Raw genomic sequence first — 144,179 nt, 5'->3', positions numbered from 1 at the left:
ATAATGATAATGATAATGATAATGATAATGATAATGATGATAATGATAATGATAATGATAATGATAATGATAATGATAATGATAATGATAATGATAATGATAATGATAATGATAATGATAATGATAATGATAATGATAATGATAATGATAATGATAATGATAATGATAATGATAATGATAATGATAATGATAATGATAATGATAATGATAATGATAATGATAATGATAATAATAATATCGAAGTCTTACATAGCACACGTATCTACCAAACAAGGTACTCAAGGCGCTGAGTATTTACAAACTTTCAGAAAGATACGTTATTGAAGTGATGAATTTTGAGACCCAATTATTTAGCACATATGATTAGACAGATATTTAAAAAGTAGAATATAAATTAGATCCACACAAGTATCACTCGAAATTACGTGGTTTTCCTTTTACCTCGTAGTTCGCAAAAGGAAACCACGCAATTTCGAGGCAAATGTGTGTGGATCGTTGTATTCTACTTTTAAAACATGTTTCTAACATTATGTATTTTATAACAAACGGTTACAAACGCTTTTCAAAGACCAACTCGACCGACCCAAGGCAACGCGTTCCTTTAATATTTAAGCGTGAGTACTTACAATTCTAACCCAAAACGAGGCCAAAACTGGTGTGTAGTCGAGTCGTTGAATAGTACTTTTCGTCTAAAATGTGTTTTAGTGTGTGAAAACATGGAAATAACAAATCGAAGATTCGATCTCAATATGCAAATTGTACTCTTTAAAAGCATGTCCCTACTCATGGGTGTACGAGTTTTTAAAAACCGCAATTTGCATTTTGAGATCGAATCTTCGATTTGTACTTTCCATGTTTCCACACAGTAAAACACATTTCAGATGAAAGGTACTATTCAACGACTCGACTACACACCAATTTTGGCCTCGTTTTGGGTGGGTCCAGTTTCATAAAGCTTGTAAGCACGAAAATGTGCTTAGCATAAAATGTCTTCCTTGATAAAAACAAGATAACCAACCAAATTCCCTTTGTTGCATAATATTGCTTGTTACTGGTATTCAGCTGTTGTTGGCTCATTCTAAAAAAACACGTGGAAATTTGTCAAAGGCACGAACCATTATCTGCTGTGGCTGACTAACGACAAAAAATCGACTGGGAATCTAGGGCAAGGTCGGTAGTGTATTGAGGAATTTTTAAAGATCAGACGTTGCTAAGAATTACTGCTCTCTGATTTTTAAAGACACTGGACACTATTGGTAATATTGTCAAGGACCCGTCTTTTCACTTGGTGTATCTCAACATATGCACAAAATAACAAATCTGTGTAAATTTTGACTCGATTGGTCGTCGGAGTTGCGAGATAACTATGAAAGTAACAAAAACACCCTTGTCACTAGAAGTTGTGTGCTTTCAGATCCTTGATTTCGAGACCTCAAAATAATTTCAAATCTGAGGTCTCGAAATCAAATTCATCAAAATTAGTTCTTTCTCGAGAACTACGTTACTTCAGAGGGAGCCGTTTCTCACAATGTATCTGTTTACTGTCACCCTCTACCCATTACTCGTTACCAAGTAAAGTTTTATGCAAATAATTATTTTGAGTAAATACAAATTGTGTCCACTGCCTATAAGATGTATTTATTGTTTTATTACCAAACGTAATCATTCCCCTTTAAATGACATTTCTGAGATTTTCTGTTTTTTTTTTGTTGTTTTTTTTTTTTTTAAATTGTCTCTTGAAATATTATTTGAGACAGTGTCCTATGCGTGACAAATGAACCCTCAATTACGAGGTTCATGTTTTGATTTGGCAATCGAATGGAGAATATTTCGAACGTGACCGAAATCCTTGACACTAACACATTTTGCTTGTTGTTAGCTCGTGACCAACATGACATACAATGATCTACACAAATAGGCCTCTTAATTGCGTGGTTTTCCTTTTACTTTGCGAACTAACACGGTCGACCATTTGACGCCCATAAATGGCCGACCGTGTTAGTCGACGAGGTAAAGGAAAACCGTGCAATTTCGAGGCATGTTTGTGTGGATCATTGTATTATACTTTTACAACATCTTTCTACCCATATGCACTTTATGACAAACGGTTACAAACGACAAAAAAAAAATACGATAACAATTACATACCATAACCTTACAAAATAAAAAACATTCCTTTGTCTACCTTTATCAAATTACATCCAAGCTATGTTAAGTAAACAACAACTAAGTACCAGCCATAACCAATGTATATGGCATGAGATATTGGCCAGTTACATGTGTAAAATAAGCGAGCTATTTTTTGTGCTTAAGCAGCTCTTAGAAATTGGCCCATGCTTTGGAACGAGGTACCATGGTGTTGGGAGACGGGGGTGGTGTGTGTGTGGGGGGGGGGGGGGGAGGTGGCACGGAAGGGGGGGGGCTACGTGACTCTGTCGTGCCACATTAAGTTACGCCACATAGGTTGATCAAGTGAAAGTAAAGTCATAATCTAGTGCAGGCATCTTACCTGACATCTCACCATGGAGGTAGAGACTAGTTCGGTCGGGCTAAGATGATCCCCTCCCACAGGCTTGTTTGATTATCAATCGTAAGACACAATTCGATTGACCAGGGTACGTTCACCAGCCCCTGCTGGTAAATTCAGGTCCTATTCCAAGTCCATAATCAAATGAGTCGTCTCTATGTGTGTTATCACCCAAGACACGTTACTGAGGGCTTTCAAGCTTAAAGGAACACGTTGCCGTGGATCGGTCGAGTTTGTCTTTGGAAAGCGTTTACAACCGTTTGTTATAAAATGCATATGATGAGAAAGATATTTTAAAAATATAATATAATGATCCACATAAGTATCACTCGAAATTGCGTGGTTTTCCTTTTACCTCGTTGACAAACACGATCGGCAGGCCATTTATGGGGGTCAATTTTTGACTCCCATAAATGGCCGACCGTGTTAGTTCGCTGAGTAAAAGGAAAACCACGAAATTTCGAGGTAAACTTGTGTGGACCATTGTATTATACTTTTAAAACATCTTTCTAACAATATCCGTTTTATAACAAGACCAACTCGACCGCTCCAAGGCAACGTGTTCCTTTAAAGGATTCGGGAGCTTTTTCAAAATGTCAATAGATTTACATTAAACTTACGGGGTTTGAAGATAATGATAATGGAAAGGTTCCCTTCAAATATTATTTACTGAGGTGCTGTAGTTTTGAAAAATGAGTAAAACAATGTCATGAAAATGCGTTTGTAAATGATTAAAATAATTTTCGTCTAATGACGAAAATTATTTTCATGACATTGTTTTACTCATTTCCCGAAAACTACAGCACCTCAGCACGTAATTTTTTCAAGGAAGCTTTCTACTATCATTATCTTCAAACTGTGTGAGTTTAGTGTAAATCTGTGGACATTGTGTTTTTTGTCCTTCAAAAGTTACATACACCCTTTAAATCCATTATACACTTTCGGCACAGAAAAAAAAAACAAGTTCACAAATTTACAAATAACTAACAGGGTTTACAGAAGGTAATGGTAAAAGACTTCCCTTGAAATATTATTCCATGAAATGCTTTACTCTTTGAGAAAACACTAAAACAATTATCAATTCTCGACAGCGAGAATTACGGATTTATAGTAAACACATGTCATGACACGGCGAAACGTGCGGAAACAAGGGTGGGTTTTCCCGTTATTTTTTCCCGACTCCGATGACCGATTGAGCCTAAATTTTCACAGGTTTGTTATTTGATATAGAAGTTGTGATACACGAAGTGTGGGCCTTAGACAATACTGTTTACCGAAAGTGTCCAATGGCTTTAAAGGCACTAGAAACCTTGTTTTTTTTTCACTTGTTGTATCCCTTACAATGCATACAACAACAAACTTTGGGATCGATTGATCATAATAAATAACAACTGCATTTCTTTAGTGCTAACACCTCCAAAACAAACCATTACGGTTTCTTACAACGTTTTATAGACGATACGACCTCTGACGTCACTCGAAAACAATAACATTATTCGCGCACATACCGCCGGGCAAAACCTTTGTGTTTGGCAGCCAGCTAGAAAGTACACGCCATACTTTGCCATGCTACGCGTCTTTTTGCCCGGCGAAATGTGACGTGTACAGTGTTTTGTATTTTAAGTTACTTCTGTTACAGTCTCGTGTCCACCATATCTGAAAATGGCTTATTACTTGTTACCAATGTAGTCTTTGTGCTAACATATTTTTTTTAGTAATTGACAGTACAGTGCCTTTAAGGCAATACGGCCATTCGTGGTGTCGGGGGATGGTCACAATAAACGCGCTTCTAGGCGTTAGCAAATTCAATTTAGCTAAATCAAGACCGGTTGTTTGTTGTACTATCAAACAACTCTCTTGTGGTTGGAGTTGTTAACGGCTGGAGTGACGTGTACGTGCAGAGATTAAATTCCCCTTAATTAGACTTCCTCAACCAAGATGAATTTCAACACCATATTTTAACCGGGTTGAGGTTTCAAACATTGACTGGCAGGGGAAAGTGGGTTAGATCACTGGGGAATTGAAGATGGGATTTTACTGGGTTAAGTAACCGAGAGGGTTTTAATGTGGAGTAAAGAAAGCGAGTTGAACATTATAACAGCGAGTTTGCTTATGGGTTGTTTACACAATGTTGGAGTATGCTGAGCGGCTGTCTACTACACGAATGCATGAGTCAATGTAACGGTGTATGAAACTTGGCATGGAGGTGGGGAAGGGGCAGACTCCCCCCCCCCCCCCCCCCCCCCCCACCACAGACATCCAATATTATCCTGCTCTAATAACCCCTTTTCTGGGAACTAAGTTAAAAACAAAATAAACTAAACACATTTTAAGGCCTTTGTTCCATTGTAAAAGTACCCAAGAATAGGGGTGCAATTACACACTAAGTATGCTCCCATATAGCAGTCTTTGCAAAAATGCGGAAGGGCAGTGGACACTATTGGTAATTGTCAAAGACCAGCCTTCACAGTTGGTGTATCTCAACATATGCATAAAATAACAAACCTGCGAAAATTTGAGCTCAGTCGGTCATCGAACTTGCGAGATAATTATGAAACACCCTTGCCACGTTTAGATGGTTGATTTCGAGGCCTCAAGTTCTAAACCTGAGGTCTCGAAATCAAATTTGTGGAAAATTACTTCTTTCTCGAAAACTATGGCAAATCAGGGGGAGCCATTTCTCACAATGTTTTATACCATCAACCTCTCCCCATTACTCGTTACCAAGAAAGATTTTATGCTAATAATTATTATTTCGAGTAATAACCAATAGTGTCCACTGCCTTTAACAAACAATTACTTCGAAGTCTCAAAGCTTGTTGTACTAAAGAGAACATTATAAATTGAATCTTGAACTTTAACCCTCTGCCAGAGGCCCTCGAGCCTCCAAGCAAAAACACCCAACACATGATTTGTTCAAAAGTCCCAGCATAAATCTTGAAACATATCCCTGAACCTCTCAACAAATAGGAACATTTATTTAAGGATTTGGATACTTTTTCTAGCACAAAACACAATGTCCACATACTTACATTAAACTTACACAGTTTGAAGATGATAGTGTTGTAAATTGTTGAGGTTCCATAATTTTGAGAAATTAGTAAAACAATGTTATGAAAATACGTTTTTACAAGCTAAAATAATGTTCGTCTCATGATCAGTCAGACGAAAATTATTTTCATGTTATTGTTTCACTCATTTCTCAAAAACTACAGCACCTCAGCATGTAATATTTCTGGGGATGCTTTCTAATATCATTATCTTCAAACTGCGTAAGTTTAGTGTAAATTTGTAGACATTGTGTTTGTTGTCCTACGATAAGTACATAGACCCTTTAAGGGCTGAATGTCATAAAAAAACACATAAAGTTTGAAGTCTATTAGGGTTTTACCCATACACCGATGTGTGTTAGCATTGTATACTCAGTACTTTCCCGAGTCTTGTGAAAACAAAATATCATAAGCATGTTACTTGGGTGGGATTCGAACCCACGACCCTTGCAATTCTAGAGCAGTGTCTTACCAACTAGACTACCGAGGTTGCCCGGTAGCTAGAGGCAGTTCGAATGCTTCGTTTTTGGCAGCGGGTACCGCTGGAGGTCAACAACCCCATGTCATAATTTGGGCACATTTTTAATAATATGATAATATCGAAGTCTTATATAGCACACGTATCTACCAAACAAGGTACTCAAGGCGCTGAGTATATACAAACTTTCAGAGAGGACACAAGTGTCACGGCTGGGGATTCGAACCAACACTCAACTGATCAGAATACGGTGCTTTTTAATAACCGCTCGGCCACGACACTTCCTTAGTATACACTTCCATTTATGTTGCTCTGAAAGCCTTTTGGGGCTCTAAAATCTGTCTAATATAGAACATGTTGAGGGTATACAAACAAATTATAATGAACTCGACGCTCTGATTCTCATTATTTAGCGGGCTGCATCTTATAGTGCCAGATCTGCGAGGCCAGACAATTAATCTTATTATTTCGAAGGTCTGTCTGGTGTCTTTTATTAATAGGAATTAACACATGGCCGATGCTTTATGTGTCTACCAACGCTTAACTAATACAATTAACCGCCAGTCGGGTTCCCATACTCATTACTATTCTAGACACAATAATCAAACGTCTTGATTGGTTAGTATGGTTCCCTTTATTAACACTGATCACTTTTAGAATCGCCTCAGCCGCTAATTTGAATTAAGTATGGACTTAAGGTCAACCAAATGAAAGTATTGTTTACCGTTGCCGTCTGCTGCCTTTTTAGAGGCCGCCTGTTTTTTTTTTATTTTTTTTTTTTTTTATTATCTGTGGTAAACGATCCATCACAAAAAAACCTAACAATGATCGTATGTTTAGGATTAACGTCACAAAAAAAAAAAAAAAAAAAAAAAAAGCAGATAGCCATCTCGAAAAATAACTCAGCCTTTTGTCCTGAAAAAATAAAATAGGAAAATAGCCGGGCGGTCATTTCGAAACATATTGTTAACGATTACTTGCGATTTTTTTATTTTTATTTTATTTATTTTTTTAAAAATAGGATCACATTTTTCGAGTTTAGCACACCGGAAAAAGGGACTCAGAAAAAACGCTTGCAACCATCCTAAAAAAATAGCCCGGCCAGTTGTCTTCAAAAGGTATAACCGGTGGCTCGTAAGTCAAAAGAGACTCCCTTTTTTCTTCAAAATGGTAGCCCGCTAAACTTGTTTTAATTTTACTGGCCTTACCTTTCCCATGACGGATCGAGGTTGATTTTCTAATGAAATAAAACGGCTGACTTACCGTCACAAAGACCGATGGGTTGCGAGCGGTTTGCTCTGTCGGCTTTCTTTCAACTTCACACAACTGCATGAACAGTGAACAAAAGCAGAGCAAAATCCGATTAGGACTAATTTAGGAAGGTCATCCTTTTTTTTAATTTTTTTTTTATTATAATTTTCAGCTTATCTCACAGGGAACAAATAAATATTATAAATAATATCGAAGTCTTATATAGCGCACGTATCTACCAAACAAGGTACTCAATGCGCTGAGTATATACAAACTTTCAGAAAGATAGGTTTAATATTGCAGTGATTAATGTTGAGAACAAATTAGTTGGCACCTTATAAGGGTTTACAAGGTGCTACAGCGCATTTAGCAGCCACAACCAGGAACACCGGGGCGAACCCCTTCTCTTTTCGATAAGTGCATTTGGGTTCTTTTCATGCGTTACGCAACACATGGGACCAACGGCTGTACGTCCCATCCGAAGGACGTAGCAATGGTTAAGTGTCTTGCTTAAGGACACAAGTGTCACGGCTTGGGATTCGAACCCACACTCAGCTGATCAGAAACACAAATGAAGATAGTGAGAGCTTAAACAGTAAAATGTCAAATTTTAATGACACCGGATCCTGATGTCCCGACTAACTTTAAAGGCACTGGACACCTTCGTCAAAGACCAGTATTCTCATTTGGTGTATCCCAACATTTGCATAACATTACAAACCTGTGAAAATTTGATCTCATTGGTCCTCAAAAATGCGGTAGATAGCAATCTAGGTGCGACATCCTTTAAAGGCAGTGGACACTATTGGTAATTGTCAAAGACTAGTCTCCGCAGAAAAATGTAGCTGCATTATTTCACGAAAATGACGGATTTGTGAAGAATATATGACGACCAAAACCCACCGCAGAAAAATGTATGCCGCCATGGAATTTGAATCTAATGTAATAAGTGGCTTGTTGCAGGGAAGATTTGAGTTATGAAGCTTTGAAAAATTTTCGCCCCAGAAACGGGCCTCAATAGTTAGGACTCTGTATCTGTGTACAGAGAAAGAGTCCTATACTTCAGAGGGAGCCTTTTCTCACAATGTTGTATACTATCAATAGCTCTCCAATGCTCGTTACCAAGTAAGCTTTAAGTTAATATTGGTTTTGAGTAATTACAAAACGTGTACACTCCCTTTAAGGGGGTGGGGGGGGGACTGGAACTTTCAATCTGATAAAAGAGGCTCGTGGCTGTACATGTTATTATGACTTGTAACCCAGTTTACAGAGCTCCCATAGATTCGGCACGCGCGTGAGGTAACTGGGTCATAGTTCATAATTCAATTGACAGCCACAGGGTCTGCCAATCATGACGTCCCAGCTCCTTTAAGTAAGTGCGAGCAATCAAGGTGCACTAGATAGGTGTTTGCGTGTTACCACGACTTTCTTCTTTCATTGGTTAGCAGATAGATAAATGGGTCACGAACGTAGAAAACAGTGTTGCAACCTTTAGCAAAAAACAAACAAATAAAAACTCATGCTTGCCCCATCCAACTGAAATCGTCAGTAGGTGTTAAAGCCATTGGACCCTTTCGGTACAGGGAAAAAAAAAAGTTCACAGATTTACAAATAACTTACAGGGTTTACAGAAGGTAGTGGTGAAATACTTCTCTTGAAATATGATTCCATGAAATGCTTTACTTTTTGAGAAAACAGTAAAACAATATCAATTCTCGTTAACGAGAATTACGGATTTATTTTAAACACATGTCATGACACGGCGAAACGCGCGGATACAAGGGTGGGTTTTCCCGTTATTTTCTCCAGACTCTGATGACCGATTAAGCCCAAATTTTCACAGGTTTGTTATTTGATATAGAAGTTGTGATACACGAAGTGTGGGCCTTGGACAATACTGTTTACCGAAAGGGTCCAATGGCTTTAAAGGGTATAATAGATGTTAAATTTGCATCGGGGAAAAAGAATATTAATTTTTGTTTTTTACCCTTGGTCGATCTCGGTGTATGGGTAAAAAAAAAAAAAAAAATAATATGTGTTAAAGGGTATATGTACTTTTTCCTTACAAAAAAAAAACAATGTCCACAGTTTAAACTTACACAGTTTAAAGATAATGATAGTAGAAAGCTTCCCTTGAAATTTTTCATACTGAGGTGCTGTAGTTTTTGAGAAATGAGTAAAAGTAACAATTTTCGTCTGAGTTTTAGCATGTAAAAACGTTATAACCAGTTATGCTATGGTTTTTGTATAATATCATAACTGGTTAAGGCGATTATACATGCTAAAATAATTTTGGTCTCATGAGACCAAAATTATTTTGTGACTTGTTTTACTCATTTCTCAAAAACTACACAACCTTAGTTAGTAATATTTGAAGGAAAGCTTTCCACTATCATTATCTTCAAACCCTGTAAGTTTAATGTAAATCTGTGGACATTTTGAAAAAAAGTACCCGAATCCTTTAACGTAGCATTTTGACTACATTGGCTAACCATACAGATCTGGGTCATGAAGATACAAGTTGTGTAACCTTTGGCAACAAAATCACAAGCTCACACCATCCCATCCCAATTATAATCAGTAGGTGTTAACGTAATCTGTTATTTGCATGGTGACACATATATAAATGGTTCCTCGAACATAGTTTGTGAACTCTAGCAAAAAGTCACATGCTTACCTCATCTTTCTTAAGGTGTTAAGGTGATATCTTAAGGTGATATCTTACTAACATTGGGTGCGTTCGTTTAGCTCCCCTGGGTCGACCCCGGTGTGTGGCGATTTTTTTTTCCAGGACGAACGTGTGCAGATAATTACCTACGTTCGTCCTGGGAAAAAAAACCACACCACACACCGAGGTCGACGCAGGGAAGCTAAACGAACACACCCACTGTTAAACAGATATATATGGGTCCTCAATACAGAAAACCTTTTTGTGGCCTTCGGCATAAAGTCACATGCTCACGTCATCCTACTTAATTTGACAAAACGTGTGAATGGGTTATTTGCTTCGAAAGATCCTTGAGGGTATGTACTGGAGTGAGGCTTTGAGTGTCAATTTCTGGGTTAATGTTAAACCCCAGCAAATGGATCATCCACCTAGCTGTCCGGATTACACCGCATGGTGGCGCGCTATATCGACCTAAGTGTTATGGCCTTTATTTGGTTTACTTAAACTCCATTTGTATGTTAATTGCTTTTCTGGGTAGATTTATTAGTTTATGTTTTATTTATTTTTATTTTCAGTGGAGCTCTTAGACTCCGTTAATTCATCTTCAGTGAAAACAAAGTCCAAACATCTTTGAAGGTAGCCGTGCTCAAGGCAGTCGCATTATTCACTCCGAAAAAAAAGACCGCCGCTGTATGAATACCCACCCGTATACACTGTGCGTAAAATGTGTGTAATTTTTAAGCTATATTAAGTATGGGGGCTCGATTAACATTCTTTACAAAATAAGTTTTATTTCTTGGAAACCTTCCTCCATTTTCAAACCGGCCTTTCTTAATCTTATACCTCATTAATGCCTTGCAAATGCAATCCCGGCCATATCTTCTATTTAAAGGCACTGCATATCTCTCTCTAGATATCAAATTAATGCAACGACTAATATTGTCCCTTTGTGTTTCGCAGCTTATGCATACACATCTGTGAAAATGGTTACTTTCCTGGCCATCGAAGTTGCAAGAGACTATTAAACGAAAACTCAACCCTTACTGCATTACTTTGTGTGCTTCCAGAAAAAAAAGGCTTCAGGTCTGAAGTCAATTTTAATAATCGAATGAGAAATACCATCTTTTTCAAAAACTACGATACTATAAAGGGAGCCGTTTTACACAGTGGTTTATACTTTGTTTTGTATTACAGCTCTCCATTGCTCGTTACCAAGTTAGTTTTATGCTAACAATTATGGTAGTAATTACGGATAGTGTTCACTGCCTTTAGGGTTGGATGAACTAATACAATAAACATCAAATTATGACAAAAAGGTACAGTTGCAAGCGTCAATTCATGTTAACAATGAACGTTCTCAATCACACGCTAGAGGAAAAAACCAATAACAATCAGCTAAAATGAGTACCCAACACTACATCAGCTTTTACACGTTTCACACACTATACCCCGAGGGGCAGAGAAGCAATTATGGTTAAGCGCCCATCAGACTACAAAACACATGCTCTATCAACGCCAGAAGTGACGAGCCCGACGCTAGACTGCTCGGCATCAAAACTGCCCGGAGCACGGGAAGAAAAATCCCCACTATGATTGCTTCTTCAAATGACTGTAAATTACACTTTATCTTAAAGTAGACTCTGATCAGTCTTGAAAAATGAGATGTAAATTGCTTTCTCGAGACTCTGGACCATGTCTTCATGATTCATGATTCCAGACAGTAATTCTATTTCATTGCCAGTCACTCATTTTCACCGGATTGCCCTAATTTTGTTTAATGGTTTGTATTCGGGAAAAAGGGATTAACCTATGAAGGGAATTAGAGTAAACCTCAATGCAACGGTTTTCAATCTACCGTTGGATGCAAGGGTTAACAGAAATTCAACTGATGATTTTCAATCTCTTGTCTCGCCCATGTGTACATTTTGTGCCATTCTTATAAACCTTTCTTCTAAAAACATCACATACCATTTCGTTTTATCTAAAGAACATGAATTTTTCATAATATGTATAAAAATAACTGCTGTAGGCTTAAAGGGAAGGTGCACGTTTGGTAATTATTAAAAAAAAAAAAAAAAATTACTTAAAAACTGACTTGGTAACGAGCATTGGAGAGCTGTTGATAATATAAAACATTATGAGAAATGGCTCCCTCTGAAGTAGCATAGATTTTGAAAAAGAGGTAATTTCTAACTAAAATAATAAAAGACTTCTAGCTAGAAGTATGGTTTTGCTATCTGGAGCACACACAATTTTGTCCAACAAGGGTGTTTTTTCTTTCATATTTTTCTCCCAACTCCGATGACCAATTAAGCTCAAAATTTCACAGGTTTGTTATTTCAAGCATACTGTTGAGATACACCAAGTGAGAACACTGGTCTTTGACATTTACCAACAGTGTACCTTCCCTTTAACCGTTGGTTTATTTTCATTTACGTGTACTTCATTTTCCGGTCATCGGTTGGCAGTTCAGCAACCAATTTAATAGCGGCATTGTTCTTTCTCGCACAATACCCTAGCCGAACCAATAACTTAATTTCACTGAACGATACACAATTGTTCACTTGGGTTATGTGATCAAAACAGATTCAACAATTCACTCGAAAATAAATCAAATCTGCGTCTATTTTTGTCTGAAATCTCTCTGTTGTGCCTGCAGTCTTAATATGAATACCGATGTCTAACGCCTTATAAGCTTGATTTAATGTAATTCAATTAAAGTGTATTATAATTGAATTAAAAAATCTACCCGGTCAGTTTCTTTTGTGGTTATACTTTACAAATTCACTTACTTCGTCTGAAAGGCATCACAATCGGAGAAGCAATACTGCTCGGGATTTTCGGAGATATATTTTAAAAACGCAACCTTTTTAGATAGATTGCATTGGGTTAGTTCAATTGAATATAAGTTAGTTCAAATGTAATGAATAGGGTAGATGGCCTTAGCTTTCGATCCAATCCGGACCTTCTTCAGAGGCATAAAACAAGTACAAACAAATACATATCCATTTATAGAAAATTTATAGGGATTTTCAAATGTATATGTTGGGCGCGATCGGTCAATCTGCGCGATCGGTTGATCGCGCTGCGCTATCGACCGATCGCGCTGCGCTATTGAAATATCTATTGGTCGCGCAGCAATCGGTCGATCGCGCAGCAATCGGTCGATCGCGCAACAATCGGTCGATCGCGCAACAATCGGTCGATCGCGCAACATTCGGAAACGAACATGCGCGATCAACCGATCGTGCGGGAATGGCTCGGCGCGATCGGCCGATTGTGCAGGAATGGTTTGGCGCGATCGGCTGATGTTCAGGGGCCGAATTCACAAAGATGTAACATTGATTGTACCTGCAAATCAATCGTAGTGTGACGTCACTATATAAATCACTATGGTGATACCTGCACGATCGGTAGATCGCGCAAAACTTTTCCTGCACGATCGGTTGAGCGCGCAAAACTTTTCCTGCACTATCGGTTGATCGCGCAAACCCATTCCTGCACGATCGGTAGATCGCGCAAAGCCTTTCCTGCGCGATCCGCTGATAACGGGAAAAAATACTCGTAGCGCAATCGGTCAATCGCGCAAAGATGTCATTGCGCGATCGACCGATTGTTGCGCGATCGACCGATTGTTGCGCGATCGACCGATTGCTGTGCGACCAATTGATCTTAATTTGATCGTTCAATAGCGCAGCGCGATCGGTTGATCGCGCAGATTGACCGATCGCGCCCAACATATATATGTTAATTTATATAGACATGAAACTTTGCAGTTTTCCATGGGTTAATGTAATTTGTGACACATTTCGCATGAAAGTTAATTGGTCACATTTCACTAACCATTTTTTTTTCTTTTCTTTTTTTTTTGACAGTCAAAGAATCTTTCTTCAGGGTTTATACGTATCTGTTTACGGGTTATTTATTTCTTTGCAAAGCTGTCAGAGTTCTCTCTAACTCTGCAGCAATAAATAATAATAAAAAAAAAAAAAAAAAAAAACTAATTTTGCGTTACTGATCAACAGAGTGACATGTGTGTTCCAGTCCCAGTCGTGACATGTTGTGCCAATTTGTTGCGTTGTTATGATGGGACGCAATACCGTTGGTCCCGTGTGTTGAATAATGCATGTAAAATAACCCAGTGCGCTTATCCTGAAAAGAAGGGGTTCTCTCAGGCGGTTCTGTTTTTTTTTTTTTTTTTTTTTTTTTTTTTATCGTGGAATGGTATGTTGAAACAAGCTCTTAGCTATCCCTATGGGATATTATGCTTGTATTTTCAGGGGGCACTCCTTAAAAAAAAATAACATGATGCTTTAGTGGCAGTGGATAACATGATGATTTAGTAATGGGGAGAGGTTGATAATATAAAACATTGTGAGAAACAGCTCCCTCTGAAGTAATTAGTTTTAGAGAAAGAAGTAATTTTCCACGAATTTGATTTCGAGACCTCAAGTTTTGAATTTGAGGTCTGGAAATCAAGCATCAGAAAGCACACAACCTCGTGTGAAAAGAGTGTTTTTTCTATTATTATTATCTCGCAACTTCGACGACCGATTGAGCTCAACTTTTCACAGGTTTGTAATTGTATGCATATGTTGAGATACACTAAGTGAGAACACTGGTCTTTGACAATTACCAATAGTGTCCACGGTCTTTAAAGCCATTGGACCCTTTCGGTTCAGAAAAAATTCACAGATTTACAAATAACTTACAGGGTTTACAGAAGGCAATGGTGAAAGACTTCTCTTGAAATATTAGTCCATGAAATGCTTTACTTTTTGAGAAAACAGCAAAACATTATAAATTCTCGTTAACGAGAATTACGGATTACATGTCATGACACGGCGAAACGCGCGGAAACAAGGGTGGGGTTTTCCGTTGTTTTCTCCCGACTCCGATGACCGATTGAGCCTAAATTTTCACAGGTTTGTTATTTGATATAGAAGTTGTGGTACACAAAGTGTGGGCCTTGGACAACACTGTTTACCGATAGGGTCCAATGGCTTTACAGGATGTCTCAGTCTTCACATCGTAGCCACACATACAATGCATGCACACAATACTGAGCGCTTTTATACGCCCGTGGGGGCGTGACACAGCGCTATATAAAAAACCCATTATTACCATTATTATTATTTCGCGTGAAAGTTTACGATCCTTTTATTCAGCAGGCTGAAGTCAGATGTTTACTTTAGGGTCATAACAGGAGTGACGGGTGAACTCGCATGTCACTTGATATCCTTTTTTTTTAATGGTTTTTTGTTGTGAGCTGTTGTTTATTTTGCCGATTCACTCCAACTCTTTTGGCTCTGTAACAATACCACCTAAGACTTTTATACCAGTACTTCTCATCTGAATGAAGTTCCAATGTTGTTTTACCTCTTGCAAAAATATACGCTATGAGATCATTGTGATGTATCAGATGTTCTTTAGCTACAGTTTTCTCTATAATACGTAAATATTTTAGATTGATGTATATACCATCTGTTTAGATATAAATGCAAGCAACCCCAGTGTTGCTCCCCTTAAAGCAATTGGACACTTTCGGTAAACAGTTCGTCCAAAAGCCCACACTTCGTGTGTCACAATTTATATATAAAATAACAAACCTGTGTAAATTTAGGCTCAATCGGTCATAGGAGTCGGGAGAAAATAACGGGAAAACCCACCCTTGTTTCCGCACGTTTCGCCGTGTCGTGACAATGTTTAAAATAATCCGTAATTCTCGCTATCGAGAATTTATATTGTTTTAATGTTTTCTCAAAAAGTAAAGCATTTCGTGGAACAATATTTGAAGAGGAATGTTTCACCATTACCTTCTGGTTATTTATTTGTAAATCTGTGAACTTTTTTTTTTTTTTTTTTTTTTTTTCTTTTTCTGTTCCGAAAGTGTATAATGGCTTTAAAGACCCTTTACACTATTGGTAATTGTCAAAGATAAGTCTTCACACTTGGTGCATGTCAACATATTTGCATCAAATTACCAAACCTGTGAACATTTGAACTCAATTCGTCGAAGTTGCGAGAAAAAACACCCTTGTCACACAAAGTTGTGTGCTTCCAGTTGCTTGATTTCGATCACTCAAAAGGCTTATTCTGTGGTCTCGAAATCAAATTCGTGGAAAATTACTTCTTTCTCAAAAACTACGTTACTTCAGAGGGAGACGTTTCTCACTATATTAGATACAGCTCACCGTTGTTTTCTCGTTAGCAAGTAAGTTTTTATGCTAACAATTTTAGTAATCGCCAATAATTATTGACCAGTGTATTTAAAGCCATTATACACTTTCGGAACAGAAACAAAAAAGTCCACAGATTTACAAATAACTTACAGGGTTTACAGAAGGTAATATTGAAAGACTTCCCTTGAAATACTATTCCTTGAAACGCTTTACTTTTTGAGAAAACATTAAAACAATTATCAATTCTCGACATGGAGAATTACGTATTTTATTCTAAACACATGTCATGACACGGCGAAACGTGCGGAAACAAGGGTGGGTTTTCCCGTTATTTTCTCCCGACTCCGATGACCTAAATTTTCCTAAATTTTCACAGGTTTGTTATTTTGTATAGAAGTTGTGATACACGAAGTGTGGGCCTTTGGAAAATACTGTTTACCGAAAGTGTCCAATGGCTTTAACTGAAATTTTTAGTTGCATTTGTTTGTTTTGAAAAAAAATCTCGTATCCAAGTCAACTTCCTCTTTTCCCTGTATAAGGACGTCTTTTTTACAGAGTTAATGGACGTATATTTCTTTCACTTCCCATCATGTGGCCCACGTAACTCGTTTTACGTCGTTCAAGGGAATGTACACGTTTGGTAATTACTCAAAACAAGTACTAACTTAAAAACTGACTTGGTAATGAGCATTGGAGAGCTGTTGATAGTATATAACTTTGTGGGAAACGACTCCCTCTGAAGTAAAGTAGTTGATGGGAAAGGGGTAATTTCTCACTAAAATAATAAAAGACTTCCATAAAAGCTAGAAGTCTTTTATTCCTATCTGAAAGCACACAAATTCGTCCAACAAGGGTGTTTTTTCTTTTATAATATTCTCGCAACTTAGTGAGCCCAAATTTTCACAGAATTGTTATTGTATGGTTATGATTGGATACACCAAGTGAGAACACTGGTCTTTGATAATTACCAACGCGTACCTTCCCTTTAAACAGAGTCGAAGCAAGAAACAAATTATATTTTCATTACAATTGCATCCTTCAATAGCCAGTAGCTACAAATTTATTAGAACTAATGAAAAATGATTCAAAATATAACCAAGTTTGAATTGGCGATAACTCATGTCAGATTTCATTAAACACCCAATCGTTCCAGCAATCAATCCTTCATCACTTTTTAATTTTGTCTAGTCCAAACCTAATTAATAACTCGGTTAAAAAAAAAGCGGGAAAAAATGAGTAGGAAATTACTTCATCAACTATACATGACCCGATTGCATGGCTCTGCTTACTGTAAGCAACAAATCGGCGCTTACGGAAGCAGAGAATGATGTGTTTACGTCAAGCGTATTTCACTGGTTAGCGGGGTATCTTGGCTTCTGCGCGTGCGTACTCCACGTTACTAGGCATTCGACGATTACACCGATAGCGCAACCACGGGCATATTACTTGGGTGAGATTCGAACCCACGACATTTGCCAGTCTAGATTAGAATAGACGACGGAGATTGCGAGGTGGCTAGAGGCGGTCCGAATCCTATATTTCAGGAACAGGTACCACAACGATTTAAAAGATGTTGAATTTGAACTAGAACTATTTATTTTTGCTATGTTTTACGTCGGAAATTTCTAAGCAATTTGTACACTAATCTAGGTTCGTGTTAGTGTGGAAATCGAAATACATACAGTATATTATACAAAACTTAGGTATAAAACCCTGAGAGTTTTCGCACACGAAACACAATATTTTTGTTAGTCCATTGTTCACATTTTCCCCTTTAAAGGCAGTGGACACTATTGGTAATTACTCAAAATAATTATTGCCATACAACCTCTCTTGGTGACGAGTAATGGGGATAGGTTGTAGGTATAAAACATTGTGAGAAACAGCTCTCTCTGAAGTGCCATAGTTTTCAAGAAAGAAGTAATTTTCCACGAATTTGATTTCGAGACCTCAGATTTAGAACTTGAGGTCTCGAAATCAACCATCTGAACGCACACAACTTTGTGTGACAAGTGTTATTTTTCTTTAGACATTACACTGTATCTCGCAACTTTGATGACCGATTGAGCTCAAATGTTCACAGGTTTGTTATTGTATGAATATGTTGAGATACACCAACTGTGAAAGCTAGTATTTGACAATTACCAATAGTGTCCACTGCCTTTGAACTTTGCGCTTGATGAACTCAGTGTACACAAACACATTGGACCTTCCAGCCATGCAATTTGCTGCGACAAACCGGTACCCATGTGTCTTCATGACAGTGAAGTCAGTTTGATGTCGGCTTTTGGACATTCACGTTCACGTTCAAACCCAATGAGGCCTGGTTCTTGACAATTTTACCGAGACGAAGTCGAGGTGAACTTTCAAAAACCAGGCCTCGGCGGGTTTAAATCACGAGTTGAAAACCTTTTCGGTCCAAAAACATCAACACTTTTTGGTCAAAAAGTTAAATAATGCAAAAGTAATATATGTTCAATGATGTCTTTCAACACAACACCCCTCCAGATACGAAATGGTAATACAAGCCCTCGGGTAAACAACTCCTTATAAGGAGATTGCTGTGCGCGTCGCGCGTATCGCGTGATGTGGCACAACTGTTTCAGAAGTTGGTCTCGACCAATAGGAATGAAGAAACTGTCTCATAAGCCCAGGTGCAAGCTGTCATGTTTTTATTTTTTTGACATTTAAATGGTTTTACATTAGATGTAGTGCGCCTTTAAAAGTATGTGTAACTCATTATTATATTAACGAGGGCACTCTAGAGAAAATTCACTCATGCACTTTTTACCCTTCTGCAGCTCAATGAATTCGAGCCCACTACCACTAATTGAAGTGATCTTTCATATTTCAATAAATGGATTTCTACGTCGTGTCCACACTATATCAATTCATCGCACTGTATGTCTGTCTTTAGTGTAGAGAACAATCATTAATCTTGTCCAAGAAGAGATCGTATAATCATCCATTTTGCAAACACTGGCGATATAGAGTGATTGGATTGTACTTTTCTCATATTTGTCATTCCAATTGAGCAGATAGTCTACTATCTGCAGTTTTTATTACTAATTTTGGTTTTCGTGAACCCTTTTTAATATAATAGTTAGTCCTCTTTTCTATAGTTAGTCCTCTTTTCTGAAATTTTCACAGGTTTGTTATTTTATGCATATGTTGAGATACAGCGAGTGAGAAGACTAGTCTTTGACAATTACCAATAGTGTCCACTATCTTTAAAGGGATGTAACTCTTAAATGTTCGTTATATCATCTTAACTGTGTATCTGTTCGTATTTGTGTAGGTTTGCAACTTTGTGAACATCTATATTGAGTTTACCGGTAGTGTTTGCTGTCGTTTACCGTCATCGCATACCGTTTACGACAGTTAACCGTCATTGCAGACCGCTTACCAGCGTTTACCAACACGTTTACCACTGGTGATAGCTACAAAGGATTCACTGCACACATCTCGGTGAGTTTCTCATTGTTTGTTTGATGTTGAAAACTGAAGAGCAAGGATGAAGGTTTGATCGCAAACAAAATAGAACCAGCATTGGTAACTACCCTAAACATTCAAGGAAGCATGTGTCAGTTCTTGGCGCGCAATTGAGATTTAACATTGAGATTTTGTATTTATTTTATTCTTATTTAATTATTTTTTTATGGGGGGGGGCATATGCATCTTCCCTGGCTGGTCACTTTTTTTTTCGTTTATTCTTTATTATGCATGTATTTGAGGTTTTAATTAAATCTTTTTGTTTTTTGTTTAAGAGTAACATTCGTTGTAATTTTGTGATTGAAATATCATGGACATTCAGAAATGAGCTAACAAATTAACTGCACCAAGTTAACAGGCTTAATAGAAGAATTAAGTAATCTGATATTTCATCTGATTTCGCACTCGCCGTGAAAATAATTGCAATGCAATTTTTACGGAATTGTAATGAAAGGTGAGAGACTTGAACACTTGACACATGAACTTGAGAGACCTTTAAAAGCACTGGACACTATTGGTAATAAAAAAGACTGTTGTTAGTATAAAACATTGTGAGAAATAGCTCCCTTTCGAAGTAACGTAGCTTTCGAGAAAAAAAAAATAACAAATCCACGAATTTGATTTCGATACCTTTAAGTTAGAATTGATGTCTCGAAATCAAGCATCTGAAAGCACTTCGTGTGACAAGGGTGTTTTTTATTTCATTATTTTCTAGCAACTTCGACGACCGAATGAGCTCAAATGTTCACAGGTTTGTTGTTTTATGCATAATATGTGGAGGTTCAGTGAGGAGACTGGTCTTTGACAATTATCCATAGTGTCCAGTGTCATCATCATCCGTCGTCCTTAGACGGAATAGTAGAAGCAGCTTTGATGTAGTGGTGCCAGGTTGCTTTGTCCCTCATGAGTTGTTGAGTCTCGTTTGGATTGAGATTTGTGTATCGAGTGATGTGTCAGTGTAGCTCATTTTCCTCCTGCCGCGATTTGGATGTCCGCCAGGAGGATTCCAGAAGACCAGATGTGATATAGGTTGATCCGCTGTTCGCAAACAGTGGCCAGCAAACTGGAGACGTCTCTGCATTATGGTCTCGGAAAGTGGTGTTAGATTGCCATAAACCTCACTGTTTGTAGTATGGTCCCGCCAGTGGATGTTGAGAACTCTACGCAGCAGTTGAGTGTAGCAACCGTTGATGCGATCATTCATTTTTTGTGTTGTTGTCCATGTTTTGGCTCCATATAGCAAGATGCTTTCAACACAGGCCCTGAAGAACTTGATTTTGATAGCTCTGTCAAGATCAGACTTCCAGATCTTATCTAATTTGTTACACGTTGACCATGCATGCGCTTTCCTGCATTTGAAATCTTGGAATGAGTCAGGTAGTGATGAGCCGAGGTATTTGAGATCTGAAACAGTTTTAAGTTTCGTACCATCAAGAGTCTGTATACTGGATGTTGGAGGAATATTCACGAGGAGAGTCTTCGTTTTTCCTGTGTTTAGATGAAGATCGACACAATTGGAAGGCTCCTCAATACTATGAAGTAACGATTATGCAGTGTCCAGTGTCTTTAACTTAATTGTAATGTCATGTAAAACACTTGTACTCTGTTGTTCTACTTTCACATGAACTCTTGAAAAAAAAAAATGATGCATCGCAAAATAGAATTTGATTTAACAACCCATCTCAATACTGGTCTATAACTCAGGACTAGCAGTGACATTTAAGACGCAAATCAAGACTGCCTATAATCTCATTCTATGAAACACGATTCATAGAAATATGAAATCTTGACAGATGAAAATTACTTTAATTCTTTCAAATCAGTTCCGTATTGTGCAGTAATGCAGACCCAATCTACTTATAAAGTGTATTGCCTCATTCGAGCACGTTACAAACCCCTAATGCTTTATTCGATACACGTTCCATCGTACTTTTTTTATATATTTTTAAGCCCCAGTGTTACAGTACGTGTCAGATGAAGCTGTGGTTTATCGCGATAATCCACGGGATAGTTATTCAATCTTGTACGTCAATCGTGTATGGTATTAACGTGGATTGCGCGTGCTGACGCGGGTCACGTCATTCTGGACGTGGGGGTGACATCTTCAAATATGACGACGTGTAAAGTGGGCACGTACATGTCGACACAAAGCGAGGGTAATTTTTCTAATCAATCGTTGTTTGACCCTTTTTGACTTTAAAGAGAACATAATGTAGGTTTGTTTATTTTTGTTTAAAGAGTAGAGTACCGGTATATTTTGTTGCACAACAAGCACTATATCCACAGATTTACATTAAACTTTCACAGTTAGAAAGCGTCTCTAAAATATTGCTGAGGTACTGTAGTTTTTAAGAATGAGTAAAACAAGCCACGAAAATATTTCGTCTCAGGATACGAAAATTATTTGAGCATGTAGTAAAACGTACTTTCGTGACATTGTTTTACTCATTTCTAATGAAAAAGCTAACAGCACCTCAGCAAGTAATATTTTAAAGGAAGCCTTCAAATATAATTATTCTCTTTAAACTGTGTCAAATTGTAGAAATTCACAATAAATAAATTGTTGTGTTGTCTTAGCCTTTGTGAACGAATCCGCTACGGTCGAAACGTATCAAGAAATACATTTTGCATTTTTATCTCCTTTCTGGTTTAAACAGCTACTCATATTTGCTCGTACACGACCGAACAAGGTTTTAAATAAAATTACCAACGGATGAAGTCAATTTTGACAGTAATGTCTTGCTTAGGATGAATAAGTATTAATTCGGAAGTCATTTACAATTTGTAATGAATGGTTTTGTGAATCAAATTTCATGTAGCTAAGGCCTTCATTTCTGGAGTGCTTTTCGCCCGAGGTCGCTGATTATAAGCAACAAGGTCGTTCCATCGAAAGGGAACAATCGTGCTGTTATTTTTATCAGTCTGACACAAACTCCGTGTAATTATAAAAGTGCATTAAAACTGACCATGACATAAGTTATTGGAACCTAGAGCGTGATGGAGCACAAACTAAACCAATCTTGCCAGTCGAAAACGATTCGACCACTGTGTTAAAAAAACGAGACCAGCCGCAGTTCTTTCTCCTTTATGTCGGCAGCGTTGGTCAGATATCATTTATTCAATGATCATTCTATTCAACCACTCATGGTCACCATGGTTACTGCTTATGTTGCCAGTCTAAAAAGGAGCCAACCACTGTGTTTACAACTTAACTTGTCTTAGTCCTCTCCTTAATGCCATTAATGATGGTCAGCTAGACCAGTCATTAAAGGCAGTGGACACTATTGGTAATTGTCTATCTCAACATATGCATAAAATGACAAACCTGTAAAAATTTGAGCTCAATCGGTCATCAAACTTGCGAGATAACAATGAAAGAAAAGAAATTGTCAAAGGCAAGTCTTCTTACTTGGTGTATCTCAACATAAAATGCATAAAATAAACTTGTGAAATTTTGAGCGCAGATGGTCGTCGAAGTTGCGAGATATGAATGAAATAAAAACACACTTGTCACACGAAGTTGTGTGCTTTCAGATGCTTGATATCCTTACCTCAAAATCTAATTCTCCCCATAACATACCAAGTATGGTAAAGTTGCCTCAGCTCATTCTTCTTTGTGTCATTATCGATGGTCAGCCATATTTATCATTCAATGCCCAAAGTTATTAGCATGCATGCTATATTAATTTTGCTAGTCTAAAATAAACCAACTATTTTGTTAACTCAACAAACTTGCCTCAGTCCATCCTCCTTTATGTCATCAGCGATGGTCAGACACATCACTCATTAAAATACCCATTCAACCACTCAGGGTCACCGTGCTTTCATTTCGCTAGTCTATAATAAGCTTACCAATTTGCTAACAAAATAAACTTGCCTCAGTCCATCCTCCTTTTTTGTCATCATCAGTGGTCAGTCATATCAATCAATCAATTTACATTTCAGCCACTCAAGGCCACCTATTTTGCCAAACTAAGTCAACTACTGTGTTTACAATTAGACTTGCTGCAGTCTGTTCGCATTAATGTCACCATCGTTGGTCAGTTATATCAATCATTCACTCTCCTTTCATTTCAACCACTCACGGCCAGCAGAGATAATTTTGCCAGTCTATAATTAGACTTGCCTCATTCCATTCTCATTGATCTCATCAGCGTTGGTCAGGCACGTCACTTATTAACTGTCAATTTATTTCAACCACTCAAGGTCAGCTACGTAATTCATCGCCACAAAAACAATTGCATTTTGTTGGCTCGGCGTATAGTTGATATAGGTGATATAGTCCCGTGGGATAACATGCTCCCGAGCAGCAGTAATCAAATTCACCTTTGTTGTTCCTGACCCACATAAGTTGTACTTTGTTGGTCTGTTCAGTTGTTTCCCTCAGTTGATTTACTCCCCATGCCTGCATGCTCCTCTTAAATTCATTCCTTTTTTTTGCTCATCTAGTTGCCCTCCGCTCCTGTTCTGTTCATTTTTTTATATTTTTTTGTATTGATCTTTGCTTGAATAATGATTGGATTATTTATTATTTTGAATTGTTCGTTGTGTTATCGGTTCACTTTTGATATCAATATAAACCAAAAGAACAAAGATAGGGACAAAATAGGGACACCACCAATATAGGGCTAGATAGCTCAGTTGGTAGAGCGCCGGCACGTTAATCCGGGGGTCGTTGGTTCGAATCCCACTCTAGTCAATTCTTTGTTCAATCCCCAAAAATCGTTTCACTTTTGCTGTGCTTTTTTGTGTACTTGTATATGTTGAGGTCGATGAATTTATAACAATAATAACAATAAAAATACTTCCCTATACGAGTGAGAGTGAAATCAATTTTTAAATTGAAAAGGCGCCTTGAATATGCTATAAATCCGTGAAACAATCTGCTATTTGCAAGACAGATTGTGATGGCCAAGGATCAAGTTACGAGCTTATGGTATATGTGTCTTATTTTCTGTACTAAGATGGCATTAGTCATCTCGGGTAAAATATACTCTAGCAGTCCATGGCATTAGTTCTCTTTCGTTATCCATTACAAAATGATGATCTGCTCTTAAGAAAATTACCCATATTCAGCAGGATATCTTAAAGGCAGCTTACAGGCAGTGGACACTATTGGTAATTACTCAAAATAGTTATTAGCATAAAACCTTACTTGGTAAGTAGTAATGGGGAGAGGTTGATAATATAACACGTTGTGAGAAACGGCTCCCCTGTCATTATTGTCTCGCAACTTTGACGACCAACTGAATTCAAATGTGAGAAGTCAAGAAGTTGACAATAACCAATAGTGTCCAGTGTCTTTAATAATAAGAAACCCACCAACCTAAACCAAGTCCAAAAGACGACAACATATGCAAAGTTTGATACTTTAAACTACGCCATTATATTCAGCAACAAGTCCACCTGTCCAGATCCCTTTGGTGTCCCACCATACGTTGTGACACGGATGAATAATGTTCCGGACGGAACAACCCGGAACTTGACTTTAGTGAGTCAGATCATCACCTTTATGGGATCGATGGAACAGCTCATAGGTCAATGGATTCCACAAGCCGACTGACAGTCAGTTCATGTTACAGGTGACATATCCCATGTCGATGAATATTAGATTCCCATTTTTAGTGGGATGGTACTTGGAAATAGAGACTTGCAGGTAGTTGACTCAGAGAGAGAACATACAAACAGACAAACAAAGACATACAGACAGACAGACCGACAAACATACAAACAGACAAACAAAGACATACAGACAGACAGATCGACAAACATACATTAGACAAATGGACAAACATTACTAGACAAACCGACAAACAAAGAGAGCAAAGCAATCAAACAGAGACAAGACAAACGAACAATGAGAGACAAGACAGAAATCTACTCTTCGACAAATAGCTAAACAGAAACAAGACAGACAAACACACACAAGACAAATGGACGAACATATATTAGACAAACAGACAAACAAAGACAATACAAACGGACCAACATAGAGAGCCAAGCAATCAAGCAAAGACAAGACAAACGGACAGAGAGATACACGACAGAAACAGACTCTTCGAAAAAAAGGACAAACCGAGACAAGACTGACAAACAGACACAAGACAAATGAACAATCAAATACGAGACAAACGGACAAACAGAGACAATACACAAATACAAACAGAAAAATAGACACACAAAGACAAGACAAACCGACAAACAGAAACAAGACAAAGGGACATGCAGAGACAATACAAATAAACAAACGGAGAGAAAACAAATACACAAACAGAGAGAAGACAAACGGACCAATAAAGACCATATACATGTACAAGCAGAGACGAGACAAACAAGACAAACGGACAGATAGGTTGATTTAAAAAGCCGAAGCTTGTAGTAATAACATTGGACAGGACGGAAACAAGATAAACAGACAAACATAAACAAGACAAACGGACAAACAAGGACAGTGAGAAGGCTGGTTTGTCTGTTGACAACCCAAGAAAAAAACAGACAGGTCAAACATAGACAAACAGAGACAGCAGCCGATTTCACGAAACGCTAGGATTAATCCGAACTCGAGATAGCATTAGTAAACCCGTCCTAACTTAAAATGAGTTCAATGCTTCCTACGTATTTGGATACGGAACTCTCATCCTAAAGTCCTAAGATTAATCCTAAGTTTTGAAGAGTTTCGTGAAATCGACGGTCGATTTGATAAGCCAATGCTTATAGTAACTATCCTGTGGACAGACAGAGATAAGACACACAGACATACAAACAGAGGCAGTACAAACGAACAAGGAGATACAAGACAAACAGATACAAGATTTTAGGGCAAACAAAGACAGTATAGAGACTGATTTGATAAGCTGAGGCTTTTAGTCAGCCAGCGGACAAACAGAGACACAACGAACAAACAAACATAGACAGTTTGCTGGACCCATTTTGTTCCAATGAATACACTTCGTCTGTACTGCTTTATTATACCCAAACACACATACACCCTCAAGGCGCTGAGTATATACAAACTTTCAGAAAGATTGGTTATTGCAGTGATGAATTCTGAAACCAAATTATTTAGCACCTTATAAGGTTTTGTTTACAAGATGCTACGGCGCAATAGCAGCCATAGCAAGGAACACCGGGGCGAACCTCTTCTCTTTCGACAAGCGCACTGGTTTCTTTTACATGCGTTACACACCACATGGGACCAACGGCCCTACGTCCCATCCGAAGGACAAAGTACAAGACAGGCTATGAACTAAGATATTTCCTTTTTCAGTGTCTCACCTATGCAAGAAATAAACGTAATTCAACCCGTTGAATGAAATGAATCATGCCATTCCCACGCACGGGTACCCCGTCCTGCATTAGAGACTACGATCATTGAACAGGTGAAGTAACAGCAGGAAAGGCAACAGATTTGCATCAGAATCCGACTCGAGCTAGAGGCTACGAAAAGTAATACCCTATGTGTTTCGTAGAGATGATCTGATATCAGATTAGCGTCTCGTCTTCAAGATAGCATCTTTATTCACAGATCCGTCCCCTTGAGCATTTGCTACTTAATCCCACTTGAGCCCTAAGGAGTGATCCGGATCTATAGATATTGAGTTTTTTTTTTTTACTGGAATGAAAATGGAGACGGTCATCTTTAAGCTCTGTGTTGATTTCTTGTACTTTACCACTTCAATCTAATCGCATTTCGTCAATTTGGTTGCTGCTTTTTTTCTCCTCTCAAGAGCATAATCAAATTAGGAAGTAATGAAATTAGAGGAGGATGGGAGACAAGTCTTGGATTTTTTCAGTTATCGTTTTTTTGGCAAGGATAACATCTTTGGATCGCGTTGTTTACCTTAGGGGGGGTTGCTGTTATTTTTGTGTGGTTAGTCTTGAAGTGTTACTGGGGTCATGTTTATTGATTTTGAAGAAAAGTGTGAGAACAGCAAGACCTGTACTGTATATTTATTCTGGGCCATCTCAATGTAGAGACAGACAACAAACTGACAAACAGACAAACAGAGACGTGAAACATAGACAAATAGAGACAGGAAAGACAGTTCAACAGAGACAAGACAAACAGACAAACAGAGACAATACAAAGGGACAAACAGATACAAGACAAACAGACAATAAGAGATAAGACAAACAGACAAACAGAGACAACACAAATAGACAAACAGATACAAGACAAAGGGACAGACACAGACAGGACAGACACAGACAGGACAACCAGAGACAAACAGAGACAAGACGAACAAACAAACAAACAAACAGACAAACAGATACAGTTTATGAAGGCCAATTTGATTTGGCGAGGTTTGTAGATCAGCAGGTAGACTTAAAGGAACAAGAAACACAGACAGACAAGTAGAGGCCGGACACACGAACAAGGAGATCCTAGACAAAAACAGACAAGACTTTAAGACAAACAAAGACAGTATATAGGCCGATTTGATAAGCCGAGGTTTTGTAGTAATCAGCAAGTACATAGACAGACAGGGACAGATAAACAGACAGTTTTAGACAAGACAAACGGACTTACAGACGCAAGATATACAGACCAACAGAGGCACAAATCAAGAACTCGTGATGAGGTAACTAGATGGCCATATTCTAGCTTTGTGAAATCACTAGTTAGCTTGGTAGGATTGTATATTTAGTTTGCGGTAACACCATGTGTGTATCTACTTGCCAGGTAGAGTTGTTCATAGAGAACTGTCTTGCTTTATTCTACTGCCGTGGAGTAGATAATCGGAGGTTCGGGAGACTTCTCAGTTCTTAAAAGAACTGTCCTGCTTTTTAACTATTACCAGGGCGGATGGTATAGAAAATAGACTGGACTACTACTTTAGCTTATAAGATCGTAATAAACTGTACTGCCGCAGAGTCAGTTCTGAAATGGTCTCAGCGTTTCGACTAGCTTGCTCTAGTCATGGTCAGGAGACTGTAGGATTCCAACCCATATTCTTGCGAATGCAGATCCCGCAGTGTAAAAGCACTTGACCATGGTGTCATTCACACAAGCACACATTACTTACCCAGTGGCAATAATGGTTGTGTTTTTCCAACGTGATTGAAAAATGTATTGAATTTTCTTATCAAAATGGGTAATGTTTTCGTTTCAATTTAACAGGAGGGGTAATCTTTGAAAGTTGACGATCGAATATCAAATTATACTGAAAGTGCTAAGGATTTTGAAAACTGTTCAGTCTCCACTGTCTACCGGCAAGATTAATGTTAAAAGTAACATAAGTACGGATTAGTCTCAGGTTTCTTTTTTCTCAATTTGATTTCTTGTGAAGATTAGTTTATTAGAAATTTTAGTGTTCAATCTCAACCGGTAAGATTAATTTTCACAGTAAAAAAAAACCAAGTTTCATCTCAGTTTTATATTTTAAATAGATAGTGTGCAGATTATAAGAAAATGGAAATTTGGATTGTAAAAATTAATTTGTATCAATTTGCAACTTAGATGAATAAATTTTTGGGCTACTTCCGGTCAAACCCAGGAAGATTATTTGTAATGTAATGATTAGGTAGGATTTCTTGCTTAAACGCAGTGAACACTACTAGTTATTGTCAAAGACTAGCCTTCACAGTTGGTGTACCTCAACATAAGCATAACATAACAAACCTGTGTACATTTGAGCTCAATCGGTCATCGAAGTTGCGAGATAATAATGAAAGAAAAAAACACCCTTGTCACATGAAGTTGTGTGCTTTCAGATGCTTGATTTCGAGACCTCAAATTCTAAATCTGAGGTCTCGAAATCAAACTCCTAGAAAATGTCCTCTTTCTCGAAAACTACGTTACTTCAGAGGGAGCCGTTTCTCTTAGTGTTTTATATTACCAACCTCTCCCCAGAGGTTTCAAGACTATGCTAATAAATGTTTGAGTAATTACCAATCAGTGTCCACTGCCTTTAAAGACAAGTAATCTCACTTGGGGTATCCCATCATTATGCTTAAAATAACAAATCTGTGAACATTTTGACTCAATTGGTCATCGAAGTTGCAAGGAAATGTTGAACAAAATCGATGGGTTTTAGTTGCCTACAAAGGCTTCAGGCCTGAAGTCTTTCATTATTTGAGTGAGAACTTCTTTCCCAAAACCTACGTTACTTCAGAGGGGCCGTTTCTCGCAATGTGTTATACTATCAGCAGGGAGCTCCCATTGCTTGTTACCAGGAAAGTTTCATGGTAACAATTATTTGGAGTGATTACCAATATTGTTCAGGGCCTTTAAGCTGCATATTATGACAACTACCGTATCCCTTGACTGACATCGATCGAGCTTCTATCTCCTTGTTGACTTTTTAACACGTCCTTCCGTTTAACCATTTCCAGCCAATGTTTTCATTCGTTTCCCCAAGAAAAACATGAGAGTTTATGAACCTGAACTAAGGTGCAAAAACGAATGGTGTATCATCGGAGAGTCAATTAGACACGCTAGCCTGGATTTCCGACCGCTGATCGTTGTGAAAACATGTTTAAGGATAACAATAACAGTGGCTTCCTATTAAAGCTCGCATAACCGTCACTCAGTGACGTTCAAGGCGAATTTACATACAGTATTTCCTGCAAAGTATGTGGGACCACGGAGGAAGAAAATAGTGGGACTACGCCATAGAGTTATAAGAACTAGACAGCGCACTTGCCTATATACGCGCCCCGGCATGCGCCCAGGCGGCCATTTTCTAAGTTGACAAAACTGGCATCTCACAGCGTGTGTTTGTGCGGCCATTTTGTAAGTTGAACAAACAGCATCGCGTGAGCGTTCAATAAAAAAAAACTCAACGTGTATTTCATATTCAACGCGCGTGCAGAATGACGCGCTTGTCCTTGCGGTCCCGTGGCGTTTGTGCACGAAGCATAACTCGTGCGCCCTCTAGTTCTTATATTTAACTCTATGGAATACGCTTGAATTGTGACACTTGCGGAAGTCCTTTGACATAGCCCAATGTGATTGTTTACAAGGTGCTGTGGTCCAATATGCTCTCAAGTGTCAATCAAACCTCATAGTGCTGCTAAGCACAAACATTTGCTTAGCATGAATTTTTTCGTTGATAAAAATAGGACTACTCACCAAATGTCCATATGTTTCATATTGCTTGCAATTGATTTTCAAAATCATGTGGACATTTGGTCGGAAGTCCTGTTTTAATCAAGGGAAAAAATGTCATGCTTAGCAAATTTTGTGTGCTTAGCAGCTGTATGAAATTGGGCCTAGGAACACCGGGGCGAACCCCTTTTCGGAAAGTGCAATGTGTATGTATTTTACGTACGTTACTCAACACACGGGACCAACGGCTTAACGTCATTTGCGAAGGACGAAGCATCATAGTTAAGTGCTTGGAGACACATGTGTCTTGAACTCACACTCTGCTCATCAGAAACACCAAAGTTTAAATCCGGTGCTCTTAACCGATAGGCCATGACACGTCACAAAAAAAGTATTCGGATTGGTCTTTGACAAACACCGTAGTTTAAACTCGGTTAAGCAAGATTCATTGTGGAATGGTGGTTCTCAGACACCGTACTTTGAACTCGGCTAATGGAGATTAACTGTAGTTAGGTCTTTCTCAGACACTGTATAGTTTGAACTCAGCTAAAGAAGATTAGTTGCAGAATGGTCCTTCTTAGACACCGTATTTAGGTTAAAGTGGATTGATCACTCCTGAACGTAGGAGATGATAACAAAATAACTTTTGAAGCGTCACTTGCCAATTTATTGAAGGGTAAGAACAACATTCAACTGACGGAAGTTCATCCGCCAGAGAGAAGGGTTTCCGAGCAAGAGGTGGCAGCTGATGTCTAGATAAATATTCCAGCTCTCTTGGAAGAACTACTTAATCATGGTTCGGTGTATCTCATCAATTTGAGGTGAGCCTGTCAAGTCACTTGATGGCTATATCTAGTTTAATACATGAGTACTAGCTGGGGCCGATTCCTTAAAGCTGCTAAGCAGAGAGTAACTTTTTTTACTAAGCAAAACTAAGAAGGACACCAGTTATAGTTTGTTATAGTTCAGTTTTCTCATCAATTTGAGATGAGCCTGTCAAGTCACTTGATGGCTATATCTAGTTTAATACATGAGTACTAGCTGGGGCCGATTCCTTTAAGCTGCTAAGCAGAGAGTAACTTTTTTTACTAAGCAAAACTAAGAAGGACACCAGTTACAGTTTGTTACAGTTCAGTTTTCTCATCAGTTTGAGATGAGCCTGTCAAGTCACTTGATGGCTATATCTAGTTTAATACATGAATACTAGCTAGGGCCGATTCCTTAAAGCTGCTAAGCAGAGAGTAACTTTTTTTACTAAGCAAAACTAAGAAGGACACCAGTTACAGTTTGTTATAGTTCAGTTTTCTCATCAGTTTCAGATGATCCTGTCAAATCATTTGATGGCTAAATCTAGTTTAATACATGAAAAATAGCTGGACCAAAATCCTTAACGTTGCTAACAAGCTTAACAAATTTCTGCTAAGCTAAACTAAGCAGCACGACAGGTACATTTTGTATCAGTACGAGTTCATTCAATTTGAAAAGAACTTGTCAATGCACTTGATGGTAATAACTAGTTTAATAGGAGGAGTTTAAGAAGGCCGTACTTCTAAATTTTGCCCGTTTAAAGCCATTGGACACTTTCGGTAAAACAGTATTGTCCAAAGGCCCACACTTCGTGTATCACAACTTAAATATAAATTAACAAACGGGGAAAACCCACCCTTGTTTCCGCAAGTTTCGCCGTGTCATGACAAGTGTTTACTATAAATCCGTAATTCTCGGTGTCGAGAATTGATAATTGTTTTAATGTTTTCTTAAACAGTAAAGCATTGCATGGAATAATATGTGACCCGCTCTGTGTAAATGAGTCAGATGTAGGCAATTTCAGGAATTGAGTTATATGCATGGCTGGAAAGAACACATCAACAGCAGTAATTTGGTATGTGTCTAAGCTTTTGGGTGTATCGCGTTGCTGAGTTACTCCAGTTTGAAATTAGCCACTACACCGTTTTTTGTAAAAACGAATTACAAGTAAAATAATATTTTAAAATACCATTGTGTGCACAATGATACAAATACGACATAAGTATGAACACAAAATTGTTGTATTCATAGCTTTATTGCCTAAAATTAAGTGTTCTAAAGGTTAACCATGCAACTAAAGATCTTAAAAAGATTTATTTTATTTTATTATTATACATTTTCCACATTAAACTGTCCATAACTTAATATTGCATTGGGCGACATGTGGCTCATTTTCACAGAGTGGGTCACATATTTCAAGAGAAGTCTTTTGCCATTACCTTCTGTAAACCTTGTAAGTTATTTGTAAATCTGTGAACTATGATTAATACTTTTTCTGTTCCGAAAGTGCATTATACGTAGTATGCAACGTATTGGATGTATCTATATGGAAGTGTGGCTCTTCATAAAACAAAATACCAGAAAAACAAACTGAGTATGGGCCATTTCCGGTATTGATTAACAATATTTTGTGTTTAAAAAAAAATGTGGCCCTGCTTGAACTACGTTTATGAATGAAATAATTACCTTGAACGAACATTACATAATTGGTAATAAACACAAATTGTGAAGATCACAGATTTATATAAAACGTACACGGTCTATTGATGATGATAGTTGAAAACATCCCTTGAAATATTTCTGTCTGAAATGTCATACTTGATGAGAAATAAATATAATTGCGCGTATTGAGTTAATCGCTCAGTGAGCGTTTTAATTATTTTTATTTGGCATCGATGCAATGCAAAAGTAATCGTTTTCCACTATTCTCTCGTGACCCAGATGGCCGATCGATTTTTCAGTTTTTTTGTATGTTAAATTACATAAAGTACTTACACTGCCAGCAACTTTTTTTCAACAAATTCGGTCATGTTCCCTTAACTTGTTTCCCTGCGATACCTTGTAAGCTTCTACAATAATGGTAATTTGAAATCAGATGCCATTAGTATCGCCATCCGAGACTACGGATTTATTTTTATTTGTATCCATATCAATTTCATATGAAACAGAGCCGCAATTTGTCATCAAACTAAATACGAAATGTAAGTTAATCTTAATCTAAAATTCACTCAGCAAAATCGTTTCACTTATTAAAGGAACACGTTGCCTTGGATCGGTCGAGTTGGTCTTTGAAAAGCGTTTGTTATAATATGCATATGGGTCGAAAGATGCTGTTAAAGTAGAATAGAATGATCCACACAAACATGCCTCGAAATTGCACGGTTTTCCTTTTACCTCGTCGACTAACACGGTCGGCCATTTATGGGAGTCAGATTTTTGACTCCCATAAATGGCCGACCGTGTTTGTTCGCACAGTAAAAAGAAAACCACGGAATTTCAAGGCAAACTTGTGTGGATCATTGTATTCTACTTTTAAATTATCTTTCTAACCATATGCATTTTATAACAAACGGTTACAAAGGCTTTTTATAGACCAACTCGTCCGATCCAAGGCAACGTGTTCCTTTAATGAATGGCATAACAAAATATCAATAACTTCTCAAGTTGAGTTGGCACAGATAACGAGTTTTGACTTTTTCTGACGATACCTACTATTCCGTGCATTTAATGTGGAGTTGGTAATTTTTTTATTTGTAATCCTAGGTTAAAGGAAGTGGACAGACACTATTGGTATAATTACTCAAAATAATGATCAACATAAAACCTTATTTGGTAACGAGTAATGGGGAGCTGTTGATAGTATAAAACATGGTGAGAAACGGCTCCCTCTTATGTCGAGTTGGTACAGATACGAAACATAATTATAATTACAAACCATAGTCCAATGTTTTATGTCGAGTTGGTACATATACCAATCATTTCTAAGTCGAGTTGTTACAGCTACTAAATATTTCTGAAGTCAAATTGCTGCTGATACCAATTATTACAATAAAATAAGTAGCATTTGAAAACTGTGTGTGATTCGACCTAATGTTTAAATAGTTTAACACCACCAGTTCCTACCAAAAGAGATTTACTCATTTGTGCTTCCGCAAACCTCACCTAAGTATAGTTGTCAATGTAAATCGACGTTTCTATAAGTGTCCCCTAAAGGGTCTTCATGGGTGAAGTGTTCTTCAGCATATCACTCTCCGATTACTTTGACACTAATACAGATCAACAAAACGTAGTAGACATGTATAAGATTTCGAATTAGACGCTCGTCGGCTGAGCTTATTTATACCGGGTGTCAACTAACACACACTTTGCCCTTTGACCTATAGCCATCACTTCTACGTTAGATTCACCCATCTCAGGAGACGTTGTTATATTAAAGGTGTTCTTCGGGGCCCAATTTCATAGCACTGCTTAGCGGCCAATTTTTTGCTTACTGTGCGATTTCTATTTCAAAGCGCTGCTTACCGTAAGCACACGAAAAGGCATGCTAACCTTCCGGTGCTTACCGCACGGAAATAAATGACGTCACAATGCAAATCCACGGTAAACACGCAATATGGCCGCTCAATTTTTCTGCTAACCAGTGAAATACGCTTAGGCTTAAGACAACTTTTCTGCTACAGTAAGCACGCAAATTTGCTTACCGTTAAGCAGCGCTATGAAATAGGGCCCAGGTTACTGCGAATACTGTGCTACTGATCAAACAGACCGTGATATACATAAAACGAGAGAGCTAGACTTTACACGCCCGTCAGCTTACTTTCTATACCGGGTTCCAACTAACACACACTTTGCCCTTTGACCTAGCCGTCACTTATACGTTAGTCTCATCCATGTCAAGAGTTCACCCGTTCAGCATCAACCCATCACATCACTCCACACCGCTTCATTAGCCCCCAGTCAAGAACCAAATTCAATACGAGTGCCTTCAGCGGTGTTTCACACCCTGTATCACTCAAGATCTCACCAAGCACATCAAAAGTCGGTCACTCTCTCTTTCTCGCCACAACATGCTGGAACGCCCTACCAAGTCATATTCGGAACACCAACACACTCCAGACATTCAAGAGTAAATTAAAAACACATCTATTCACATAATCGTCTTTTCCGTAGCACTCTTCCAGCGCATTGAATTTTGTAAAATGCGCTTTATAAGTCTCGTTTATTATTATTATTATTATTATTATTATTGTTGTTGTTATAACATGAAACATCGGCAGTTCCTTGTCCCTGCAGTCATTGCTCTTTCTCAGAGTTGTGATCTTTTCACAGGCTGTGATTTACCTATCCATCGAAACTAATAATAACCAATCCTTATAAAGCGCATTTCACAATAACCGTATCAATGCGCTTTTAAGTTCCCCTCAGCCGATTTCAGGAAACGCTAGGATTAATCCTAACTCAGGTTAGGACGAGTAACTCGTCCTAACTTAGGATGGGTTCAATGCTTCCTACGTATTTGGATGCGGGCCTCAACTCTTCCTAAGTCCTAAGATTAATCCTAAGTTAGGAAGAGTTTGGTGAAATTGACGGCTGGTCATAGGGCCAACAACATCCCTTTTTTATGTTTCTCAGCTCCCTTGGGAGTCACTGGGCAACAGTTTATATCGCTCTAAAAGTTTTTTCATTCACAATATCAACCTCTACCCTCGCATGTACCCTCGCATAACCCTGGGTAAAGAGAAGCAATTATAGTAAAGTATCTTGCTCAAGGACACAAGTGTCACGACCGGGATTCGAACCCACACCCCGGTGAATTAGCACCAAGCCTTGAATTTGATGCTCTTAACCAATCGGCCATGACACTCTACTAAAGACATTTCGGGTGTTGTGGCCGAGCGGATAATAGTACCAAGCTCAAACCCAGGGCCTAATTTCATAGAGCTGCTAAGCACACAAATTTGCTTAGCATGACATTTCTTCCTTGATAAAAACAGGATTACCAACCAAATTTCAAGTTGTTGCATTTTCCATGTTACTGGTATCCAGCTGTTGTTTGCTTATCCTGCAAATCACGTGGATTTTGGTTGGTAACCCTGTTTTTATCAAGTAAGACATTTCATGCTAAGCAAATTGTTGTGCTTAGCAGCTCTATGAAATTGGGCCCTGGTGTTTCGGTTCAGCAGAGTGTGGATTCAAATCCCAGTCGTTACACTTGTGTCCCTGAGCAAGACACTTAACTATAATTGCTTCTCTCCACCCAGGGGTAAATGGATACCTGTGAGGGCAGAGCTGGTTCCTGTGATTGATTTAGCCGAGTAGCGCATATTAATGTTGCACGAGGCTGTATACTCCCCACCAGGGAGCTGAGATGGTTTAAGGAGTGAATTAAGGCCCAGTGACCAGGGGTAATTATGCGAAGAACTTTGAGACATCCTGCGGTAGTGAACAGCGCTCAAAATGGGTTTTTATTTTTATTATTATTTTTACACGCACTGATTTGCGTATCCATCACAAATGGATACATCAACTTCTTGCACTAGGGCCCAATAGACCCTTCCCATGAAATATGTAAATTGCACAAAGCGCGTGCGCACTAACGTTTTGGTTGGCAAAAAGAGGGAACATCGCGCTGTTTCGTACACGGCTAATGGGTGCGTGACGCAGACGCGATCGCGCGTCTGCTTAGTGCACAACTCTACGGCGTTTGCCAACCAACAGGGTCTGTACGCATGCGTGAATGTGATTAGCATATTTCATGGGAAGGGTCCATTTCATGGAACAGCTTAAGCAGGACACTTCTTTACAGAACTGAGAGGTCTCCCGAACAATCTGATAAATATATTCCGCTGTAGTAGAGCAATGAAATACAGTTCTCTAGGAACAAACTCAACCTGGCTATACATACATGGTGTTACTGCAAACTAAACATGGACAGAACATAATGCTCAACCATTTTCTGCTTAGCAAACATAATATGCAGAACACCAGTCACAATTTAATTGTACACGTGACATGGTGGTTGGGCTGGTAACCTTAAGCTTGTAAGCATAATTTTGCTGTGTTTAGCTGTTTTAAATGCAGTGGACACTATTAGTTATTGTCAAAGACTAGCCTTCACAGTTAATGTATCTCAACATATGCATAAAATAACTAACCTGTGAAAATTTGAGCTCAATCGGTCATCAAAGTTGCGAGATAATAATGAAAGAAGAAAACACCCTTTCACACGAAGTTGTGTGCGTTTAGATAGTTGATTTCGAGACCTCAAGTTCTAAGCCCGAGGTCTCGAAATCAAATTTGTGGAAAATTACCTTTTTCTCGAAATCTATGGCACCTCGGAGGGAGCTGTTTCTCGCGATGGTTTATACCACCAACCTCTCCCCATTACTTGTCACCAAGAAAGGTTTTATATTAATTACCAATAGTGTCCACTGCCTTTAAGTGCTGAAGCGGCTCTGTGAAATTGGGCCCTGGACACACGAGCATTACCCTTTTCTACATCCAGTTACTCTCTACTCTGCAATTCTCATCACACTTAAAAACTTCAGTCCTTGTTTCAAGACAGACGGCCACCTGTCTCCTCATCACCCTTATGAACTTGTCACACGGTTTGATATGCCTTTCAATCACAAGTCAATACATCAGTTTCATGCATAGGCCTATACGGACTTTTTACATCTACGTGCCCCACTCTCTGTTCTGTCTCATCTCTATTCAAAAGTTCATGTTACTGTCTGAAATGGTTTTTTTATTCGATGCGAATCAAATTAAACTAATTTCTCGTTTGGAGTTGATCGCCGCGTAAGCGTTTTTGTCTTTCCTTTTTTTTCTCTCTTCATCCAGACAGCGTATCGATTTCAAACTTTAGCAGATTTGTCGGTTCGTGTATATAGGGCATTAGATAAAGTGCGTACGTTGCCAAAAATTGTTTTGCCAGCCCAAACCATGTACATGTGGAGTTACTTTAACAAAAGAAAAAACACATTATGTTACTAGTTTTAAAAATTTGTTTTTCTTTCTACTCTTTTCAACACTTTACAAGTCATCTTAAACCAATCAACTACCAACTATCAATCAACCAATCACAGTTTAAGTTCGACCCATAACGACGCTTGGATCATGGACAATTTTCACAATATTGTGTTTTATTTTAGTTTGAAGCAACATTGTGTGTGAAGTACCCCAACAGACACATACGTCAGAAAAACAGTATTCATGTAAAATAATCGATATGCTTTATCCGGATTTTGTCAAGTGGCAAGCTTTGGACAAAACACTTGAGAGTCTGCACTTAAACACTTTTATAGAAATCATTTCAATTGAAAATATTGATTTCGAATCGGATAGTCGTGAGTTTCAAGAAAACAACACCCCGGCCTGTGAACTTTGCTATAATCAGCCAGAATTATCTTCGGGAGTTTTTTTCTTTCTTTTTTCTTTAAGGTGAGACAACAAAAATTATAAAATTTGTCACCACAGCCATTGGTTTCTTTGGCTTCAAATGCTGTGAAAAATCAATTGACGTTATCTGTAGTTGTGCGTTGACACGTTTTGAAGGTATTTTCAGATGGTAGATGCATTTTTTTTTTCGGTTGAGACAAAACAAATGATAAAATTAATCATCTCTCTGGCATCGGTTTGTTGGATCAGTCAAATGCCGTGAAAAATCAGTTGACGTTATCACAAGAGTGCGTTGGCCCGGATTAAAGGTGTTTTTTTTTTTTTTTTTTTTACAGATGGAATAATACATGTACACAATTTTGTTTTTATGTCGGGTGTGACAAAAGAACATGTTTAAATTTGACACCCACTGCCACTGGTTTCTTGGGTCAGTCAAGTACTGAAAAAAAATCAGAAAACGTTATCTGTAATCTTGTGCATTGACCTGGATTAAAGGTACTGGACACGTTTTGGTATCGAAGACAAGTATTCCCACTGTGAACAATACAAAACTGGGCTCAAGAGAATAATGCAATACATAACACCTTTGATGCATTGATGTGTGTGCGTTCTGCCGTCGATTTCACAAAACTTTCCCTAACTTAAAGGAACACGTTGCCTTGGATCGGTCGAGTTAGTCTTTGAAAAGCGTTTGTAACCGTTTTTTATAAAATGCATATGGGTAGAAAGATGTTGTAAAAGTAGAATACACTGATCCACACAAACATGCCTCGAAATTGCGTGGTTTTCCTTTTACCTCGTCGACTAACACGTCGGCCATTTATGGGGGTCAAAATTTTGACTCCCATAAATGGCCGACCATGTTAGTTCGCACAGTAGAAGGAAAACCACGCAATTTCGAGGCAAACTTGTGTGGATCATTGTATTCTACTTTTAAAACATCTTTCCAACCATGTGCATTTTATAAAAAACGGTTACAAACGCTTTTGTTTTGACCAACTCGACCGATCCAAGGCAACGTGTTCCTTTAAGACTAATCTTAGGACGAGTGCCAACCCTGCACTGTAGCATGCAGACCTTAAGATTTATCCTAAGTTAGGACGAGTTACTCGTCCTAACTCGAGATAAGACGAGTCCTAACTCTTTGTAAAATCGACGGCAGATGCATAATAAAAGGATTCAGCTGAAATGTGTTATTAATCGATTGAGAAATTACCCCTTTCTCAAAAAACTGCGTTACTTCAGAGGAAGTATAGTTTCTCACAATGTTTTTTTATTATTATCAACAGCTCTTCATTGCTCGTTATCAATATAGTTTTTATTTTTAAAATATTTTGAGTAATTCTCAAAAGTGTCAAGGCCTTTAAAGCTGATTTTACTACTCTACAGTTGACATGGTCTAAAAGGGCATACAAGTGATCAGCAGTCAATATACATACTGAATTTGAATCAAGAAAATGTAAAGCGGTCAATATAATTACTGAATTTGAATCAAGAAAATGTAAAGCGGTCAATATAATTACTGAATTTGAATCAAGAAAATGTAAAGCGGTCAATATAATTACTGAATTTGAATCAAGAAAATGTAAAGCGGTCAATATAACTACTGAATTTGAATCAAGATAAGGTAGAGCGGTCAGTATACTTACTGAATTTGAATCAAGATAAGGTAGAGCGGTCAATATACTTACTGAATTTGAATCAAGATCAGGTTGAGCGGTCAATATACTTACTGAATTTGAACCAAGATAAGGTTGAGCGGTCAACATACTTACTGAATTTGAATCAAGATAAGGCACAGCTTTGATGGTATCAGTAAACTGCTACTTTACTTACTGCCTTTATATCTTTCGAATCAGTAAAAGTTCAAGAGAGGTTGCTTTGGTAATATTTGTATTTATAATTTGAAGTTTATTTAAATTTAACAGTAAAGGAACTGGAAGTAAATTTCAATCTTTTGAATCTTACTCCACAAAAAAAACTTATACACAAACAACGTATCAAAACAAGACATTTTGATCAAAGTCATCTAAAAACCCTGGTAGTGATTTTGGGCACGTTTGTTCAGGCCTACGTGGTTAACTCGACTTCAGCAAAACACACACAAGGAGCAAATCGAAGATTGAGAGGTAATTTTGATATGGTCTTTGTCAGGCTTTAGAATGGTTTCTGTCTCTGGGTGATTGTCGATGTTATGGACTTTATAATCAGTGCGCTTTCAGATTGAAACTAAAAAAGATACTTTAATCGTCTATCCGTTAGTTTTTAGAAAACCATGAACTGTTTGGATACAAGAATATGAACAATAATATGCAGGAATGAAATCTGATGAATTTTAATTATTTTAAAATAAAGGAATTAAAGGGTACAGACGATAAACTGCCGTTTAAAACCGGCAGGATCGCGGCCGTGCAACGACCTCTGGTTTAACGTGCCTTCGCTAAACCCATTGAGCTACACCTAGCCCTTTGGTCAATATCTTTATTTGGGTTCCAGTATAAGAAGGTTGCACAACCGTGAACAGCCTTAGCATTGCCGGGGGTACCACCCAAGTTTACGATACAAACTGGAAAGCGGCAGCCAGTGGAAATAATGATCCGAAAGCTATAATACATCAAGTGGACTTACGGATTAATTGTGACGACAGTTTCCCTTTCAATCTCGGAGCCATCTTAAGGCCGACTAATCTAGTCGGAAGGTTGATGACCGTTCCGAGTAAGAAGACGTCCGTTTGAAGAAAATCCTGAAAACCAGAAACAAACAAAAACTGAGAAATTTCATGCCTGAAGTTGGTTGATATTGACAAAAGATGGTGTAGCCTCAAACCTGACTGTGCACTGTACAGTTGAAGAAAAAAAATTTAAAAAGATGAGTGCAATGTTTAAATATATATGCCAGATAATTTAACAGCAATACAATGTACAGACGTTTCAACGGTAATAATTATAATTAAATTTAAGCAGTGGACGCTATTGGTAATTACCCAAAATAATTGTTGCCATAAAACCTTACTTGGTAACGAGTAATGGGGAGAGGTTGATAGTAAAAAACATTGTGAGAAACGGCTCCCTCTGAAGTGACGTAGTTTTCGAGAAACAAGAAATTTTCAAGATTTTCGAATTTGATTTCAAGACCTCAAGTTTATAATTTGAGGTCTCGATATCAAGCATCAGAATGCACACAACTTCGTGTGACAAGGGTGTTTTTTCTTTCATAGTTATCTCTCAACTCAAGGTTCAAGGTTCATTTTATTTCCACAGTATCAAAAGAAAAAAAATATATATATATATCAAACAGCAGTCACAAGAAACTCTGGCGACCAATCGAGCTCAAATTTTGTTATTTTATACATATGTTGAGATACACCAAGTGAGAAGTGACTGGTCTTTGTCAATTACCAATAGTGTCCAGTGTCTTTAACGTGCAAGTCAACATGCAGGGAAACCTTTTGTTTAGACACCCCTGAGTTCCGACAACCGTTCCGACCTGTAACCCCACCCCGCCAAATTGTGAGGTAGACCAATGCTCTGTTTGGACTATATTTTGAGTTTTTTTTTAAAACAATCATGAAATCGGGAAACAAAACTTTAGTCAAAATACGTCTGAAAATGGTCCATGTTGACATGCCCTCCATTTCCAAAAGTCATTTTAATATCGGGGAAGGAATATTTTCTTTATGCAAGAAAAACAATAGCATTCTATATTTTTTGTTTTATAGTCTCTGCTGGGAACGTGCCCCCCTCCCTTATGAATTAAAAAAAAAAAATGAACTGTGACCCAAGCCTACAGACTAAAAACAGTAGTTCATGATAGACCATGTTAACATAAAGCCAAGTCTATGTTGTTCTTTGTTATGCCAAAAGGTACCCTTGTTCTTTTATCAAAACATAAACTAAAGCAGGGATACAAATTAAAAGTGATATACGTATTTTTATTGAAACGACAGTAACTTTCAGTGTCCTTACACCACTATACAGCCACTGCATACATATTCTGTATATTAATTCAATCCTTTTTGTTATTTTCATAGATCTCGGTATGTAAACCGTGTCTCAAAAAAAAAAACTGTTCACTTTTGAAATGGCTGCCGACCCAAAAAATACATGATTTTTGGGGGAAAAGTGGAGATGTCCGGGTAGCTTATGGGTTCAACTTTCATGACACAAAAAGTCCGAAAAATGTTTCATGGTTGGGTGAGCACTGCTCACTGAAGAATAGGTAGCCGACATCCTGGAGTGAATTTTTTTGTAAGCTACAACGGACTTATACATCTCAAATAAATGAAGGCCTATAACTTCGAAACCAAATTTTGATACCTTCACAAAAGTGAGCAATGCTCACCCAATCATAAATAATTTTCTTTTGACTTATTGGTGTCTTATGAAAGTCGAGTCCATAAAGCCATCCATACCTATCGACCATTTCTCCCAGATTCACATCATTTTCATTCGGCAGCCGTTTAAAAAGTGTATATATATTTTTTTTTTTTTTTTTTTAGCTGTATAGTTATGACAAAAGTTTTTTTTTTCTCTTTTTTTTTTTCTCGAACTTTGCACTTTCAATCACTGCTGGCTTGTCTCATTACATACAGTCCAGACGCTGTTTTTTCTATATCGTACACCATCACATTACAAAATCACTAATTATTTATCTCGTGCCTTAATCTGAAATGTTTTCATCGATTCGCTGAATACCTTGACAATGAAATATGGTAAGGGAACAAAGGAGTGAGACGAGGTCTTGAAGAGCAAGCTTTAAGCCTGGCGGGGTTGCGGCCGTGCCGTACGGAAATCGAGCCGAATGCGATTTTTTTAATCACTCGGCTACGACCCTGCAAGGTTTAGAAAAGCCTACGTAACCTTTGTAGGACATAAAAACACAATGTCCACAGATTCACACTAAACTTACACAGTTTGAAGATAATGATAGTAGAAAGCTTCCCTGAAAGTATTACGTGCTGAGGTGCTGTAGTTTTGGGGAAATGAGTAAAACAATGTCATGAAAATAGTTGTCGTCTCATGAACCGAAAATGATTTTAATCATTTACAAACATATTTTCATGACATTTTTTTTACTCATTTCTCAAAAACTACAGCACCTCAGTAAGTAAGATTTGAAGGGAAGCTTTCCACTATCATTATCTTCAAACCCTGTAAGTTTGATGCAAATCCATTGACCTTTTGAAAAAGTATATATACCCAAATCCTTTAAAGGCACTGAACATAACTCTGGAAATTTGCAAAGACCAGTCTTCTCACTCGGTGTATCGCAATATTATGCATCAAATAACAAACCTGTGAGATTTGAACTCAGTTGATCGTCGAAGTTGCAAGAGAATTATGGAAGAAAAAAAGAAACCCTGTCGCACAAAGTTGTGTGCTTTCAGATGCTTGATTTCGAGATTTCAGCTTAGGTATCGAATTTAATTCACTTCTTTTCGAAAAAACTACGTTACTTCAGAGGGAGCCGTTTCTCATAATGTTTTGTACAACCAACAGATCCCCACGACTGGTTACTGTGTAAGGTTTTATGCTAATAATTATTTTGAGTAATTACCAATAGTGCCAAATGCATTTGAAGGGGGTACACGTTTGGTAATTACTCAAAACAAATATTAACTTCAAAACTGACTTGGTAACGAGCATTGGAGAGCTGTTAATAGTATAAAACATTGTGAGAAACTGCTCCCTCTGAAGTAAGCATTAATTTTGAAATAGAGGTAATTTCTCACTAAAATAATAAAACACTTCTAGCAAGAAATCTGTTATTCCTATCTGAAAGCACACAAATGTCCAACAAGGGTCTTTTTTCTTTCATCGTTTTCTCCCAACTCCGATGACCAATTGAGCTCACATTTTCACAGGTTTGTTATTTTATGCATATGTTGAGATACACCAAGTGAGAAGCCTAGTTTTTTGACATTTACCAATGTGTATACCTTCCCTTTAAACGAAACATTCAAGATTGAGTCGCCACTCTTTGATTATCATTCATGAATAACCCATCTTTCACTACAAAAAAAGAGTTGTTCGCCATATGGCTCTTCGCAGAAGTGGTATGGCGGGCAACACGAGTGTTTTTCTTCACTCTTTTACAGTAAGAGAGTAACCCTCCCCAGGGTATGAGTTTTGTTCCGTTCTTGAAATAACATTTGTAATAATTACAATTACAATATCCAGCGCATTTAAGCGGAGCTGACCTGCAACTGTTTGCGCTTTGTATATTTCTCCTTTTGATTACTTTAATATAAAAATATTGTACTATAAAAAGAACTGGTTTATTCATGATATTTTTGTTGGCAAAAAATGGCAACAAAATTATCTATTCCTGTTCAAAAAATAACAATGTCTTTCTTATGGGACGTGCTTCTTTGTGATGCATCTTATTTTTGAAGCATGTCTTAATTGCGTACAGGCAAGGTTACTTGCCTGCGGTTGTTTTTCTTAAAAGCATCTATAAAGACCATAAAATTGCTAAAGGGCGTGCTTTTTAATGAATTTCCAAGAGAAATGAGCAATATCTGATGCATTGGATATCCGTTTAAGATTAATGGTAGGGTCTGACAATGGAGTGACTTCAGCCATGCCTCAAAGCGCTGCATTAATATTCTAAAGTCACGACCACATTAAAGGCAGTGTACACTATTGGTAATTACTCAAAATAATTATTAGCAGAAAACTTGTCTTGGTAACGAGTAAATGGGGAGAGGTTGATAGTATAAAACATTGTGAGAAACGGCTCCCTCTAAAGTATTGTAGTTTTCGAGAAAGAATCAGTTTTCCCCGAGTTTGATTTGGAGATCTCAGATTTAGAACTTGTGGTCTCGAAATCAACCATCTACACGCACACAACTTCATGTGACAAGGGTCGTTTTTTTCTTTCATTAATATCTCGCAAGTTCGATGACCGATCGAGCTCAAGTGTACACTGGTTTGCCATGTTATGCATTTTAATGTATAAAAAACAAATTGTAATTCTATTTTTTTTATTTTTTTTTTATTTTTAAACATTTCGATTTTTTATGAATCTCTGTATTTTAAACTCAATTCAGCTTGTAGCTGCAATGTTTAAATGTGTTTTAATAAACCAAGAATAGTAATAATAATATGTTGAGATACACCAACTGTGAAGGCTAGTCTGACAATTACCAATAGTGTCCACTGCCTTTAAAGGATTTGTGAAGTCATCGGCGGTTATTTGATATGGAAAATAGCCCCCTCAATTGGTCAAGCTGGAGAGTTTATCACAAACCCTATAGGACACCATTGGTAATTGTCAAATATCTTCTCACTTGGTGTATCTCAACATATGCATGCAATAACAAACCTGTGAAAGTTTGAGCCAAAATGGTTGTGGAAGTTACGAGAGAGCAGTGGAAGTAAAAAAAACACCAAGTTGTGTGTTTTCAGATGTTTAATTCGTGATCTCAGAGGTCTCGAATATTCAAATATTTTAGTGAGAAATTACTTCTTTCGCAAAAAAAACACCTTACCTCAGAGGGAGCCGTCTCTCACAATGTTTTACACCATCAACCCCTCTCCATTGATCGTTACCAAATGAGGTTTTATGCTAACAATTATTTCGAGTAATTACCAATAGTGTACAGTGCCTTTAAAACACTATCCATCGTTAAATCCTTTCAACTTGTCGTCAGTTTTATAAAGTAGTTACCCTGTCATGGCCGAACGTGTGCAAACCTTCGTATATTATCTCAAATCACGCACGTTTGGGGAATTATGACTACTTTATTCCTAACCCCGTCCAAAAATCACGATTGAAGTGGATAATGCTTACTAAGTATGGCATATCACTGTTCTAATAAAAATACAAGCTTATTGAATTTATAAATAAACCGATCACACAATAATTTGATCATTGAATAATACGTCACTAACCATGCTTTATTTGGCATTGTACTTGCCGGTGTCATAATCTTTATAACGAGTCCTATATTAAAAATTATTGGATGATTTTGGAACACTTCGCAGCAACGGTTCGCTGCAATGTTTCCAAAATGGCCGTCTCCACGCATGTTCAATTGATTGGTGGACAACACGTCACGTGTCATGTTTACAAGTTTGATTTCTTCGCTGTTTTACTTTCTTCTAAATTAAATATTATTTAACTTATATCCAGTTCACTGTTTAAAAATTCTGAGTATCGGTTTGGAATGATAGGTTCTCTAACCGCGCATCCTCGTTCAGTCATGTCAGTTTTAATAACCAGTGGTACGTACACTTAATTAACATCAAGTTCAATTATTTTGCTGAGTTTGTTTCTTCAAAATTAACCTGTTTTCCACGGCACTGTTTAGGAATCTGAGTAACGGTTGGAATGGTACGTTCTCAAACCGCGCATCTTTGTCAGTGATGTCAGTTTTAATAACCGCTGGTGCGTATATATTGGATGGACGCATAGAGTGCGGGTTACTATCAGTGATTTCAACGAACACTTCATAATAGCAACCCGACTTGTGGTGGACTAGTCGTTAAGCTGCTGTTGCGGTGATAGCGTTCCGACTCTATTCCGTATCACCCGGTATTCTCGCAAGACTGTTGTCACCTCGCGACTACAGGGTGCGTTCGTTTAGCTTCCCTGGGTCGACCCCAGTGCGTGGCGGTTTTTACTTCTAGGACGAACGTGGGTAATTATCTGCACACGTTCGTCCTGGAAAAAAAAACCGCAACACACCGGGGTCGACCCACGGTCCCATGAGTAGAAGTCGGCAACCAGGAGTTCGCGCGAGAGCAGTACACAACACGACTATCTCACCGTGCGGCAGATCACTAACGACTTGTCCAGAAGTCTATATTATAGTATGCTGATGTATACTCTTTCTCTACCCCACAGTCCGATCAGAGTATACAGACAGAGTCATGGCAGGGGGAGGGCAATACCGGTTGGTCATACATACTGTCATCACCGTGTGGTTTCTATCAGGAATGCAGTCGGCAAGTTGTGCTTCAAATGGTAAGTGAAAAAGACAATTCATTTATTTATCCATTCAACAAATGTTCATGTTGTCAAAAAAAAAAAATGTTAGTTCTTAATAATCGTATAGTTTTTGTCACATTCTGGTAATAACTGTTACTGTTCTTTATATGGAGCTGGCCAGCTAATTAAATTAAGTTAATATTTGTTCCGAGTAATTACCAAACGTGTACCTTCCCTTTAAAGCCATTTTACACTTTCGGTACAGAAAAAAAAGTCCACAGATTTACAAATAACTTACAGGGTTTACATAAGGTAATGGTGAAAGACTTCTCTTGAAATACTATTCCATGAAATGCTTTACTTTTTGAGGAAACATTACAAACAATAACAATTCTCGACAACGAGAATTACAGGATTTATTTTAAACACATGTCTTGACACGGCGAAACGTGCGGAAACAAGAGTGGGTGTTCCCGTTAGTTTCTCCCGACTCCGATGACTGATTGAGCCTCAATTTTCACAGGTTTGTTATTTTATATATAAGTTGTATACACGAAGTGTGGGACTTGGACAATACTGTTTACCGAACGTTTATAATGGCTTTAAGTTATACAATTTAACTCAGGGATTTTGATTTAATGTTTCAAAGAGTTGGTGAGTTCACATCAGGTGTTTTTATGAATGACAGTAAAGTGAGTTTGATAATGGTTGGACATTCACATTATTTGTCAAGCAAATGTCAATGTTGATTTTTCGATATTGGATTTCGGACATTCCCATGGGTTTGTACGGTGATTAGTGAATGTCTACCGTGTACATCGATATTGGATATTGTACATTGCAATAGCTTTGTATGTTGAATGTCTATGCATCAATATTGGACATTGTCCTTTTTGTACAAACAGTTAACTAAGGGGTTACAAAGTGATTGGTGACGATCTATCTTCTAAGGATCTTCGAAGGATTGAATGGAGCTGAGTGCCAGCTGAGTTGTGTACACAAAGCTGTATAAAGCACTACATTTGCACAATCTGTCATTAGTTCACAATGATTTATTGTTTAGCGAGAAAACTTTACGTATAGATACACTGGACACCTTTGGTAATTGTTAAAGAGCAGTCTTCTCAGTTGGTGTTTCTCTATGCACAAAATAACCAACCTGGGGAAATTTGAGCTGAATCGGTCTTCTAGGTTGACATACGAAGTTGTGTGATTTCAGATGCATGACTCTCAAATTCTGAGGTATCGAAATCAAAATTCGCGGAAAATTACTTCTCTCTCGGAAACAACGTTACGTCGGCGAGAGCCGTTTCTCGCAATGTTTTACTATCAACCTCTCTCCATCTCACTCCCCAGAAACTGCCTAACGGATGGCCAACCTGCACCAAGGCACTACTATTAATAATTATCCGGAATTATTGATATTAGCGAAAATAAATTATGCCGTACCTCGTAACATTACACAACGACTCTCTGAGGAAAATATTTATAAAATAAAAAATTGTATGAGCTTCATAATCAGTAAACGTTTGGATTAATTTTAATATTGATGTTTTTTACTCTGACAAACCCTGTCAATTTCTTTAAATTGTACGAATTTTGTTTCGAGCACCTTGGAATCATTACATGAAAAATTCGAGAACAGCTGAAGGCCCAAATCCATAAAGCTGCTAAGCACAAACAATTTGCTCAGCATGGAACTTCTTCCTTGATAAAAACATGATTACCAATTAAGTTTCATTTGTTGTATATTGCTTGTTACTGGTATTCAGCTGTTGTATGCTTATCCTGAAAATCACGTGGAAATTTGGTTGGTAATCCCGTTTTCATCACGGGACAAAAATGTCATGCTGAGCAAATTGTTGTGCTTAGCAGCTCTTTGAAATTGGGCCCTGCTAAGATAACACGTGCCAAAGCAGTTTACAACCGATGAATTTCTTTTCTTATGAATAACGCATGCACACAAAAAGTTGTAAAAAATGTGCGAAAGATAAGAATTGATGTCAGTGAACGCACTGGCCGGGGGATGGTATTGCAAATTATCCGCTCCGCTGAATCCGTCAAAGAGCCTCATGTACAACTCATCCGGCCTAGGGTGAAATTCACCTTGTCAATGTTAAATCAAGTGTCATTTCTTTCTGCAAATCTATCATGTCTTTTCTTTTTAAAGCATTAAATGGTTTTGGATGAGCAATTTTGTTCCAGTCAATTAGTTACGTGCGCTATAAAAGACTTCGATACTATCAGTAATAAAATCTAAAATCCTCTACATTTCAATGAACACCTTATACAAGGATGGTACATTATTGTAGAAGAGTGGGCATACATTCATACAAATCATTTTGTTGTCAAGAAACATATCTTAAAGGGGTTGTACATCATTGGTTATGGAAGAGGTCATTCATTAAAATCCTCCATTTTTCAAGAAAAATATCAAAAAAAGATGGTACATCATTGGTTAATCGAAGAGTACATTCATTCCAATCCTCTAGTTTTCAAGAAACATAACATAAAGGGGTGGTGCATCACTGGTTATTGGAAGAGTACATTCATTCCAATCCTCTAGTTATCAAGAAACATATCATAAAGGGATGGTGCATCATTGTTTGTTAGAAGAGTACATTCATTTCAACTCTCTAGTTTTCAATAAACATCAAAAATTAAATAATTGAATAAAGGGATAGTACATGATTGGTTATTGGAAGAGTACATTCATTCCAATCCGTCAGTTATCAAGAAACCTAACATAAAGGGATGGTACATCATTGGATTTTAGAAGAGTACATTCATTCCAATCCTCTAGTGTTCAAGAAACATATCATAAAGGGATGGTACATCATTGGTTATTAGAAGAGTACATTCATTCCAATCCTCTAGTGTTCAAGAAACATATCATAAAGGGAAGGCATGGTTATTAGAAAATAATATCATGTCCGGTCCTCTAGTTTTCGGGGGGGGGGGGGGGAGGGGGGTAAGAATGGTACATCTTGTTTTATTTATGGAATACAACTATACTTATAATAATAACCGCAAAGCGCTAGGGATAAAGCAACCAAAAACCCAAAAGAAAATAGAGCCAATATATTCTCCAGTTTTCAAGAAATAAATCCTCAACGGATACATCGTTTTCTATTGGACGAGTTATTCCAATTCTCTGGTTATTAAATGGATAGTACGTCATTAACCTAATTTATAATAATTATTTGCAGGTTATTTATTAGCCAAAGACGCATTTTCAAGTATGTGTTTTACATGTTCTTAGTTGTTCCCAAGTATGTTCTGCACTTGGTTTTTCGATTACAATATTTGAGATGACTAATGTTGATCTGCTTTCTTTCATTTTGGCCAAATATGTTTTGCACTTGGTTTTTCGATTGCATAGTTTAAGATGACAAAATGTTCGTTTGCTTTCTTATGTTTTTATTTTCTTCAAATCTATTCTCCTGGAATCGAGTACATTTCAGACAGAAATATTTCATCAAGGATTAGTACTGACAAAATGCTTGAGCTTGACATACATCAGTTTATACTTCATCAAAATAATGATTGATACTATTGAGTAAAAACTTATTTTACGTGTATATTTATGGGAATTAAAAACAAATTTACGGATAACCTGCCACTTGGGTTTTGTATGCATCCTAACATACGGCCAATTTTGATTGTTATAAACAGAATAAATCATTCAATGCTAAGATACTATGTTTGACTGCATTTTTCGAGAACAAGAGGAATGGAATGAATGTTCACGTTAATGGGTATTCCAGTACTAATTTATGGTTTGACTGCGTTTCTTACACAAAATTGCCGCTGTTGATTTAAGCCTGCAAAGTGAATTAAATTTCTGGCATTTTATAAAATTAGACAGATGGATGGAGCTGTAATGTACGTCGCTTGGGAAATTAAAATGGTCTGAACAAAGCACCGTATATGCATATTATACAGTACACCCGATCAGTTACAAAATTATACATTAAAAGTGCATAAAATGCACACACAATTAGTAAAATCCATGCATAAAACAGCAACAAGACAAATTGGTAATTAGTGTTCCATCAGCTCTCAATGTACAACATTATGGACGTAGTTAATACAAAAACGCGTGGTCGTACCGTTCACAAATTACCGTACGGTTTAAAGACACTGGGCACTATTGGTAATCATCACGGACCAGTCTTCTCACTTGGTGTGTACATAACATAACAATTATGTGATAATTTGAGCTCAATCGGTCGTTGAAATTGCGAGATATTAATGACAGAAAAAACACCTTTGTCGCACCATGGTCACATGAAGTTGTGTGTTTTCAGATGTTTGATTTTGAGACCTCAGATTCTAAATCTGAGGTCTCGAAATCAAATTCCTGGAAATGATTTCTTTCTCGAAAACTACGTCATATCAGAGGGAGCTGTTTCTGACAATGTTACTCAGTCAATACACAAAGAAAATACCAAAATCACCCCTGGGACGAATTGCAATAAAAACTTGATTAGAAGTATAACACATTTCGATAGTTTAAGCATTTCGAAATTTACCCAGTAAATTCCCCTTGTGGTTTATTAGGAAAAATAGTCCATCAACTAATTATGTATCTGTATTTAAGTATCTATTTAAGGTTCATTTTTTTGCTGAGTTTGTTGGACAAAAACATTGGCTTTGTTTTGATATAACCGTTATAATAAAAAAAGAAAATGCTATTGAGGCAGGGTTTTAAAGCAACATATTTTAACCGTTTTGATTTTCAAAATAAAAAAAAACATGCTCCTTTTTTTAGGAATCAATCTACAATTTCATAGTTCAAGGATCTTGTTACTTTTTTTAACAAAACATAATGTCCATAGATTTACATTATAATTACTCAGTTTGAATATTGATGATACAAAGCTTTCTTTAAAGTATCACTTGCTGTGGTGCACTGGCTTTTGGGAAATTAGTAAAACAAGGCCATGAAAATAATTTTTACATGCTAAAATAACGTTCGTATCATAATCACTTAGACAAAAATATTGTTCATAACATTGTTTTACTCATTTCTTAAAAACTAAAGCACCTCAGCAAGTAATATTTATACCCCCAGCAAGTAATATTTTAAGGGAATATTTCTACTATGATTATTTTCAAACTGTTTAAATGCAGTGGACACTATTGGTAATTACTCAAAATAGTATAATCATAAAACCTTTCTTGATTACGAGTAATGGGGAGAGGTTGATAGTATACAACATTGTGAGAAACGGCTCCCTCTGAAGTGATGTAGTTTTCGAGAAAGAGGTAATTTTCCACGGTTTTGATTTCGAGACCTCAAGTTTAGAATTTGAGGTCTCGAAATCAAGCATCTGAAAGCACACAACTTCGTGTGACAAGGGTGTTTTTTCTTTCATTATTATCTCGCAACTTCGACAACCGATTGAGCTCAAATTTGCACAGGTTTGTTATTTGATGCATATGTTGAGATACAGTAAGTAAGAAGACTGGTCTTTGACAATTACCAATAGTGTTCACTGTTTTTAATGTAACTCTGTGGACATTGTGTGTTTTGTCCTACAAAAAGTAACCACCTTTTAAATATGTCTAGTTCTACATTTGTATACACGGGTCTTTACAGATACAGAAAACCTGCAATATCAAGTAGTCAAGCTTAGAACTTATAACTATCCATCATTAAGTTAGTGGATGTTTCGTATCCATTACAAGACGACAGAACCATTTACTCTAATTGGTAATTATAGTCAAATTCTGACATGCTTACCGCTACGGTATGTCAGAAATGATCGGTCTGACATTATGGGGGGGGGGGGAGTGGGGAGGGTGATCGTCCCCTCCCTCATCCCTTTTTGAGGCCACATCTCCTTCTTGTTAATTTTTTTATTTATTTTTTTCAAAAATAATTTTGTTGTGTATGTGTTTATCATTAAACTTGTAACTGTATACAATAAGTCGTGACTTTAAACTGAAGAATTTGTGTCCAGTTTGAATTAGACTGCTTGGTGGCCACCTTTGGTATAAAAAAGGTCCTCATCCTCCTTTTTCTTCACGAAGAATAAATACCGGGCAGTCAACTGGTATTTTATTTTACTTGGCCTTTGGGCAAAACAAGCTTTTGGATTAGTGGAGTCATTTATCGGATTTGTGTTCAGCTGCTTGTCAGTAACATCAATTCAATTTTTAGTCATACAGCTGCCGTAAACTATCGCATGGCCTTCTAGTTTAGAAATGACATTGTGTTCGTGACGTCATCGACCTTTTCAGACTTTTGTTGACAACCATCGGGGCTTGGTTTTTTTAAGACTGCGACTGATCTTAAATGCGAATCCATCTTAAATGCCAAGGAAACTCTAAGATCACAATACAAATCACTTTGGTGATATCGACAACGCATCTTAGTGTTTTGTGAAATCAGCCGCAGTGTTTCTGAAAGCCATTATACACTTTCGGAACAGAAAAAAAAAAGTCAACCGATTTACAAATAACTTACAGGGTTTACAGAAGGTAATGGTGAAAGACTTCTCTTGAAATATTATTGCATGAAATGCTTTTATTTTTGAGAAAACATTAAAATAATTAGCAATTCTCGATAACGAGAATTACGAATTTATTTTAAACACATGTCATGACACGGCAAACGTGCGGAAACAAGGGTGTGTTTTCCCGTTATTTTGTCCCGACTCCGATGACCGATTGAGCCTAAATTTTCACAGGTTTGTTCTTTGATATAGAAGTTGTGATACACCAAGTGTGGGCCTTGTGACAATACTGTTTACGGAAAGTGTCCAATGGCTTTAAAGGGTCTGGGTACTCTTAACACAATGTCAACAGATTACACTTAAACCTCTGAAGTGAAATAGTTTTCGAGAAAGAAATTTTTTCCACGAATTTGATTTCGAGACCTCAGATTTAGAATTTGAGGTCTCGAAGTCGAGCACCTGAAAGCACACAACTTCGTGTGACAAGTGTGTTTTTTCTTTAATTATTATCTCGCAACTTCGACGACCAACTGAGCTCAAATGTGCACAAGTTTGTATTTTATGCACATGTTGAGATACACCAAGTGAGAAGACTGGTCTTTGACAATTACCAATAGTGTCTAGTGTAGTTAAGCATTCTGTCATTTTGCTAAGCAACTATACTTTCTAGGGTACAAAATATCGAATGTACCAACATGTACCAACATGTACCGACATGTACCAAATACGGAATCTTAAAATATGTATACAATTTTATTAACTTTAACTTCATGTGTTCATTCTGCTATTAATAAAAACTATTTCCCATGGCGACAGATTCCAGCCTTGCACGAGCTAACATTGGTAACAAACCATGGGATTTTAAAAAATATCTTCACTAAACTCCAGGTTTTCATTTTTCTAACAAAGCTATTTCCTATTTCCTGTGGCTACAGGATATAAAAACCATTCATGAGCTAAGATTTTGCACAGTGATTGTCAAAGTAGCTCTTCACAAATTAGCTTAAAGACGCCAGAAACTATTGGTTATTGTCAAAGACCAGTCTTCTCACTTGGTGTATCTCAACATATATATGCATATACTAACAATCCTGTGAAAGTTTGAGCTCAATTGGTAGCCGAAATTTGCGAGATAATAATGAAAGAAGAAGAACAAAAACACCCCTGTCACATGAAGTTGTGTGCTTTCTGATGCTTGATTTCGAGACCTCAAATTCTGATTCTGAGGTCTCGAAATCAAATTCGTGGAAAATTACTTCTTTCTCGAAGACTACGTTATACTTCAGATGGAGTTGTTTCTCACAATGTATTATACTATCAACAGCTCCCCATTACTCGTTACCAAGTAAGGTTTTATGCTAATAATTATTTTGAGTAATTACCTTTAGTGTATACTGCCTTTAAGTCTCGCTAACTATCCTCAAATCTAAGCCAGAACATCATCACAGGGTCACCCGGTATAATGTTGACGCGTTTAACCCAGTTAAAACACAATCCCCAGTAGTGGAAAGAATCTTCGTGTCCCAACCTTAGTGTCCCTTTACATCATTGCATTTTACACATAGTTTGCTAGTAACGATCGGTGGTGATATCAAACAGCGAAGAGTCACGTCTGTACCCCGAGTTCCGTCGACAGCTGAAGAGTTTAACATCCCTGAGCAAGTACCCCAAGTCAGATAATAATCACCCCAGGTGCTCTGCCAATATAGGTTAAAACAGTAACGGGTTAAAAAATATACCTCCTCCGGCGCAGCATCTCAAGTGATTGCATATCTGGAAAAGACAGTTTTGGTGTCCTGTCTGTTCACCGTCATTGATCTGTTTCTGGGTTCTAGCCCCAAGCCTTAATGGTCAACTTTTAGCAAGGGTTGCTGTATTGATGGTCTGTCTATCATGAGACAGTGCAGATGCCTGCAAGTGGCGGGTGATATCGGTTGAGATGGGTTGAGAGAAGAACGTTGGAGATCGTTTTCCATTTTAAACAAATAACTCGTCATATATTAGAACAAAAAGTCCCTTGCTGTATGAAATATCTGACCAAAGGCGCATGCAATATTGGTATCACTCCCAAATATTCGAGAGCTAACTGGAGCCATTTATAAATACACATTTTTAAAATGTGTGACGTAATGTTGAAGATCGTCTTCCATTTTCAGCAAATATTAATAAAGAGAGCACATAAAAGAGCTAGCTGCTGATCAAATTAATGATCAAAGGCGCCTACATTATTGGTAGCATTCACAAATATTTAGAACTAGCTGGAGCCAGTTATAAATACACGTATTGAACTTAAAACGTGTGGAGCCTAAAACATGTACCTGAGCTCATTTTTTGATTGGTAAAATGGCGTAAGAGGTACATTCTTTCCATTTTAAACAAATAAATCATACACAAATAATATAGCATAGCTGAGAAAAAGTACAGTACGCACACAGGCCTACCATTATGAACTCGGGTACCAGTATAAACTCGGGTACCAGTATAAACTCGGGTAACAGTATGAACACGGGTACCATCACGAACACGTGCACTATAACTATGAACACTGGTCTTCACCGTTGGTGTATCTCAACATATGCACTAAATATCAAATCTGTAAAAATTAAGCTCAATCGGTCGACGAAGTTGCGAGATATTTAATGAAAGAAAAAACACCCTTGTTGCACCATGGTCACACGAAGTTGTGTGCTTTCAGATGTTTCATTTTAAGACCTCAAATTCTATGTCATCGTTCTCGAAAACTACGTCATTTCGTCGTTACGTCACAGAGGGAGCTGTTTCTCACAATGTTCTCGTGATCAAGAAAAGTGTTATGATAATAATTGTTTCGATTTACCAATAGTGTCCACTGCCTTTAAAAACGGGTACTAATGCGAACGCTTGTTTCGGTATGAACAAAAGTACAAGAATGAACACTATTACCAATAACACGAGTTTCAGTTTGAAAACGGGTAGATATCAAAATTAGTTCCTGTATGAACTCGGCTATCCCAAAACAAACACGGTTACCAAATGAGAACAGGTACGACGTTTAAGCATTGGTAGCACATTGAACACGGGTACCAGTATAAACATGGGTATTATGAACACGGATACTAATATATTAACACGGGTACCAGTAGTTACTCGAACCTTTATGTTTATTATTATGTTGATTGTTGTATGAACAAGGGAAATCCCGGATGATTGGTACCAATGTAAACTCGGTTCTATTAATAGCAACGTTAGTACCAGTATTAAGCCCGGTTCATACTTCATGCGAATGCGAATGCGAAGCGAATCTTGACGTCACAAATTCGCAACGAACAATTCGCAGCAGTGGCCCTCTGCTCTACTCCCTTGCGAATCGGAAGGAGGGTGTGACGTCAAATTCACGTCAAATTCGCTTCGCATTCGGATTCGCAGGAAGTATGAACCGGGCTTAACAAGGGTTTGAGAACAGATCAAATCTCGAACAGCTATAAATAATAATAATAGTAATTTTGGCTTCGTACATGGCGCACATGTCCGTCACCCAGTGACGCTCCTGGCTCTCTGTAACATTCAGTATTTCCTCCAAGATGTGGGACTACGTTTGGATTAAGAGATCTTATTCTGATAGCACCATGTTATGTTTCACGAGGTGCTGTGGCGCAATTTGCTATACCGATCGGAACGGGAACACCAGGGCGAACCCCTTCTATTTTTGATAAGCGCACTTGGTGCTTAAACATGCGTTACATAACACATGGGACCAACGGCTTAACGTCCCATCCGAAGGACGATGCAGTGGTGAAGTGTCTTGATTAAAGGGTAGGTATACGTTTGGTAATTAATCAAAACAAATATTAACTTACAAACTGACTTGGTAATGAGCATTGGAGAGCTGTTGATAGTATAAAAACATATAGGAGACATACGCCTTTTGGCGACAGTTATTTGTTTAACTTTTATGCTCTCCTGGGCACCCCACTGTTGTTTTTCTTTGTTTTCTTAAATATTTTTAATGTATGTACATGTGCTTGTAAATGTGATTGCCCGATTAAATATTATTATTATTATTGTGAGTAACGACTCCCTCTGAAGTTGCATAGATTTTGAGAAAGAGGTAATTTCTCACTAAAATAATAATTGACTTCTAGTCACAAATTCGTCCAACAAGGGTGTTTTTCTTTCATTAGTATCTCGCAACTTCAATGACCAATTTAGTTCAAATATTCACAGGCTTGTTTTATTGTATGCTTATGTTGGGATACACCAAGTGAGAAGACTGGTCTTTGACAATTACGAAAGGTGTACCTTCCCTTTAATGACAAAAGTGTCACGACTGCGTATTCGAACCCACACTCTGCTTAGACATCAGCATCATGGTGTCAGAAACACCAGACTTTGAGTTCGGTGCTCTTAACCGCTCGGCCACGAGACTTCATATTGTACATGGGTGCAGGTACTCAGATATTAAAATACTGATTTTCAGCTGTTCCCTGAAAAGCCCGCTCTAAGCAATGACGAAAACGGGAAGCGCCAAAACAAAAGGAGGAAGGAACTGAAATAAACCACAGTTAAGAGGAACTAAATGTCCTTTGACCCGAGGTGTGTTTTGATGAATGATTTGAGAGCATTAAGATGTAGCTAATGCCGGGGATTGGGTGCTGCAACGAAACATGATAATGTTCCCTTAGGTGCGATGAGATGAATTTTCAAAACGGCACTTTGGACAATAATTTCTAGAACAAAACACAGGTGAACAATGTCAAAACTCGTCAATCAAGATTACCGTGGATTTTTTTTTTTTTTTTTTCCTTCCACATAATCGGTCGAGAAAAAGTGATTAAGTTGATTGGTTTTTATTTGAGGATGCAAACTCAAAAAGCAGTTTCCAATATTTTCAATATTTTGCACATCTACCGGCATGGTACGGTGGATCTTAAAGCCATTTCGGTAAACAGTATTGTCCAAGTCCCACACTTTGTGTATCACAACTTATACATAAAATAACAAACCTGTAAAAATTTAGGCTCAATCGGTCATCGGAGTCGGGAGAAAATAATGGGAAAACCCACTCTTGTTTCCGCGCGTTTCGCCGTGCCATGACATGTGTTTCAAATAAATCCGTAATTCTCGCTAACGAGAATTAATATTGTTTTAATTTTTTCTCAAAAAAGTAAAGCATTTCATGGTACAATAATTCAAGAGAAGTCTTTCACCATTACCTTCTGTAAACCCTGTAAATTATTTGTAAATCTGTGAACTTTTTTTTTTCTGTACCGAAAGTGTCCAATGGCTTTAAGAAGCCCACGCGACACGTAACTCAATATAGACCTTATCGCAAATACCAATGCGCAAGCGCAGACTGTTGAGTGAGGTGCATTGTGGGATAGATATGAATCAAATTTTGCTACCAGCTAGACCACAATGCATCTAATTCCAAGCTTTACGCGCGCGCCCCAGTATTTGCGAAAAGGTCTATTCGTTGACGCCAACAGCGCCCTCACCGGTACGATGTTTAGGATGCTATGTGCACAGCTAAATACACGCTGCGCACATAGCATCCTAAACATCGTACCGGGCCCAATTCCATGGCTCTGCTTACTGTAAGCAAAAACCGTCGCTTACGGAAGCAGGAAATTATGTGCTTAAGTCAAGCTTATTTTCACTGGTAAGTGGGGAATTTTGGCTTGTGCGCATGCGTACTTCACGTTAATTCGGTGGTTAGCACGCCATGAATTTGGGCACTGGCGTCTTACTTCGTGAAACACGTGAATTGTGCAAGAAATCTGCATTGAGATAGTACGTCATTGCTCGTCCAAAAGCACTTTAGACCTTGCAATTATTTCATATGGAGTTTCACAGTCAAATCATACGTACATAGTATACATATAAACAAAGTGCGCGCTGCTGCAAGCAGACTACCGGAAGTGAAGCTGCCAAACATCACATCCAGACCAATCAAAACAAATGAAAAGCTTACGTCAGTGCACGTGTATGCAGTTAAACAATTGTTTAAATTAAATAACTGGTTCTGTGAATTCCGCGTTTACGATCACGAGTCCCCGCTTACGTGCAAGCGCCGAATTTCAGCGCTAGCCTTGTAAGCGTAGCAACGCTGAGTAGGCACGCGCAGAAGCAAAATGTCGCCGCTAACCCGCGAAATACGCTTGCCGTGAGCACAAAATTCACTGCTTCCGTAAACGCAGATTCTGTGTTTACGGTAAGCAGAGCCATGGAAGGGCCAAGGTCTTTATACTTGCGGATAAAGTAAAGGGACCAGTCTACTCGAAGTATTATTGATATTAAAACCAGTATGATCTGGACAGGTATTGTATACGGACACAGATGCAGTCCCCTTGAACTTTCGAATCGATCTGCATTAAAACTGAACCTTACAAAAAGTCTTTGAAAGTTATCGGTCCCGTGTAGAAAGACACCTGTTGCATCTTAGAGTATTCCATTTAAAACGTTGGCGAACGAAGTGCGTCTTTCATACTGCCCAGTAATCTAAACCCCATATCTCGCCCTCCCGAGACGGCATAAGCCGCGGTGAAATCGAGCGCTTCTCCGGGCCAGTTTACCTGACCGTATCGATTCCAGGAAGGAATCATCGATGAACCTCGCGCCACATGCCCGGAGGTAGGTTTCTAAACAGGGGATCTGTTTTTGTATTTGTGGGAGTTGGCGACTGATATTCCTGATTGGATTTCACCCTTGTGCATGTAGGCGGCTGTGTGTTGTTTAGGAGTCTCTGTGACGGCGACTGTATTTCCTTTGGTTCTTTTGGCCTTCATGCCTTAAAGGCACTGGACACTATTGGTTCTTACCCAACATTATTGTTGGCAAAACAGTATACTTTTGGTAATGGGTAATGACGTATAGAGCATTGTGCGACACAGCCTCCTCCTAATGATATTAAAGAGAATGTCTGTATTTGTATTATTATTATTCATGGTTTATTAAAAACATTCAAATTAGTTGCCATAGGCAAAGTTACATTGAATTTACAAAATTTACAGATAAAACAATAAAATTACAGACATATCGAAATTGGATTTGACATTAAAACAAGGTGGCATAAAAAATACACAGGAATTCAACTTAGCGAGATGAGCTCAAAAATAATCCACTGTACACCTTGGGCAATTGTCAAAGACCAGTGTTCTCACTTGGTGTATCCTTTCATAACCATAAAACAACAAGCGTGTGAAAATTTGGACCCAATTGGTCATCAAAGTTGCGAGAAAATGATGAAAGAAAAAACTCCCTTGTTAGACGAATTTGTGTGCTTTCATATAGGAATAATAGACTTCTAGCTAGAAGTCTTTTATTATTTTCAATCAATCAATCAATCAGAGAGAATTTATATAGCGCCAGAATCAACCAAAGTTGTTCAAGACAGTTGGATGAAGTTAATGTTGATACACTTGTTGGAATAGAAAACATTTTTGGAGTTTCTTGAAAATGTGAATAGCGTTAGCGTCCTTGATGTGGTTAGGGAGAGTGTTCCGTTCATTTGGTCCAGAACAGGAGAGTGGATGATCTAAGCTGTCTGTGTTGTGGTTGCAGCTGCAGTAAGTCAGATATGTAGGATGGCGACGGTTTATAGTGATTTTAGTGAGAATTTACCTCTTTCTCGAAAACTACGTTACTTCAGAGGGAGTCGTTTCCTACTGTGTTTTATACTATCAACAGCTAACCAATGCTCATCACCAAGTAAGTTTTAAATTTTCAGTTAATATTTGTTTTGAGTTATTACCAAACGTGTACCTTCCCATAAAGGGTATATGTACTTTTCCCTAACAAAAAACACAATGTCCACAGATTTACATTAAACTTACACAGTTTGAAGAATATGATAGTAGAAAGCTTCCCTTGAAATTTTACTTACTGAGGTGCTGTAGTTTTTGAGAAATGAGTAAAAGTAATAATTTTCGTCTCAGTTTTCGCATGTAAATGGTATTAACCAGTTATGCTATGGTTTTGGTATAATATCATAACTGGTTAAGGGGTTTTTACATGCTAAAATCATTTTGGTCTCATGAGACCAAAATGATTCTGTAACTTGTTTGTAACTCATTTCTCAGAACTACACAACCTTACTTAGTAATATTCGAAGGGAAGCTTTCCACTATCATTGTCTTCAAACCCTGCAAGTTTAATGTAAATCTGTGGAGATTTTGAAAAAGAACCTGAATTTTTTAAACTCGTCCTTAGGCCTTAGATTATTCCTGAAGTTAGGAAGTGGCGAAATTGACGTTTGTGCCTTTAAATGATTGCGTGGTTTGAGAAGTGCCGGTCGGGGCCGCTGCGGCTGACAGATGTTTGATCTGGGGTATCATGGGTATTGTCTCTCCATCGGGATATATTCAATCAAATTATCCTATTTTTGTAAATCGATTTGAAACTCACCCAGTCAGAAATAGAATAATCTAACTAAATCTGACGAAAATATAATACACACGGGGGACGTATAAGGGTTCGAATCCGGCGCCAGGATGGGAACGAGGATGCGATTTCTTGAGGACGTAAACCTGATCCGGGTAGATATTCTGGTTAAATATTATACGTCATTTGGGAATGAACTGGGTCGGTTTGTATTATTCAAAATTGCTTCCATGATGTTATGCTGTTTCTCAATACTTGACAAAATGAACCTGTTGATGTCGATGCGTGTCATTAAAGACAGTGGACACTATTGGTAAATGTCAAAATCCAGTCTTCTCACTTTGTATATCTCAACATGTACATGAAATAACAAACCTGTGAAAATTTGAGCTCGATTGGTCGTCGGAGTTGTGAGATAACTATGAAAGAAAAAACACCCTAGTCACACGAAGTTGTTTACTTTCAGATGCTTGATTTGGAGACCTCAAATTCTAAACGTGAGGTCTCGAAATCAAATTCGTGGAAAATTACTTCTTTCTCAAAAACTACACCACTTCAGAGGGAGCCGTTTCTCACAAGGTTTTATACTATCAACCTCTCCCTACTACTAGTTACCAATTCCGGTTTTATGTTAATAGTTACTTTGAGTAATTACCAATAGTGTCCACTGCCTTTAAACTCACAGTGACACCCCAAACGACATCTTTACACCTCATAAACTTTCGATCAGGGGGACATTTAATATGAAAAGTATTGAGCTTAGCACAACAAACTCATTCTTAATACTAGATTAAGGTTAACAGCCAAAAAATCATTTCATGTGTGTACAATAATTGACTGGTACATGTATCCTGCTCATCTTCACGTAACAGCAATTTGTTAGCGATTTTGGGATTTTCTGCTTAGATCGTATTCCAAAACCAGTGAGTACCAACCCGAGGGTATTTTGGGAAAACTCGGGTTTGCTTTTAACAATTGATTCAGTCAATGGATTCAGTTTAATTCAATTAATTTGAATTGATTATAAGTATCGCGTCAAAATTATGAAAATCGTTTTCCAGTGTGCATCTTACTAATAAAAACACAGGAAGACAAAGTAAAAAGATAACCGGACAAAATACACAGTGAGAGATACATATTTATGTACAGGTATATAATATATTTTTTTTACCCATACACCGATGTGTGTTAGCACTGTATACTCAGTACCTACCGAGTCCTGTGAACAAATATCACAGGCATATTACTCGGGTGGGATTCGAACCCACGACATTTGCAACTCTAGACCAGCGTCATACCAACTACACTACCGAGGTTGCCCGGTATATAGTCAGTTCGAATCCTATTTTGGCAGCGGGAACCGCAACGATATAATAGATGTTAAATTTGTTTTGGGGATGGACAATATAAATTTTTGTTTTGTACCCATACACCGATGTGTGTTAAAGTGACACTCTATACTCAATACTTTCCCGAGTCCTGTGAAAAAAAATAAAATATGAGAGGCATATTACTCGGGTGGGATTCGAAGAGATATTTACAACTATCATACACATACGCTTTTCTTAATAAACTGCACCAATAAAGTATCTAAACACTTACAAATGGTCAGATTTATCGGAACCTAAAATAGTATACAAAAAAATAATTATTCATTTTTATTCACCGTTAATTTCTGCACATGTTGACACCTATTGTGTTCCGCTACGATGTTGTTTGGTGGTTTTATGGGCACTTGAGTGGCTTAAGGTCGAATTTCAAAAGTTGCAAAAGCCCCTATTCATCCCAATTCCAGAAGGGAACTCTCGTAAGCATCACACACAGACAAAATCAAGACAACAGACACAAACTCGTTTCGTTTATTTGACCATGAAATTTACTGCCGTATCTTTAACTCTAAAACTGCTGATATCCTGTCCTCAGTTCTTAGTGTGTCCTCCATCACTGTCCTGTACGCCAAGGAGTCGTCTTCTCATACTCCCAATGAGACCTCTGATCTGTCCCTGGTCAATCCCCTGCCATTTCCTGATCAGGATGCGTCGCAATCCCTCGAGAGTGATGTCAGGCTAGATGGACTTGTTCACTTTCTTCTGCGCAGAATTCACCATCGGACGGCCACTCCTTGGCAGGTCGTCCACATTTCCCTGAGTTTGGTAGCGATTCCACCATTTACTGACCGTCGCTGATAACATTCCAACTTGATGAGCTGCAGCTTGAATCGACATATCGACTTCTATCAAACCAACGATCCGTCCTCTTTCCTGTTTGGTCAGTTGAGCCATCTGTCCTGTCATCTTGAAAAACCTTTCCCTGTCTAACCATATCAAGGAATCTGGCTCTTGACCCATATTGATCTATGCCTCCCATTTTTGGCCCCTTTGCTTGGTTACTGACAATTAATGCTGTATGTTCATCGCAACCGATTTATCCAACACGCGACAAAAACAAAATCATTTGTAAAAGGCGGGCAAAAGAAACGCTGATCTTACTCGTCACTATCAATGATTTAGCTTGAATAGGGGCTTTTGCAACTTTTGAAATTCGACCTTAAGCCACTCAAGTGCCCATGAATCCACCAAACAACATCGTAGCGCAACACAAGATGTGTCAAAATGTGTAGAAATTAACGGTGACTCGGAAAGAATAATTATTTTTTGGCACACTATTTCAGGTTCCGATATATCGGACCATTTGTAAGTGTTTAGATACTTTATTGGCGCAGTTTACTTATGCATGACGTCATAATTCTTACCCAAAATGAGGCTATGGGCGCACTTCCCCCATCACTTGCAGTGGCTGCGCCCATCGCCTCGTTTTGGATTAGCATTGTGACGTACCTCATGCATAAATATTAAGAGAGGCGTATGGTGATGAACGACAAATGAACAACCAAGTAATAACGACCTTTCTGATTATCAGAGACTAAACGATTTGAGATTATGATGTAAAATGATCTACACTGCCCCGAGGTAAAATGAATAATTCTCAGCAATGCAAGCTCAATCATTTCAAAGACGTATTAGAAATCCCACCGGCGCCCCGTACGAGGTGAAATGCCTCAGCAAAGGACAGGTGACCTACGCTTTCAGGGGTGAATTTCACAAAGAGTTAGGACTAGTCTTATCTCGAGTTAGGACCATATACTCGTCCTAACTTAGGACTAGCCATGCAATTTGTATATCTCCTAGGACTAGTCCTAAGTTAAGACTAGTCCTAACTTCTTGTGAAATCGACCCCTGTTCAGACGAAGTCAAAGTTTACTCTTGCGCTGCAAAATGGTTTAAACAGTCCAAGTTTCGGGGAAATAAAGACGACAAAGCAAGATAAATTACCATAATAAGTCGACAACTTATTGTTGGTACTTTCAAAACTGCATTGTTTTTTGAAAAGTAAGAAATTAATGCATCACTTAAACTGTAGTATAAAAAAAGCCAATGTCAATATTTGTGCGTGAAATTCTAAATATTTTCAGTAATAATATAACCGAATATAGCAAAGCAAAAATATCTGATTTAATGAAATAAGTTGAAAAACATCCTTAAGCAACCGCGCAGTTCTGAAAGATATTAATATTTTAAGTAATATCAGAAGAAATATTACCAGTAGTTTAATATAAACACTAGACATTGTTATCTTTAAATAAGGCCATGTACAGTCTATAGCGCGTAACTTATATGCATGTACATGTATACACAGGGCCCAATTTCAAAGAGCTGCTAAGCACAAACATTTGCTTAGCATGAAATTTTTGGCTTGATAATAACATGATTACAAATCAAATTTCCACGTGATTTTCAGGATAAGCAAACAGCCGAATACCAGTAATAAGCAATATGCAATAAGTGGAAATTTGGTTGACAATCAAGGCAGAAATTTCATGCTAAGCAAATGTTTGTGCTTAGCAGCTCTATGAAATTGGGCCCAGTTTGAATGCCGTAAGCTAAGATATTTGATAGCAGTGATCAATAATCACAAACTAGAAAAAAGAATGACAACAATGTGCTTAGCAAGAAATATCTTCCTTGATAAAAACAGGATTACCAACCTCATTTCCATGTGATTTTCGGGATTAATAAACAACAGCCGAGTACAAGTAACAAGCAATACAAAATGAATATAATTTTTTTGTTTCTCTTTTTTTTGTCTTCTTTTTTTCCCCTTTTTTTTCTTGTCTTCATCGAGAAACAAATGTCATGCTAAGCAACCTTTTGAGCTAAGCAGCTTTATGAAATTGGGCCCTAATCTCAAAATGGCTAATGCCGTAGGAATAAGATATCTGATACTATTGATTGAGTTAATATCACAAAATAGAAAACAGGGCTGTCAGGTTTTGACGGACCCTGCTCTAAAACACACCTGAGGTGTTTTTAAACACTCCATTACACAACCGTGACACTCCGTTATGCCTTTACTTCCAGTCGATTTAACCGTTCACTCGACCCATTGCAAATTGTATGATGTTTAACTTAATAAAAAACGTTTTTTTGAATCTCTGTTTGTTTAATAATTCATTGTGATACATCAGAGCAGACAGTACCTGCGGTTGCTTAAAGTAACGTTACAGAGTTGGTAAGAAACAAAAATCATGAAGATAACAGATTTACATCAAACTTACAAGGTCTAATGATGATGATAGTGGAAAACATCCATTGAAATATTTCTGTCTGAAATGTCATATTTGATGAGAAATAAAATAATCTAACTTCGCGTTTGGAGTTTTTCGCTCAGTGAGCGTTTTATTCATTTTAATTTTGGCATCGATGCAAATTCAAAATTTTTAATCAGTTTTTCACTATTCTCTCGTGACCCAGATGGCCGATCGATCTCAAACTTCTACAGGTTTGTCAGTTTATGTATATTATGGTGGATTACATAACGTGCTAGCACTGCAAGCAACGGTTTTGTAAGCAAAAAACTATTCTGTAATGTTCCTTTAAAGGATGTTTCTCAACTGTTCTGTTTCATTAAGTCCAATATGTTTTGCTTAATATTAATGAAATTATTTGCACTTTTCTTGGTTCTTGGTTGTTTAACAATTCATTGTGAATCATCCGAGGAATTGCAGACAGAATCGCTCTGTTGCTTAAAGGATGTTTTTTTTTTCCTCAACTGTTTTCGTCTCATTAAATCCAATATTGTTGCTTACATAATTTCTGTTTTATTAATAATGAACATATTTGCACTTTTCTTGATTACACGTTGTTTAATAATTCATGGTTAAAAACCAGAAGGATTAAACACAATACCGCTCCGTTGCTTAAAGGATGTTTTTCGAGTTCTTTTATCTCAGTTAATCCATATTTTTGCATACATAATTTCTGTTGTAATATTAATGAAAAAATTTGCACTTTTCTTGATTCCACGTTGTTTAATAATTCATCGTTAAAAATCAGAAGAAATTAACACAATACCGCTCCGTTGCTTAAAGGATGTTTTTCAAGTGTTTTTGTCTCATTAAATCCAATATTGTTGCTTACATAATTGCTGGTGTAATATTAATAAAAATTGTTTGCACTTTTCTTGATTCCACACGTTGTTTTTAAATAACTCACTGTGATAAATCTGGTGGATTGCATAAACAGTTCGGTTGCTAAAGGATGTTTTGCAAATTCTTTTTTCTAACTTAATCAAATAACTTTGCTTAGATAATTTATGTTATGTTTAAAAATATTTGCATTTTTCTTGATTGTATGTTTGTTTTTAAAATAATTAATGGTGAAAAAATCAGGGGGAATTAACACAATACCGCTCGGTTGCTAAATGACTTTTCTCAACTCGTCTTATGGTAATAAATTCATTTTTGTTGCCTAAACATTTTAGGTTGTGATATTACTGAAAATATTTGCTCTTTCACTGCTCTACCTTTTTCCTTTTGTATTTTCTATGACCAATTCAATGATGCACACTTTTTTGTTCATGATAAAACCGGGGGAGTTTATATGAGAAAGTGTTTGTCAGAATGGCTTGAAGCTTTGCATAGGATTATTATTATTATTCCTTTATTTTATTATTTTTTTTTTTACATTACAATAATTATTAAGTGTGACGGTGCGCTGTTCATGGTAACGAGTATGGGTTGAAAATATTGCGATCGTCAAAGGAAATGCGTGGATGGATTTTACGTGTATATGAATGAAGAGCTGGGATGGGTCTTTCTAATCATGCGGGAATCTTTCCACTCATCGTCAACTCACTCATGATCTTAACTTCCTACTTGTTATCATCCATCATCGTGAGAACCATCTGACAAATTAATCACCAATTAGTGTATTAGGGGGGAAAGGTCTTCTGAGAGATACTAGGATCTGATATAAGATGGAGTAAGAAGTCAGGAAGTCCATGTCAGGATCGCACTTAAATGGATTACTTCAATGTTAGATATGGCAGTATGTAGAGTAGGGGAGGTGGGGAGGTATGCAGGGTGGGGTGATGGGTGAATGACGGCAGAGAGTAGGGGGCATGGGTAGGGCGAAGTAAGGGGTTGGTGAGGGTGCGCAGTGATGTGTGAAAGTAGCAAGTGGGTAGAGGGAGCTGAGTGGGGAGTAACGGGATTATGGGAGGTACGCGGAGACGAGATGGGGGTGAATTTCTCGAAATCAAGCATCTGAAAGCACACGACTTCGTATGACAAGGGTGTTTTTTTTTTCTTTCATAGTTATCTCGCAACTTCGGCGACCAATTGAGTTCAAATTTTCACAGGTTGGTTATTTTGTGCATATGTTGAGATACACTAAGTGAGAAGACACGTCTTTCACAATTACCAATAGTTGTTGGACTCACATTGTGCGAACCACGAAACTACAGTTCATGATATTATGATTATCAATACAAACAATCCCGTTACCAAAAAGTATCCAAGAATACAACCGTACTGTAATCCACATACAACCAAGCCAATCCTCTTCAAAAAAAAAAAAAAAAAGCCGTGGAAACAAATTTCACCGAATATGTATGTGGACTTTCTTAACTGACAGAAATCAGTTACCTTCTTTGATGCCCACAATATGGGCCCAAATTTCAAAAAGCTGTTTAGTAGAGAGTTCAACTTGACAAAATGTCCTTGCTTAGCAACTATTGAGCTGGTACCAGTTTTCACAACGTTAACTAATATGAATATCAGCTAGGGCCCAGCCGTCGATTTCCCTAATAGCTTCCCAACTTAAGTTGAATCTTATGACTTAGGACGAGTCCCAACCCGTAGCATGCATACCTTAAAATTAATCCTATAGTTAGGATGAGTTACTCATCCTAACACTTGATAGGATTGATCCTAGCGTTTCAAGAAACCGGCTGCAAGTTATCCCAAAATGACAAACTTTCAACAAGATGCACATTACTTTAGTTGGTGCCGTAGGCTTGGCTAAGCAACATATTTCAGTGCGTATCACGTTTGTGGGCTTACAGGCTGTACACAACTTAGACTTGGCTCAAGTCGCAATCCCGTGCCCATCTAGTATTTTGTGATGCTCTGCATTCCCAAACCTGTTCCGCACTCGGGATCATAGCAACATTTTGACGGCGGCGGGTATGCTTGGAGACATCTCGCCAGATAACGGGGTTTGAATCAAGTCTATATAAAACTGGGCTTTGGTCGCTTTGCTAGACGGAGTTTTGGGTCTAACCGCTTGGGGATATTTACCACCTGGGGTTTAGGTTTGGAAATTATGATCCTCACGGCGACCATAATATGTCCAAGATAGCTGCCCTATACATGTTATTATCGTACAACCGTTAAGGATAAATGTGTCTGCATGACAAATAATACACGGAGTCGTCTGGAGCGTGTATAATAGTATTGATCCAAAAGCTTCGCAAAATATCACTGTCTGGTTATACCGTCTTAAAGGAGCACCATACATTTAAGTGTTTGCAGTTTACCATTATTATAGAATACAATTATTGACTGCTTCGAGTGCTATGGTTAAAACTATGACTCCCGAGGTGATCCCCGGAGCGTTTTATTTTCCCGAGGCGAAGGGGAAAATAGAACGCTCCGGGGATCACCGAGGGAGTCATAGTTTTTAACCATTGCACGAGTAAAAGCAGTCAATATTTGTTTTATAACACCAACAACATTTCTAATACTGTACTATTAAGTTACAGACCCGAATGCTACAATCCACGGACAACGGGAATGCAAATTGCGAAAACTTTTACTGTGCTGCATGTAATGTCATGTAATCCGAAATGGTTACAGACTATTATTTATCATCATCGTACAGGTCAACGGACGTCTTGGGACTGCACGCCGTGTAATAGTCGTCGGACTATCACACGGCAATGGATGCACTATCACACGGTCGCGTTTATAGTAAAACTTAAGACATGTCATGTGACGCGCTTTAAACCAATGAAAAGACAGAATTTGTAAGGGGTGTTATAAACCGTTCTATTGCAACGTCACAGCCCAAATTAAACCGAGGTTGGAAAACTACGACTAGCCATAATATATACAAATCAAAATAGAATAGCCATAGCTTGTAGACATGATACTCACGAAATATTCAAAAATAAGTTGAGCTTAAGAGATATTTCAGTTCATGAATCATAACAAGAAAATAATGAATTTTGTCGCAATTTGTTTTGACACAATCGATTGTTTTGCTATCAGTCGGTCGGCAATGCCAACAATGGAAATGTTTATTTCCATTCCTGAGAATTAGTTTTTGGACTACATTCGTAAGTACATTATTTAAACAACTTACCCAACACCATATTATGCAGTCCATGCTGACCTCATCCCCTCTGCCTGCTGAGAGTCACATGGCTAGGTACATAACGTAACTGTAGCGAATAAAAATGTATTACTGTAGTTTTCTTGTGATTCGGCAACTTAACAACAATAAGTATCAGACCCGGCTTTCCGTTCCTAGAACTAGACGGAAAGCTGGGGACAGCTCATTCTCCATAGCTGCCCCTCACCTATGGAATGAGCTCCCCGCGGGTCTGAGAGAGGCGATCTCGTTGCCTGTATTCAAAAGCCTCCTCAAGACATTTCTATTCCCCACCCATCCTCTTTTTTTTTTTTTTTTTTTTTTTTTTGCATGGTCTCATGTAAAGCGCTCTGTTCTCCGTAGAGCGCTATACATGCTTCATATTATTATTATTAAGCATCAGAATTTGAAACTTTGCATGGTGGAAATACGATACAGTAAGGTTTGATGTAACCATGTAATGATGAGTTGGGGCGGTTCTGAGTTCTGAGTTGATTCCCACGGATTTTCTTTTCAGAACCACCCCAACTCACTTGGGGATTATCTTTAAAATGGTGTTAAATCCATTATACACCTTCGGAACAGAACAAAACAACACAGATTTACAAATAACTTACAGGGTTTACAGAAGGTAATGGTGAACGACTTCTCTTGAAATGTTATTCCATGAGATGCTTTACTTTTTGAGAAAACATTAAAACAATTATCAATTCTCGTTGTCGAGAATTACGGATTTATTTTAAACACATGTCATGACACGGCGAAACGTGCGGAAACAAGGGTGGGTTTTCCCCGTTATTTTCTCCCGACTCCGATTGACCGATTGAGCCTAAATTTTCACAGGTTTGTTATGTTTATAAGTTGTGATACACGAAGTGTGGGCCTTTGGACAATACTGTTTACCGAAATTGTCCAATGGCTTTAATTGCATAACCTACTAGATAATGAATATTGCAGTCAATGTGAAACCAGCTGTTTATATAGCGTGGTAGGAATCGAACCCACAACCTTACCTTCTAGTTGCAGTCTAACCACTTGACCCCGGTGACTCTAAACATACAGCTGTTCTCTGTTCAAATACTCTTTGGCGTAAAAATCCCTGTAAAAATTTGGCCCATTTTTAAACTTCCCGAGTAATTATGCATACTTGTTATGTACAGAATGATGTTGTATGCAGTACCATTACATGATTGACCAGGCATCGACGCAGCAGCAACACAGCAATGGATGCTGGTGCCACCTCAGTCAAAACCTCAAAAATCCCAGCACATTCCTTTGCAGTACCAGGCAGAGCGCAAGACAATGGCACAGCAATGTGTAAAAACCATTGTACACCACAATGGTAGCCTCTTGTGTGGGTTACAGTTAGAATACCTTGGTTCATACATAAACTACACACGTGCCAGGTAACAAGCCACAAAGAAAACTGGGGTGGATTTCGCAAAGGTAGTCCTAACTTAGGACTAGTCCTAGGCAATGCTAAGAGATAGGGCCAGTCCTAAGTTAGGACCAGTATTATACTCATCCTAACTTAGGACTGGTCCTATCTCTTAGCATTGCCTAGGACTAGTCCTAAGTTAGGACTACCTTTGTGAAATCCACCCCTTTGGGGTTAACAACTAAAAACGTACTAGATATAATTAACGTTATAGACCTTTATCACTGTGTGGCCATCTTGATTTTACTCCATTCCAACTCATTGTAACCAAACTGAGACTATTAAAACAATAGTCTGGTGCCATGTTTGCGCAATGCATGTTAGTATTCATACTCTTATGGAAAAAGGGAACATGACCAAGGTGGTGACAGCGTGATAACGTTCTATTTGACCCTGTATTCTCCAGATTAACGTGCCAGCACTCTTTACACCAAATGAGAGTCTTGCGTTATGTGGGCGGTCTTCGTATGTTCTCAACATGTTAAGTCGAATTCGGGTGGTTTTGTTGCTTTGCTATAGTCTAAAACAAATAGGGTTGCAGTTCTTGTTTTATCACTTCTACGCTCATAGACAGAAATTGCTTAAGCATAAGCGTATAAGTAAGCAAGAAAAGTTGCGTCCACTGTGGTTTTGCATAGTGACGTAATTCATTCCCGTGCAGTATAAAAATTGGAATGTTGGCAGCCAATAAAGGATGATCTCAAATATATACATATTACAGTTTTCCAACAGCTGCAGTCCATCCAGGAAACATAACAAATATAACGAGTATCTTACCTCACGTTAAAACATGGTAAAAATGGGTTTTCTCCAGAACGCTCCAAGCCAAATTTCTGAAAAACGTTGGGTCAAACAAACCCGCGCGACAAAGGAATCGTGACGTCAGTGGCTATTTTGTGTGGAAATGCCAAAGCTGGAGAACTGTGTTCAACACCAATAGGGGAAATTCGTCACTGGCGTCCAGGGTCATTATAATAGATAAGCCGTATTGACTCTCGGCTGAAAATGCCGCGCGGCCGGGTGCATTTTTGACTCGAGATAGTTATTACTCAACGCAAATTTTGAGAGTAAAATGGTTATTAACCTGTATCTGCGATGTATATTTGGCCATAAATAGGTAACAGTTGACATACTGAGATCATCCTTTATTGGCTCTTTAACAGCGCTATGAAATGGAAATCGCACAGTAAGCACGAAGTCGGCCATTAAATGAACACGTTGCCTTGGATCGGACGAGTTGGTCAAAACAAAAGCGTTTGTAACCGTTTTTTATAAAATGCATATGGTTGGAAAGATGTTTTAAAAGTAGACTACAATGATCCACACAAGTTTGCTTCGAAATTGCGTGGTTTTCCTTCTACTGTACGAACTAACAACATGGTCGGCCATTTATGGGAGTCAAAATTTTGACCCCCCAGAAATGGCCGACGTGTTAGTTGACAAGGTAAAAGGAAAACCACGCAATTTCGAGGCATGTTTGTGTGGATCATTGTATTCTACTTTTACAACATCTTTCTACCCATATGCATTTTATAAAAACGGTTACACACGCTTTTCAAAGACCAACTCGACCGATCTAAGGCAACGTGTTCCTTTAAATAGCTTTATGGAATTGGGCCCTGATCAGTTGAAAATATCTTGGTTCTTGTCAAACCTTGACCAACAAGAATTCACTCTTCCCTATAGACCATGTGAACAGTTGTGTGTGACCTTGTACATTCTTTGAGTATTCTGGCAGGCAATATACTACACAGTAAACACACTGGTCCTATGAGAAAGTTGACATGTTGTGTCTTAATTCTCACATAAAACCAAGAGTTGTGAAAGTAAAGCTTGAACTTGTTTGAGATGTGCCCTCCTTTCATCATCAGAATAAGACACACTACACCAGTGCAATCTCCATAAAATAATAAGATTTTATGTTTTCTTCCATTGAGCTATGTACAAATCGTGCCTGCAGAAAGTCCAGGCTCTGTGGCTCTTTTGTAAGCATGTGATGTCACAGGTTACATCGTCTATATACACCGGATAAGTGGCAAGGAGCAAAACAGCCACTTTAAGCCTCACCCCAAATCATTCTCACCATCAAAACAAAGTACAAAACACTTTCCTTAAAATGGATTAGACTTCAAGCACTTAACTCACGTTGTTAGTAAATAATACAAACTAGAATGTGCTCTGGGGATTCATAGACCATTTTCTAAACCACGGCTTCGGCTTTGGATTCGGCTTCAGGCTCCGTCCTTTGAAGCCCTGGGCGCGTATGCAAAGCACGCGCAATGTTGTCAAAATAACCGCGGGCCAAGCTAGCCTGAGCCAAATCTGAAGTCGTAGACGTTGTTTCGAAAAGGGCCGTACACGACGAAGCAATTAATGCTGGGAGGTGTTTTCTGTTTAACAATGAGGCGGTTTCTGAGAATTGACAGCGATTTTGAGTTGTTTTGGCAGATTTGACGTGGATCAGGTTGGCTTAATGGCTTTTCTGGCACAACTCTTTTATGTCAGTAAAGCGAAGATTCAAACTGCAAACCACAAACACGGTTTGGGTTTTCCGGTCTCGTCTCAGTGACGTGGGCTTTATCACCATAGACAGCCATCTATCTATACGCCAGCATATGAACATAGTATGTCGCAAAGCCTCGTTCGCACTTTATAGAATCGGCAAAGTGCGCCATCTTCTCAATAAGCAAACTACAGAGATTCTGGGCCACTCATTTGTTAGCTCTCTTCTGGATAACTGCAACTCTCTCTTGTTTGACATTCCCCAAAAATACATAGCTCAACTTAAACATATCCAGAATTCCGCTGCCCGTCTGTTTTCACGTTCTACTAAGCGCACACACATCACTACGGTTCTTAAAGAATTACACTGGCTTCCCATCTCTTGTAGAATTCAATACAATCTTCTCAACACTACTTTTAAAGCAATCCATGGAACATGCCCCAGCTACCTGTCTTACTTCATCATCCCTTTTAGTACCAGCCCGTCCACTCCGTTCATCATCACAACATCTCCTCACCATACCATCCGTACGAACTAAATTTATTTATTAATTTATTTATTTATTTATTTATTTATTTTATTTCTTCGGACAAAAAAAAGCAAAACAATAAAACAAGCACAGGCCGTCCAGGGAAGGGCAAAAGTCCAAAAACTGTCATCAAAAAAGATGTGCTCTCCAGACCTAGCTTAAATCCTTCGGTTCAACATTTTTTTTTTGTATAGTGTAGTCCACCTCTTATAAACAATACAATTTTATCAAAACAGTATACTTATCTATCTAACTGCTCAGCACACAAACTGATGCAGCAAATTTAAAAGCACTGGACACTATTGGTAACTACTCAGATGAATTATTCTCAAACAACTTACGTGGTAAGTATTGTTTGAAGCTATGCATGGTGTGGAGAAACAAGAAGAAACTATAAAACCAAAATAGTAAACTTGTGGGTACAACCATGTGTAAATCTCTTAGGGTGAGTGTTGGCTTGGAAAGGAGCCGGTTGGGTCTCGACGTTTCAAACAGTATTCTCTGCTCGTCTTCATGAGAATGCTGGACTGCAGTCGGTGGTGGAGCTTAAAGGGTGTATGTACTTTTTGTAGGACAAAAACACAATGTCCACAGATTTACACTAAACTTACACAGTTTGAAGATTTAATGATAGTAGAAAGCTTCCCTGAAAATATTACGTGCTGAGGTGCTGTAGTTTTGGGGAAATGAGTAAAACAATGTCACGAAAATAATGTTCGTCTCATGAGACGGAAATTATTTTAAGCATTTACAAACGTTTTTTCATGACATTGTTTCACTCATTTCTTAAAAACTACAGCACCTCAGTAAGTAATATTTGAAGAGAAGCTTTCCACTATCATTATCTTCAAACCCTGTAAGTTTAATGTAAATCTATGGACATTTTGAAAAGTACCCAAATCCCTTAAGTAGCGCTGGGTGGATGAGCATTTGGGTGGGAATTAAACTTACTTGGTAACGAGCAATGGAGATCTATTGATAGTATGAAACATTGTGAGAAACGGCTACCCCTGAAGTAGTGTAGTTTTTGAGAAAGGGGTAATTTCTCACCCAAATAATACAATGCTTCAGCTGAATGCTTAAGGGTGTTTTTTATCGTTTTCTTGCACATTCGACGACCAATTGAGTTACATTTTCACAGGTTTGTTATTTTAAGCGTGTTGAGATACACCAAGTGAGAACACTTGTCTTTGACTATATAACAAAATTTGTTCAGAGCCTTTACCCACAGACAGACGTCACTTGTAAAAGCATTGCTCTCGGTTTGGCGGCACACACACGCTTCCAGGCGTTTACAATGTCAATGTTTTTTGTGTAAATTTTGGTAATAACCTGTATAACATCAGTCTACCGGCTGTACCAACTTGGACACCGCTCTCGACAGGGGCAACTTTCATAGAGCTGCTTAAGCAAAAATGTTGCTTAAGCACGAAAGCAGCTCGCTTATTTTACACATGTTACTGGCCAAAATGTTATGCCATATACATTGATTGTGACTGGTAATTAGCTGTTGTTCACTTAGCATAACAATTGAGTGGATTCTTGGACGGTAATCTGAATTTACTAAGCAAGGATTTTTTTGCTTAAGAAAAATTGTGTGCTTAAGAAGCTCTACGAAATTGGTCCCTGGTCTGTGTGCTCAGATTCGGTTTGCGGGACACGGACGAGTTTGATCGGGCGAGTTGGTCTATGAAAACCATTTCAAACTGTCTGTATATGGTAAACAAAGATGTTTTGCAAGTATAGACTATAATTATTCACATAAACATGCCTCGAAATTGCGTTGTTTCCATTTACTTTGCGATATATTACGGTCGGCCATTTTCTGGTTTTCAAAAATTAGACTCCACAAATTTGCGTGCAGTGGTAGTTTACGACGTATTTAAAGGCACAGGAGTGGATTTCACAAAGAGTTGGGACTAGTCTTATCTCGAGTTAGGACCAGTTACACGTCCTAACTTAGGACTATCCATGCAATTTGTATACCTCCTAGGACTAGTCCTAAGTTAGGACTAGTCCTGACTCTTTGTGAAATCGACCCCTGGGCACCTTCGATAGTTGTCAAAGACCAGTCACCTCGCTTGGTGTATCTCAACATATGCACAGAATAACAAACCCGTGGCAATTTTCACTCGATTGGTCGCGGAGTTGCGATAGAGATGGAAGAAAAAACATCCTTGTCGCTAACCTAATTGTGATACCTCAGGTCTGGCGGTTCAGTTCAAATATTTTAATGAGAAATTACTTCTTTCTCAAAAAACTACGTTATTTCGAGGGAGCCGTTTCTCACAATGTTTAATACTATCAACCACTCCCCATTACTCGTTACACAAGTAAGTCTTTATGCTAACAGTTATTTTGAGTAAGTCTTTATACTAACAGTTATTTTGAGTAAGTCTTTATGCTAACAGTTACTTTGAGTAGGTCTTTATGCTAACAGTTATTTTGAGTAAGTATTTATGCTAACAGTTATTTTGAGTAAGTATTTATGCTAACAGTTATTTTGAGTAAGTCTTCATACTAACAGTTATTTTGAGTAAGTCTTTATACTAACAGTTATTTTGAGTAAGTATTTATGCTAACAGTTATTTTGAGTAAGTATTTATGCTAACAGTTATTTTGAGTAAGTATTTATGCTAACAGTTATTTTGAGTAAGTATTTATGCTAACAGTTATTTTGAGTAAGTATTTATGCTAACAGTTATTTTGAGTAAGTATTTATGCTAACAGTTATTTTGAGTAAGTATTTATGCTAACAGTTATTTTGAGTAAGTCTTTATGCTAACAGTTATTTTGAGTAAGTCTTTATGCGTACAGTTATTTTGAGTAAGTCTTTATGCGTACAGTTACTTTGCGTAATTACCAATAGTCTCCAGTACTTTCAAGGGACACCGTGCAATTTCGAGAAATATTACTTGTGTGGATCATTATATTCTACTTTAAAACATCTTTCTAACCCATAAAATAATACTGGCTTCTTAAAGCGTGCATATCCATCACTCAGTGACGCCCCTGACGGTTGAGCAAACTGTATTTCCTGCAATGTATGTAGGACTCATAGAGCTATATATAGCTCTATGGTGGGACTATATGTTCGAAATGTCCATTTTATAACAAACGGTTTCAAACGCCTTTCATAGACCAACTCGCCCGATCCAAAGCAACGTGTCCCTTTAAAGGCTTACGCTGCTTGTTTAGAAATGCTGCTATTTATTATCACACAGACGACCCCAAATCGAGTAACGTAACAGCCCGTGGGCAAATAACGATCATCTTTTTATTCCACCATCATAATCTCATTGTTCAAGATTATTTTTTTTCGTTGGCCATTTTGTTCAGACGTCGGGAATGCACTTTGTATGGTTTGACACGTTGAAACTCGAGAGTGTCAGAGTATAATGCTCGAAGGTGTAACGTGGATCAATCACTGTCTTAGCAGTGATGAAAAGGGCACGTTTGCTGAACTTTTTGTCAAATCTGTAAAGGCAGTGGACAAAAATAGTTATCAACATAAAACCTTACTTGGTAACAAGTGTTGGGAGAGGTTGGTAGTATACAACATTGTGAGAAACGGCTCCCTCTGAAGTGACGTAGTTTTCGAGAAAGAAGAAAGTTTTTTTTTTTTTCATTTTTTTTTTCTTTCATTTTTGACGACCAATATAGCTCAAATTTTCACAGGTTTGTTATCTTATTCATATGTTGAGATACAGTAAGTGCGAAGACGTGTCTTTGAGGACATTGTACACTTTTGGTAATAATAAATTTATTAAATTTATTTAAAACAAATTATTAAATTTATAAAACTCTATAAATTTAACAAACTTATATTAATTGTTTTACTATTTGTAATTAAATTTCTACAACAATTTCTATGTCTGACAACATTCTATATTTTTTTTACATTTCTGACTCATTTCGGTCGGGAAAAAAAACACATTACTGTCAGACAAATCGCTATTTCCGATCCATTACATCCTTAAAAACATTTTTGTACGACCCAAATGTACCTCACAAATCATTATTTCCAATCCATAGCATAAAAATGTCCGTTCCATTAAGAATTATTTATTAGTAGTATTAATGGGCTGGAAATGCTTTATGTATCCATTACTTCGCTACATGAATGAGCACGTTCCGCCATTTTGAACAGTTCACGAAGTAAACGGGAAATTTGACACTTTCGAACTACACTTTTTAGAATCAGTTCTATTTAGGATATTTTTAAAAAGTTAGTTGCTGGTACTTTGGTTAAAGCCATTATATACACTTTCGGAATAGAAAAATAAATAAAAGTTCACAGATTTACAAATAATTTAAAGGGTTTATACAGAAGGTAATTGTGAAAGACTTCTCTTGAAATATTATTCCATGAAATGCTTTACTTTTTGAGAAAACATTTAAACAATTATAAATTCTCGACAACGAGAATTACGGATTTAAAGTAAACACATGTCATGACACGGCAAAACGTGCGGAAACAATAATGGGTTTTCCCGTTATTTTTTTTCCGACTCAGATGACCGATTGAGCCTAAATTTTCACAGGTTTGTTATTTTATATATAAGTTGTGATACACGAAGGCACTGGACACTATTGGTAACTACTCAAAATATTTGATGTAATTCCAGGGGCTCACCCGGGCCAGCCCACAGTGCCCTGCTTGTGGAGTGGGTCACTTGGGGTGACCCGATAAGCATGTCGTCACCAAGAGAGGACAAGTGTGATCGTTCGAATAGCTTATGTCGGGCGCTCAATCGAGTGCCGCGGGGTCGACCCAGGGAAGCTGATCGAACGCACCCTATAATGTCTTGGCTGACCCGACCCACAGCTCTTTATCCTAAATGAACAAGTAACAGAGGTTTGGGTTAGGATTGTTCGCAGGTTCTGTTAATTCATTAAATAGTACACCAAGTATAGACCTTTATCACGGTGCAGCCATCTTGAATTTCTCCCATTGATTTCATTGTTACCAAACCGGGGCTAAAAAAAACAAAGTAGTCTGGTTCCTAATCGCATGATGATTATAAGCATTCATAATTGGTATTCGACACAAAGAACATGACCAAGTTGGAGGCAGCGTGATATAAGTCTATTTTGCCCGTTTGGTAGATTATGTTCTTTTGAGAACTTGTTTTGTTTCTTATTTTGCTCCCGCTGGGTAGACTTGGGAAATTTGGGAGACTCTCAGTTCTGAAATGGAAAAATCTTGTTGTTTAACTACCTGTGCGGAAGGTGGTCATTCGACCAGGACTACTTGCTTTAGTTGATCAAGGCATGGAGGAAGGAAGAGAAGGAGCTCGAACGACCCGCAAAACCGCAGAGTAACAAAATAATATTCTGACAATGCCCTTGTCTGGCCAGTGGAAAAAGAAAGGGGACCTCAAGCTGGACGGCCGATTAACGAGCGGGATTAAATCTCTTTGCATGTACAGAACGTGTGGTACCGCCAGTCTGCGCTCTTGCCTGCTTGTAAAGTTGAATCATTGGAGACAAGAATTGTGAATATACACGTTTTCATTTACCGTTTGTGGTGTTTCACGGAAACATCATGGCATATTTTTACATTTTTTGTGACTTTCCGGTCACTAGCGGTGGTTCAAAATTTGGGCATTAGCACACGAGGGTGGTTGTATTCAATTGTGTTTTTCGATTTGGTGAGCACAAGTATACAAAATTTTTATCAGGTCTCAAAAAAGTTGTTTGTTCTGTATTATATCCATACGACATAGGACACCATGGTTAAGTGAAGAACCAAGTGCGCACGCGCAAACTCACATACGCCAGGTCGCCCATTGTCTTTATAATGTATGTGGGTTATTACGAGGTGTCGTTAAACGACCGCGGTACCACGGGTTCGACTTTTTTTAAAGTCCCTTCGTTCGAGCTCCTTCTATTCCTTCCTCCATGATCAAGGGGACTTCTTGTTATTAACTTCACTACCACGGAGTGAATTCTAAATTGGTCTCAATGTTTCGATTAGCTTGCTCTATTCATCGTCAGGAGACTGTAAATCTGAAATCGTGCTATTAGAATATAAAGTAAGACAAGTTCTCAAAGAACATAATCCATCAGACATTTAGATACACACATGGTGTTACCGTAAACCAAATAATTGATACCTCACCATGCAATGCCTCAAATCCGAAATATATTTACACGTTGAAACTTAATCCGTCGAGAGTGTGATATCTACTATTGACGTAAACATGACTAAGACGGCAATGGCATTTCTGAAATAACTTTTGGTTGATAATCTGCTTTTGGGAGATCTCTTTTTCAAAGGACACTCGCTTTATATTTCGTTGACGTCTTTTCAACTTCCAGTCTTTTGTTCCAAGGTGGGAAACAAATGCTTGCCTCAATTCTTGCTTTCTGGAATTCCCTGGGGCTCAGTTACAGAGTTGAATTCTTATGGTTCGATTCATTGCTATAGAATCTGCTTCTTAGACGCTTCAATCGGTTTAGGTTTTCCTTTTTTTAATCTCAGACAATCGTCTGCTTTCCAAGACATTTTTTGTGTGATAAATAGGGACATGCTATGACATTGTGGTATCGAACGGGTTGGGTTCGGTATCCCCTTGCTAACCTCTTTTCAAGCATCAGTATCACGTTTCTGGAGGCCTTTTGTTTCCAACATTTGTAACCCAATTTCTTTCGGTTTTGGACTCAAATTTAAATCTGGATTTGGGGTCCATGTTTGCAAAGCTAAAAAATAAGCTGAATAGACTACCCGGCATTGCTGCCTTGAAATACAAAAACGTCATTTTCAGTTTAAAGAGTATTCAAAAATTATACTATCGCTCGAGTTTGGATCCTGGGTTATTTTGTTCTCACTCTTCGCCTTAATTCATCCAAAATGTTTCAGATTTGCTATTTTGGATAACTTATTGTTGATCAACAATATTAGTTTGCGAAGCCTTCTGGGTTTACAAGATGCTATAGCCACAATAGGTCAATTGCCCAACCGTGACGAGTATAATGGAAATTATTCCTTTTTGAGTGAGTGAAGAAAAACTGAGTGCTCCACATCCTGTGAACAAAAAGCTGGCTTTAGCCAAACGGATACTATGAGGGCATCACGCCATAAACCTGCAGCAATACAAAACGGTGCTGACAAAATAAAAAGTACGGTCAGATAGACTAGACAGATCCGTCAATGCTCTTGAAAGTGGACACAGTATAGAGCCCTCTGGCACTAGTGAGTGCGAACGATACCAATACAAGAAGTTGAACGGAGAGAAGATATCACTCAATACTATGGTACAGCATGGGACAAGTTTGATCATTGACCGCTCGTCAACCAATACGGTAACCTATAATGCATTCAATACATTTTGGATACCAGGCGAAATCGCTAAATGGTCGACAAATAAACTGCAGTCCCTCGATCGAACTTAGCTCCTAGGAAGGGACCCAACATTTAATTTTTCGGCACTACCAATACATGTCCAATAACACCAATGATCCAGTGGATAGAGCATGTTGGCTTTATAAAAAAAATTAAGTCATGAGGATTTATAATTTATATTACTCAGTAATCAGACCTTACGTAAGGGTAGCACACTAATGGTGTTCTGGCTCTCAAACGAGGCAAGATCCCCTTATTGTATGTAACTTGTTTTGGTAGCTTTATTAAAGGGATGCTGCAGTAAATTCGAATAAAACATTTAATTTTGCTGTCATTTACTTCTGAAATATGTTTTGAACATCAATAGAATGTGTTTTGTTTATTCCCGATATATCTAACTCGTGTACTTAGCGAATAAGTTTTGTTGATTGTTACCGCCCCCCTACCATCGACGTCATGTCGGGAATACAAACAAAATCATCGGCAAAAAAAGTCTGGTCCCTAGCTACACGCGCCTAGGTACCAGACCACACTGCACACGTGTGTACATGTACTATGCACACGGACGTACAGCTCGGGTTACCGACATGACGTCACGTTTATACAAACAAAGGCTCCCTTTTAGACGCGGGGCGGGTTCCCCTAATCACTTTAAAACCGTTTTTAAAATACTTGCGCATTTAATAAAAAAATTTAAAAATATGTTAGGTTTAAAAGTCGTGTTAAATCGTTTAAATGAATTTAAAAAAAGCATTGGAGCCACCCTTTAACTAGTACTGCTGTCGCTTCATGGTTTGTTTTTAGTAACCCTGTTTCAGTAGATCCTGAGTACGAAAGGGCACACTGAAACAGTCACTGGTTCTTTTCAGAACCCACACTTCTCAAGAGAGATTTATACACTACCGCAAACATCAGCTATAAAATCATGTAATCATGTCTTTAAATCTTCTTACTTTTTCTTCTTTAGAATTTGGCTGCGGCAACACAGATATCCAGCTTCACCCTACTGAACCATACCAGTTGAAGTCTCCTAACTACCCGTCTGACGTCACCGAATTGCTCTACTGCAATTGGCTGATAACTTCTTCTTCTGATATGCAAATTAAGCTGACCGTGCGAGATTTGCATATCGGCTACGGTGATGGAATGACGATTGGAAACGTCCAAACAGACGGTAGTAACAACGTTGATGGGATACTCAACATCGTTCGTGGTGTCAAAGTTCACACCGTCTATTCTTCAAGTCACGTGATACAAATAGAATATTGGACCAATGACCACGGAGGAGAGAAAGACGTCACCACCAGATTTTGGTTTGAGCTTCAACAAATTGATGCAAGTATGTTGTTGTTGTTGTTGTTGTTGTTGTTGTCGCTGTCGCTGTCGCTGTCGCTGTCGCTGTCGCTGTCGCTGTCGCTGTCGCTGTCGCTGTCGCTGTCGCTGTCGCTGTCGCTGTCGCTGTCGCTGTCGCTGTCGCTGTCGCTGTCGCTGTCGCTGTCGCTGTCGCTGTCGCTGTCGCTGTCGCTGTCGCTGTCGCTGTCGCTGTCGCTGTCGCTGTCGCTGTCGCTGTCGCTGTCGCTGTCGCTGTCGCTGTCGCTGTCGCTGTCGCTGTCGCTGTCGCTGTCGCTGTCGCTGTCGCTGTCGCTGTCGCTGTCGCTGTCGCTGTCGCTGTCGCTGTCGCTGTCGCTGTCGCTGTCGCTGTCGCTGTCGCTGTCGCTGTCGCTGTCGCTGTCGCTGTCGCTGTCGCTGTCGCTGTCGCTGTCGCTGTCGCTGTCGCTGTCGCTGTCGCTGTCGCTGTCGCTGTCGCTGTCGCTGTCGCTGTCGCTGTCGCTGTCGCTGTCGCTGTCGCTGTCGCTGTCGCTGTCGTTGTCACTGTCGTTGTTGCTGTTTGTGTTAATTATGTATAGTAGTTTATGTTGATGTTGATAATCCAGCTGCAGTCGTACTGCTGCTGTTGTTGTTGTTCAGTTGATGTTGTAGTTGTATGCTGTTGTTTTATGTTGATGTTGTTTTATTTTGTTGTTGTTGTTGTTGTTGTTGCTTAGGCAGGATTTATATTTTTGTGCAATTAACAGTCAGGTGGACATGGGTTAACACATTTAAAGTTTGTAGTTTGAAATAGGAACCCCAATAGGGAAAACCCACACGCAGGTAGGGACTGACAATGAAATCCTGTCTGAGCCGGGATTAAAATTAAAGTCTCCAGAGTAGGAGGCAGGTGGACAAATAACTGAGCTAATTTTATCACTTTGGTTTAACTATTCTACTTATAGGTTTACTGGATAAGCAGTAAAATTGGGGTCATTGTCTACAAACAAATTCAATTCAATTAAATTCATGTTATTAAAGACATCCCGCTAAAAATAAAATATAAAAGTGTCCAGTGTGAATCTCACTATAAAAAAATAAAAATAAAAATAAATACATATGTAAAATAAAAATATAAACAGGAAAAAATACACAGTGACAAATAAGATTAAGTTTTAAACAGAATAGAAACTGTTTATGGTGTGACAATAACAAGAAGGTTAGTAAGTAACGTAGAAGTCCCAGCCAATTAATACCTTCCGCCAATCAACAAGTAGGACAGTTCTTTTCAGAACTGGGAGGTCTCTCGACAGTTCTTTAAAGAACAAACTCTACCCAACATGTAGATACACACAAGGTGTTACCGCAAACCAAACATATATTGATACCTAACCATAAGTTAATGGGAGACTTAAGGGGCGCTTGGTGGCAGCAGACTTACCAGGTAAAATCCTTTGTTCTTGGTTATGTGCGCATGCTGAGAGCTACGTAACCAATGGGAATCTATCTTGTAAGTTTGCTGCCACCTAGCGTCCCAAAGTCTCTCATTGTGCTATTCGCGAACTAATCAAGAAGTGATTATTTATTGCACAATGTTCAGTGTCGACAGATTGCGACGAGGAAACTGAGTTCAGATGTGAAGACGGCGATGTTTGTGTCGATCGAATTGGAGTTTGTGACGTCATAATGGATTGCCCAGACAGGTCAGACGAGGAAAACTGCCGTGAGTTTTATTTATTGTTTATGAATTTAATTAAAGTTTCATATTTAAAGTTAATGTGGAGCTGTTTATATCCCGTTGTTTTTTGGGATACGTTTAGCCAACAACCTCGTGTCCATAGGGGATTGATCTCGCGTGCCATTTTGGCCCATAAGTACGACAATGCGTACTACTACTACGCCCACGAATACATATCTGAAAACTGTCTCAGCCATAAAAATGGCACAAACGGACGTACAAAGCCCAGGGAAAAGGCGTCGAAAAACGGACAAGTTTTACAGAGTTTTCTACTTTATTACGCCTTTAACAAAAAAGGCATTTATGACTGGGAATAAAAGGGTCGTGGCCGTGCGAATCACACAGCCACGACCCTGCCGGTTTTAAGCGGCAGTATAAGAACTCGTCGCTACCCTTATTTATGCAAGTATGTTTATATCCCTATTCTGATACCACACAGCACTTCCTACGTGTCCAGCCAATGAGCGTTGCGCTAACGAGACCACGTGTCTTCTCCGGAAGTTTCACTGTGATGGAATTATCGACTGCGCAGAAGCAGAAGACGAAAAGAATTGTGGTAAGATAATAACTCAATTGGTAAGATACAGAGAGATAACTTGATGTTTGTGAAAGTGGGCACAATATAGAGCCTTGTGGCACCATGCAGAGAGTACGTTGATACTTTTGAATTATTTTATGCTATAGTTAGCATAGTTTTCATCAACAGTTTCTTGTCGCTATATGCAGCTCAATAAACTTGTTCCCTATTTGACTTTAGGGCATCACTGTGTTTGAAAAATGAATGAATTATTTCAGCAGCGTAACAGCTTTTTACTCAGTGCTATCCGTTCTTCAGAACTGACGTAGGTTGTAAGTTTTTGGTGGGGTTTGTAAAGATCGATTTCACATGACGTCAATTGCAGCCATCTTTGATGTAAATCATCGTAAAAGTGCACGCGGTTACGTCAAGCGCACGAGTCTCAGACAATGGTAGCCTTTCACTCGTGCACGTATCAACGATGAATGCCAATGCAAATGGTTATTCTTCAGAACTGATCGACGTAGTTTGTGAGTTCTTGATAATGGGTTTGTGGGTGTCCCCTCTTCACAACCGACGTAGCTCGTAACATTTTGATTATGGGCTTGTATATAGATGGATTGCACATGACGTTATATATACCGCCATCTTTGATTTAACGATTTGTAAAAGTGCGATTTGGAGAAGTGCTCTGAGAAGACCTAAGGTGCCTCTCGCTGCCTTCTCTATACCAACCATCTGAACCCTTTCGAAAGGGTTGAAGCCTGCGTTGCACCTAGTCACAAACAAACGTTTTACATTCCACAAACCCTTGGTCAAAACGTCTCGAGCTGAGTTAGGCCCATGGGCCCATGTAAGGTCAACTATCACGCGTGCACGTTTCATCAACAATGGCTGCATAGAAGAGGTTCTATTCTCTATTAACACACTTTTGTCTACAATATACTTAGCGTTTCGCAAAGTACTTCGACCAGTTCACTCTCGACTCTATCCATCACTCATCAACAGATAACTATAGCGTGCGTCAATAATCAATTGATGTCAATAAATATCTATAAAGTTACTACACGCAGTTCCAAAATAAGCTTGTAAAAATGAAGTACCTCAATATCATATTTCAGATTTAACAGTTTGCACTATTCCATAAAAATCCTTAGAAAAAAGGAGACAAATCCTAAGGGAGCGGCTTAACTGCACTGTCTGACTTTACAAGATAACAGTCACAAACACGTTCCATGTTTGTTCTGAGTTCGATGATTTCTTTCCGAATTCAAAATGTTGACACAGTGACTGCGCGATGAAGTACCCCGGGGGGAATTTGCTCACAAAGCCCCCACGAGCGCAGGCAGAGTTCCTTTGTGTGTTGCACCGTGTATCGCGTCGTGAGACGGTCATTATGTGTTACCATCATCGCCTCGGATTAACAATATATCCGATTTTACTCGAAGGCATATTTACCCAAGGTGTCGTTTTAAAAATATATTCTTGCAATTTTTTTACGATTTCATGACAAAAAATACTCTACTATTTATGCAATATCTCTAAAGAATGCGTCAAAAACAAGTTCCTTTATCTGCACTACAGACACGATTGACCTGCATGTTAATACAAAATATTAAACCTTAAACATATATTTTTATGTTAGGTTGTTGATCATTTATAATTGTCAACAATGTCCATAAATTAGTATAAGGTTTCAGTTTTAAGTACTTTATTTCTTCGCTGACCTACCGATGCAATTAATACAAATACAAATAATGAAAAGAAAATGAGCTAGCTAGCCAACACGTAATACCAGTTTCAGAACTGACTACGCGGTAGTACAGTTAATTACGATCCTATAAGCTAAAGTAGTAGTCCCAGCCTATGTTCTATACCATCCGCCCTGGTAATAGTTAAAAAGCAGAACAGCTCTTTTCAGAACTGAGAACTCTTCCGAACACCTGAACAGCCTACTCCGCGGTAGTAGAATAAAGAACAAACTCTACCTGGCAAGTAGATACACACATGGTGGTGTTATATCGCAAACCAAAATGTGTATTCGGTTTGCTGGTTGAAGCCTATGGACCGGGCTTAACGTACTTGCAAGCCAACTCACAATTCATTCCATAGAGATGGTGTCGATTAGGAATTTTAACAATGTTAATTTCAAGAAGGATTTGAAACTTTGCATGGTGGAAATACGGTATAGAAAGGTTTGCGGTAACACCATGTAATGACTATCTCTAATGAGTTGGGGTGGTTCTGAAAAGAACCGTTGGTACTCAGTACTCAAGCAGCTTGCAGCATCAGCGTACAGCTTTCTGCAGAAGACGATCAGAGCATACTGATCGAAACGTCGAGTTGAAACCAAAGGTTCTTTTCATTATTATTATTATTTTATTTGCCATAACAGTACAAAACAAAATACAATAACAATATACCCCGAGATGGGCTAGGGACAACAAAAGCAAATACATACTATGATCCGTAGATCTGGGCCCAATTTCATAGAGCTGCTTAAGCAAAAATATTTGCTTAAGCAAAAAAATCCTTGCTTAGTAAAACCAGATTACAGGCCAAGACTCCACTCAATTGTTATGCTAAGTAAACAACAGCTAAATACCAGTCAAAAGCAACGTATATGGAATGAAATTTAGGCCAGTAACTTGTGTAAAATAAGCAAGCCATTTTCGTGCTTAAAGTCACCTGGAAATATAATTTTTTGTTTCTTTCAAACATAAGAGTATATGCTTACGAACAATAAAACAATTTTTTTTAGTAATTGTTTGTCACGATTTATATGTTTAAAAAATATATAAAGTTGTTTGGGGGCTGACTCCGCCTACCCCTTTTGTGACGTCAATCGAGGCAGACTTTGCCTGCAATGCGTATAGTAAACACACGTGCAAAGTAGATGTACGTCCCAGTCGTGAGTTGGTACATTTCAAAAAGTGTTTTTCTGCATTCAGCAGCAATACACCTGGTCGGCATTGCCGGAAAAAAAAGTCTGCCTCGATTGACGTCACGAACAGCGCCCCCTCGGGTCGGGGTCTACTCTTAAATTTGTAAACAACATAAGAACTATTTTTTTAAAACCTTAGTTAACTGTTTATTCACATTCCACTCATCAAAACACATATGTTAGTGACAAAAGCTTTATTTTGAAAAAATACCACTTCCAGGTGACTTTCAGCATTTTTTTTGCTTAAGCAGCTCTATGAAATTGACCCCTGTTGCCCCACATCTGGGGTACACAATAAAATTAATATAGATTTAACATAATATATTTTCAGAACCACCCCAACTCATTAGAGATAGTCATTACATGGTGTTACCGCAAACCTTTCTATAATGTTAATTTCATCCATTTACTTCCTATTTCCATTCTTGTGTTTTATTAGATTCGAGGTTGTGTCCGAAAGACTGCACATGTAAGATGAATGATGATCTTTTCAAAGGAACACTAATGGTGCATGCTAACTGCACTGGGCACCATAACATGTCACAAGTTTTAGAATCCCTACCTCGGATGACAAATGGAATGTGAGTTTTATTTTTTGGTTTTCTCATACTTGTGCTGAGATGATCTTTTCGTCAAGGAAAAACAACAAATCCAAACAAGGGGGTACTTATACTACTAAACTGGCAACAGCCAATCTCTCCCATTTAAAGCCATTGGACACTTTCTGTAAAAAGTATTGTCCAGGTCTCACACTTCGTGTATCACATCTTATATAAAATAACAAACCTGTGACAATTTTGGCTCAATCGGTCATCGGAGTCGGGAGAAAATAACGAGAAAACCCACTCTTGTTTCCGCACGTTTCGCCGTGTCATGACATGTGTTTAAAATAAATCCGCAATTCTCGCTATCGAGAATTGATATTGTTTTAATGTTTTCTCAAAAAGTAAAGCATTTCATGGAATAATATTTCAAGGGAAGTTTTTCACCATTACCTTCTGAAAACCCTGTAAACTATATTTGTAGATCTGTGGAAAAAAAAATGGACAAAATCTCCTGGGGTATATTTCACAAAGAGTTAGAACTAGTCTTATCTCGAGTTTATTTAGAGGGTGGGTTCAATTCTTCTTACGTAGTTGGATACGGAACTGAACCCATCCTAAGTCCTAAGATGAATCCTAAGTTAGGAAGAGTTTGGTGACATCGACGGCTGTCCATTTCTGGGCAAGGCCAACCTGGAATTTGGGATAGTAGCTCAGAATCTACGGAGACTGTATAAAATTCATCTTATGATCTTCCATCTTTTTAGAGGAACGTCAATTCCTACCTTCAGCTCCACTGAGTTTCTGCATGTCTATGTTTTCTTCCTTGTAGCCCATAACCTAGAGTGGCTTTTAGTCTTGTTTTAGGCAACTTGCATAAAAAAACGTCCCAAAGGCCATGTTTTTTGTTGATTGATTGATAGATTAATTAATTGATTAATTTATGAGTAAACACTTGTCTTTTTATGTTACAGTACCTTGAGGCGAGGATCAATAACTGACTTACCTGCGGGCGTCTTCGAAAACTTGCCGTTTCTTGTTAGAATGTGAGTTAAATGTTGAATATTAATTTTTGTTTTACCCATACACCGATGTGTGTTACTGTTAGCACTGTGAACTCGGTACTTTGTCGAGCTCTAAGCAGAGGCAATCGGTGGGATTCGAACCGACGATCTATGCATTATAGAGCAGTGTCCAGTATACAATTGTTGCACGCTGTGACGGGCGGGGTCCATGGCGTTTTGTACACCCGAGGGGGAAAATGGAACCCGAGGCGAAGCCGAGGGTGCCATTTTCCCTCGAGGGTGTACAAAACCCATGGACCCCAGTCACAAACATTATTACGCCGGACTATTCATTGTTTTATAAGCAGACGAACGAGAAACAACTTCCTCGAACCCGCGGTTGTTTCGTACACAGCGCGAAATCGACCAACGCTGGGAACGATCAAGGTGATGTGCACCCGGTGTACATCACTTTTCATGTTACCCGGCGCGTCGCGAGCCATGTAACATGCGTTTTTGTTGCGCGTCACATGATTGGTTCTCGACCAATCAAACTTCACAATTTGCACAGAGGTATAACAATCCGATTTGTTACACTGCTTAAACCATCTGATGGATTAATACTGGTTTGTTAATAACTAAATGAATGACACGAGGTACACAGCCGCTGGCAAATAACGTCTATACCTCATTTTGCAAATGTTGATTCATACAATTTGTGTCATAGCTTAGAAGCTATATCGCAATAAATAGATAAGTGTGGCATTTACAAAAGGTGGGCTTCATCATACACATGAATACACACAGCTTAAATGATAATAATGATGATGGTCTGCTTTATCGAAGCCGTAGAGAATGTATAGCAAAAATTAACCAAATGTACAAAGTGTATTAATTTGTTTTCTATTTCTAATATAGGTTTCCTCGGTCAAATTCGGCAAATGAGCAGTCAATTCCATTGTCATGCGATCGAATTAAAACTATTTTGTCTCTTCGGTTGTTACTGCAATTCAAATTCAGGATTCGGCCATTCAATTTTGTTTTGAATCGAATCAAATTCCTTTAGCACTCTGTTCAATTTAACGTATCGTCATTCGTTTTCGTGGCACACACGCCTCAAGAAGCGTCTGTGAATGCTGCTTTGATGAACTGTTAAATTGAATGATTATTTTGTTAAATCGAATGACGCAACATTACATTTGACTAATGATAAAACGAAATCGAATGACCCCTTTCAGAAGCATTCGATTTCGCGCGAATAAAATAGCTTGGTGGTTTAATTGACTGCTCATTTGCCGAAATGTGACCGAGAAAACCCATATTATTACATTAAAATTTAAACAGATGGCCTTAAGATCAAAACCGAATCAATATACAAATTGAGAGGACAGACGAATCGTAACAACAAATAATTACGTTAAAATTGCAGAAACAACGAACACAATGGCCAAGTCGTTTGAGCGACACACGGATGGTTAAAACTGATGATTATGAGTTACAGTGTCTAAAAGGTTAAAGACCACGTCGAGAGCCTGTCTGAAGATAGACCTAGAGGGTTTCACCTGCTATTGCAAAACAAATTAACAAGTATTTAGGGAAAATGTGTTTCCATTCTGCATGTTGGTGACCTGTAGGCCATGAGGGTTTAATATCGACTACACTTGCCCGAGTGTACAATATCATTATGTGGTTGATAGTTTCAGTGTTGTTGACTCGAGTCGCTGTCTTGGTCTCGGGTCAGACTCGAGTCGCCAATTTTCAATATAGTGCGCCACCAAGCGTTAGGGAACGCAACTATTCCCAGAGCATAAACATCTGACGTCACACTTAACATACATGCAATGTCGTGTAAACAATGTGAAACAGATAATCAAACTATTACCATCAGAGTCAGCTGACTCCACCGCGCAGTGGCACTCAATTCTCCGATTAGTTTAGTTTTTGTTTCGTTCATTTAAAGTTGTTTTGAATATAGGGCTCAACAAAATAAATTTGATCTCGTTTAAAACCAATGGCCCAGTGGAAGGGGCTCCCGACTGTACACTGAAAGGTCACGGGATCGAATCTCGCCGTTTAACCTTCTTTTTTTTTTCCTTTTTTTTTATCAAACAAGTGTATAGGTTTGTTTTATGTTTTTTCCACTCTAAAAGTATATGTTTACACGGATATGAACTTGAATTTGTGGTATTGGAATTTAATGAAAATGTAAACTAAAAAGGGCCAGACAAAAAATTATATATATATAAATGCTCAGATTAATTATTGGGAAGCTAAACGAACGCACCCAATATCATGTGTAAAGTATGGACCGAAGGTTCATTAAGTCATAAATGCTAATTACCCTGGGGGGTCCCACCATGGTGTAGTGGTAGGGCTTCGGACTGCGAAGCGAAAGGTCCCCGGTTCGAGCCACGGTGGTGACAGCGCGGTGAGCCGACCGCGAAGTCTTATAGCGCAGTTGCACTCGATGCCAGTACGTGCCTGGGAAAAAACTTCAACTTAACTCGAACCTATGTTTTTTTCCTTTTTTTTTTTTTTTTTTTTTACATAGTTTTTACTATAAAAAAAAGAAAAAGAAAAAAAGGAGCGGGATTCGATCCGGAATCTTTCGGTGCAGAGTCCGGAGCCTTTGGGCCACGTCTCATATAATACCTAAATTGCGTTAAACCTAAATATCAAAGACATTATTGCTCACTCAAATATCAGAATAATTCAAGTCTGACACTTTTTTCGTTGTAGACATCCGAAAGCAAATACATTTGTGCAACAGTTTTTGTTTTTCCTTCTTATCACTCTCTTGCAACTTCGATGACAAATTTAGTCAAGCCTGTATGATGGCGACCAGTCAACAAGCTTCACGTTGTGCTCTCACTCTTTTGCTCTTTTGGGTAGTTCTGAGCACTCTAACCTGTTTGAATTTTACTTCATGTGATAGAGGTTCCCTTGCTGACAACTTTGGTGTATTTCATCATCAGTTTCCTGTTAACAGGAAAAGGTTTTGTAAAGGTTGTAAAGGTTTTGTGAAGGTTTTGTTATGTTATGCATAATATGTTAGGATACACCATCTTCATAATGATATACCAAAAGAATACTGGTCTTTGACAATTGCCGAACATGTCCAATGGGTTGGTTTCACAAAGAGTTAGGACTAGTCCTAACTTAGGTCTAGTCCTTGGAAATTAAAAAACTGCATGGATAGTCCTAAGTTAGGACGAGTAACTGGTCCTAACTCGAGATAAGACTAGTCCTAACTCTTTGTGAAACCCACCCCAGTGCCTTTAAAGGCAGTGGACACTATTGGTATTTACTCAAAATAATTATTAGCGTAAAACCTTTCTTGGTGACGAGTAATGGGGAGAGGTTGATGGTATAAAACATTGTGAGAAACGGCTCCCTCTGAAGTGCCATAGTTTTCGAGAAAGAAGTAATTTTCCATGAATTTGATTTCGAGACCTCAGGTTTAGAACTTGAGGTCTCGAAATCAACCATCTAAACGCACACAACTCCGTGTGACAAGGGTGTTTTCTTCTTTCATTATTATCTCGCAACTTTGATGACCGATTGAGCTCAAATTTTCACAGGTTTGGTATTCTATGCATATGTTGAGATACACCAACTGTGAAGACTAGTCTTTGACAATTACCAATAGTGTCCACTGTCTTTAAGGCTACTCATAACTTGTCCTAACTCGAGATAAAACAAGTCTTAACTCTTTGCGAAACCCAAACCCACCCCAGTGCCTTTAACTTTATCAGAATCATCGTTATTAAAGAATACTGGAAATATTGAAAGAATTATGTTCTTTGACAATTCCCCGCGCTTTTCTGCTCGCGTAACTTAATACTCCCCCAGCTGCGCTTCGGTCTGAAAACGCACATAAATCGATATCAAATTTACTTCTACATTTTGTAACGACTGTAAACTAGATCAGAGGGGACACTGAATGCTGTAGAAAAATAATGAATCATTGATGTGTTCCTGCTGTTTGGAAATCCATACTTAACGGCTGTTGACACTATTGGGAATTGTCAAAGACCAGTCTTCTCAATTGTTGTATTTCAACAAATGCATAAAATAACAAACCTGTGAAATTTTGAGCTCAACTAGTCGTCGAAGTTACGAGATAATGATAACAAAAAAACCTTGTCTTACGAAGTCGTGTGCGTTTAAATTCTTAACTTGAGGTATCGAAATCAAACGCGTGGAGAACTACTTCTTTCTCGAAAAATATGGCACTTCAGAGCGATCCGTTTCTCATAATGTTTTATACCATCAACCTCTCCCCATTACTCGTCACCAAGAAAGGTTTTATTCTAATAATTATTTTGAGTAACTCCCAATAGTGTCCACTGCCTTTATTTGAATTTTTTTAATATTGCTTGCTATAAAGTAAAATGATTTTCTTATCAGAGATGTTTTAACATCTCTGATAAGAAAATCATTAATATTCTTTATCCCCGATGCAAATTTTACAATTCGCATCGGGGATAAAGAATATTAATTTTGGTTTTTACCCATACACCGATGTGTGTTAGCTGTACTGATTTGCTTATCATTATCATAGTCGCTCTATTGCGCAGTGAGCGCTTTCTTCTCGGATTTTTGCGCCATCAAATAATTCTTATTTTTGTTTCATCTTATCACAGCGTGCAAAAGACAGACAAAATGTTCTAAATTTGTGTGCTTAATCTCATCTTGATTCAATTCCCTCTAAGCATATCAACTGTTTTTTTTTTTACCCCACAGAGATTTGGAGAGAAACCTACTCACACGATTAAAAACAGGAGTTTTCGATGGTCTGGCATATTTACAAATATTGTAAGTTTTCAAATAAATATTTGTTTGTTTATTTAAAGGCAGTGGACACTATTGGTATTTACTCAAAATAATTATTAGCATAAACCTCACTTGGTAACGAGTAATGGGGAGAGGTTGATAGTATAAAACTTTGTGAGAAACGGCTCCCTCTCAAGTTATTTTCTGTCATAGTCATCTCGCAACTCCGACGACCAATCGAGCTCAAATTTTCACAGGTTTTTTATTTTGTGTATATGTCAATATACACCAAGTGAGAAGACTGGATTTCGACAGTTACCAATAGTGCCCATTGTCTGTAATGCCCATATTTTGTGCTTTCATTGTTTTACATTGCATGTAAAGTTATCTATTTTTACTGTTGTCATGTTTTATAACGTCCATCTAATGTCCATATACATTGCGGCATCAGGAGATTAAAGGCCCTGGATCGGTCGAGTTGGTCTATACAAAGCGTTTGAAACCAATAGTTATATAAAAATGCATTATGGTTGGAAAGATGTTGTAAAAGTATAGTACAGTGATCCACACAAACATGCCTCCAAATTGCATGGTTTCCATTTTACTGTGCGAACTAACACGGTCGGCCATTTATGGTAGTCAAAAATTTGACTCCCATCAATGGCCGACCGTGTTAGTCGACGAGGTAAAAGGAAAACCGTGCAATTTCGAAGCATATTTGTGTAGATCATTGTATTCTATACTTTTACAACATCTTTCTACCCATATGCATTTTATAACAAACATTTACCAACGCTTTTTATAGACCAACTCGACCGATCCAAGGTAACGTGTTCCTTTAACTGGATAATAATTTAGTTCACCTTTTCTTTTTTAAGTCCATCAGGGATGCTACTCTTGTGTTTTTCTCTCTCTCATATCTACATGTATTTATTTTCTACCGTTCTCATTTTGTAACCTGCATGTTTACCTGTAAAATTAATAAATGAAAATGAAATATAAAAAAACTCGTTGTTGCTTTTTTGCGCGGGTTTTATTTTGACTTTGGAAGAACTTGGTCTACTTGTGGTTTCAAACTGTTCTCACTGCCTCCTGTTTTATGGTGTTTTAGGGTGTTTTGACAGGATCTTGATTTGCTTTTGTTGTAATATTTTCCACTGTGTGATTTTAATAGCGTTTGAGTGCAATCTCATCTGTATGGTTCAATGTTACACACATTTTTCGTTTGCATGGATCTGGCTTTACATTAATTCAAGATGACCGTTTTTTATACTTATATTATGTATAACCTTGTCCATTATTTTTGTAATTATATGTATAAAGGTTTAAAACACACAAACAAAACTCTTTGTTTTTTTTCAGAAAAATTAACGTGAATAACTTGGTAGACATAGATGACGGAGTGTTTGCAACTTTGGCGTCAATTAGGAAACTGCTGTAAGTATGTTGGGTAAAAGGAAGGCACTGGAAAATATTGGTATTTACTCAAAATTATTGTTGAGCTTATGGCATGAAAACTTCCTTAAAGCCATTGGAACCTTTCGGTACAGAAATAGAGAAAAAAAATCACAGATTTACAAATAACTTACAGGGTTTACAGAAGGTAGTGGTGAAATACTTCTCTTGAAATATTATTCCATGAAATGCTTTACTTTTTGAGAAAACAGTAAAACAATATCAATTCTCGTTAACGAGAATTACGGATTTATTTTAAACCACAGTCATGACACGGCGAAACGCGCGGATACAAGGGTGGTTTTTCCCATTATTTTCTCCCGACTCCGATGACCAATTGAGCCTAAATTTTCACAAGTTTGTTATTTGATATAGAAGTTGTGATACACGAAGTGTGGGCCTTGGACAATACTGTTTACCGAAAGGGTCCAATGGCTTTAAATAAGGGAATAAAAGGGTAGCGAGGAGTTCTTAAACTGCCCTTTAAAACCGGCAGGGTCGTGGCCGTGCAACAAAGGTCGGAGCCAAAGGCGTAATAAAGTATGGAACCCGTACGGTAAAACTTATCTGTTTTCCGACGTCCTTGAGCTCTGGGCCCAATTTCATAGAGCTGCTGCTAAGCAAAACAATTTGCTAAGCATGATATTTCTTCCCCAATAAAAACAGCATTACCAGCCACATTTCAATTTGTTACATAATGCTTGTTACGGGTACTCAGCTTTTGTTTGCTTATACAGAGAATCACATTGAAATTTGGTTGGTAAATCTGTTTTTATCAAGGGAAAAAATTTCATGCTGAGCAAATTGTTGTGCTTAGCAGCTCTATGAAATTGGGCCCTGTTCGTATGTTGCATTTTGATGACTGAACGAACGCATTCGAACGCGTAGTAAGCATCTAAACGTATCCGAAAACAACCGGTTATAAACAGCTCCAGCTGGTAATTATCAAAGTTTTAAACGGTGCCTTATTTTTTTGTTTAATCAACACCCCAAAATGTACAAAGTAGCAAATTAAATCCATTTTGAGCACAGTGACCTGTGCTACCACTTGACAAGCTATCCACCAATATGAATAGCGAAACTGTCTAAGGTATTTATGAACAACTATTAATTACATCTTTATATTGTTGATTATTGCTGACTTTTTAACATCATGTGTTTACCTACAGACGGCTTGATGGGAACAAGCTAGTCAGTCTAAGGGAAGGAATGTTTCGAGGTCTTGACAGACTGTTTATTCTGTGAGTATTATTAGTGTTGTATTTTTTTACGGACTCTTGCTCTCTCTACATATAAACATGTTTATGTTACACTTAGTTATCGGTTAATTTATCGTCATTAGCAATTATTCTTTAAAGGCAGTGGACACTATTGGTAATTACTCAAAATAATGATCAGCATAAAACCGCGCTTGCTAACGAGAACTGGGGAGAGGTTGATAGTATAAAACATTGTGAAAAATGGCTCCCTCTGAAGTTACATAGTTTTCGAGAAAGAAGTAACTCTCCAAGAATTTGATTTCGAGACCTCAAGTTTAGAATTTTAGGTCTCGAAATCAAGTTTCTGAACGCACACAACTTCGTGTGACAAGGGTGTTTTTTTTTTCTTTCATATTTATCTCACAACTCCAGCGACCAATCGAGCTCAAATTTTCACAGGTTTGTTATTTTATGCACCAAGTGAGAAGACTGGTCATTGACATTTACCAATAGTGTCCATTGTCTTTAAAACATTCAACCCGTTAGTGAAACATGTAGGGCCAACCTAGAAAAAAAAAGAATTCCGACGTTTAAAAATGCAATTTGATCTAAAAATTTAAATTACGGAATACCGCTATGGTAACGTGACGTCATTAAAGACACCTTTGATGATTGCCAACGATCAGTCTTCTTACTTGGTGTACTTCAACTTACGCATAAAATAACAAACCAGTTGATTTCATTTGGTTGCAATGGAAGAAAAACTACCCTTGTCAGTAGAAGTTGTGTGATTTCTGATGCTTGATTTCGAGACCTCAATTTCTAAATCTGAAGTCTAAAAATCAAATTCATGATAAAAGGTACTTCTTTCTCGAACACTATGTTACTTCACAGGGAGCCGGTTCTCACAATGGTATAAACTTCCAACAACTCACCATCGATCGTAAACAAGTGTTTATGCTAACACTTATATTGAGTAACGTGTCACTGCCTTTAACTAATGCTAGCGTTTATACAATTTTTCCTTTTGGTTAAAGGCAGTTTGCCACAGCTAATTCTGTTTTCTCAGTTAATAATATTGACACACGCAAAGTTAACCCTTTCCACTTTTTGTTTACATACATGATTGGATGGTACCCAGACGTCTCGGCAGGAATCAGATTACATCTCTAAAGGCAAACACATTCCGTCATCTGAGCAGTCTCATCTCACTGTAAGTTCAATGACCAACAGACCTTTTTGAATAACCTCTTTTTGCTATGAAAGTCACCATCTTGTAGGGCAAATCGTATGCGCGTCCACACGCACACGGACGCCATCTTGTAGGTCAGATATTTGAACGGTGACGTCATATTCATTACGGTCTATAGCTGTTCCGATTTTACTTATTATTTTTTCCAACAGTAGGCTACAACTCACAGTACAAAATAGTCCCCATGTAAATAACATTGACAAGTTAGTGTTAAGACCACCATAGAAGTGTTTTTGATATCATGTTTCTCTTTCTTCCAGTGATCTTGTGAGTAATCAGATATCATCAGTTGAACCAGGTGCATTCGAAGGATTAACAAACCTCCTAGTCTTGTAAGTGAATTGTCAATCATTTTATTTTCATACGGTTATTAACTGGAATTTTAAAGAAAAGTATACGCACTTAATTTGCATTCCAAATGCACAAAACACAAACAAAATGCAAGTTGGGGAGGTAGTGCTTTCTGCTCAACCGGCCAGACTTCGAATTCATGATACCCAAGCCTACATACGTGGACTGTGAAAAGGTAACCCTTTTTCAGCCCTAGGAGTAGGTGGCAACGGCCTCTGGAAAATATAATTGTAGGAGTGGCCTTCAGGCTTTGTGTGGCAGGCGACTTGCATAAAAACAAAAATATATATATATATAATGAATAGGGTAGATGACCTTAGCTTTCGATCCAATCCGGACCTTCTTCAGAGGCATAAAACAAGTACAAACAAATACATATCCATTTATAGAAAAAGAGAGGGGAAAGGGATTAAGGAAAGGATATATATATATATAATTTATATATATGGGCTGAGTTCATCCTAAAAGTTGCAAGACAAAGAACATTGTCTGAATATACTTTGTTGCCAAGAATTGTGTACTTCCAGACGTCTCAATTTGTTAAAGATTTTAAGAATAACCTCTCCAAATAATGTGTATTATCATTTGTCTCATTGTTACAAAAGTCCTGGCCTTCCCGTACATGTCGGCACAAATTACATTCAGCACAGAGGAATCAATCGTCTCTATTAGGATTTAGACTCATAGGTCTTCTGAAATCGTCTGAAGATTATAGTAAAACATGTCGAACTTGAAGTACAATGTTTGCACTTTCGTCATGATTTCAACTCATAGTTAACCATTAAAGGAACACGGTACATTGGCTCGGACGAGTTGGTCTATACAAAGCATTTGTAACCGTTTGTTATAAAATGCATAATATGATGGAAAGAGAGATGTTTTGAAAGTAGAATTAAATGATCCACACAAATTTGCCTCTATGCATTTTATAACAAACGGTTACAAACGCTTTTCAAAGACCAACTCGACCGATCCAAGGCAACGTGTTCCTATAACCCACGCGTTACTATACTTGGCACTCGCGATTATGTGATTTCTCTTGTCACTATTAAAGGAACACGTTGCCTTGGATCGGACGAGTTGGTCAAAACAAAAGCGTTTGTAACCGTTTTGTATATAATGCATATGGTTGGAAAGATGTTTTAAAAGTAGAATACAATGATACACACAAGTTTGCCACGAAATTGCGTGGTTTTCCTTCTACTGTGCGAACTAACACGGTCGGCCATTTATGGGAGTCAAAATTTTGACCCCCATAAATGGCCGACGTTTTAGTCGACGAGGTAAAAGAAAAACCACGCAATTTCGAGGCATGTTTGTGTGGATCATTGTATTCTACTTTTACAACATCTTTCTACCCATATGCATTTTATAAAAAACGGTTACAAACGCTTTTCAAAGACCAACTCGACCGATCCAAGGCAATGTGTTCCTTTAAGGCCGGTTTATAGTCGGTCGCGCGGTGGTCGTGGGATGGAAATCTTGCGCGAAATCTTTAGTTGCTCACTCTCTTCCTAAATTGTCTTACGGTTATGCAGTTGCCCAAACAAACATAACTGTTTTTCTGTTTGACAATTCACAGACATTTACAGGATAATCAGCTTAAAGTTATTGAAGCCAACACATTTTCCGGACTGCAGTTGGTTAATCATTTGTAAGTAAATGTTATGATTTGTTTTGATAACTGGTTTTAGCCGGAATCTTAAAGCCATTATACACTTTCGGAACAGAAAAAAAAAAAAAAAAAAAAATGTTCACAGATATTTACAAATAACTCACAGGGTTTACAGAAGGTAATGATGAAAGACTTCTCTTGAAATATTATTCCATAAAATGCTTTACTTTTTGAGAAAACACTAAAACAATTTTCAATTCTCGAAAGCGAGAATTACGAATTTATTTTAAACTAATGCCATGACACGGCGAAATAACAAGGGTGGGTTTTCCCGTTATTTTCTCCCGACTCCGATGACCTATTGAGCCTAAATTTTCACAGGTTTGTTATTTGATATATAAGTTGTGATACACGATGTGTGGGCCTTTGAACAACACTGTTTACCGAAAGTGTCCAATGACTTTAAACAAGTGAGGAATTTCCCGATTGATTTGACGATGACACAGGGTAGTCCAACCGCCGGAGGGTCCACCGAAGGAGAAGTTATGGTTGGCTGAAGGAGAATCCACGATAGTAAATCCACGCTACCCTCATTAGCTAGAATATTGAAATAGTTTTTGGGGCTGCTTGGCAAATTTTAAACTTTCTGTCTGTTTTTTGATGTATGTCTTTGCTATTTTTATGGCGTGTTTCTGCTAGTTAATGTTTTTTTTCCCTCAAATTTGTGTGTATTTATGTATGTATTTTGCCTGTTTATTGTTAATTCCATATTTCTTAATTCTGTAAAAACTTTGTAAATTTGAATGTTGTCAACCTTTTGGTTGTTTTTTATTCAGATTAAAATAAACCATTAATATAAATTTGTCAATAGAGGGCGCTACTACTGTGATCATACAGTTCACCGTATAAGGGGTGTATGAAGCATGTATGGTCTCCTGTCACAACGACAACATAGGTCTAGATATCTGAGTTGGGAGAGCGCAGGCACAATATTCCGTAATTTGCAGGTTCTATTCCCGTTCTTGTATTTCTTTTCTTTGCACAACTCTATTTCTTGAACTATATTTTGTAAACATTCGGCGCGATATATTCACAAGATCTCGGTACACTGGTTCGTGTACTCCAGAGCTGCATTTAAACTACTCAAGTTACGTAAGGGTCCGTTTGAGCTACAATAGTGGGTGCGTTTGTTAGCTTCCCTGGGTCTACCCCGCGGTGCTCACTCGGGCGAGTCCCTGACAAGAGCTAAACGAACGACCACTCACCGCTCTCGTAGTGACGTCATTTACCTGCGCCAGCCCCCAAATGACCCACTCCACAAGCAGGGCACTGGGGGCTGACCCGGATGAGCCCGTGGAATGACGTCAAAGCTATTCGAACGCACCGGGGGAAGACCGGGGTCGACCCAGGGGAGCTAGACGAACGCACCCACATAAGGATAGTTGTTGTACAAGCCATTTTGGGAATTGCATTGAGTCAGCGGACTAAACTATGTTGTAAAGAAATCCAGCGCATAGACGACCTTGCCGTGGCCCCTCGAACTTTTAATTATGTTTTTCAAACTTACTATTCCACAATTCAAGAAAATTGGGATTATATTTACTAAATTTTTACCTAGAGTAATTTTAAAATGCTAACTTAAATTGGGAAATAAAGACGAAGACGCCAAAGATGAAAACATTTATTAGATATTTTCTTCGTGGATGTCTAGAGCTGAAAGGCAGTTCTTAAAGGGAAGGTACACTATTGGTAATTGTCAAAGACCAGTGTTCTCTCTTGGTGTATCCCAACATAAGCATAAAGTAACAAACCTGTGACAATGTGAGCTCAATTGGTCATCGGAGTTGGAAGAAAAGGATGAAAGAAAAAAACACCCTTGTTGGACGAATGTGTGTGTCCCTTCAGATAGGAATAAAAATCTTCTAGCTAGAAGTCTTTTATTATTTTAGTGAGAAATTACCTCTATTTCAAAATCTATGCTACTTCAAAGGGAGCCGTTTCTCACAATCTTTTATACTTTCAACAGCTCTCAAATGCTCGTTACAAAGTCAGTTTTTAAGTGAATATAGGTTTTCTCGATCAATTTCGGCAAATGACCAGCCAATTTAACCTTCAAGCTATTCTATTTCGCGCGAAATCGAGTGCTACTGAAAAGGGTCATTCGATTTCATGTTATGATTAGTCAAAATGTAATGTTGCGTCATTCGATTTAACAAAATAATCATTCAATTTAAAAATTCATCAAAACAGCATTCAAATTCGGGGACGCTTCTTGGGGCGTGTTTGTCACGAAAAAGAATGACGATACGCTAGATTGAAGGGGTAAAACAGCTTTAATTTGAACGCATGAAATGAAACTGGCTGCTTATTTGTTGAATTCGACTGAGAAAACCTATATTTGTTTTGAGTAATTACCAAACGTGTACCTTCCTTTTAACAGCTAGTTATGTTTCTTATTTATTGACTCACATAGGGATATCGGCGGGAGTCCGTGGACAGAGGTGAAGCCTGGTGCTTTCAACGGGCTCGAAAGTCTCGAAATTCTGTAAGTTTAAAACGCATAAAACAGTTTGTTTTGAACACGTATCATCTTTCAAATTCAATTTAATGCACTATTTTTAAATGCAATTTTGTGCATTGTTTTTTAATAATAATTAAAATAAATAATGATTATAACATTTTTAGTAGTCCGGTATTTTTTCTATACCATCCGCCCTGGTTATAGTTAAAAAGCAGGACAGTTCTTTTCAGAACTGAGAAGTCGCCCGAACATCCGATAAATCTACTCCGCGGTAGTAGAATAAAGCAAGACAGTTCTCTTAGAACAAACTCTATACCTGGCAAGTAGATACACACATGGTGTTACCGCAAACCAAATATACAACATTTTAGAGCGCTAAATACGGATTTGTTTTAAGTGCTATAACCAGATTGACAAAACAGATGGGTTTTAAGGTGAGATTTGAAAGTGTCCGATGAAGGAGCTGCTTGAATGTGGGTGGGTAGCTTGTTTCAAAGTGTCAACTATTTTCCAATTAAATTGTTTCTTTTCCCCTGAAAATCTAATAAAATCTATAACAAGTTCAATGGGGCAAAAAACTAACAACTTTTATTAAAATGTCGTTGCTCAGAGTTGAATGTGGTTTGTTTTTACCTTTTGTCATTGAGTTTTTGACTGAATTACAAAGTTAGCCTAAAGATATTTCTGGTAATTATCATTATCTTACAATCAAAACTGATTGCTTGAAGGCTAAATCATTCCAGTGAACAACGTTTTATTTTTGTGTTTATTAAAATACTACAAAGTCACAATTACAAAAATACAACAAACGCAAGATCCAACTAAGATGAAATACCGACTGATGTGCACAATGTTTACTTAAAAAGATGCTATGTCAGATTTTTGGCCTCAAACATTAAAAAATAGATTTTTTTTTTTTGAGTGAATGGTATTTCAAAGAGTATCACCCGCTCTAACGAAAAACAGGTTTTACTTTTACTTTTAATGGTCAGGAACCATGACAACAATTTAAAACGTTTCTTGTAAAACACATAAGAATTGGTCACGTGATAAATTTTCGGGATCCCGACAAAAACTAATTTTGAGCACTTTATTTCACTGCTACTAATAATTGGCGGACTTTTTGAAGCAATGGCTCAATGAAAGCTTGTAACTTGCTCGACCCCATCAAAATACCTATTGAATTTTAAATCAAAACATTTTGGTCAATTCGGCCAAAGATCTGACATAGCATCTTTAAGATAACTTAACAATAAACGTGTACATTTATTTTGTTTCTTAGGAATATGAGGAGAAGACCGAACCAAGTTCAAGAATTTCAAGTGAAGAAAAATGAAATTGAACATTTGCAACACCTCATGTCTTTGTAAGTATGAATGTTAATCAGGCGTAAAACACAGCTGGTTTCCCGAAAAATAGTTAGTTGGAGGACGGTTGGTGGCAGCACACAGGATACCAGCGTGGTTTGTTTGCTGTCACCTAACGTATAATGGTCATTAGTGAAGAGTTTACTTTACATAAAGTATGTAGTGTTCAATTAAAAGTGGAATACTCTAAATTACCGTTATGTCATTTTTTTCTGCGCCATACATTTTCATAATGTTAATGTTTAAAGTAGAAAAGTGAAAAAGAAATGCATTAATTTTGCTTGCCTCTTTTCTTCAAGCGCAAAATGATATGTAAAAAAAAAATCTGATTTTTGTTTTGTTTATTTATTTATTTGTAGAATCGTCGATGATCCAAAGATGTGCTGTCTACTCGATTACAAAACAAATGGAATAATTGAGCTATGTTTTCCATCTAACAAACTTGACGAAGAAATACCATACTTGAGCTGTAACCGTATCATGCACAACTCTGTACTACGGGTGTTCATTTGGTGCCTCGGCATTAGCGCCCTCATCGGCAACGCCGGGATAATCATGTGGAGATTAAACATGAAGGATTCAGGAAAGCGTTCGCAATCGGTCCTGATTCTCAATCTGGCTGTTTCGGATCTGATCATGGGATTATACATGGTGATAGTCGCCGGAGCGGATGTACACTTCAAGGATGATTACTTTCTTCATGCGCCCGAATGGAAATCGGGCCATCTGTGCAAGTTCGCTGGTTTCCTCTCAATGCTGAGCTCCGAAGCATCAGTGTTTTTCATCACCATGATCAGCATTGATCGATTCTTATGTGTAGTATTCCCTTTTGGGAAGAAATGGCTGCGGTTAGAGTCTGCCCGAATGGCGAGCGTCATCCTATGGGCAATCTCCTTAATAATCAGCGTCCCTCCTCTATTTCTTCAAGACATGCGTAACGATAAGAATGAAACATTCTACGGTCTGTATGACGTATGCGTAGGCCTCCCTCTTGTTGTGAAACCCAAAGTTGTCTCCCACAACAACACATTGCTAGGGGTACCCCTAAATCGAACAATTACGCAACAAGCGGAGCCATCTTGGATATTCTCAGCCACCGTCTACCTCGGAATAAACTTTGCCTGTTGCCTGGTAGTCATGGGATGCTACATTGCAATAGCATTCGTAGTGATTATAAAGTTACCAGCGAAGAAGTTGCATAAGAGGAAGGATAGAGAGCACCGCAGGAGGGAGATGACCATGGCAACGCGCATGCTCCTTATTGTCGGTACTGACTTCTGTTGTTGGATGCCTGTAATCATCATGGGGATTTTATCACAGTCTGGTGCCGTAGACATACCAGACGAGACGTACGCGTGGGTTGTTGTCTTTGTTATACCGATCAACTCAGCGATTAACCCGTACCTCTACACCGTCTCCAACGCCAATGCGGTGTCGTTGAACTGTTGTAATGTCCGTAGCCCTGGTGGTTTAGTCGACTCGGTGCGGATGAAGCCATTAACTAGTCAGACCAAAGATACACAAGCAGGACGGAGTAGTAGATCAGGGACACAGTCATTCTTATAGTAACAAATAGTATCACAAAAATGCTTTGTGTGTAAACACGATGTGACCTATGTTTGCATTCAAACCGCCCTCTGTTGACAAAACACTATAATACGTCATGTTTCGCCGGGCACTGATTTGCGTAGTCATAGTAAGATTGCGTACATTTTCGAATTTCTAGCTGGCTGCCAAAACACAAAGGTTTTGCCCGGCGGTATGCGCGCGAATCATGTTATGGTTTCCGTGTGACGTCAGAGGTCACATCGTCTATACAAACAGTCGTGTACATGGCTGACTTTGATAAGTCTTGCTATAGAGACCTGTATCATGGTGCAGCCATCTTGATTTTTCCCCATTGATATCAATGTTACCAAACCGAGGCTGGAAGAGCAAAATAGTCTGGTTCCTATTTCTAAAATGATTGTAAGCATTAATTATTGTTATATGAAACGAGGAACATGACCAATATGGAGCTCGGAGGCATCATGATAAAGGTCTATTGACCCATTGACTCCGGCGGATTAATGTGCCAGCGCTCTACCATGCGTGTGGCATGAAAGTAAGGTTGTTTATAGTATACATGTACATAGAATACGACTGCGAATCTCCAAGTGAAATGAAAGCGAGGTCAACGGTTCATTTGAAAGGATTCTGACGAATGCTCAAGGCAGGTTTCTGGCGTAAATCGCGAACCTGGGGTCGATTTCACAAAGAGTAAGGAGTTAGGACGAGTAACTCGTCCTAACTTAGGATTAATCTTAAGGTATGCATGCTACAGTGCAGGGTTTGGACTCGTCCTAAAGTCTTAAGATTAGTCTTAAGTTAAGAAGAGTTTTGTGAAATCGGAGGTGCAGAATGGTTGTGTTTGTTTTGCAGATCACGTGTGATCTAAATCAGGATCTCTGGCGAAACAAACATCATTATTATTCGATGTTATGTTTGTTGTACGTTGGTGCTCACAAAGTAATTTCCTGTTTAAGGTATGTTGGGCTACGTTTGGAGTATATGAGACTACTACTTTAATTTAACGCACCGTAGCAGTTACAAGTGCTGTGTAGAAACTCGGGGAAAACCCCTCCTCTTTTAACTGGGTTTATACGTGCATTTACACACCACATTGGACCAACGGCTTTATATTACGTCCATGCAGCCCAAGGACGAAGCATCATGGTTAAGTGTATTTGTTAAATGGAAGGTACACGTTGGTTAATTACTCAAAGCAAGTATTACCTTTAAAACTGACTTGGTAACGAGCATTGGAGAGCAGTTGTTAGTATAAAACATTGTGGGAAACGACCCCCTCTGAAATAACATAGTTTTGAGAAAGAAGTAATTTCTCACTCAAATATAAAAACAAAAACCTTAAGCTAGATAATTGTATTTCTATTTGAAAGCACAAAATTCGTCCTACATGTTTTTTTTTTTGTTTACTTTCATTATTTTCTCGCATCTTCGATGACCGGTTGAGCCCAAATTTTCACATGGTTGTTATTTCATGCTTAAGATAGGATCCACCAAGTGAGAACAATGGTCTTCGACAATTACCAAACGTGTACAGTGCCTTTAAGGACACAATTGTCGTAAAGGAATCGAGCTCACACTCTACTGATCATCAGAAACACCAGAGTTTGAATCCGGTGTTCACAACTGCAATGACATGCCGCAGTGGTTCAGTTAAATTATAAGACAACCAAAAATAATGAATCAAATAATGGTCGAAGAGTTGCACACAATGTTGATGTACGCAAGCTTTTACAAACAAAACCATTTTGATAGTTGTGGACAAACCTGACTGACGGACAGTTACTGACAACTTTTAAATGATAACAGTGACAGCTGCAATGGATTGTACAAATCTCACGCGTTTACAAATGTATTGGGTTTCACCGTGGTTCAATGTTTGCTTTGACGACACTGGACACTATTGGTCAATACAAGTATCTTACTTAGTGTATTTCAACATTTGCATAAAATAACAAACCTGTGAAAATTTGAGCTCAGATGGTCGTCGAAGTTGCGAGGTAATAATGAAAGAAAAAAACACCCTGGTCACACGAAGTTGTTTGCTTTTAGAATTCGAGACCTCAAATTCTTATTCTGAGGTCTCTAAATAAAATTCGTGGAAAATTACTTCTTTCTCGAAATAAACGTTTCTTCAGAGGGAGCCGTTCCTCACAATATTGTATACATCAACAGCTCCCCTTAACTCGTTACCAAGTAAAATATTATGTTAATAATAATGTTCAGTAGCTATCGATTGTGTCTAAGGGCACGACAAATTACTCAAATTAACTTAGTAACGAGCAGTAGAGAACTGTTGATAAAAAAATTAAAAAAAATAAAAAAAAAACATTTTGAGAAACGGCTCCCATAGTTTGTGAGAAAGAGGTAATTTCTCACTCAAATAATAAAATACATCAGTTGGAGTCCTTTTATTATGCATACACACGAAGTATTGTATCAAGGGTGCTCTTTCTTTAATTATTGCAAATTCGATGACTTATTGAGCCTCAATTTTTACAGGTTTTATACTGTATGCATTATGTTCGGATACACGTGAGAATATTGGTCTTTGACAATATTATTATAATTATCAAACGATTCCCGTCCCCTTATTCATGAGTTAGACTTTAAACCAAAATTGACGACAATGTGCTGACACGACGACTCTTTACTGTACCGACGGCTGTTGCGAGCCTATAAGACTGTTACCAGTATCCAATTACAACTTTATACCTCGTCACATTTTTTTTTTATATAGACCTTATGCACATGACGTCATTTCAGTAGGGCGCCCTCACCTAGAGGTCAAAAGGAGGTTGTTCATTGGCAAATACTGTGCGCCGCGCGTACAAATCTGTGCGTCTCGATTGTTTCGTCACCGTTTTTCCTCTAAGATGACGGCTGGATGACTTCAATGCATAAGGTATAATATCATTTATATAAGCTTCCCCAAAGTAAAAAATAAATAAAATCCGAATGTACAAACCACATTTACGCCAACGTGGAAACAGTGCGTTAAGCCCGGTTCATACTTCATGCGAATGCGAATGCGAAGCGAATCTTGACGTCACAAATTCGCAACGAACAATTCGCAGCAGTTGCCCTCTGCTCTACTCTCTTGCGAATAGTCGCTGCGAAAGAAGGGTGTGACGTCAAATTCACGTCAAATTCGCTTCGCATTCGCATTCGCAGGAAGTATGAACCGGGCTTTACGGACCCGATTTGTTTTTTTAGGACGATAGATTGCAACGGACACAAATAGGTAGTTCCATTGTTCTCGGTAATTTGCGCATGCTCAGAACTACGTAAACAATAGAACTTTACCTGGTTAGTCTGCTGCCACCTAGCGTTCAAAAGTCGACGGTCACTAGAGTGGACCACAAAGGAAGGACAGCGAGACAAACGGACTCGACATTACGAACATTTTTATTTGCTCTGAACTACCACGACTCAACATAAATTTACTCTAAGTGCTCCGCGCAAAACCTCGCCCGAATCAAGGAATTGGGCACGAGGCCTAGCTGGTATTTTCTCAAAATAATAATTGTTCGCATAACGGCTTACTTGGTAACGAGCTTTTATGTAGAGTTGTTGATAGCATAAAAAATATATATAAAAATATTGTGAAAAATGGCTCTCTCTGAAGTAACGCAGTTTTTGAGTTCACTGTAAAATATTTGGTTTCGTGACCACAGCTGAGGTTGTGAAATCAAGCATCTGGAAACACACAGCTAATACTTGCGACAAGGGTGTTTTTTCTTCAACCATTCTCTAACAACTTGGACGACCAATTGAGCTCAAATTCACAAAGGTTTGTTATTATAAGCATAAGTTGAGATACACCAAGTGAGAATACCGGTCTTTCACAATTACAAAAGTCGCCAGTGTATTTAAACATGTTCAGTCTCCCAGCCAGACATACCGGTTCAACAACCATTGATAAACGAGGGGAATGGAATTGTGACCTTAAAGCCATTGGAACCTTTCGGTACAGAAAAAAAAAAGTTCACAGATTTACAAATAATTTACAGGGTTTACAGAAGGTAATGGTGAAAGACTTCTCTTGAAATATTAGTCCATTAAATGCTTTACTTTTTGAGAAAACGGTAAAACAATATACATTCTCGTTAACACATGTCATGACACGGCGAAACGCGCGAAAACAGGAGTGGGTTTTCCCGTTATTTTCTCCCGACTCCGATGTCCGATTGAGCCTAAATTTCCACAGGATTGTTATTTTAGATAAACAACTTAAACAACTTTAGAAATAGAAATATGTAATACAAAAAGGGGAAATTTACCTGAAATATGAAGACAAGCGAAATCAGGGCTGTCTGTCTTCATAGGAATTATGGGAGCACCCCAAAACCTGACGTTGAGGGCACTCGATTAACAAAATAATTAGTTATAGGAGGAAACTAAAGTTGATTAAACCAAAAAAAATAAGGGGGGCATGTTTTATACCTGTCACATATATAAGTTGTGATACACGAAGTGATGGACTTGGACAATACTGTTTACCGAAAGTATATAATGGATTTAAACCTCAACTATAGATAGTTCAATATGCACAATACAATGCTAAATCTACAAAAGCACTGTACGTACATTCTACTACTTTAAATATTTCCACGGAATGTTAAACTATGTCAAAACAGTAAACACTGAGATACATTTTGAGTACAATAAATGGTATTAATATAACAAATTTGGTGTCCTTTCGTTTTTTTTTCTGTATATGTAATGCCCGAGGAGCGCGTATCAACGAATGGCGTGAAACGACTCCCTCTGAAGTGACGTAGTTTTTGAGAAAGAAGTAATTTCTCACTAAAATAATGGTTTTGGTTATGATGGGATCAGCAAGTGAGAAGACTGGTTTGTAATATTTTGCGAACGTGTACCTTCCCTTTAAAGGAACACGTTGCCTTGGATCGGACGAGTTGGTCTATAAAAAACGTGTTGTAACCGTTTTTTATAAAATGCATATGGTTGGAAAGATATTTTAAAATTAGAATACAATGATCCACACAAGTTTGCCTCGAAATTGCGTGGTTTTCCTTTTACTGTGCGAGCTAACACGGTCGGCCATTTATGGGAGTCAAAAATTTTACTCCCATAAATGGCAGACCGTGTTAATCGACGAGGTAAAAGGAAAACCGTGCAATTTCGAGGCATGTTTGTGTGGATCATTGTATTCTATTTTTAAAACATCTTTCTACCCATATGCATTTCTTAAAAAACGGTTACAAACGCCTTTCAAAGACCAACTCGTGCGATCCAAGGCAACGTGTTCCTTTAACCATATAGCTATATATGTCAATATATATATGGCTCTACGGAATTAACCCACCCCTGTGACGTCATGCTATTGTTAAATCGCTCCATTATTTTGCACGAATGGCGCGATAATGTTTAAATCTTAAGTCAATCGTTTGTATGTATTACGTAAGCTTGTTCACTCAAAAAAATAATGGAGCGATTTAACAAGAGCATTACGTGTAGGTGAATTAACAATAATACTGCATGTGGTAAAGACGCACTTCAATTATGATATTAAACCATTCAAAGGCGTTGGACAAGATGGAAAAGAGAGAATTCTCAAAATGGTAGGTAAAGCAAGTGTGAACAGGTGTGTCTTTAGTTGATGCTGAAAAAGGGGATGGTATTTTTAGTACCTCCCTAAAAATTTTCTGGAAGTCGGTTTTCTCTCAAGTTGGAGTTTTTCAGTATTTATGCTTGAAGTGTCACTAAGGCCCCGGGGACCACGTCCTCTGTCGCCCTTGTCTTGGCCTCGGTGCCCCTTGAAACCGTTCCCATACGGAAACGTCCTTGCCCTCTATAAGTTATTAAGGGGGGTCCATTAGGTAAACAGTTAAATATTAATATGTCATGCATGAGTGATGTCGATGCATGCCGATCACCCCCATTTTGCAAACGTCAGGAGAGCCAGCCTTTAAAACAGCTAGCAGATAATGTCTAGCACTCTGTGGCTGCAGACCATTTGCACAAGAAGGGAACTGAATTGCAATCGAAACAGTTTTGTTAATAAACCGAGTGCAACAAAACTATATCACCAACTTCATCGTTGATTACCAATACCACGTACAATGTGTAGTTGGTTTCTTTTAACCATAGCTTTAGTATCAGCCGTTTTTGGTTTGAGCCAATCCTGCTCACCATGCCCGTTCCAATGGATGGAGAATGGGAACTATTGCTACCGATATTTCCCTCAGAACCTCTCCTACGATGAAGCTGAGATGTTCTGTAAGCAGTTCAGCCACACTGGACATGTTGCTGAACTGGCCACAGTATCGACCCTTGAGGAACTCACCTTCATCGTGGAGTACATGGACAAGATCATCGCCAGTCTGCCCTCGACCGATATTCCGAGACGGGTCTGGTTAAAGAATACCACCAAGGCAGTTATTGGTAAGTGAAAACTGTTTGCCCATAATCAAAATTGTATCTTAAAGGCAGTGGGCACTATTGGTAATTGTCAAAGACTAGCCTTCACAGTTGGTATATCTCAACATATGCATAAAATAACAAACCTGTGAAAAGTTGAGCTCAATCAGTCATAGAAGTTGCGAGATAATTCAGAAATAAAAATAACCCTTGTAACACGAAGTTGTGTGCGTTTAGATGATTGATTTCGAGACCTCAAGTCCTAAACTTGAGGTCTTGAAATCAAATTCGTGGAAAATAACTTCTTTCTCGAAAACTACTTCACTTCAGAGGGAACTGTTTCTCACAATGTTCTATACCATCAATCTCTCTCCATTACTCGTTACCAAGTGAGGTTTTATACTAATCATTATTTTGAGTAATTATCAATAGCGTCCACTGCCTTTAAATGAATAATACATAGTTGTTAGTAACAAAACAGTTGTTGATGTTCATAAACTGACATCTGGGTCACGAGAAATTGATGGGAAAACAAACCGATTACTTTCGCATGAAATTGATCAACAAAAATCAGTAAAAACGCTCACTGACCGATAAACTCCAAACGGGGAATTATTTTTTATATATCTCTCACCAAACATGACATTTCAAACAGAAATGTTGAAAAGGATTATTTATAGTGTCGTCATCATACGACCGTGTAAGTTTATGTAAATCTGTGATCTCAGACAATTTTTTGTTTCTTGTCATTTTTGTTTTCCTTCATCTAGATACACTTTGTGTTTTACTGTAATTAATTTTGCAGCGACGTATCTTGGGCCTGCGCTTAACGTGTCGAACCTTTGCCGTGTCGAACTGAATAATATTAGTAAATGGTGAATACATTCGACAGAAAAGCGGAGTTTAGCGCAAACTTGTGATAGTTTGACACCGTGTAGCGGGGCACGTTCTGCCGTGCTACACGGCAGTAGAACGGCGTGCAGTGGGTGGGGAGACCGGTCGCGGTATCTCCCACTGACTGACTGTCAAGGTCTTCAATGCAGAACTAGAGAATAACCTTCCCTAAAACAAATATTAAAAAAAAATGTTGCTGGGTTTTTTTCTGAGCATTTTTACAAAAACAAAGGTCACGTGATCTTTTTAAACCAAAAAGTAGTTCTAAAAGATCACTTGACCTTCCTAGTAAGTTTTACTTCCAGGCGTTCAAAAGTAAATTTTCGCAACCAAATTTAAATATTTTGGTTTACAATTTTTCGTGAGTATGATATGAAAACAAATATATATGTTAAAGATGCAAATTGTTAGTAGTGGTAACAAATCGAAAGTACGATATTTTCTGGTACAGAGTAGACTCTTTGTGAACTTTTGGTGTATCTCAATACAATTATTCATAAAATAACAAACCTGTGAAATTTTAAACTCAATTGGTCGTCGAAGTTGCGAGAGAATAATGGAATAAAAAACACCATTGTCACACGAAATTGTGTGCTTTCAGATGTTTGAGTTAGAGACATCAGCTGAGGTTTCGAAACCAATTCAATTCAATAAGAATGCTACTTTCTCAAAAACTACGCTACTTCAAAACTACGCTACTTCAAAATTGCTCGTAACCAAGTAAGTTTTTAAGCTAACACATATTTTGAGAATAGTGTCCAGTTCCTTTAAAGGGAGTGGACACTATTGGTTATTACTCAAAATAATTATTAGCATAACACCTTACTTGGTAACGAGTAATGGGGAGAGATTGATAGTATAAAACATAGTGAGAAACGGCTCCCTCTGAAGTGACGTAGTTTTCGAGACCTCAAGTTTAGAATTTGAGGTCTCGAAATCAAGCATCTGAAAGCACACAACTTCGTGTGACAAGAGTGTTTTTTTCTTTCATAGTTATCTCGCAACTCCGACGACCAATCGAGCTCAACATTTCACAGGGTTGTTATTTTAGGCGTATGTTGAGATACACCAAGTGAGGAGACTGGTATTTACCAATATTGTCCAGTGTCTAAAAGGCTTCCGAAAAGACGAACACACCCATCAGACCGGAATGAGGATGTCTACAAAGTCCATTTAATAAATTGATGTTTTAGGATAAAATTTGCATCTAAAACCTTACTTTGCTTCATAATTTTTGCCAAATGGCTGATATATAAACGCCCTAGCCTTGAGTGGATAACAGCTATTTATCTTCAAGTGCGCACTAATCCTCCAATCAGATTCGCTGAATGGAGTGGTGATAAAAACCTATATTGCACGGCTAATATCACTACCATGCGTATTGTGTGTTCTATGTCACGCGCCAAGTTTGCTTGAAGATAAATACGTTATCACACGCGCGCTCGTGAAAATACGAAAAAACATAGCCATCTGCGTTCCATATCCAACTCGGCCTTCGGCCTCGTTGGATATGGGACGCAGAAGCGCCATATTTCTCCGTATTCCACTCGCGCTTGTGTGATAACTTATGTTATATACCTCACATATAGAATCCTCGAATCTTATTGGTTAAAAAGGGAGTCATGGAAATAGCTATGCCAGCTTTTTCTTTCAAGATGACGTCATATTGACTATCGACTATGCCCTGGTAAATAATGGATCCGTCTCAACACACTGTATTCCTACATGTAGGTCGCGCAAGTGTTTGATGCGTTGTATACGTTCGTCGTTTCACGGCGCGAACTACATGAACTATAGCTGTGACCTTTATTCGCAGACGACCTTTCAACGTAGTTGTTTGTGTGGGAAATTTAATTGTTTGTGTTCATGCCAAACTCGCAACGTAAATTAATGGCTGAAGCAAGATTTCATCTACGGCAACAAAAACATCAGGTTAATTTCATGTGGTTGTTAATGAGCTTTAGATAGTCTTCAAAGATTTTTACGGCGTATTTTATCAGCTGCTTTGTGTTTTTGCTGTCGGCGGCATCTATTCTCTCGTACTTGGATTGTTATCCAGTGGTGTTGGATTGGTATATTTTACCCGTGAATGCGAAATGAAAAACACGAAGCAATATTTTGGTCAGTTATTACACTTTATTATACATTTCAAAATCAAGCCCCAGTTCATGAAATCTTTTAACCAATCAGATTAGAAGAATCTATATTATTTGGTATATAAAAGTAATATTGACTGCTTAATATTCAGGGAACAGTTGAAATTATAGGCCCTCGGTGATGTCAAAACCATGACTATGCCCGAAGCGATGGTTTTGACATCACCTTGGGCCTATAATTTCAACTGCCCCTCATAGCAGTCAATATTTCCATATTATAACACCCCTTGCAAGTATTCTGCCCGCTCATTGGTTTAGAGCGCGTCACATGACATGTCTTAGTTTTGCTAGACGACGGCCGTGTGATAGTGCGTCGGTTTGCCATGCGCTAGTCCGAAGACTAGCACACGGCGTGCAGTACCCAGACGTCCGTTGCGTTTACGAGGATGATAAATTTAATAGCCTGTAACCATTTCGGATTGCACGACACTACATGCAGCACAGTAAAAATGTTTGCAATCTGTATTCGCGTCGTCCGTGGTTTGTAGCATTCAGGTCTGTAACTTAATAATAATAGTACAGTATTTAGAAATGTTTGGGGTGTTATAAAACAAATATTGACTGCTTTTACTCGTGCAATGGTTAAAAACTATGACTCCCTCGGTGATCCCCGTAGCGTTCTATCTTCGCCCAGGGAAAATAGAACGCTCCGGGGATCACCGAGGGAGTCATAGTTTTAACAATAGCACTCGAAGCAGTCAATATTTGTATAATATTACAATCAATAATTTAATAATTACTTTGTCTGTATTGTTTTCACTTATTTAGTGTACATGTAAAGCTTGGCCTGTACTTGATTATGTGTCTTGCTATTAATATCTCTTGATTAACGGCTCATAATGTTAATAATGAGACGAGACTTAAAGCCATTGGGCCCTTTCGGTACAGAAAAAGCTCACAGATTTACGAATAACTTACAGAGTTTACAGAAGGTAATAGTGAAAGACTTCTCTTGAAATATTATTCCATGAGATGCTTTACTTTTTGAGAAAACAGTAAAACAATATCAATTCTCGAAATCGAATTTATTTATTTACGGATTTATTTTAAACACATGTCATAACCCGGCGAAACGTGCGGAAGCAAGGCTGGGTTTTCCCTTTATTTTCTTCCGACTTCGGTGACCGATTGAGCCTTAATGTTCACAGTTTTTTTTTATTTTATATAGAAGTTGTGATCCACGAAGTGTGGACCTTGGACAATACAATACTGTGTTTACCGAAAGGGTCCAATGGCTTTAATAGCGCGCATAATCCGTCACTTACGTTCAATGTATTCTAACTTTAATTCCTGCAATGTGTGGAGACTACGGTGCAATAAGCTGCCAATAAAACTAGAAATACCGGGGCTAGCTCTTCTCTTCTCGATAAGTGCAATGGGTTCTTTTACGTACGTTTTACACAATTATCTACACAAGCATGCCTTGAAATTGCGCGGTTTTCTTTTAACTCGTCGACAAACACGGTCGGCCATTTATGGGAGTCACATTTTTTACTCCCATAAATGGCCGACCGTGTTAGTTCGCGACGTAGAAGGAAAACCGTGCAATTTTGAGTGATACTTGTGTGGATCATTATATTCTACTTCTAAAACATCTTTCCAATCATATGCATTTCATAACAAACGGTTTCAAACGCTGTTTATAGACCAACTCGTCCGACCCAAGGCAACGTGTTCCTTTAATGTCATAGTCAGACCAAAATAACCATTGACCAATACCAAGATTTGAGGTCGCTATAGAATATTGGTGTTTTGTATTTTAGTTTTAACTTTACACATGTTGAGTCAAAAAGAAGTTGACGGGGATTATTAAGGGATTCAATGTGTTGTGAAGAGGTTTTCAACTAGTGGTTTAAATCCGCGCCGAGGCCTGGACTTGATATGTTTACCGAGACGAAGTCGAGGTAAATTATAAAGAACCAGGCCTCGGCGGGTTTAAACCACTAGTTGAAAACCGATTCAACACACTTAAGTGTGGCACAACTGTTTCAGCCGTTGCCACGACCAATAGGAATGAAGAAACTGTCTTAAAAGAAAAAAATGCAAGGTCGCATGTCACGCCCATGAATTAACCCTTTTTACCGGTCATAAGCAAAGGTTTATACACAACCACGTGACGCGCTCTCCACCAATAGGAATAGCGAAACTGTCAGAGGTATTTATTAATGTTTAAAAAGGAAAAAAAATGCAATATTAAAATAAACGTAAAATAAAATCAAAAGCTAATGATTTGCGTTTTTATTTTGTTATGCAGATATTATTCCGATTCTTGACCGAACCCTTGGTCCTACGAAGAGCCACGTCTCGTCATGTGACTCCGTTCCAATAAGTGGTGACGGGTTCCAACTCGGCGGAAATACCAGTTTGATTAAAATAGTGCCTGCTCCTGACGTCATTGATCACGCATGCGCCGTGTATGCTAAAACAGGTTCATTCTTAAACATTGGTGACTTTAAAGACACCTGTATCTCTGACCCGGGTCTCTGTGAATCTATGACGTGGTCTCTATGGTTTAAGATAGATACGTCATCGGGCTTTACTGGACAAAGGTACTACATCACCTCAGGGGGACAATCATCAAAAGCCAGGGGTATTGCTTTCTTTATCTTAAACAACATGTTTAAGTATGTTATCCATACATCGACACGCACTTACAATAAGGCATACGACAAATCAAAGATACCTCTAAACAAATGGTTTCACCTGGCTTTAACTATTGACATCGGCAATGTGACGGTTGATGACGCTCTTCAATTATTCGTTGACGGTGTACCAATCGCGAGTACCGCATCTTCAAGAGCTATAAGCGTCTCTGATCGTTTAACGAAGCTCTACTTAGGCACATCCAACGCAGCCACACGAGCTATCGATTATACTAAATATGGTGGCTCTGCTTCTTACAGTCATCTGACGGTCTTTGACGGTCTTCTCACCCAACAACAGATACATAACATTTACTCTTGTCGAACACGCGGTGAGTAAAAACAATTATCAACAAGCTAGCATTGTCCAAGGCTCCTTACGCAAGCACCCCCGCTCCGAATTCACAAACTGCATAGATACACTGCACGGAACATACTTGATACCGTGGGGTCGAAGCCTGGCTTTTCGAGGGTTTGAGGTACAACAAACAACCTCGAAAAAACATGCTTCGACCTCCATGATATCAAGTACTGTTATGTATCGTGTAGTTTAGTACCAAAAGCTGTTCGTGAATTCAGAGCGGGCCGGTGCTTGCGTAAAAAAAAGCCTTTGACAATGACATCAACAAGCTTTCAAATTTAACTTACTCTATGGCAGAATAATGAAGTCACCTATCTTTCGAATGTCTGCTATTCAATTCAATTCAATTCGAATTCCTCATATTTATTAATCCTCTAATATAATGGGCAATGCCACCCCACCCCCCCCCCACCTCCCCCATCCAGTATTCGAGCGCTGATCTCACTTGGAACTCTCCTATTAAAGGCAGCTGTGAAACAAATTTGTGTGCTTTCAGATGCTTGATTTCGGGACCTCAAAACCAAAATCTGAGGTCTCAAAATCACATAGGTGGAAAATTACTCTTTTCTCGAAAACTACGTTACTTCAGATGGAGTCGTTTCTCACGATGTTTTATACTACCAACAGCTCCCAATTGCTTGTTACCCAAAACAAATTATGCTAAAAGGTTTTTAAATTAATTACCATCAGTGTCCAGTGCCTATATAATGTTTTCTTGGTCAAATTCAGAAAATGAGCTGCCAATTTCATTTTCATGTGTTCGAGTTAAAAGCTGTTTTGCCTCTCCAGTTGCTGCTGCGTTTCAAATTCAGAATTCGGCAATTCAACTTTTGAGTCGAGACGAATTCCTTTAGCACTCAGTTTAATTCCACATACGCCCCAAGAAGCGTCTGCGAACTTGAATGTTGCTTTGATGAATTGTTAAATTGAATGTTTGCTTTGTTAAATCCAATGACGCAACATTACATTCGACTAATCACAAAACGAAATCGAATGACCCTTTTCAGTAGCATTCGATTTCTCGCGATGGTTAAATTGGCTGCTCATTTGCAGAAATTGACCGAGAAACATAAAGTTTGCATCGGTAAAAGGAAAAGTCATTTCATGAACTGCATAGATGCTATACTGCACGGCACATAACAGTACTTGATACCGTGGGGTCGAAGCATGGCTTTTCGAGGTATCAACGAGCTAGGTTACAAAACGAGCCAAGGCTCTTACGCAAGCACCGGCCTGCTCTGAATTCATGAAATGCATAGATACTATACTGCACGGCACACAACAGTACTTGATACCGTGGGGTCGAAGTAAGTTTTTCGAGGTTTCAACCACGAGGCCGGTTCAGATAAACAACCTCGAAAAACCAGGCTTCGACCCCACGGTATCAAGTACTGTTATTTACCGCGCAGTATAGTATGTTCATGAAATCATAGCGGGTCGTTCCGGTGTGGCGGTTGCAACTTTCCGCCGTCAGTTTTCCGAATGACCAAATACGGTACCATTACGTCATGCGACACCTGCGCACAGCAAGCGAAAGTAGTCAATTGTTAGTGCCGTACTGAGTCACGGAAAACTGAACACGGCGGAAGACTGACTTGGTGGTTTTGTTTACAGATTGGGACATACAAGTGCGTCATCTGATTATGAAAAACAGTCTGGAGTACGAGTGCGTGGCTAGTAGCTACCCATCTCAGCCCATCATTACGTGGAGTCTGTATCACAAACAAACCGATAGTTGGGAGAATCTTGACACTTCAGGAGATGACTACACGATTCAATCAGCGAATGTTTCTACGTATGTAGTTCGCTCTACATTGGTGATGAGTTCAAGTCAAGTCAGTCCGACGGCCGTTGCATGTACAACTCAGGTTGGGTCAAACATTGCCACTGCCTTGATCTATAATGGTAAGTATCAACTTTCGCTAAAACCATTAACGGTCGACTGATATGGGAGTGTCCAATATTATCCAATACAGATGTACATGGTAGACATTCAATCTACAAACCTACATGAATGTACAACACTAGATGTACAATGAAGGCATTTAGTTCATGTACATACCTATTAAAAACCCATATACGACCATAGAGTTATAAATAAGAACTCAAGGCAGTCGCATTATTCGCTGTAAACCCACCCGTATACCATGTGCGTGGTGCGTGCGATCACACCGCATGGCCCACCCGTATACATACTGTCACATCGTACGACTACTGTGCACACAAGTCATCCGCACTCGTACCAGTAACCGCATGCGGAGGCCGTCAGGCCGACAGCCTTGTCGGGTCTGTAACTTCCGGGTTTAATGTGTTGTATTGAAAAATTTCCACTAGTGGAAAAAATTGGGGGGCTCTCTGATATGCTAGTATGCAGTTCATGAATATGTATATCTTTCGTCAGACCTATCAGACAACACAGGATGTGAGGCAAATGAATTATTCATTTTGACGTCCAATCACGCACGCCTATCATGATCTCTGAGCATCCGTAGTGGTGGTGTGTGGTCTTTCGCCGGCATTATGGTAATGAGCTGACCGTGGGAACTCTTCGCTTATTATAGTAATGAGGTCAGTGGCTTCAACACAGACCCTACAAGGCTGTCGGCCTGACGGCCGACGCATGCGGATAGTGTACGGGGGCATCATGTCGTGCGATGTTACGCACAGTGAATACGGGTGGGTTTTTATACAGCGGCGGTCTTTTTTTCAGAGTGAATAATTCGACTGGCTAATTGGGCTAATTGTGCGTGCGGTTTCGTTGTGAGACCATTTTTATGGACGCGCATACGCCATTTTCGTAACGCGTGTATGGCAAAATATTTTGCCATACAATTTTGCCATACGATGACATCATCATTGACCAATGAAAACACTAGAAATGGTCTATGTGCGCTGACATCTTGCCATCTTGCCATACGCGCGTGTCACACGATGATAATTTTGCCATACGCGCGTATTGCGCGGTATTGATACGCCGCGTCCACAGACGACACAGAGGGTGGTCGAGCTCAGCGTTCTCCGGGTTCTATTTCTATATGCAAAACAGCCATTGATCTCCATTATACTGACTGGATGGGACATTGCGCTATGCTGCGTGCATAAACACGCGGCCGAACAATGGCGGCGCAATTCCTTCAAACGGGTAAATTAATGTGCACTTGGTCGAGTTTGAGTCTATCAATTAAAGTTGTACTTGTGGTAGATTTTCCTCCTAAAGCTTCTGCTGGGGAACTTAACAAAGAGGTCAGGAGAGCGTCGTCTAATTTGCTAATTTTTGTAAATTGAGAATAGAAATAATAATAAGGAGATTATTAATTGATATATTGCTATCGTATTTTTGCTGAAGTTTCCCAATCAAATGGACCACGCCCATTGATAAGTATGAAAAAGTTTCTGATTGAAATGCAAACTAATGATACTGTACATTTTTGTCAATCAAATGCCCTATTAATATTATGACAATGACCCATTTCTAAACAAAAACTCGGACGAGAAACTGTATTGGGATTCAGGTACATGTTTTTTTTAATTCTTTCAGTTCATTGAGAAACTGACAATAAACCACATAAACTTAAAGACAAAACAAGAGTCGCTCCTATAATTTAAGATTCGAGGGGTTAGGCCTATGCAAACTAAGACTAGAGTACTACATACTCGCTAATATTTAGGGAAAAGGACAAGAAAGGTAACAATGTGATAATTGAGAGTTGCCTCCATTAACGAATTTAACCCTTTTAGTGAAAAACAATCCCAACGGCAAAACTTCCATAACCTTTTTACTGTTCAGCCAGAAATAAATACTTTTATTTCGGTCACAAATAACGAAGCTGGCCATTTCTGGGACGACTGATTCTCTCAACGAACTTCTATTACTGTACCGTCTTAAATGCTATCGAATTCGTATACTTGTCGCTTTCCGAACCTTTGAATTATTGATGCTATATCATTATGTCAGCCGAACACATTATGTCAGCCGAACACATTGTCGGAATCCGAGCTTCCCGTCCTCGTCGATTCCAGAAAACCATCTGTAACGGAGTGAAAACAAAAATTGCTCGATAAAATAACAAATACTTGGCCTTTAATAATTATTTCTATGAATTATAGTTTAAATTTCCTGCCTAATATTTGCAACGTTAGATATTATAATAATATGAATCATTACACAAAATGCAAAGGCCTACTTACTTTTATGGAAAGACAATCCATTTGCCGACCCAGTTTTCCCTCCTCCGGCGATTAACAGCCGCGCACACCTTCACCATAAGCATTTTTAGTTTGTTTGATCCGATTCCAAAATTTTAAATCCCCAAAATGACAATTAAAAGGAAGAAAACTTCTCCCTGTTTGCAGCAACTCCGTTTAAAAGTGTACAACGCTCTTCGTGTGACGAACGGTCTTCACCCGTTTTAAAAAATACGCGCGCGGCCTGCGTTTGGACGCGATGTCCTATCCAGTCAGTATAATGGAGATCAATGAAAACAGCTATCTCACAGCGTGTGTTTGTGCGGCCATTTTGTACGTTGAACAAACAGCATCGCGTGAGCGTTCAATAAAAAAACCTCAAACGTGTATTTCATATTAGACGCGCATGCAGAATGACGCGCTTGTCATCTTGCGGTCCCGTGGCGTTTGTGCACGAAGCATCACTCGTGCGCCCTCTAGTTCTTATATATAACTCTATGTATACGACGTAGACATTCACCGTACAAACCTATGTGGATGTCCATTGTCCAATATCGATGTGCAAGGTAATCAGACAAAACTACAAGAGTGTCCAATATCTAATGTCCAAAGTCACTCAGTGACGCTCGAGGCCAGTGGTTTCTATGAAGATGAAGACAAAAAAAAACGCTTTAAGTATAACAGTAACGCATGGCATACATGTTTAGTATTCATAGATACCTCAGACAGTTTCGCTATTCCTATTGGTGGAGAGCGCGTGACGTGGGTGTGTATAAACCTTTGTTTATGACCAGTAAAAAGTGTTGAAACATGGGCGTGATACGCGAGCTTGCACCCGTGCTTATAAGACAGTTTCTTCATTCCTACTGGTCGAGAGCAACGGTTGAAACAGTTGTGACACATCACGCGATACGCGCGACTCGCACAGCATTCCCCTATAAAAAGCTGTTTACCCGAGGGCTTTACCATTTCATAGCTGGAGGGGTATTGTGTTGAAAGAAATCATTGAACAATATTATATGTTTGCATTTATTTTACTTTTTGACCCCAAAGTGTTGATGTTTTTTGACCGAAAAGGGATTTTTGAATGGGAATCAAAGTGTGTTGAATCGGTTTTTAACTAGTGGTTTAAACCCGCCGAGGCCTGGTTCTTGATAATTTACCTCGACTTCTTCTCGGTAAAATTTTCAAGAAACAGGCCTCGTTGGGATTAAACCACTAGTTGAAAACCTCTTCACCACACAATGATTCTTTTATTTGTGCTTTTCTTTTTTTAATAAGCAGAAGCTACAAACAACCAGAAAGACAAAGAAACACAACAAACAGACAGACATGCAAAAACAAGGACAGACGAACTTAAGACAAAACAACTTCTCTCTGGCACAGTATAGATCAGAGGAAATACAATGAGTTCATAATTAGCGACAAGATGGCAGAACCGTTAAAGTAGAAGCAATTTACAAATTGCACAAAGTGTGCATTTACCTTGGCATGTTTTATCAATGCAGATAATGGGAAGATGTTCAGCTTGAGTGATCAGCTAAATGGACCTAATGGTAAGTGCTTCAATAAAGCCGAAAATACTTTCACGTAAGCAGACAAAAACACATCTGCAGATGGCGGACCATAAAAAAACATTTACAAACATGAACCCAACACACGGGGGAATTCATTGCTGTCATTGGGGCACTGATGGGGGGGGGGGGTGGAATGAGGATGGCAAGAAAAAACATTATGCTACTAAAGGCATCCCCATTGTTACTAAATACAACGTTATTGACTGACGCCGGCTTTGCGGTCGGGGCACCATACCCACGAAAAACAGCAAGCTGTTACACTAATGGAACAATAAAAAAAACCGACGGTAATATTTATGACGATTATTTTTGTATAATGATAAAATGGATACAATAGCAGCTTTTCAAGGCTTTTATCTGGCTCAATGCTGATTATTTGCGAAGGCATAAGTTTTCGACAATATCATCATGAATGATAAATACAGTTTCCTTTGTGTTTACTAATAAGCGTTTGTTGGGGTAAGTGCTAAATTATGTCATCATCATTAGCGCCGTCAAGTCAACTGTGAAGAGACAATTTAATAATGATCTATAAATAACTAGATGGATTCACCAATGCGTAGACATACTATTGACTACCTAGTTTTGTTTTGATGTTTCTTATTTTCAACAAACAAAAGCTATTGCGAGGTTTCCTCCTACCGCATAATACAGTGTATCGCTTTAGGTGGCTGGGCGGTCAGTTGCTAAATGGTTAAATATTCAAACCGGGGTCACGCATGAAAAAACACACTCAATGCTGCAGATAAAACCCGGCAGTTACAATGAATTATGATTATTAACACATGGGCTGCGGGTAGACTGTATGGTTTAGATGTAAACGCCGCCTTGCCTGTAAAATGTCCACTTCACTGAATAACGTACACTAAGTTGCCCACCCCCCCCCCCCCCCCCTGGTGACGTCAAGTGAATTGGGTCAACAAGCACCTTATGTTATGCCACCATAATATGTAATGTTTTTTTTAAACAGTCCAACATTTCTTGCTACTCTCTATTAATTCGTTTAATTCTGCAGGGATATCTCTATTGGCAGAGGGCAGTTTAGTCAACTACACCCTTAATGGTTCTCAGCAAGATGGCGCCAGCATGATGGATAACTCGAACTCTCCTTTTATCTGTGAGATACCTGATAAAATACATTGAACAATAGACCAGTGACGTAAGCTTTTAAAAGACACTGGATACCATCGATAACTGCCAAAGACCAATCTTCTCACTTGGTGTATCTCAACATAAAATGCACAAAATATCAAACTTGTGAAAATTTGAACTCATTTGGTCGTCGAAGTTGCTTGATAATAACGGAAGAAACAAAACAGCCTTATCACACGAAAGTATGTGATTTAAGATGCTTGATTTCGAGACCTCAAAATCGAATTCTGAGGTTTCGACATCCATTTCAAATACTTTTATGGAAAACTACTTCTAATTCAGAGTGAGCCGTTACTCACAATGTTGTATACTCTCGAGAGCTCTTCATTGCTTGTTACCAAGTAAGCTTTTATGATATCAAGTGAAATTTAAACTTGGCTGGTATACCTTATTCAGGTTAATCATGCTGTGTTTAACACAGCTAATAGCATTAAAAGTGCTTAGCTTAATTTCATTTGGGTACTTTGTAACACAAAACATGATGTCCACAGGTTAGCATTAAATGCAGTGGACACTATTGGTAATTACTCAAAATAATTTCTAGCATAAAACCTTTCTTGGTGACGAGTAATGGGGAGAGGTTGATGGTAAAAAACATTGTGAGAAACGGCTCCCTCTGAAGTGCCATTGTTTTCGAGAAAGAAGTATTTTTCCACGAGTTTGATTTCGATACCTCAGATTTAGAACTTGAGGTCTCGAAATCAACCATCTAAACGCAGACAACTTCGTGTGACAAAGGGTGTTTTTTTCTTTCATTATTATTTTGCAAGTTCGATGACCGATTGAGCTCAACATTTCACAGGTTTGTTAAATTATGCATACTTTAAAATACACCAAGTGAGAAGACTGGTCTTTGACATTTACCAATAGTGTCCACTGCCTTTAAACAAGTCACGAAAATACTTTCGTTGCAGGATACTAACATTATTTTAGCACTTGAAACGTATTTTCAAGACATTGTTTTACTAATTTTTCAAAAACTACAGCACCTCAGCAGATACAATTTTCAGGGAAGCTTTCTACTACGCTTTCTAAGTTTACGACATATTTGCTCATACAAAAAAATTACAAAAAATTGTTTGTTTTATGACCTTATTGCACAAATGAAAAATGACATTGGTGTAGGTTTTTCTCGGTCAATTTCGGAAAATGAGCAGCCAATTTAACCACCAAGCTATTCTATTTCGCACAAAATCGAATGCTACTCAAAAGGGTCATTCGACTTCGTTTTGGGATTAGTCAAATAAAATGTTGCGTCATTCGAATTAACAAAATAATCATTCAACTTAACAATTCATCAAAACAGCATTCAAATTCGTAGACGCTCCTTGAGGCGTGTGTGTCACGAAAAAAAGAATGACGCTACGCTAAAATGAACAAAGTGCTAAAGGAATTTGACTCGATTCAAAACGAAATTGAATGGCCGAATTCTGAATTTGAAACACAGTAACAACTGGAGAGGCAAAACATCTTTAATTCGAACGCATGAAAATGAAATTGACTGCTCATTTGCCGAATTTGACCGAGAAAACCTATAGTAGAGGGAAGGCACACAAGCCCACTAAATGGGCACCCTTGTTTACATTAAAAACCGAAAGACAAGGGACAAGCACAACCACAGGCAAACAACCGAAGAAATACCGTAACAAAGTTAACAAAATCACAAAGAAGATGGAATATACAGAACATAAAGAATATACAGAAGAACCGTACTATCTAAATTACTCATCACTGGCCGGTGATTAGTTGCAAGGGAGGCCACATTTAGAAACCGTTTAAATCATAAACCCTAAAACCATTTATATAATCATAATAATGTTTGTCTCAACATTTACATTATTAATTTATCAAACAAATGTTAATTTAAAGGCAATGGACACTATTGGTAGTTACTAAAAATAATTATTAGCCTAAAACCTTTCTTGGTGACGAGTAATGCGGAGAGGTTGATGGTATAAAGCATTGTGAGAAACGGCTCCCTCTGAAGTGCTATATTTTTCAAGAAAGAAGTAAATTTCCACAAATTTGATTTCGAGACCTCAGATTTAGAACTTGAGGTCTCGAAATCAAGCATCTACACGCACACAACTTTGTGTGACAAGGGTGTTTTTTCTTTCATTATTATCTCGCAAGTTCGATGACTGATTGAGCTCAAATCTTCACAGGTTTGTTATTTTATGCGTATGTTGAGATACAACAACTATGAAGGCTAGTCTTTGACAAGTACCAATAGTGTCCACTGCCTTTGACACAACCAGTCGTAACACCTCTGCCTTAAGCCATACACACAAAGCAATACACATTGAACTTTGTTGTTCGGATGGGACGTAAAACCATTAGTCCCGTGGGTTGTGTGACGCACGTATCGAAAAGAGAAGGGGTTTGCCCCTTGTTCCTGGCTGGATTGGCGGCATATTACGCCACAGCACCTTTTAAACCATTACATGGTGCTATGTATTAAAAGGGGTATAGGTCTCAGAACTTAAAGCCATTGGACCCTTTCGGTAAACAGTGTTGTCCATGGCCCACACTTTGTGTACCATAACTTCTATATCAAATAACAAACCTGTTAAAATTTAGGCTCAATCGGTCATCGGAGTCAGGAGAAAACAACGGAAAAACCAACCCTTGTTTCCGCGCGTTTCGCCGTGTCATGACATGTGTTTAAAATAAATCCGTAATTCTCGTTAACGAGAATTTATATTGTTTTGCTGTTTTCTCAGAAAGTAAAGCATTTCATGGAATAATATTTCAAGAGAAGTCTTTCACCATTGCCTTCTGTAAACCCTGTAAGTTATTTGTAAATCTGTGAACTTTTTTTTTTTTTTTTCTGAACCGAAAGGGTCCAATGGCTTTAAAGATGGTTACACATAGCGTTGATTGTGTAACCTACGAAAAATAACCCAGCGAACGTAACGGGGAAAAAAAAGAAGGGGTTCACCCCGGTGTTCCCGGCTTGAATGGCAGTATATTGCACATTGTAAACCATTATACATGGTGCTATGTAAAAATAGTAAGTCTCAAAACTCAAACATGGTCACACATACCATTGATTGTGTAACTCACGTAAAAGAACCCAGTGAACTTATCGGTAGAAAAAAAGGGGTTCTTCCCCGGTGTTCCTGGTTTGATTGGCAGTATATTTGAAAGGAGAAAAGTCTCAAAACTCAAACATGGCCACATACCTTGCAGGAAAATACTGTGTGTTATAGTACATAATTGAGCGTCACTGACGAGTAGACGCGCCATTAAGTCTTGTCTCTTAACATAAACATTATTTATTATTTATTATGATCAACTGATAAGACAGTGGACGTTATTGGTAATTGTCAAAGACCAGTCTTCTCACTTGGTGTATCTCAACATATACATAAAGTAACCAACCTGTGAAAATTTGAGCTCAATCGGTCGTCAAAGTTGCGAGATAATAATGAAAGAAAAAACACCCTTGTCACACGAAGTGTGCTTCCATATGCTTGATTTCGAGACCTCAAATTTTAAACTTGAGGTCTTGAAATCAAATTCGTGAAAAATTACTTCTTTCTCGAAAACTGCGTCACTTCAGAGGGAGCCTTTTCTCACAATGTTTTATACTATTAACCTCTCCCCATTACTCGTTACCAAGTGAGGTTTTAAGCTAATAATTATTTTGTGTAATTACCAATAGTGTCCACTGCCTTTAACACGCCCGAGTAGAGAGCCATAAACTTAGTACAGGTCAAGCTTTCCATGTGCATTAAAATAAGTGGAAACAAAAATATAACAAAAAAACGTGTTTGTAAAATATTAGTATCTGCTCAAGGGCATAGGCCAATTAGTAATTTCACAATAATTACGAAGCAGATTAAAGTAATGCACGTTTACCTCAAAGCATAAATTTAACGAGTAACCATCATATTACGTACTCGCCTTACAACTAATAAAGGTACTGGACACAGTTGATGATCGTCAAAGATCAGTATTTTCGCTTAATTTAACCGAACAAATGCATCAAATAACAAGCGTGTGAACTTTTGGACTCAATTGGTCATTGGAGTTTCAAGAGAATGATGAAAAAAAAAGTTTTTGGTATGTGCTTTCAGATATAAGAATGAAAGACTTCCGGCCAGAACTCGTCTCATATTTTGGTGGGAAATTACCTCTTTCTAAAGAACTACGTTACTTTGGAGGAGTCGTTTCTCACCATACTTCATACTATCAACAGCTTCCCGTTGCTCGTTACCAAACAAGGTTTTATGTCTACGTTCGTTGTTATTGCATTCGCAACTGAATTGTCTTGACCCAGAACAGCTGAGCAAATCAAAACCCGCAACATACGATTCTTGCGATTGTCGGTTGGGCAGCGCCCAACTGTGGTAGAATTACATTGTATAATCTAAGTGTTGATTGTGCGATCCACACAGCAATCCCAAATTGAAGGTCTGGCAATTATGTTGGTGAATACTCTGCCTAGGCATGGAGAGGGAAAAAACAAAATGATAATAACAATAATTGTAGAATCGTTACTGCCAATAGAGAACAGCGTTATTAGTCTAGATTTGAAGTTATTGCATTCGCAACTGAATTATTTGGGTTGTTCTAAAACCCCCTCGACCCCCTCGACCCCCTCGACCCCCTGGACCCCCTGGACCCCTCGACCCCCCTCGACCCCCTCGACCCCCTCGACCCCCTCGACCCCCTCGACCCCCTCGATCCCCTCGACCCCCTCGACCCCCTCGACCCCCTCGACCCACGACCCCTCGACGTCCGTCTCGTGTTCGAAGAATGTCCAAATTCCGAATTCATAAAATGTCGCTCTACGGCCGAGTAAGAATTAAGTCCCCGATTTAGAATTCACCGTGTGTGATCCGCGACGCAACTTCCTTCCACGACTAGACTTGATTTCAAGTCTGAGAATGCATGCGGTTATTTATCTGCATCAGCCACACAGAATTGGGAGTATACTCTCCGCTTCCGCACGTCACGTGACGTGTACACCGATTGGGGACCCCCACCCAAAACACGTGTTAGTCATTAATTTGGTCGGTCGGGTCTACAATCTCGAGCTCCGTGCATAGAGTAACTAGTAGTAGTACACAGATAGAGCGATCGCCTGGAAATGGGTCTGCTGCCATCATCACGTAATGAGTTGGCCGTAATCGTACTCGGGCGGTAAACGCAGGTTCCCAGTTGGGATAATAATCTTATTCAGGCTCTGATCGGCCAAGAAACACGCATGGAAATGCCGCGAGTTTTTTTTTTTGTACATCAAAATTGCCACAGGCCCGATCTCAGCAGCCAATCACGCGCAGTTTGCTTCGTGCATACCACGTGTGTATGGTTTGTCTCGTACGCTGTGTTGTGATGTGCGAGGCATGGTAGTCGACGTCAGCATACAAATTGTGTGCGTGATTGGCTTAGGTTGTGAACTGTGGCAATTTCGGTGTACAGAAAAAAAAAAATCGTACAAAAGTCGAGTGGTCGTGGGGTCGAGGGGGTCTAGGGGGTTTTAGAACAACCCGAATTATCAAGACCCAGAACAGGAGCCTATCAAAACCCGCAACATACGATACTTGCGTTTGTCAGTTGCGCAGCGCTCAACTGTAGTAGTATTATTATTGTATAATTTACGTATTGATTGTGCGATCCACACAGCAATCCAAACTGTTATAACCGTTATTGCCAATCTGATAGAGGGAACATCGTTATTAGTCTAGATTTTAAGTTATTGCATTCGCAACTGAATGATCTTGACCGAGATCGGTACAGCCAATCAAAACCCGCCACATATGATACTGTCGTTTGTCTCAAAGTTTTCGGTTTATGTTTTCCCCACCCTTTCTCATTATTGTCAAAACGGTGACGTCAATGGGTGGAGCTTAGTGCGTTAAAATTGGTTGCAACCAAGTACTTGGCTCATGTGAACCGCTTTTTGTCAGGACAATTTTAACCGACAGTTAAGGGAGAAAGGGAAAAAAAAAATAGTTTTCACTGTGTCATCATTTTGATAAAAACACTCCACCAACATTCATCATGGAGGTTATGACAACAATCTTGTTTCAGATTTTGATGGTACAAACCTGCCAGGGTGAAAACAAACGGTTCATCGAAACATTCTACTTGGCTGAAAACCGAGCCTAGCACCGCGTTTACACTTGATCCTCATCCTACAACGATCCAAGGAGGATCAAGCATTTTTGTGCCGCGTTCACACTTAAAATATTACTTGGTGACGAGTAATGGGGAGAGGTTGATAGAATAAAACATTGGAGAAACGGCTCCCTCTGAAGTGACGTGGTTTTCGAGAAAGAAGTAAATTTCCACGAATTAGATTTCGAGACCTCCAAATTTAGAATTTGAGGTCTCGAAATCAAGCATCTGAAAGCACACAATTTCGTGTGACAAGGGTGCTTTTTTCTTTCATTATTATCTCGCAACTTCGACGACCAATTTAGCTCAAATTTTCACAGGTTTGTTATTTTATGCATATGTTGAGATACACCAAGTGAGAAGACTGGTCTTTGACAATTACCGATAGTGTCCAGGTCTTTAAGGAATAATTGTTGACTATATGAATATAGTCTGCTCAGTGTCCCATATATAATACGTTTATTATATGCGTAGATGGTAAAGCAATAGGGTGTAGAATTATGAGCTACTTGCAGGTTTGCAGCGTTCCTTCAATATAAACTTAATCGTGCGGAATGCAGCAATTCCTGCTCGATGACGCGCATGCGCACCACTAGTAACAATTGTAGTAATTGTGTACCGCCTTAAAACTAAAGGTTATTAGGGCCTTCTACATTACATCCCCCAGACACCCCCCCCCCCCCCACACACAAACACCCCCCCCCCCCCACACACACACACACACACACACCCACACCCCCACACACACACGCACAGCTGTGTTTATGGTGTAAACCGATGACTTCTCTTCGTTCTCCCTTTGTTCGGATTATTTTTCAGACGTCTCTATTGGTTTTGTACATGAAATCAAATTGAGGACGTCCTCGGTGTGACTTTTCCCGGATCCCCTTTTGTTAAGGTCCTCGCACCCACACACACACACCTCTGAAACTCTCCTCTCAAAGGTGTTAGAGATGCACATGACATTTCGCACTTTCAAAACTCTCTTAAAACACATCTTTTCAGACTGACATTTTGAACATTCTGTGATTGCCCTCGACCGGTGGTTCCTTTGAATGTTTTACAGAGAAATTGCGCCTTACAAATGTTTTGTTATTATAAATACAAATTAATAAAAAATAAAAATAATAAACCCATGATTTGATCCTCTCTCTGTGTCATAAAGTTAATTGTGATTTTGATTGGTTTAATAATTAAATAATCTTCATACGCCTTTGATGCTTTGTCTGTATTTGGCGGATTATAATTAAGTTATTATTGTTATTAAGGACATTAGCTATGCTTTTAAAATGTACATGTGAACTTAAGTCACGTTTCAAGGGCGTTTAGGCTAACATCAGTTTTAGCTTGCACAATGATTTTTTGCTCAGCTTTAAGTGCATTGTTGATATTTATACGTAGTTTTTAATGATTCCTGTAAGTGGCGGCTATCCGCTGTTAGACATCAATAATAAATAAATAAAATAAACAAAAGTAGTTGTTAGTCCTTCTTTCAGACGGAAACTAACTCTGACCTTAAGTTCGTAACTATGTCAACCATGATATTTGTGATAGTGTCAAAACAGTTATGTTTCGTAACCAGTTTTCTTGAATTTGATGATCTTGACACTCTCGGTCAGCTACTGAGATCGTTCTGACAATCATATAATTATAGTTTGTAAATAATTATGGTCTTGGGTGTCCGAGGGAATTTTGTTTGCCCCCAATGGGAAACTAAGGTTAAGTAAAAAAAAAAACATGTTCAGCGTCCCCGCCCGCTTCCTTTTTACAGGCCGCCCCCTTTTTTTTGTGTTTTTTTTTTAATAGGTTTATTTTAAATGAGCTCAAAAAAAAAACTGAATGTCTTGTCTGAATGCCTCGACTAAATTGTTTCATTTATGTTTTGTGTATTTCAGCAGTAGAAAAAACAATGGATATTTGACATTTTGACATTTTAACAAAGAATGCAGTCATCTTGAAATAAAAAATAAAAAAATAAAAAGCCCCTCTTCCTCCTCTTTTTTTGAAAAACCCGGACGTTAAAAATGTTTTTTTTTTACTCGGCCTAACATGGGCTGAGGAGGAGGGTTCAAAAGAGGGCGCTATAGGTTTTCTCGGGCAATTTTGGCAAATGAGCAGTCAATTAAACCACCAGGCTATATTCTATTTCGCGCGAAATCGAATGCTTCTGAAAGGGGTCATTCGATTTCGTTTTATCATTAGTCAAATGTAATGTTGCGCCATTCGATTTAACAAAATAATCATTTAATTTAACAAGTCATCAAAGCAACAATCAAATTCACAGACGCTTCTTGAGGCGTGTGTGTCACGGAAACGAATGACGATACGCTAGATTGAACGGAGTGCTAAAGGAATTTGACTCGACTCTAAACGAAATTGAATGGCCGAATTCTGAATTTGAAACGCAGAAACTGGAGGGGCAAAACAGCTTTCATTCGAACCGTGAAAATAAAATTGGCTGCTCATTTATTGAATATGACCGAGAAAACCTATATTAGTATATAAGTATTTTTACACAGTTTGCCATATGCGGGTGGGGAACACATAATCTTAGCGGGGGCACAAGATTCTCCTGCCACAGGATTCGTCCAGGAGTGTCCGTTTCTTCTCTTTCGTGTTTATAGCAATCGCACAACATCGGTAAACAATATTGTCCAAAGGCCCACACTTCGTGTATCACAACGTATAATATATAAAACAACAAACCTGTGAACATTTAGACCCAACCGGTCATTTGAGTCTGGAGAAAGTTGCGGGAAAACCCACCCTTGTTACCGCACGTTTCGCCGGTCATGACATGTGTTTGAAATAAATCTGATATCGAGAATTGATAATATTGCTTTAATGTTTTCTCAAAAAGTTCAGCATTTCATGGAATAATATTTCAAGTGAAGTAGTTCACCATTACCTTCTAGATTCCTGTAAAGCCTGTAAGTTATTTGTAAATCTGTGAACTTTTGATTTTTATTCGGTTCTGAAAGTGTCCTAGTGTTTTAAGTAGCCCAATCTCTTAGTGTACGTTTAATGAACTGTTATCATTGCATCTTCTCCGTTTTTTGAGGTTTTTAGGAAATCAATAAATAAATAAATTTCATAATGATTTGACATTTCCCATCAGGGTTCCTTAGTTTCTGTTGGAGTATTCATAACCGAGCAAAAGAGGGCGCAATTACTTTGCTCAGTATAAACCAAGATTCGCCATAATATCAACAGCTCTCTACTGCAGTGCTCTTTATCAAGCCGTTTGTTCTTGGATATTAACTTGTCAAGTAATAACAAAAAGTACACCCTCTTTTAAAACAAATTTGAGATCTAATGTAAAATGCAGTCATGAGTTTCTCATTTCTTTATTGGGTGCGTTCGTTTTGATTCCCTGGGTCGACGTCGACCCCGGTGTGTGGCGTTTTTTTTTTTTTTTTCTTTTCTTTTTTTCAGGACGGACTAGGGTCACACACCGGGGTCGACCCGGGGAAGTTAATCGAACGCACCCATAGAGAGAGTACTTATTAAAGACACTGTGACACAATTGGTAATTGTCAAAGACCAGTCTTCTCACTTCGTGTATTTGCACAAAATAAAATAAAAACTGTGAAAGTTTGAGCTCAATGGTCGTCGAAGTTGCGAAATAAAAATGGAAGAAAAAAATCACCCTTGTCGCACGAATTTGAGTGCTTTCGGATGCTTGATTTCGAGACCTCAAAATTTCAAACCTAAAGTCTCGAAATCAAATTCGTAAACTACATTACTTTAGAGGGAGCTGTTTCTCACACACAATGTGTTATACTATCAACCTCTCCCCATTACTCGTCATGCTAATAATTATTTTGAGTAATTACGAAAAGTGTCCATGCTTCAAAAGTGGAAACTTACAATCGTTGCCGAGAGAACTCCTTCATTCGTCCCTATTACACGTGGGGGTCAATCTCTGAGTTGCTGCGGCGAAGGCCACTGGCAGGGATGCTGTATTAGACATAAACCAACAACTAACATGTAAAGCAACGAGAAATAAATTAAGACTCTAACAAACATTCCCAAGCAATTCAACCCTGGATGTCCTTTTGTCACACGAAGTTGTGTGCTTCAGATTCTTGATTTTAAGACCTCAAATCTAATTATGAGGTCTCGAAATCAAACTCTCGGAAAATTACTTCTTTCTCGAAAACTACATTACTTCAGAGGGATCCATTTTTTTTACAATGTTTTATACTATCAACCTCTCCCCATTACTCGTTACCATGTCAGGTTTTATGCTGATAATTGTTTTGGAATGAGTAGTTACCGATAGTGTCCACTGCCTTTAACTCCGGAAGCTTTAGCCGTAAAGGTACCGCCCGAGGGAGTTGGCTCGAATAAACGATTGAAGACAGTGGACACCGTTGGTAATTGTCAAAGAATAGTCTTCACAGTTGGTGTATCTCAACATATACATAAAATAACAAACCTGTGAAAATTTGAGCTCAGTCGGGAGTTGAATTTGCGTGATAAATAATGAAAGAAAAAAATCCTTGTTCCCAAATTCTAAACTTGAGGTCAAATTCGTGGAAAGTTACTTCTTTCTCGAACACTACATCACTTGAGAGGAATCCGTTTCTCGCAATGTTTCTTACCATCAAGCTATCCCCATTACTCGTCACATAGAAAGGTTTTAGGATGACAATTATTTTTAGTGATTACTATCGGTAGTTACTCATTCCAAAACAATTATCAGCATAACAGGTATCTAGCTAATGATCTTACATTGTTTCTAAGACTTTGGTAATTTGTTTACCCTAAAAACACACATTTTCTGTCGTCATCTCTTCACTCGCCCATTGCTTTACACGTGCTATGCCCGAGGTTTGGGGTATAGTCTGGTGCCGTCACAATTACGGTTTCTGGACGTTGATTTCCATAGGTGCTGTCCGTCTATAGGTTCTTTATGTCTGTAGTTATCAACCACATACCTTACACAAACAATGGGCGACCTGGCGTGTGTGGGTTTGGGCGTTCGCGCCTGGTTCTTCACGCAACTATGGCGTGGTATGTCGTATGGCTATAATACAGAAAACCACGTGGGTAAATCCCTGCATTTCAAGATGATCTTTTAAAATGTGTGGGTAATGGGAGACTTTTGGGACGCTTGGTGGCAGCAGACTTATCCGGTAAAATCTATTGTTCCCGGTCATGTGCGCACGCTCAGAACTACGTAAACAATGGAAACTTGCCTGGTAAGTCTGCTGCCACCTAGCGTTCCAAAGTCTCCCATTTTAAAGGTATTTTAAAAAAAAATGCAAAACTCACAACAGATAAAATTTGTTTTTTATTTAAGTAAACAGGAAGATTGACTTGTCAGCTTGGTGATATATGAACTGTGCAATGAAATTAAAGTCTACGCTGCAGGGACCACTAAGTGGAGCAGCTAATGATATGAGAAAACTCCACAACTGTATTATAGTATAAGTAATCACACAAGCGCGAGTGGAATACGAACAAATATAGCGCTTCTTCATTCCATATCCAACGAGGCCGGAAGGCCGAGTTGGATATGGGACGCAGACGCGCTATATTTTTCTGTATTTAATTCCACGAGCGCGCGTGTGATAACGTATTTATCTTCAAGCAAACTTGGCGCGTGACATAGAACACACAAGACGCATGGTAGTGATATTAGCCGTGCAATATAGGTTTTTATCACCACTCCATTCTGTCAATCTGGGCCCAATTTCATAGAGCTGCTTAAGCAAAAATTTGTGCTTAAGCAAAAATTTCATTGCTTAGTAAAATCAGATTACCGGCCAAGACTCCACTCAATTGTTATGCTAAGTAAACAACAGCTAAATACTAGTCATAAGCAATGTATATGGTATGACATTTTGGCCAGTAACATGTGTAAAATAAGCGAGCTATTTTCGTGCTTAAGCAAATTTTTTGCTTAAGCAGCTTTATGAAATTGGCCCCAGATTGGTGGATTAGCGCGTACTTGAAGATAAATTTTATTATGGATTTGCTCTGTGACAACAAGGAAATATTGTATAGAATAAACTCGAGCAATGATTATTGAGACTCAAAATAATTATTAGCATAAAACCTACTTGGTAACGAGTGTTGGGGAGCTGTTGATAATATGACTCTAAACCAATGTAAGAAACGGTTCCCTCTGAAGTAACGTAGTTTTCGAGAAAGAAGTAGTTTTCCACGAATTTGATTTCGAGACCTCAGATTTAGAATGTCAGGTCTCAAAATCAAACGTCTAAAAGCACACAACTTCGTGCGACACGGGTGTTTTTTCTTGTATTATTACCTGGCAACTTCGACGACCAAGTGATCTCATATTTTCACTGGGTTGTTATTTAATACATAATGTTGAGACACACGAAGTGAAAAGACTGGTCTTTGACAATTACCAATAGTGTACGGTGTCAGACACGAAATTTAAATGGCCCTGCACTCTAAAAGATTTCTATCCCTAACCCTAACCCTAACCCTAACCCTAACCCTAACCCTAACCCCAATAGTAGTAGTGTCACAGGAACGCCGACCGCATTTGGGTAGAGCAACGCGCCTCCCGCAGAAAATGCATGAAAACGCCGACCGCATTTGGGTAGAGCAACACTGTGGTTGCTCTACCCAGGTTGCCGAGCAATCGGTGGATTGTGGGGTGTGTTTGTGGTTATTGCCACGAAGTGGTGGGACAATGGCGAGCCACGGAGTGGCGAGTCGGCCGGCTCACGGCAGTATTGGGATAGGCCCGAAGGGTCGACGCGTGAACATGATGCAATGCATCATGTTGGGCGGGGCAAGACACCGCAATTAGTTGTCTCACGACAGTGTAACGGAGGGCAAACCGTTATCGTTTGCCCGCAGTTGTGAGGTGCAAGAGTGATTTTTTAAAATCACGGAGCGCCGAAATCAATACCACGCAGCACAAACGAGACGCTAACGTCTCGTTTGTATTTTCACGAAGTGAAAACAAAGGGGTCGATTCCTCTACGTCTGACAAGACGCAGCGGAAGAGATAAAATGGAGCCTGCCGAAGCGCAAACGAGACGTACACGGCTCGTTTGTATTTTCACGAAGTGAAAACAAAGAGGTCGATTCCTCTACGTCTGACAAGACGTAGCGGACGAGATAAAATGGTGGGTGTCCTTTGTCCTTAGTCCAGCTTTGTCGTTTTGGGTTTAATCGAATATTTCTGCCCCACCTCGTTATGGAACACGTCCGGATACGTTTCTATTTGTACATGTTTATATCTATGTCTCATTTGATGGCAAAACATTTGGTCGAGTATTTACTTATAAAATATATGTATTTTATATAGCACTCGGTCTGTACCGTGTGACCTTTGCAGCGTCACCCTAAGGTAGGCAGGAGTCGCGCGTGGGTGGTTTCTTTGTTGAGTTGTACCGCGTGGCCTTTGCAGCGTCACCCTAGGGTAGGCAGGAGACGCGCATGGGTGGTTTAAATATTGTGTGTGTACATTACAGTAATAGTATCATAATTGAATATAATTAAATACTTTATTGGAAAATACGAAGGGTGCCGATTTTACAGAAGCAATTTAGCGTTGCAACCAAAGACCGACGATATATAAACAAGGTAGTTTTTTTATAGTTTTTTTAATATAAATTACACATACAATGATCTAAACTTTTGACGACAACACCGGTGATCTACACTACTTTTCATAAATAAGAGCCCCAAAGTGTGGGTACAGCCGAGTTAGCCATCGAGAAAAAGGATTAAATGCTTAGTTTGTTTTGCATTGACACCCCCCCCCCCCTGTTTGTTGGTTGGTAGGCCTAAGCAGTTTGCAATACAACATATAATTTTCTATGCGTACGTTTCTGTCCGGACTAATAAACTTACGGTGCATATCCAGGATATAGGTCTCTGCAAACGATCATATTTCCATCGTTCTCTACAAAGATTAAACGTTAAATAGAGTTATGGTGTCATAATAGAATCTAATAATTACTATCCTAATCTGTAATTGCCAGTGGCCTTCACTTCGTGTACAAACAAAAAGACCGGTGCATGGTTTACGTGAAAACCTCAATGACCCTTGATCACGGAGCCTTTTCTGGTAGTTAATAGATGACGTCACAACTGATTGGTCTACCAGCCAAACGTGTCAGTTTTTGTTCCCCATACAGTGGAGCTATCTTTGTTTTCTATAACTCAAAGCCCACATCATGTACCACAATCACTCGGACACGGTATTATGTTTGTTTTTACCTTTGCAAAAAGGGCCTGCAGATAAAACGAGTATACACGGAAAAACAAGATAAACGTTAACAATAACTTTATTCGGTATATTTTATATATTAGTTTATTTAATTATAGATACTTAATTAATTAATTATGTATTTACTCATCTTATTATTATTATTATTTCTTTTATTTTTATGTGTGGCGAGTTCACTTATTAAAACCCTCGTAGTGTTTACAGTTAGATTAGAAATGCTTTAGATTAAAATGTTTTAACAAATTTCCGTTGATAATACTGTTCTGTATTATTACCAAATCAAACAATACAATCTTGGTGTGTAGGATTGAAAAACCTTTCTTCATTTAAACATAAGTTTAGCATTCTTTATCGAAAAATTCAGTATTTTCGTTGCACGTCTCCCGCTCTCTTCCTCTTCATGTTCATAAGCACTTTCGTCTGTTGATAGATCGCTATCGTCTTCTTGAAATTCCTCCTCCTCCTCCTCTTCATCTTCAAAATATTCATCATCAGTTGATTCATCACTATCGTCTTCACAGAATCCCTCCTTCTCCTCCTCCACTTCTTCGCTTTCATAACTCTTTTCATGTGCCGATTCACCACTATCGTCTTCAAGGAACTCCTTCTCCTCCTCATCTCCTTCATTTTCATGGCCATCATCATCTATTAGTCCATCACTATCATCATCTTCACGGTAGTCCCCTTCTTCCATCACGTCTTCATTTTCAAAATCATCATCATCTGTTGAGTCATCACTATCGTCTTCATGAAGCACTATCGTCTTCATGAGGAGGTCCTCCTCCTCCTCCTCCTCCTCCTCCTTATGATTTTGAAGGTGTTTCTTCAAATTGTTTGAAGTGGAAAACACCTTATCACAAATAGGACAAGCTTTCGATTGACCCCCGATACTGGGGTTCTTGTGTGTCTGTCGGTGTCGTTTCATATTGTCGCTACGCGAAAAGCTCTTCCCACAAATCGGACACGAGACCTTTACCTGTACGGGTCTAAGCAAAGGGTTTAGACGCTTCGACTCCATTTGTATATCAGTGAGACGATCCAAGACGAATGATATAGACTTCAAAGTGTACACCGACCACCAGAAAACTATAAATAAGTCGAACCTGTATGGGTCTTTCAAACCTAGATTAAAAGGTAACATGGGGCCCAGGTCGTTGTCAAGCTGATAAGCGAACTTGACAACGACCTGGGCCCTATGCTACCATATAATCTGAAGTTGTAAGACCCAGAGAGGTTCGACTTATTTATAGTTTTCTGGTGGTCGGTGTATACTTTGAAGCCTATATCATTCGTCTTGGATCGTCTCACAAATGGAGTCGAAGCGTCTAAACCCTTTGCTTAGACCCGTACAGGTAAAGGTCTCGTGTCCGATTTGTGGGAAGAGCTTTTCGCGTAGCGACAATATGAAACGACACCGACAGACACACAAGAACCCCAGTATCGGGGGCCAATCGAAAGCTTGTCCTATTTGTGATAAGGTGTTTTCCACTTCAAACAATTTGAAGAAACACCTTCAAAATCATAAGGAGGAGGAGGAGGAGAAGGAGGAGGAGGACCTCCTCGAAGGTGATAGTGGCGAATCCACTGAAGGGGAGGATTTTGAAGACGAGGCGGTGGAGGGGGAGGCGCTTCATGAAGACGATAGTGATGACTCAACAGATGATAATGATTTTGAAAATGAAGACGTGATGGAAGAAGGGGACTACCGTGAAGATGATGATAGTGATGGACTAATAGTTGATGATGGCTATGAAAATGAAGGAGATGAGGAGGAGGAGGAGGAGTTCCTTGAAGACGATAGTGGTGAATCGGCACATGAAAAGAGTTATGAAAGCGAAGAAGTGGAGGAGGAGGAGGAGGGATTCTGTGAAGACGATAGTGATGAATCAACTGATGATGAATATTTTGAAAATGAAGAGGAGGAGGAGGAGGAGGAATTTCAAGAAGACGATAGCGATCTATCAACAGACGAAAGTGCTTATGAACATGAAGAGGAAGAGAGCGGGAGACGTGCAACGAAAATACTGAATTTTTCGATAAAGAATGCTAAATTTATGTTTAAATGATGAAAGGTTTTTCAATCCTACACACCAAGATTGTATTGTTTGATTTGGTAATAATACAGAACAGTATTATCAACGGAAATTTGTTAAAGCATTTTAATCTAAAGCATTTCTAATCTAACTGTAAACACTACGAGGGTTTTTATAAGTGAACTCGCCACACATAAAAATAAAAGAAATAATAATAATAATAAGATGTTTAAATACAAAATTAATTAATTAAGTATCTATAATTAAATAAACTAATATATAAAATATACCGAATAAAGTTATTGTTAACGTTTATCTTGTTTTTCCGTGTATACTCGTTTTATCTGCAGGCCCTTTTTGCAAAGGTAAACACAAACATAATACCGTGTCCGAGTGATTGTGGTACATGATGTGGTCTTTGAGTTATAGAAAACAAAGATAGCTCCACTGTATGGGGAACAAGAACTGGCACGTTTGGCTGGTAGACCAATCAGTTGTGACGTCATCTATTAACTACCAGATAAGGCTCAGTGATCAAGGGTCATTGAGGTTTTCACGTAAACCATGCACCGGTCTTTTTGTTTGTACACGAAGTGAAGGCCACTGGCAATTACAGATTAGGATAGTAATTATTAGATTCTATTATGACACCATAACTCTATTTAACGTTTAATCTTTGTAGAGAACGATGGAAATATGATCGTTTGCAGAGACCTATATCCTGGATATGCACCGTAAGTTTATTAGTCCGTACAGAAACGTACGCATAGAAAATTATATGTTGTATTGCAAACTGCTTAGGCCTACCAACCAACAAACAGGGGGGGGGGTGTCAATGCAAAACAAACTAAGCATTTAATCCTTTTTCTCGATGGCTAACTCGGCTGTACCCACACTTTGGGGCTCTTATTTATGAAAAGTAGTGTAGATCACCGGTGTTGTCGTCAAAAGTTTAAATCATTGTATGTGTAATTTATATTAAAAAAAATATAAAAAAAACAACCTTGTTTGTATATCGTCGGTCTTTGGTTGCAACGCTAAATTGCTTCTGCAAAATTTGCACCCTTCGTATTTTCCAATAAAGTATTTA

General features: G+C 38.4%; 3 protein-coding genes across 3 annotated transcripts; 2 read left to right on the top strand and 1 right to left on the bottom strand.

Annotated features, from left to right (window-relative positions):
• Window positions 1–20,549: 20,549 nt before the first annotated feature.
• LOC139942791 (uncharacterized) lies at window positions 20,550–23,428 on the bottom strand. The gene is made up of 2 exons (XM_071939569.1): window positions 23,385–23,428; window positions 20,550–21,180 (listed from the first exon to the last, which is right to left on the bottom strand). Exons 1-2 carry the CDS (start codon window positions 23,426–23,428, stop codon window positions 20,550–20,552), a joined length of 675 nt encoding a protein of 224 aa, XP_071795670.1.
• Window positions 23,429–47,769: 24,341 nt separating this feature from the next.
• LOC139943164 (uncharacterized) lies at window positions 47,770–107,349 on the top strand. Its single transcript, XM_071939983.1, has 15 exons — window positions 47,770–47,876; window positions 84,162–84,533; window positions 86,103–86,225; window positions 86,680–86,796; window positions 90,141–90,282; window positions 91,218–91,289; window positions 95,994–96,065; window positions 97,386–97,460; window positions 98,648–98,719; window positions 99,819–99,890; window positions 100,190–100,261; window positions 101,863–101,934; window positions 104,369–104,440; window positions 105,699–105,782; window positions 106,143–107,349. Exons 1-15 carry the CDS (start codon window positions 47,783–47,785, stop codon window positions 107,347–107,349), a joined length of 2,718 nt encoding a protein of 905 aa, XP_071796084.1. The 5' UTR covers window positions 47,770–47,782.
• Window positions 107,350–113,438: 6,089 nt separating this feature from the next.
• On the top strand, window positions 113,439–126,694 carry LOC139943250 (uncharacterized). The gene is made up of 5 exons (XM_071940072.1): window positions 113,439–113,760; window positions 119,041–119,760; window positions 121,404–121,698; window positions 125,549–125,586; window positions 126,567–126,694. Exons 1-5 carry the CDS (start codon window positions 113,439–113,441, stop codon window positions 126,692–126,694), a joined length of 1,503 nt encoding a protein of 500 aa, XP_071796173.1.
• Window positions 126,695–144,179: the final 17,485 nt, after the last annotated feature.

Source organism: Asterias amurensis, chromosome 10 (assembly GCF_032118995.1).
Source record: "Asterias amurensis chromosome 10, ASM3211899v1".
NCBI lineage: Eukaryota > Metazoa > Echinodermata > Asteroidea > Forcipulatida > Asteriidae > Asterias > Asterias amurensis.
This window is presented reverse-complemented; position numbering and strand designations above follow the sequence as displayed.

What these genes read in the sequence shown, in the direction of transcription:
- LOC139942791 (XM_071939569.1), bottom strand. Translation starts at nt 23,428, where the DNA reads ATGTGTCTGACCATCGCTGATGACATAAAGGAGGATGGACTGAG. An exon ending in ATAAAGGAGGATGGACTGAG is followed by an intron (nt 21,181 to 23,384) that starts GCAAGTTTGTTG and finishes GTTACTTCATAG; the next exon opens with TATTGAGGAGCCTTCCAATT.
- LOC139943164 (XM_071939983.1), top strand. Translation starts at nt 47,783, where the DNA reads ATGGCAGGGGGAGGGCAATACCGGTTGGTCATACATACTGTCATCACC. An exon ending in GCTTCAACAAATTGATGCAA is followed by an intron (nt 84,534 to 86,102) that starts GTATGTTGTTGT and finishes CACAATGTTCAG; the next exon opens with TGTCGACAGATTGCGACGAG. An exon ending in CTCGAAAGTCTCGAAATTCT is followed by an intron (nt 104,441 to 105,698) that starts GTAAGTTTAAAA and finishes TTTGTTTCTTAG; the next exon opens with GAATATGAGGAGAAGACCGA.
- LOC139943250 (XM_071940072.1), top strand. Translation starts at nt 113,439, where the DNA reads ATGTGTAGTTGGTTTCTTTTAACCATAGCTTTAGTATCAGCCGTTTTT. An exon ending in TTACTCTTGTCGAACACGCG is followed by an intron (nt 119,761 to 121,403) that starts GTGAGTAAAAAC and finishes TTTTGTTTACAG; the next exon opens with ATTGGGACATACAAGTGCGT. An exon ending in AAGCAGACAAAAACACATCT is followed by an intron (nt 125,587 to 126,566) that starts GCAGATGGCGGA and finishes TTAATTCTGCAG; the next exon opens with GGATATCTCTATTGGCAGAG.